This window comes from Microcebus murinus, chromosome 19, assembly GCF_040939455.1.
Source record: "Microcebus murinus isolate Inina chromosome 19, M.murinus_Inina_mat1.0, whole genome shotgun sequence".
Lineage (NCBI taxonomy): Eukaryota > Metazoa > Chordata > Mammalia > Primates > Cheirogaleidae > Microcebus > Microcebus murinus.
Window position 1 is genome coordinate 32,472,524 of NC_134122.1, and position 144,179 is coordinate 32,616,702.

Genomic DNA, 144,179 nt, shown 5'->3' on the forward strand with positions numbered 1-144,179 from the left:
CCACTCTGCATCTCTGGCCTGGTGGAGGCCATGGAAGGGACCTACAAAGGGGACAGAGGAGAGACAGAAGCTTGGCGATCTGGCCTCGGAGGTGAGAAGTGGGGACAAGGCAACAGCAGATTGCCTTGTGTCGATTGGGAACCAGATAATCTCAGGGTGAACGAGAGCTGTTGGTTCTTGTGTCGTCCCAGGCTGGGGCTATCAGGGAAGAGTTACTGTTGGCCACACAATCTCCAAGACCTAAGGATTTTCTTTGTAATAATTCTTTAATTGTTTCTTCCGATCTTTAACTCAAACTTGGTTTCTTGCCCCGACTGCTGTAACACCCTTCCCTGGGGCTCTCTGCTTCCTGTCTTCTTTCTCCTTCGGTTTTTCTGCCCAGTTGCCCTTCCAGGCCTCTGTACGCTGTGGTGACATGCAAGTTCCACCTGCCACTCCCAGTTACCTGCTGCTTAGCCGAATGACTGATTCCTCTGTAAAGCTGCAGCTTGGAGGTCACTTTTCCGGGAGACTTTTCCTGCTTCCACCGGGGCTGGGCCCCTCTCCTCTGGGCTCTGCGGTAACAGTTCCTCATCTCATGCCAGTTTATCCACCGGTTTCAACCCTTAGCTCCCTTGATCCTTAAATCATGGGCTCCCAGTAGGGTTGTGAGACCTACTTCCGTGACTGTTTCTTGGCCCAACAGCACAAAGACCCATTCTGCTGGCTTGAGGCGGAGGAGTTGAGAGCCGCCTTGTGGGCAGAGAACAGACCTCAGGCCAACGGAACAACTGCGCCCCAGAGATTGTTCTGGGCAGAAGCCATGAATCCAGGAGGCCTCCCCACACCTGGCATCAAACAATTCCATCTGGGGGCATGTGTGAGCCCTGCATACCATTAGGGGATTTTTTTCTATCTCTGGGGTTAATGAATCCATTTCCTGTAAAGGCAGCCGGGTGTCCAATCACACCAGGCAAAGGGAGAGCCGAAGGGCACAGAGGGGAAGGATGTGCCTTTTGAGTTGGTTAAACAGCCGACAGCTGCACTGACTTAATTGGGTTTTATTCTATTTGATCTTGGATAAAGAGGATTTTTGAGAGTCCATTTTCTCCTTCTTAAGTGTTCTTGCTAAAAAAAAAAAAAAAGAAAAAAAAAAGAAAAAATTAAAAAGGAAGAAAGATCCTACGGTCTGCTCGGTTCCCAGGTCCTTGCTAGCCAAGCTCGCTACACACGGGGGCAGTAGCACGCCACCAACCTGCTTCCCCGCACCTGTGGGAGCCGAGTTAGGAATCTGGAGCATTCACCGGGAATTTTAACTCTCATTAGATATTTCCCATTTCATAGATATCAGTGAGAAATATCACTTAAGACAAAGCTGGAAATAAATTAAACAGGGAACCACATAAAGAGGCTTATATTTGCTTTTCTGCCATAGTCTGTGAATTTTCATACTTTGAATATTTTCAGGCTGGATCGCAAACCCCCAGTTTCAATCTGATGGCGCCGTAGGGTTGTTCCCATCAACCTGAGGGTGTTCCCAGGGATTCCAGGTCAAGACGGACAATCTCTACATGTCAGCAAATGACTTCTGAATGCCTAGAATGTGCTGGGCTCTGGACCATGGGTAGTCACACATGACACTCAGTTTGACACTCCAGAAAGTTTATGTCATCATCCCACCAGAAGAGGAGTGGGGCTTAAGGGGGATCAGGCTAATCGCCCAAGGTCACACGGCTCAAGGACATAAAGGAACTTTCCCCTCTGTTCTGTAAAGGCAGGAAGGATGCTGCTTGTCTTGGTTACTAAGGTGTTTTCTTAACACTTGGGGCAGTGCTAAGTCACGTGGCTGACACTTACTAAATATTTGTTGAGTAAGGAAGTGGCTGAAGAGTTTGTTGACTCCCAGCCCAGTTTCCGTCCTACTGTACTGTGCATTCAGGGACGCCTGCAGTGCCTCAGGTGTTCCTGACGGATGCAGCAGCCCTGGCACCCCGGAGGTAAGCCCTTCCTCTAGCACTCCTACCGACCCACAGTCTAGACACAGAAGGCCAGGCAGAGATGTCAGCACATCTTAACGTGGAATATCTTGCTGAGCAAGTTCCCTGTGAGGATTTGGGGCATCAGGTTTCATCCTGCAACCCTGGTGTGGAAATGGGAGTTGGGGAGCTCGGAGATACCTGTGGGGAGGGAAGCGTTTGGATTCCAGTCATTGCAAACCTCAGAAACATCCAGGGATGGACAAAAAGAGGCTATAACCCAAGGGGGCATTCCTGGGTCAGGCAGAGCCTCACATAGGGGATCACTGAGGAGCAGATGATTTAATTGAGAATGGGCCCCCCACCCCAGCAGTGGCCACTGACTCCCACATATGGCTCCAACCTGCCTGCCCCACTGCCCATCTTGCAAAAACTTGGCAGAAGAAGAGGGAATTGTAGGGGGCCTGGAGAGTGGCTGGGAGGCCTGCCAAACTCCACCCTGTGCAGGGAGGAGAGACTGGGGGCTCAGAAAGGGAAGATTGTGAGCCAGGTTCTGGGACTGGAAGAACTTTGTGGGTGTAAATCTCACATGTGTGTCACTGCCATCTCCTGAGTGTGGTCCATGATAAAAGGCTCTGTGCTCTTTAGTAGGAGGTTGGTCAGTGTTCTCGTCTCAGGGGAGCCGGGCAGACTGTGTCCCGTGCTGCAGTCAGGCCTGGGAACCATGGGCCAAGGAGAAGACAGGGATGGAAGTAGATGTGTGGGTGGAGCCAGAATCGAGAAGAAAGGGACTGAATCCTCAGCACCCTCAGCAGGAAGGGAGAGGCTCGGCGTCCCAGCCTGGGTTGGAGAATGGGCTGCACAGAGTCCCTTGATTCCCGTACGGGTGTGCGTGGTGCCTGCAGCCCCGAAGTGGATTCTTGGACAGCTAGGTGTCTGTCAGCAGTCATTAGATGCATTTGGAACGTTACAAAGCTGCAGGATTCTCAGCCCCTTAGTGGGTAGAGCTGGGTTGGCTTCTTTTGTTTGCAAAAAAAGAAAAAAATAGACACTCACTTAAGTTTCTTCAAAAGTAGATTGTGGGGGAGACACTTTTAAAATCCATGGGAAGCAGCCCTGGTCCCAGCACTGTGGAGGGTGGCCACACCCTCTGTCTTCATCTTTCTGATCCCTTCAGTTGTTGCAGCCTGTGTTGACTCATAGCTCCTGCTTCCCAAAACTTTTGCTATGCACAATGTTGGGGTGCCAGGGCCTCGTTTCTACCTCGTCTCATCCTTTGGCTTTCCGCCTGGTGTGCCCCCATTTAGCCTCTGCGAGTTTCCAAGGGCGCGTCTCACAGCTTCAGCCTGTCTGTGTAGATCAGGCCCCACCATGGGACACTTGACTTGGGGATCCTTGACCAGGTGCCACTTCAGGTCCCATCAGCAGTACGGGGAGGGTGGAGGCCGTATCATGCTCTGTCTCAGTGCATCTTTGCAGGTCAGGCCCCTTTGCATCGCTGTAGGCTGTGCTCACTCACAGTCTTGCCCCACGAACTCGTGCAGCTCGCAATCCTGCTCTTAGTGTTCTGTAGGAGATGATACCAAACGCCCCCCACACAGATTTCGAACATGCCTCTGACATGACCGTGGGTAATTTGGCCTTTGGCGATCCTGAACGTGACATGGTTGTAAAGACCTTCTCTGGAAATATGATAAAAAGAGAAAAGGCAAGGTTCAGGCCTCCATCTAGCTTTCATATGGTCCAGGAAGTATAGACTCTGGCCACCAGATGCAAGGCATGAGGTGCCAGCAATGGGCTCTTGTTGGGCACAGACTGGCATGATGCCCTCTCACCCAAGGCGTCTCCTCACACATGGTTGCTCTATCTGCAAACCTTAAACTCAGTCTCAACTTATTCCAGTCCCTCACTCTCCAGGGCTACCTTGGTGAGTCCAAGTTTTTTAAAAATCTCACTGTGATGATTAATTTTATGTGTCAACTTGACTTGGTCATGGGGTGCCCAGATATCTGGTCAGACATTACTCTGGGCATGTCTATGAGGGTGTTTGTGGATGGGATTAGCATTTGAATGGGTAAACTGAGTAAAGCGGCTGGGCCTTTATAATGGGGGGGAGGGTTACCCAATCAACTGGAGGCCTAAATAAAACAAAAAGTCTGATTATCCCATGGATAAGAAGGAACTCCTTTTGACTGATTGCTTCATCTGGAACATTGGTCTCGTCTTTGGACTCAAACTGAAACATCAGTTCTGGTGTCCTGAGCCTGCCAGCATTCAAACTGGAACTTACACCATTGACTCCCCTGGGCCCCCCGCTTGCTGACTGCAGATCTCGGTACTTCTCAGCCTCCATGGTTGCCTGAGCCAATTGCTTATAGTAAATCTCTTTATATCTGTACTTATTTCCCATTGGTTCTGTTTCTTCGGAGAATGTTGACTAACACATCCACTTTTGGAATGCTTCTGGAATCTGTGCTTTTTCTCTCTTCCCTACAACCATACCCACTGTCCTCACTGGAGCCAAGTTGCTTTGACTAAAGTGGGGTGGAAAACTCAGCTTTCTACCTACCGTCCTCCCTACCACGTCCTTCTCTCTGAAATGGCTGCAGGGGCTTTGCCTTCATAAAACGTGGTTTCAAGGTACTGACCTTGTAGGACAAAACCAACCCTGTAGCCTGCTGTCTCCCCAGCACATCTTCTGCTGTGCATGTTCTGTGTTGGGAAGACAAATATTCTTCTCTGAACACACCATGCTCTTCCCTCATGCACATGCTCTTCCCATGTTCCTGGAAGGCCCTCCCATATCCACACCATGCTGCACCCAGCAAACTCCCATCCTTCAAGAGGAGCTCAAATCTCACCTTGTTTGTGAAACCCACTCTGCCTGCAGGTGGAGCTTGTCACCCCCTCCTCTGACTCTCACGGTATTGTCATCATTAGTGTGTTCTGTCTCCCATCTTCCTCTCTCTACCGGAAGTTCCTGGAAAGCCAGACGTCTGCTTCTCCCATGCCTAGAAGAGTGTCTGACACGTAGTAAGCACACACTACAATTTGTGGAATGAATGAACAATGAGTACACTGTGAGTATAACTAGGTTTTCAAAATATTGGTCAGTGAGACAACCACAGATCCCTTAATCCTAAAGGTTTATCCAGATTATTTGACCTAATTCTTTAATACCACATCATCAGATAATTCTGTGTGAGCAGACCACTGTAATGTCAGCAAATATAGTGCTGAATTTCACCTCCACCGCAGTGTGGAGAGCTTGGAGCCCTTTAATGAATGTACATAGAGAGGGGTGTCAGAAGATTAGCATTTCTTGTAATGAGAAGGAGAGAAACATTCATCAAAATTGCTCCAGTGCTATCGGTAGAGCATCTCCAAGCAGAGACCTTCAGCAAATGGCAGTGAGAGATGGCAGATTTCATAGGTTGGTCATGGGGAGGCTTGTTAATTTCACAGTTTATAAAAGATTAATGGTAAAGGAAATAAGATACAGCTACAGCTATCTAATTGCAGAAAATTCTTTGTCTAAAATACAACCCGGAGGAAAATAGAAAGGGAAATGTAACATTTTCTTTGGAAATAGGGCTTGACTTCTACATTTCACTTCAGAAGTGAGGGGAATTCCTAACCAGGGGGACTTTCACCCCAAATCTGGGATGTGGGTCAGCAAACCACTAAGTCCTCATTTTACTGGGAACCAGGGGGATCCCGCCCTTGAGATCACTCTGAATCAGGAAGATACAAGTATGCGAAAAATCCAAAGAATGCATCGGGTCACCCCTGCGCGTTGTTTTTATTAATAGCTCTAGCTCTGGGTCTCAGAGGCAGACACCAACCCTTTGCTCTCCCATTAGAACTGATCGATGACTCCCTGGGTAAGGCAAAGAATTCCAGCCCCCTTGTGTTATGGACTGAATTGCATCCCTCTCTCAAAAGGATATGTTGGTGTCCTATACCCCAGTGCCACCAAATGTGACCTTTTGGGAGACAGGGTCTTTATAAAGGTAATCAAGTTAAAACAAGGTCATTAGGGTGGTGGTAATCCAGTATGACTGGTGTCCTTATGAAAATGGGAAATGTGGACACAAAGACAGACACACACGAGGAGAGCATCATGAGAACATGAACACGGAGATCCGGGTGATGCACCTGTAGTCAAAGAAGGCCAGGTCACCAGCAAACCACCACCAGCTGGGAGAGGGGCCTGGGACAGATTCTCCACTCATCGCCTTCGAAGAAACACGCCCTGCTGACACCTGAATCTCAGACCTCCAGCCTCCAAAACTATGAGCCAATAAATTTCTGTTGTTTAAGCCACTCGGTCTGTAGTATTTTTTGTGTCAGTCCCAGAAGATTAATATCACTCATGTTCTGTCTCTTGATTTAGTTTTTTCAGCTAAAAACAAAAATGGAATGATTCGATCTCTGGTACATTTTCTGAATGTAAATAAGAAAAGTTAAGGACATAATTCCTGGTCTTTCTTTTCCACACTGAGGGCACATCAAAGGGTAGTAGACTCAGATCCAAAAGATGTGGGTTCAAATCCTGAGGCTCCCACCAACAGTGTGGACTTGGGCAAACCACTTGGCTTCGCCATCTGTCACATTGGTGTAACAAAGCATCCTCACAGAGAAATTGCACATATGTGAGGTACTGAATAGATACTTGTACATAAATTCATTCTTGGGTTGAACTGTGGGTAATTCCTCCCTAATTGAAAGCCTAACTCCCAGTCTTCAGAATGTGACCTTACTTGAGAAACAGGTTGCAAACATTAAGTTAAGATGAGGCCATCCTGGAGTAGGGTAGGACCTTAAATAATACAACTAGCATGCTAATAGAAAGGGGAAATTTGGAGGCAGATACATGCACAGGAAGAAAACCATGGGGAGAATAGAGTTTTACTGCCCCACGCCAAGGAATGTTTGAGATGACTAGAACAGATCCTTCTCTAGTGCCTTGAGAAGGAGCATTGCCTTACTGACTCCTTGATCTTGGACTTCCAGCCCCCAGAGCTGTGAGACAACACGTTTCTGTTGTTTAACCCCTCTGTTTGCGGTACACTATTATGGCAACCCTAGCCAACTAATACTATTTAAAAAATAGTTTTAAGATTCAATAGACTGAATCTTATTCCTGGACAAGCTATACCTAGGTACAGAAAAATGGTCTGCAGTTTGCTTAGAATAAATGGCGAGCACCAAAGCCTTTCGCTCATTCATTTTTTATTCTGCCAATCGGTAAAAATGGTGAGTTAGAAAGTACACTCCAGGTGAGCTGCGTTCCTGCCCCATAAACTCTTTATGTGACCCTGGAGTAAATCATGTCTCGCCACTGGTCTCCCCATCTGTAAACCTACAGGCCAGGCCACATGGCCACTGCAGTCCCTTACAGTTCTGGACCTCGTGGTTTATTATTATTCACTTAGCATCTGACATGAGCGTGTAGCCCATGTGGAATGGAATGGGGGATGGTAGGCTAAAGCTGCTTGCCATTCACCGCTTCTCAGGAAAGCTTCGTGCTTGTTACAGAGAGATTCTGTGGCCGTGAGATGTGGGATGTCTCTTTTCATGTTGGACTCTACATCAGACAAACCACATTCAGAAAAAAATACAGTGTAGAGAATTGTTAAGTCGTAAGAAGGTGGTTGGCTATTGAGGAGTATTAAGGATTCTAAGAGGGCCCAGAAGCAGCAGGTACAAAGAAGCAGCTGCTACCTCTAGGACGATGAAGGGTGAGCATGAAAGGAACTAAGGGCAGGAGAGAGACTCCAATCCTGCACTGATGAGATTCACAGTCTTCCTGGACACCATGGGAACAAGCAGCTTGCTGGTGGCAAAGGAACTTGCTGGAGGGTGGAGGGAGGCACTGCTTGCTAGAATTGGCTGGCTGTCACTGGAGGGTGTGGCCAAGGTTGGAGCTGTTTGGAAGTGACCACCAGTGGGGGAAGCATGGCCAGAGTGCATAGTTGGGACTTGCCTATGTGAGCCTCTGGGCTCCCACACCAAATAAAAATAATGTAGGGCCAGAGCTCAGGTGGGAGATGACTTCCTGTCATTATTACTTCTTAGGGTACTATAGGGCAGAACATTCTGCTGTCTGGTAAATGAGAAATACTTAAACGGCCCAGCTCTAATACCACCAAGCAATGCGAAAAGGGGTGGGACTGAGAGATAACACATTGACAATTTGCTCAGACTCTGAATAGGATGCAACTCTCTGAGCCCGACAGGTTTGGAACCTTGCCAACCAAAGTGCTGGCAGGGCACCAGAATCACCCAGGTATGTGATACAAATGCTGACTCTCAGGCCTCCCAGAAGTGAATCATTGTCTGTATTTTAACAGGTTCTCCAGGGTATTTTTATGCACATTAAGCTTTGAGGCACACTAGGTGAGAATCAGCCACCTGTGGTCATACCAGAGATCATGCAGTTGTGGCAGAGATGCAGAGACAATGCAGTGTCGCGCAAACATTGTAACTAACAGGGAGAAGGCAGGTGGCATGAGCAGAATACACAGGAGAGAGGCAAGGCTTTCTATAAACGTTGGTTGAGCAAAATGAATTCCCTAAAGTGTGCACTTGAATAAAGTCACATGCAAAGACCAGGAGGTTGCTTAATAGTAATGAGGATCCTGAAGCATGAAATGGATATGACAAAAGGCATGAGATCAACTAAGTAAGATCTATTTCCTTAGCCACTGTCTTAGTCTATTTGGACTGCTATCACAAACTACTACAGACTGGGTGGTTATAAACAGTAAGAAACAATAGACATTTATTTCTCAGTTCTGAAGGCTGGGAAGGCTAAGATCAAGGGACTGGTGGATTTGATGTCTGGTGAGCGGCTGTTTCCTTGTTCATAGATCAGCTGTCTTTTTGCTGCAATGTCACATGACAGAAGAGCTAAAGGTGTTTTTTTGGGCCTCTTCTGTTAGGCCACTAATCCCGCTGATGAGGGCTCCACCCTTATGACCTAATCACCTCCCAAAGGCCCTACCTCCTCCTAATACCATCAAATTGGGGGTTAGGGTTTCAACATATGAAGTTTGGTTGGTGGGGAGATACAAACATTCAGGCCTTTGTTGCCACCATATTAAAGTCTATATCACTAGCTCCTCAGCAAGGAGGAACATGCTTACTAAAATCAGTGTATTCTTTATGTCTCTAGGGGGATCTGAAAGCACACATGGAAAAATGCAGAGTTCCCATTCCCTAATATGAGCTTGTAGACTTTATAAGATCTGTGATGAAGAATCTCTAAAATTATTGCTATAGATTAGCACTGTTAGGGCAAGCTAACCCACATTCCCTCGAAGTAAGAAGAGTCGTATACAATATAGTGGACAAAAGCATGGGCTCTGGAGACAGACGCCTACATTGGAATCTCAGCTATGCAGCGCACTTGGTTGTGTGACCTTGGGAAAATCTCCTAACCTCTCTGCTTCTTGATTTCCTCATCTGTACAATGGGGATAACGATATTACCTATTACATAAGGTTGTTGTGAAGCTCAAATGGCTTAATCTACTAAAGGTCTTAGAATAGTGCCTAGCACTATAGTAAGTGCTATGTAATGTTAGCTATTTATTATTATTATTATTATTATTATTACTGAGACAGGCACTTCTACTCCCATCCTAACAAGGAGAGATTATTGGAGTAAACACTTCATACTTCTCCATCTTCCCTTACACCTGCCCTCTTTCAGGGGAGGATGGTTAACAGATCTGAGTAGCGAGACCTAATTATCCTTTGAGCCATGTCTTACTAATGGAGGGAATTTCTGACGCAGACTGGCTAGCTGTTCCTTAAACATGTTTTATCCTCTTCCCAGATGTACCATTTGAGTCAATTTCACAGCCTTCCTTTGAGTTAACTGTGGCCAAGTTGCTGAGATCAGCTTATGGAAAGTGAGCAGAAGTCCTAGGAACCATGTCCATCTCTGTCCCATAGAACCTGTGCATTCAGGGTCCTGCCTACCCCCTCCTCTTAATGCAGAAGAACATGGTGATCTGAGTCCACATACTAAAGGGGGCGGAACCACAACCCAGATTAGGACCTGAGGTTGCCTCTTAAGGAAAGATGAGGATTGGAGCTTGTGTGCTCTGGGTCCTGAATTGATGGGGCAGGGCTGCCATCTTCTGTGCCCTGTGGTGGCCTCACTGCACACACTGGGAGAGTGTGTCACAGACCTCTGGTGCCCTCCTCCTCATCCTCTCATCCTCCCATCCAGTTTTAGCCACAGATGCCATTGAAAGTTCCTGGGTGGGCTTCTACCCACCTCAGTCTGCAAGGAGCTTTCCTCAAATGTCCACAGTGACCTTCCATTTTCTGCCCCTACTGTTTCTCTGACACTCCTGTCACTGGTAGAAGCTCATCCATCAAGCACACATGCCAAGCTTGGAGGTCAAGGCTCACTCATCCCATGGATCTGAAAGCCAGTGAATACATATTTGCAGATTGATCTTGGGTGGAAAGTTCTTTTTCTTTCTTTTTTAAAAAAATTCTAAATGTAGGGGGTACAAGTGTAATTTTGTTGCATGGATATATTGCATAGTAGTGAAGTCAGGGCTTTGAGTATATCCGTCACTGGAGTAATGTACATTGTACCCTTTAAGCCATTTCTCATCATCTACCACCCTTCCCACTTCCAAGTCTCCACTGTCTATCATTCCACACTCTACTTCCATGTGTACTCATTAGTTAGCTCCCACTTACAAGTGAGAACATGCGGTATTTGTCTTTCATTGTCTGAGTTGTTTCAATAAGAGAAAGGCATCCAGTTTGGGGAAGATAATTCTGAGAGCCCCTGAGGGCCCCTGGGAACAGTGAACTGAATTATGTGCCCAATATGGGTTTCTCCTTCCCTCACTGTCCCTAGCCTGTCACTGCAGCTCCCTGAGATTTTCTTGGAAATAATCTCCCTACAACCCAGACTCTGGTTTGGGGGAATCCAAGCTAAGCTAAGAAGTGTTAGAATGCCCTCACTGTGACCTCATATCCAAACCATGTCGCAAGTTCAATGTTGTCTCCTATTTTGGCAATTATTGAAAGCTTTAATAAAGCTGATTGTTTGCTCCCATTTGCAATTCCTTAAATCTCTTCCTCATTGGTTAGAGTCTAGTGGAGATGGGGGGTGGGGTGAGTCTGCTCTTCTCACAGTCTCTGACAGATATTAGGGTGGAGGAAACTCAGTGACCAAAACCACACAGCTAAAGATGGCACCCCCCCCCCAAAGAATCCAAACTCACTGATATCTGTCTCGGTTGGAGGATTTGTGTCATACATTATTTATAAACCCAAAGGTGTATTCAATTGCATTGAAACACCACATTGGACTTGACACACTATATCTTGACATGCCAATATACAAAAATATTTCATTTCCCGTTCGTTCTGTGGAAGATGGAGTTACGGTGTCACGCTGTACGAGAAAGGTGCTTTAGGATCCATATGGTGAATATGTGAGTTCATTTTTCCATTTTTTAAAAAATCCTCTTTTGTAATTAATTGGAGTAAGAAATGAACTTTTACCCCATTATTGTCTGTCATATGCCTCTCACCAATTAGAATGGTTGCACTTCGTGGCTTAATTTAGTATCAGTTGTGAAACTTGAAGAGATGTTGGACCATCTATGAATACTAATGCAATTTCGTTTCCCTGGGGGCATGAAGCCTTCTGACATGCTGGACTCCCTCTACTTGATAGAAAGTTTTGGGGTGTTCAACTCCAATAAAGCTGAGCTCACATATATAATCGTCTCGTTTTTGCTGGAAAAGAATCTTCATTCTTACATTAGCTCGATTCTTGTCAAGGAGAAGAGAACAATCTGGCACACAATTGTAAGAGATCAAAATTCCAGACCAGCGCTAAAGCCCTTCGGCTATTTCCCAGAAATCATGCTCCCTGAGATTCCATCTATGGGGAACTAATACATTTGAGAAACTCATCAGACCTTGAGATGGAGCCCTTAGAGCATTGCCTGTTACATTGTAGGGGTTCAGTACCTCCCTCTTGGGATGTAGGGGGAGTTACACCCCATAGCCATCTTTGTGTGACTCTGAGAAGTGTCAATGCTTGTGTGGTCCGAGAGTTTGCTCAGAGCTGGGCGATGGGATCCTCCCACCTGTCTGCAGTCCAAGGAGACTCTAGGAATCTTCTAGTGTTCTCTCATGAGCACAGCCCAGAGGTTCCCAGGATGCTTGGGAGGGACCTGAGGATGCCTGATAGTTCATGACTATGTGGCTTGCTCAGCAGACAAATTCCCCCCTCAGCAAAGCACCCATCACTTCTTGGAGCAGGAGATGCTAACCTTTCAGAAAGGCCGCTCCATGGGGTTGAAGGGAGCCTGGCTCTCTTTCTGATCAGCAAGCTGTTCCTTGCCCATTGGGCCCTCCTGGAATGCATATGCAGAGCTCAACGTGGTTGGTGAGTCCGCCCCAGTCTCTCAAGCTGTGTTGTCTGCCAGCATCAGCCGTCCTTGCCAGGCCTGGGTGCAGGAGTCTGCACTTTTGCCTGTTTCTTTGCACAAGTTCCTTATGAACAAACATCCTTCATCTATCCTGAATCCACTTACTGAACACTGGCAGCAGCTTCCGAGACCCCTGCAGGTGGCACCACCTGCCCCTGCAGTCTCACTCTCCATTTGTCACTGTGGTTCTGTCCCCAGCCCACCTGCCTGCTGCTCCTCCGGCTCTCCCACAATCCTTTCTCCCACAAGGGTTTATCCACCCATTTGTTTGTTCATCAAACACTTATGGCCCACAGGGCTTTGGGGGGCCTGGGATGAGTCAGGCAAACGTCATGCTCTTGAGAGGTTCACAGTCCCAGGAATAAGAAAGATGCATAAATTGGAAATTATGATTAGCTTCGTTAAGGGACATCCAAGAGTCACGGGGACAGAGAAGAGGCTACAGCCAGGGGTTCAGGGAAGGTCCCCTACGGAAGTGAGATTTTAAGGGTGGAGGTGTGCAGGGGTTGACTAGTTGAAGTGGTGAGGGGAGGGGAGAGTCCCAGGAGCATTTCGCACATGTGAGATGCAAGGCTGGGGAGACAGGGACATTGGGATCTGGTGGCTTGAACTCCAGGAAAAGAGCCTGCACTACAGGGAGAACTTGGACTGGACTTGAGGAGCAATTTTCTCCTCTGGTCTTTGGTCTCCGGTGTGGAGGTGGGATTCGAGGGGCCGAGTATGGATGTGGGTTGGAAGGGCCAGTGAGGGTGGGATCGGAAGCCAAGGTGCAAGCTTTAAGCAGATCTGGGAGAAGGGTGTTGAGAAAAGATATGGACTGAGAGTGCTTTTGGACGGTCAGATCCGTGGGGTCTTGGAGATCAATTGGATGTGGCTTGGGGTGGGGAAGGCAGTGGCAGAATCTTTGGTGCCTCTGAACTTGAGTTAGCGTTTGAACCTTAGCGGGCCACAATGACTGCACATTGAGCATTTTCACAGACTCCCTCTCTGCATTTGGTGACCACTCTGCTCCCACCCTGGCATCCTGAAGCTCCCACTCCACCCTTTCTGTAGACAAGGCTGCCTTCTCCTTAGGCCTGTCCCAGACCTTCTCCCAGCACCCACCAACATCACAGTGTCCTTTGTCTTAGACTCTGGGGCTCACCTCCCACATGCATATTGATCCTTGGCATGATTAATATCACTGTTTATATTAACAATGAATTTTGTCACCAAAAAATAATCAGCGCAAGAAACCTGCATTTTATTAGGGGCCTCATTAATTTCACCAAATTTATTTAAATGACAGCGGGATGTCAAGTCAATAATGATGATTAATTAATAAACACATCTGAATACCTTAAAGCACTCTGAAAAGGTAGCAGCTGCAAGTCTGTAGTGGGGAGGGGGATGGTTTCTACTGAGCAGAGGTGATATCTCCTCCTGTCTTAAATGGGGGAACCTGAAGGTGACAACCCCAAGGTCTGATGTGCTAGTAGGTGGCCTAGCCAAGTTAGGTGAAGGGCTGACTCCAGTCAATTTGGAGTTGGAAGTGATATCCCAGGGTGATCACTGGCCTGAGATCCCACGTCACCGTGAGAGGTCCCCTCCCGCTCTGAGACTTCAGTAGGAGGCAGGGTGGATTAGGATGAAGAAAAATAGCTTTGGAAATCAGACACACCTAGTTTTGAATCGTGGGGTCTCCCCTTATAGCTAAGTGACTTTGGACAACCCACAGAATAAGTAGGGGATGTAAGACTCACCTTCTAGAAATGCTGGGAATTTGAAATGAGATGCCCTGTTGGAAGGGCTGGGTTGCCTGCAGTATAGACGGTACCAGGAAGTGCCCCAGCCCCCCCCCCCCCAAAATAGGGAACAAGTGTCCCGTGTGGATTGCTTTGCTCAGCAGGGACACTCCCATGTGAGCTCCTCAGAAGCACCTGAGTCTTTATGGTTCTTTGCATGTTGAAGCCACAGTTAAGAAGCCTTGGGAACCTGTAATCACCTATTAGAGGTGATTTTATTCCTTTAACCTCTTCCCAGCTCCCAGCTCGGGGAACAGCGGAATGCTTAGGGAGCTAATGTAATCAGGACGCTTAGGCAAGTTCTGTTCTGAGCACACAGCCCTGAGCCATGGCAGAGGGGAGCGGGCGGAAGCTCAGCGGATGAAGGAGCAGAGGCTCTGGGAGCGTCCTCCCCTCCTCTGGGAGCCGGCAGGGAGGGGCGGAGGGATCTGAAAGCCAGAGCTGCCCCGAGGAAATGCTAACATCCTGCTCTCTCTAGTCAGGCTTATGTGCTTTGCTTTGTTTTGTTTTGTTGTAGAGGAAATTGTTCTTTCAGATATTTTAACTGATTGCCTGGGAAGCCACTGTGCAGTATTTTGCCAAGACTGAGAAACCCTCAGGGATTTGTTTGGGAGCAAGTTAGAGCCAGATTGGACCCTCCCTGGTTGGGAACCCTTGCAGTGCCATTGGAAATTGAGAGCACCCCACTTTAAAGATGGGTAAATTGAGACTCTGGCATCCCCTGCCCCAGACTAGGAAGGGGCAGGGGACACTAGGAAGACCCCGATGGTACCTGGCAGGGCGGGGGGATGCTGACATACTCGCACTCATTGCTGTTTCCACATCTGCCCTCCCCTTGCCGGAGGGGAAGCGGTCCTGGGCACGAGCAAGGAGCACGTCTTGCTCATTTCTGGAACCTAACCAACCATTTCTGCTGCCTAAACGCAAGCCTTGGCGCACGGAGGGGACCAGTCACCACGTGCTGATCGAATGAGGAAATGGTGATCACGGGAGTCCCCAGATCTGCATGTGTGCTTCGAATAAGAGCGCAGAGGCAAGCCACAGGGGAGCAGGAGCCCGGCCAGCTGGCACCCTGGCGGGGGTGGGCGCAGGGGCACTTGTTCTCTCTGAGCGTCTCTGCGGCAGCCTGTGCGGAGCTCTGGGCGTGTGGGGCCTCACCCACCCTCACGGCAGGCAGGTGGGGAAGGCAGGGTGATCACTGCTTTCGACAAAGGAAACTGCAACTATCACAGGTTTGCCAACTTGCTGGAGGGTACGTGGGGAGTAAAAAAATGAAGGCAGAGTGTTCTCCCCAAATCCCATGCTCCGTTAACTGTGCTATGGAAACGGAACAGAATGATACTCTTTAAAAAAGGAGCCAAAGGACAAGGGAGGCAGTTTGGGGAGCTCATGGGAAAAGGTCTTTCCCTCTGGGGAATGGTGGGGCAGCGTCTCCTGGTCCGAAGGCGTGGTCAGAATGAGGATCAGAGTGGGTGCGGGCCGCTCCTGATGCGGCGCGTGGAAAGGGAGTGGATCCTCAATGTCTAGCAGGAAGTACTGGGCTGAGATGCTAGGTCAGGTCGGAAACGGCCTGAAGATGGGTTTAGGAGCAGGGCTGCAGCAAAGCCAGCAGGTGTGATCTGGGCGGTCCCTAAGCCTTCAAGATGGGGACTCCAGGGCAGGGAAGGGATAGAAGATGGAAGAGCAAGTAGATGGGCACTGTGGGGTGGGCGCAGGCCTGGGTCTGGGCCGTCTGGGCAGCTCTGGGACCTGGTCTGCGCCGAAGTTCCCCATTGTGAAGACACTCCCTGTCTTGTGCCCGTTAAGCAGCCGTGTTTGCAGGAAACACTCCAAGTTGGCTCCGGGAGAAGCAGAAAAATACACTCGATGCAGATGTGAGGCCGACCCAAGTTTCTCTCGAGCCAGGTAGGTGAGTCTTCCTTACTTCCTGGCAAAGGTTACCACCGGGAGCCCACAAAGAGCTCTTCCGAAATGGTCTCCATCCACAAAGCCAACAGGAGTCTCGCTATTGCTGTGGATGGTGGCATTTCCATTTATGTCCATTTCTGTGCTGCCGCTGCTGCTTCTGGGCACTTCCAAAGCTGCCTTGAAGGGCCAGAGCAGCCAGCTGTTCTGTGCCAAGTGAGGAGAACATCATCCTTCCCGACTTTGGGTCTCACTTTTTGACCTGAGACCTTAGTAGCTATAGGATTGAGCTGTTGTGTTTTCCTGAGTCCCTCATGAAAACACCTCTTAGCCTTCTGTCTGCATTCTCTCTCTCTCTCTGTCTTGCCACAGGGCTCAGACATGAGCCCATGGATCTGGGCAGGAGGAACAGGTAACACGCTGCAGGTAACACCCTTGCTCCTACATACTGTCCCAGGCACCTCACCCATGCACAAGCCTTCTACAAGTGCAAATCTGCATGGGGAGATAGCTGCATTCCACCATCCCCACAATCTCATCACCTGCACACAGACGTGGCCCTGTCTTCGCTTACACTTGGGATGAACTAAGGGCCAGTTTGAATTTTACATCTGGGCAGAGTGACAGCAATTGGCATATCAAGGGCAGGGCAATGGAAGGGTCCACCTTGGGTGAAAGCAATATGGAAATTCATTGTCCATAGATAATTAAGAAACAACAGTAACATTGACTAGAAGTTGGTCAGCTTTTTATTATTACCTTGCACCAATAATTCTAATAATGTCAGCGATAAATGTTCCTCCTCCGAAATTTTCTATTGCTCTAAATTCTAGACGATTGTTTCAATAATTTCTGAGCTTTAATAAAGTGACTGATATATAATACACATGTAAGCTCCAAGTTAGCATATTATTATTATTACTCATCTTTTGGTAAAGATTATCTTTTACGTGGAAGTCACTTTAGAGAACTTCTAGCTTTGTAGTTGGTCTCAACATACACAGACCCAGCTACATACATTGCCTCTGAGGGTAAGTTCCTAATGGTTTGGAATCATTTAAACTTGCTTCCGGTGAAGTTCATATCTCTAAACTATGTATTCCGGTATTTAACCACAGATTGGCTAAATTGTTTAAAACACAAATTGTTTAACTTGTTTGAATCTAATGATTTGAAATAAAAGATGCTACGGGGATTGTAAAGAAAAAGAAACAGAACTTGTGTTACTTCGGTTCTCCCATTCCATGTACAAATGAGTCTGCATTTCCCCCTCTGTTATCAAAAATACTTTAATGTAATTAAAACATATTAATATATTTTTCTTTCCCCTTTTCACACTATAATATTTAATACTTTTTACTGAATGAGGACACATACAAAGTTTAAGAAAACAGAATTTTCACTGTCTGCATTTCTTTTCTCAACATTATTAGTATTATTAATATTTATTTTATTTCTTGATTTTTGCTGAGAATAATTTTGTTGTATAGAGGAGGGTACTGGTGAAGAATGGCTGCTTTGGGTCTCAGCATGTGGCATGGACTGAGCTGTGCCCACCCCCATTTGTATACCGAAGCCCCAATGTGACTGTATTTGGAGACAGCGCCTTCAAGGAGGTAATTCAAGTTAAATGAGACCACAAGGGTGGGGCCCTCATCAATAGGACTGGTGGCCTTGTAAGAGGCGGGCCAAGTGTCAGAGATGCACATATATATAGGCAAGGCCATGTGAGGACACCGCAAGGAGCCAGCCACCTGCAAGCCAAGCCAGGCCAAGGAGAGAGGTCTCAGGAGCAATCCAACCTGCCAGCACCTTGATCTTGGACTTCCAGCCTGCAGAGCTGTGGGAAAATTAATTTCTGTTGTTTAAACCACCCAGTCTGCAGCATTTTGTTATGACAGCCTGAGTTGACTAAGACAGTATTCTGGGAGCCTTCCAGGATAGCTGCAAACCCTGGTGGCTCTGGGGGTGTGGGAAGCTGGCAGATCTGGGTGCTGGGGAGAAGGTCAGCCTCTGAGGAGCACCTGGGGGGTTCGTCCCATGTGCCACACTGCCTCATGTGGCTCTGCCAGCTCCTCTAACGGGGGCCTTGGGGCTCCTTTAGACTGTTGACATTGGACCTGGGTCTCGATTAGGGTTTCTGCAGGTGGTTGAGGACAAGGAGCTGTAGGGGAGAGAACAGTGTGGGCTGAGGGTGCCAGGAGGAAGGTCAAGGCCTCATTCAGAGAAGCAGGGAGAGCCCTGGCTCTCAAGGTGAGTTCAAGGACCCCTGTAGGTCTCCCAGATCCTTTCTGGGACCCACGAGGGCCTCCCTTTCCCACCTACATATCTGTGTGAGGCTGGATTTTCTATATATAATTTAACCAAAATAACATTTTGCAGCAGATTGAAGGAAGAAGCAGATTTGGAAATCCAGCTGTCTTCCATTAAGCCAGACACTAGAGATTTGCAAAAATGTAAAACAATGCTACTCCTCTCACTAACTTTTCGTTTGGAAAATAGAGTTGTTTTTTTTTTTTTTTTAAAATATGTTATTTACATTATCATGCAATGGGCTTATTGTTATTGAGTTAATAAATATATTTAAAATGTCTCAGTTTTAATCTATAATACAGTATACAGTTTTGATGTTAACCCACATAAACGAAAGCATTTGGAGGGCTCTCAATAATCTTTAAAAGTGAAAAGGGACCAAAAATGTTTGAGAACTTCTCAGCTGAAATATGGCCTATGTGAAGCTCTCTAAGGTAGGCCAGGGACACGTTGCATAACGCATTGGATGCCAAGGTGATCTTGTACTTATTTTTGTGCGCGGAAAGGGGCCATTGAATGTTTGCATGCAAGGATGTGATACAAAGGGAGTTGAGTCTTGTTTCGGGGGAAAATGAACCTGGTGGAGGGCAGGGGCAGAGAAAAAAGCCCATGTCCTCTTGCAGGGAGGGTGAAGTTCATTGAGTCTGAGAATACAGGGCAGGGCAGGGAGGGGACCAGGACCTCTCAGGAGACACAGGGCCACACCCTTTAGCCAGCACGTGGCTCTAAGCGGAAAATAGTTACAAGGTTCCCTTAGGGAGTTCTGGGGAAGTGGATTCCATGAGTCAATATCTGGTGAGTGACTTTGGTTTAAGGATAAACCCTTGGGAAAGGGAAGCTCACGGGAACGAGGAAGGCTCCAGGCCTGGGCAGTAATGAGGCATCAGGAATGGGGAGGGCAAAAGGGGAATGTGTATTATGTGCCTTCTGTGGCTCAACCCACGGACACCCACGGCAGCCCTGTAGGGCTACACTAACAGGGCAGAGTGATGGAACACCTTGCCCCAAATCACCTGCTTATTGAATGACCCAGAGAAGATTTGAGTCCCCACCTATCTGTTGCCAAAACTGTCCCCCCTGTCCCCCCCTCTGTGGCACCTGGCTGTCTCCCTTAAGGGAGGCCGACAGAGGAGTAGCCCGGAGCCAGGAGCAAAGCTGGTGTCTCCTTGAGCTCCAGATGTAATGCAGCTGCCGGCTCGACTTTTCATGTGAATGTCAAATCCATCTCCAGCTCAAATCATCTGAAGGGAGGCCTGGACCACTCCATACCCCTACCTCCATGCTGGTCACTCACGCAGTCCTCCCATCTCAGCAGATGTCACCGCCATCCACCCAACTGCTCAAAGCCAGACCCATCCTTCTTTCCTCCCCACACCCAAGGAACAGGCAGGTCATGTAAGGTGCGTTCCTTTGCAGCCTCCCACTTGGCTGTGTCACGCTGATCTGAATCCTGTCACCTCCCAGGTAGTTTACCACGGTGGCCTCCTAATTGGTTTCCCTGTCTCCAATCTTGTTCCTCTCCCACCCATTACTCACGCAGAATGAGCCTTGCAGAATATAAATTAGATTGTGTTTCCACTGTGTTGAAAACTGGTGGCTTCTCACTGCACTTGCAGTGAAATTTCACCCTGCTCAACCAGCTGGGGGACCTGTGGGGTCCCCTCCGGTGTCAGTCTCCCTCCAGTCCCTGCTCACTTGCTCCAGCCACTTGGGCCCCTTTTGTGCACCTAGAACATGCTGTCCTCTTTCCCACATACACATATCTGAATTTGTGGTTCTCTTTGCCCTAGAAAGTTCTTGCTCTCATTATTTTATTTATTTATTTATTTTTGCATTGCTTAGATTCATTGCTTATTTTGTATTGCTTTTTCAGTTCAAATGCTACTTCCTCACGGTGTGGCATCCTCCAACCTCCATGCTAAAGAAGGCCCACAGCCCCTCTCATTCCACCCTATTTATTTCCTTTCCCATTTTTCACTCTCTGGAATTATTGATTTCTATGTGCATTGTCTATCTTCCACCCCAACTAGAATGTACGTGTTGTTCTTTGACAGTGAGGACTTGTCACAGCTCTAGTGGCTTGCATGATGCCTGGCACACAGCAGGGGCTGGAGAAGTATTTGACGAAGAAAAGAATGAAGAAAAAGTGAACAGCTGGTCATGAGTCACCCAGGGAGATGTGGATGAGTCCCAGGACACAGAAGAGGGCACCGTAGGTGTTTGGGGACAATTTGGGAAGCTGGGCTCTGAGGGCCATTCTGCCAAGAGCAGGGGGCCATAGGCTGCTGCTGGGTTCCTCCTGGGCAAGTTTCAGTGGGTATGGGGCCTTGGGGAGAGTGGAGTCTGCAGCATGGTACCCAGTGGCTCTGCTCATAGCACCGGGAGGCTGTGGCAGGAGACCAAGAGCCACCCTGCACCACTCTCCCAGAGCTCTTGTGTTTTGTGTCCACTCCAGTAGACAACTTGGCATCAGTTTCCCCTTCTCCCTGGGTTCCTTTTCCTCCCTGAGAGGCACCCCGAGATTTCTGGCATCATGAACAGGAGAAAAATACCTCCTGACAAAGACTCCCTTAGATTCAGATGTCGGCTCTATCTCTGCCTCTGAGGTTCTGACAGATTTTCCCTCCAATGCCTTCTGCCCGCCTCACAGTTTTATTACAGCAACCAAAACACCTTAAAGGGACATGAGGTTGACCAAAGTTATCACTTCTTCCAAGGGAAGAAGCATCAAGCAAGTGTTTCCCAGATCCTTTGAGTTTGGAAAACTTGCACAGTCACCTTGGGGAGACTAAGGTCAACCTTCTGGATGTCCTTCTCAATAAATTTGAAAGGAAAAAAAAAAGCTGCCATGGATTACCATGGTATGGTGGCAACTGAATTTAACAAAGATCACTGAAGGATGGTGTGATCCCCCAAAGGGGCTCAAGCTATTCCTCATCCCAGTGCATTCATCCCACAGAGCTGGTCTGCCGGCCAGGTGTGAGGACGCTTGCTACTATTCACAGGTAAGCTCTGGTTCATGGGAAGGTAGAGCAGAGGGCAGCATCCAGGGGCTTATGTCTCCATCAGTGGCTTTGCTCTGCCTCTGTTCTTGCTTGTCCTTTAGAGTCTGCAATGAGCCCAGTTAATGAGCAGCAAACCTGTCTTCCTCAGCCTGAGCCCACATTTCCTTCTGCCCACGGCGATTTCACCTGCTGTGCTCCCTTCACTGGGGCTCAGGTAGAAACTGGAGCAAGCCAGAAAAGTTTAATTGGGCCCCAAATGTGATTAACCAAGACTCGCTGGCATATGCTGTGCTGGTGTTTAGCATGCCACAAATTCTAGCATTACCCAGTGGGTCCTAAAAACCATTCTGCTTTTAATGTTCCTTGCCTAGTTTACTCAAGTTGGAATTTAAATCAAAGGCTAAAATCTACATTGGGGATAACTTTATCGTTTATCTTAATATAACGGCTAATAAATGTCATGTTTTAAAGGAGCTTTTTAAAAACAATGGTTTTAACAATGTTATATACTTTTAAGGGAATCTGGCAAGCAGTTGACTGAATCTGGTACACTGTAATTTTAGGCATTATAAAGACAGATCAGCAAGAATGGGAGATAAAGGCTCAAAGGTATTGAACCAGAGCCAAAGCAGACACTGGGATGTTTGCAGAAACAAAGAAGAAGCATCCCACGCCCTCCCACTTAGCTCCCAATACGACATCTTGACAACAGGGTGTCCTTTCCAGCCTCCTTTAAATCAGAACGGAGTATAAGGCAGGCTCGGGGGACCCTCATGCGATCAAAATTTCTTGTGTAGCACTTGGGACAAAACCCTTTTTGGCTCCATCTTGGCCACGTGACAGTGAGGGAGACTTCAGTGGCTGGCTTAGGAGAAATGGCATGTGAAGGGATCAGTGGCCTTGGTCTCTCATCCTGCCTGTGCCTCTGACATGTCCTGTAGCTTTAGGTCATCCCTCTGCCCCACAGGGCTTCGTCGTCTTCCGCTGCACTGTGTGGGACTTGGACAGGACAGTCTCTATGACACTGGCTCTGTGATTTTATTTCCAAAGTTTTGTATTGCTTTGAGTCAATGGACTGATTTGTTGAGCATCTCCCATGGACTTAGCTCCATGCTAGAGTCTGCTATCAATTCTAGTCCACAGATGTGACCAAGTGGCATTGGCCCAGGTGATGTGGGTGCAATGAGAGATAGAAGATGGCCCCTTCCCTCTAAAAGTACATTGTCCTATTTGAAAACATTAGAGAACAGGAGGAAGAAGAAAGAAGGATGAGAAGGATGAGGGGGAAGAAGAAGAAATAGAAATCAAAGACTTTTGCTTCCAGGTAGGATGGAACAGCTGGTGACAAACAAGAGTCCTGTAGAGACAACTAGCAAAGCCAGGCGAGACACAGAAACTGTCTCTTTGGAGGCAGCAGAGACCTGCTTCCAGCTGAGAACTAGAGGGGTTAGGATGGTAAGGGCAGAAGGCTGGAGTTGAGGAGCTGAACATTTCAACCCATGTTGTATAGATATGTGTATGTGTGTGTGCATGTGCATACACACATATACATATAATACATTTGCATCTTTTAAAATATTATACTTGCTTCTTTGCTCAACATTATAATTTTGAAATGTGCAGATATAGTTGGCTAATTTTCACTGATGTGTACTGTTCTACTTTCTAGTGAATTTTTAAAAGTATAAAATGTACAAAGAAAAGCATATAAATTATAAGAGTACAGCTTGAAGAATTACCACAGTGAACTCATCCGTGTAGCCAGCACCAAATCAAGAAACAGAACATGACCAACAACTCAGAAGCCCCATTGTACTCTCTCCTGTTAACCCCATTTCCCAAAGGTCACTGTAATCCTGTTTTCAAGCTCCCTAGGTTAGTGTTTGAGCTTTATATAGATGGGATCATAAAGTAGGTACTCTGTGAGTCTTGCTTCTTTGGCTCAATATTACAGTTGTCAGATTTCATCAGTTACTGTGTTGTAATTTGTTCATTCTTGTTACTCTATAGCATTCCACTGCATGAATATGACACATTATTTATCAGTTCTAGTGCAGATGGACATGTGGGTTGTTTCCAGGGTTTTGCTATTACCAGTTGTATTCTTGTGAATATTCTTGAACATACCTTTTGGTGGATTTATGTACACTTTTTTTTTTTAGTATATTGCTGGATCATAAGATATTTCTACATTTAGATTCAGTAGATGCTGCTAAAGTTACACCAGTTTGCACTCCCATCCACAGAGTGAGAGTTCCAGTTGCTCCACTTTCTTGCCAATACTTGGCATTGTCGATCATTTCATCAGTTTAGCCATTCCGGTCCATCTGTGGCAACGTTTTATTGTGTCTTTTATTTGTACTTCTCTTATGACAAGTAAAGTTAAGTTACTTTTTAAATATTTATTGACCATTTGGATATTTTACTTTGTGAAATCTGTTCATGTCTTTTGCACATTGTACTACTGACATGTCTAACATTTTGTTGTTGATTTTAGGGTGTTTTTTTGGTTTGTTTTCTTTTTCTACGTATTCTAAATGAGTCCCTTTGAGATATCTTCTGTATGGCTTGTCTTTTCATTCCTTTAGTGGATTAGTTTCTGTAGATGAACAGAAGTTTTTAATTTTAATGTAGTTCAATTGCTCATTTTTTTCTCTTATGAGAAAAAATGGTATGCTTCTAGACTTATTATGATAAGCACAGTTTTGTCTATTGTTTAAAAAATCTTGTCTATACCAAAGTTGCAAAAATATTCTCCTATATTTGCTTCTAAAAGATTTATGTTTAATCTTTCACATATAGATCTACAATCCATCTGGAAGTAAGTATAGGTGTGTGAGTGTGTGTATATGTAAGTGTGTGTGTGTGCACACACACAAAATATGAGTTAGAGGTCAATTTTTGTTTTTAGCTAACTGGATTTCCAATTAGCTCAGAAACACATATAAGAAATATTATCCTTTCTCTACCTCATTGCATGTACATGATTACAAATTATGTCACTTGAATAATCTGAGTATGTTTCTGGTAGTAGCACTATTATTTTGTGCTACTATCCTTGTGCTACTTAACCTTAACAACATTTTCATTAAATACTGATAATACATTTTCATTAAATACTGATAAATACTTATGATAAGTATTTATTTGTGAAATAAATAAAATTGAAAGTCTTCAAGATTGCCTTGGCTTTTCTTGGCCCTTTGTATTTACATATACATTTTCAAATAAGCTGTCAATTTTACACACGTACATAGGCACACACACGCATGCACTCCAGCCTGCTGTTACTTTCTCTGGGCTTGCACTGAGTCTGTAGGTCAATTTGGAGAGAATGATGTCTTCACAATATTGAGTTTCCAATCCATAGACATTGTATACCTCTCTATTAAGTCTTTAAAAATTCCTCTCACTATTTCATTGTGCGTAAATATGACCTAGAAACCAAAGTGTCCCAAATGGATTGAATGCAGGACCACTACTGGCGGTTCATTGCCTTTATTGTTAATATTTAGATAGTAGTATCTGCTCCAGGAGAATGCAGCCTTATGGACATATGGATTCACATAAGGACACATGAGCTCTGAACGGAGGTGTCTTTGCATTAAAAGTTGCACCCCATGCTACAGGTGAAGGCTAAACATGACTACCAGCTACCACTCACCCCCTCAGCCATGTACCCTTACATAGGGTACACATGCACACCTGTATATGGAGGTCCTGGGCAAAACAATTGTAAGTGATTATTATCTCTGGCCCATAATTTTTGTTAAGAGGGTACCAGTAGTAGTACTGAAAGCACCTTGCTGACATACAGCGGTCACCTGGCTGTGTTGGCACAGGCCGGGCTGCAGATGGGGGACACCACTTCTGTTATCCTTTCCCGATGACCTGGCTGGTACCCTGGGCAATTCAGATCATTGATGACTCTCATCTTCAGGTATAGGGACAGAATTAGTGTGGAGAGAATATTTAAATATTACTTGGCACTATTATTTATAGTGACAGCAACTCCCTTCTTGACCAAACTTCAGTCAGGCTCTTCTAAACCCTCATCTGGACTAATCCTCTTAACCTTGATATACAACCAAGTTCCTCAGCTCCCCATCCTTGATATCTAATCTAGTTCATCTCCTCATACCTAATCGTGTTCCTCTTAGTAATTTTCCATCCTCCCTTTTATCCTGCCTATTGGTAAAAAATCCCCAGCTGCCTCTATTGCACTCAGTGTTGAGTTCAATCTCTCCCTCCTTGCAACAGTTTCAACTCCACTCGTGGTAGTCTTGAATAAAGTTTTCCTTACCTGTTTAACTAGTCTGGTGCAACTCTGTTTTAGAAATAAGAAATAAAGGGAGAATAACAGATCATTTGTCTCTCCCTCTCTATGTAACTCAGGAGGTCCCAGACTCACTGTAGTATGAGACTACCTATAGTAGGTAAAAAATGTCCCCTGAAAAGGAATCTGTATCCAATCTCTAGAAGCTGTGAATGTTACCTTATTTGGAAAAATAATTTTTGCAGGTGTGATTAAATTGAAGATCTTGAGATGAAGAGATGGCCCTGGATTATCTGGTTGGGCCCTCACTTAGCAACACTTGTAGGAAAGACCACCTCAAGTGTCTCTGTAAGAGGGAGATTCAAACATCACAAACACACACAGAGAAGGCAGCGTGTAGACAGAGGCAGGATTGGGATGATGTGACCACAAGCCAAGGAATGTAGCAGCCACTAGATGCTGGAAAAGACAAGGAATGCATTCTGCCCTGGACCCTTCAGAAGGAATGTGGCCCTGCTGACACAGACTTTGTACTTCTGGTCCCCAGAAATGTCAGAGTATACATTTTTCTTATTTTAAGCCACCAAGTTTGTGGTATTTTGTTACAGTGACAAAGACCATCTCCTTGCCCAAACTCAAGTTAGGTTCCTCTGAGCTCTCTTCTTGACCAGGCCTTGGCCTGGGCCTTCCCTGTGCATCCTATCCCTGCTGGGCCCACACCACCTAGTCTCAGCAGGAATTTTGCTATGTCAATTTAGAGAATATCCACCCCTGGTACTCTTGATATCTGATCACACTTGATATCTGATCAAGCTATTCATCCCCTACCTTTGATGGCAATCCTTGGCCTGCCTTTAGCCAGAATCCTGTTCATTTAGTAAGAATCTCCTACCCTTGATGTCTTCTCTTAGTGATTTTCCATCCACTGGCTCTGTCACCCTCCTCCATAGCTATAAACTCCCACTTGTTATTCTCGTATTTGGAATTGAGCCCAATCTCTCTCCCCTATGGCAGTAATCTCACATAAAGTCTTCCTCACCATTTTAACAAGTGTGAGAATAATTTTTTATTTAACAGTTATGGTGCTTGTGACATGAATAGTTCTCAGATTCAGCATCAGACCGCTGGTCCTCTCATATGGGACCCTGGGTCCCATGGAAGCCCTTGAAAGCTTTTGTCTCCACTCCTGACTGATTGATTGGGATCCATTGGTGAGTCCAACTCCTAATCCAATCCATTGCTCTGGACAAACATCTGTTAAAGCACAGTGAGGGCAGATTTTGATTCATAAGATTCTAAATGTACTCTAGAAGCTGGGTTAGAGGCTCAGGCTTCTTTGCAAGGTCCCATTGGTTAAGAACATGGGAACTTCAGTTGCCTGAAACCCCCTTCTTAGACCCCATCTGACTTTGTGTTCCACCACTATGGTGCTCACCCCTTCTGCTTCCTTTCTTGTTAGCATGATCTTCTGAGGATAACTTGAAATGTCAATGGCTTCACTGGGAAACTTAAGGTCTCCCCAAACTGGCCTCTCTAAGACCTCTCCTTTCTCCTCCCATCCTTTGTTCTTTCCTCCTTTTACCACCTCTATCTTCCCTTCAGGCTCCAAACCCTTTAACATGTCCCTCTGCAAGCCACCGGCTCCTCCATCCCCCTGTTCACTCTACTAGACCTTTCCCGTCCCTCTCTGGCCCCTCAACTCTCTACAGTCACTGGCACTTTAGACCCCTACACTCAGGGCTTTTGAAGGACTCAGGGGCCCCCCAAAACAAGTGCATATCAGGGCGAATGAAAATCTTAAAAGCCTCCTCCACAAGTATTGGTAAAAAGCTTTAACCTTCACATTGAGCAGGTGGCTTTATCTTGTTCCATCCATCAGAAACACAATTGGGATAAACTAGGAAGTGGGGCAAAGACAAAAGCCAACTATTTTATAGAAACCAGTGCATTCTGTATTGTTGTGCTTGCCCAACTCATGGCTACAATTTTGGGATAAGAACTATAAGGTCTCTGTTTGTGTCTGTCCCTATGTTTATGCATGTGCATATGTCCCTATGCTAGGTGTATGTGATATTTTTCTACCTGTAGGTGTTATGATCTCGTTTTATCTTTATTCCCTCTGTAAAGACCTTATGTCAAAATAAGGTCACATTCTGAGGTACTGGAAGCTTGGACTTCAGCATAATTTTTTTCTGGAGGGGACACAATTTAACCAACAGTAGTGTCCCACATCTTGACACATTCTGCCTTGGCCATCATGTCCACTTTCCTCTAGTTGGTCACATGGTTGGGTGACAAATGAGCTCATCTTCTGAGCTTTGCTTACCTCTGGACAAGGCTTTGATGATTGTATTAACTACTGCTGGTTCTCCTTAGATCCTGGGTCCAGCTTGTCTGGGCATGGCTTTCTAGACCCTGTTGGCTTCTGTAGTGGGTCTAGCTTTTCAGCTACAGCCTGGTGGGAGTCACCAAGGTAATATTGAAAACAGCTTTTTACCACAAATAGTGTTTCGTGTATCTTATGCATGCACACAGGCTCATCTTAATAGGTGCATGAAACTGCTCTTACCTGCAACTGAGGGTACATAGCATTTCTGTTTTTCTCTGCAGTGAAATGTTGAGAAGTACATGAGGCATTGGATTAGGGGTACAATCTACTGGGCATAGGGAGTCAGAGACATTCTGCAATGCACAGTTAGTGCCAGGAAATGTCACATATTGGGAAAATGGAAAAAGGAGTGGGTATTTTTTCTCAGTCACACAGCACTGAGAGTTGACAACTTTGGAAAGATTTTTTCCTCCAAAATTTTGTTTGCTTTTTAAAAAACAGTATATATCTTCTATCTTTTCAATTATCCTCCCCAAATATCTAGCATTCAAGAATGTATACAGAACACTTAATCTCTAAAAGACCAAGATCGACTGCAACCAGGCATTGGCCATCGGGCTCTTGGTTTCTGTTTTCAAAGGCTGAGAATGACTGTGCAAAGAGGCAGGTGGAGGCTGCGGGGATGGGGTTGGAGCCAAGAAGCAGGACTTTGGGGCTCTTCCAAAGCCAGTATCTATTTTCAGAAGGGAACAAAACATTCACCAAAAAATGCATGTATCATCCGGCTGATTCTACATGACATCCTGGGTGAATCAGGCATGTTCCAGCTTCTCTGCTAAATGCTATCTCAGAAGAAGTGAGAGTCTCAGGGGCTCACAAATGCATCCTCTCTGTCTGTCCAGTCTAGACAACCTCAGTGACTTTTAACATTTTAATTTTTTTTCTTTTTATAAATAAGAGAAGTCAACCAAAGTTGATTGGGACAAAAGATGTCAGATTTTTATCATGTCCAGAGGCAAGTACAGGGCCAGGCACTGGACATAAGGCCAGAATTTGGGAGCTGTGTAAGCCAAGCCACAGAGAAAGAGGAGATTCATGATGTAGGAAAGAGGAAGAAGAATAAGGCCAAATGCTTTGCTCACTGGGTGCTGGCCGCACGGTGGAAGGGACAGAGAGGAGACCTTTGCAGCTCACCTGCTTCTGCTTTGAGGAGCCAGTCCCCAGGAAGGGACACTCAACTGGGGCATCCATTTGCAGGGAAAACAAGGTGGCCATCATTTTGCTCACAATTCATCTTATCAGGGAAAGGACAAAAGGATGTGGCATCTTCTGCAAGACAGCGATGTGGATGAAGAACTGCAGAAAAGTTAGAGTGAATTTCCTTGGCATTGCTCCACGACACTGTCAAAGCAGTATTTCATCCTGGCATGAACATGCCAGGTTTGGTAGTGTCCCTCTTTGGGCCCAGGAATGATGATTTAAGTTTCCTTAATCTCCAGACATGAACTCACTTGTGCTTGTCTTGATTGCTCACTTTATTGCATCCACTTCACTGTAGACCTCCCTGGTCATTTATGCAGACTCTCACCTGACCCCTGCATCTTTGGGGTTCATTTTCAAATTTGGTTTCTCCATATGGGCTGGGCTTTCGTCTCTAGTATTTGGCCTTCAGCTTTCAGCAAGTCTAAGGCTATACTGCTGTTTGGCCCCGGCACCTGCCTTCGTGTGTGTCTGTGTGTGTGTGTGTGTGTAGTCCCAGGGGCAGCCTGGACCCCATCCCACCCTGCCCTATACAGTCTGTCCTGTCTGGCCCAGAAAGATGTGACCACAGAGAAGAGCAGAGAGGAGAGATGGAAGGATCCCAGGCCCTTCATTATGTTATTAAGCCACTGGCCATCCTTTTGAATTAATTTTTGAGTGTGATAGTCAATTTCCTCATTGTTTACGGCAGTCGAGTCAAGCCTGTCGTTTATGTGCTGCCAAAGACGTCGCGACTGATACCCAGGGAGGAGGAGTGGGCCATGCGAACGCACATGTGTTAGGTTTCCAGCCCCGGCTACTCAGCCCGCCGTGGGCTGCCTCTGTGGACCTGTTGGGGATGGTGGTGAGGAGGGCAGGGAAGGAGAAAGGGGAGGGCAACTTCAGGGACATCAGCCTTTTAGTTTCTCATTTTGGAGACTTGTCAGTAGATCATAGTCCAATAGCCCAGGACAAGCTGCCTGGAAGACACACCCCACACCGGGATGAGCAGGAGACAACGGGGAAGGGAAGGAAACATAAATCACATTTTGCCACAATCAGTTCACCCTCTACTTGTCTTTAAGACCTGTATCCCCCACCGAGCACCGACATGTGCTCTGGGTAGGTGTAATGTCTCCTCTTTTTCTCATTCCCCACGCACTCTATTCTCAACCGTCCATCATTCCCGTGGACTACAGAGTAAAAGCAAAAGCATGCCAGGGAATTGTGTGCCTCCATAGCACCCATGTGGATGTCGGTCGTGGGCCTTTTCCACCCCCCCTGCGAGGGACTCCTAGACCTGGAAGACAGCGCTTTCCCCTTGGTCTTAGCTGCTGACTCACCAGGAAAACGCTCATTATTGATGTGATGTTTGAGGTTGAATAAAAGGCTTCCTAACTGTTTCTCAAGCATTTCCTTCTGAGCCGGCCCAGCCCTCTGTGCCTAGCTTTTGGCCTTGGCCACAGGCCCCAGGGACCTGCCCTGTTCTCTTCGCCCACAGCAGTCTCAGAACCTGTCCACTCCCGGGGCTTCCTTTCCCTTCCTTCTCCCTCAGAAAAGAGGCTCCTTAGTTCCCCACAAGCTTACTGTCTCTGAAGATGGCGTAAAAGCCCTCTGGTTATGCCAGAGTGTTAAGACTCACCATCATGGGAAAACACACAAGGACAGTAAAAACAACTCCACGAGGAGACTTCACAGTGCTGAGAAAATTCTTCCCTGGGTCTACTACTCAGGACTCTGGCTGGGGCTACACAACCTACACCAGACTTTACCTGGGAAGCTGTTGGGTTTTTACCTCTGCCTTCTGGGCCACACCAGTTAGATCTATGCCTCCAGCAGGGTCACTTTTTCTCACTGAAAGAGGCAATCAGGTCTGAACCACAGTGGCTTTGTTGCTTTTTGAAAGGGATAACATTTGCATTTCTGTTGCCTGCCTCAGCTCACTAGACCTGTTTTTTGCAGGATTTCTTAGCCTATGGCATCATTCCATTCAACACTAATTTTGGCAAGATGTTCACTCTGTGTGTGTGTGCGCCCGCACCAACAAAACAAAACAAATAAACAAATAAAATCCCATATGGAAGAGGAGTGTATCAATTTCCTGGGGCTGCTGTTTTTAAAGAAAAAAGTTATTCTGACATTTGTTAAAATGATATGGAAGGCTTTATTCAAGACTATCGCAGTAAGGATCAGGCTCAATGCTGAACGCAAGGAGGACAACTGGGGATTTCTAGTCAAGGAGCAGAGTGATGGGGTGAATGGATGGAAAATTACTAAGAGGAGACATCAGGGGTGGGGGATTTTTGCTAAACTAACAGGATTTAAAGTTAGGCCAAGAACTTATATATACACCAAAGATGGAGGATGAAGAACTTGATCAACTATCAAGGGTAGGAGATTCTCGTTAACTTGAATTAGCAGGATTCTTGCTAAGACCGGACGGTTCGGAGGAACCTAACCGAAGCCTGGCCAAGGAGAGAGTCTTTGCTGTCCCTTCTCTTGCTTAAGAAAAGAACTGACATTCTTTTTTCCTCTAAACAATATAGGCTCATTTTTCATTCAGTGATCTTTTTTCCTTTAAAGACAAGCTGAATAGTAGTCTGTTGGGACTTGGTAGTAGAAGATATCTCCTGGATAGGGTGGCATTTAATGCTGGGGAATTTTTTGGTCAGACTGTCTGCTGTCATTGTCATTTCCTGGAGCAGAGTGTAGCAGAGGCAGGAGTTCAGGGCACTTTCTGGGCAGCCCATACGACAGTAGCTCCAGGCATGGAGGTGGCCCACACATGATTGACGAGTCCTTGAAGTTTCAAGTTCAAGGTATCGATCTTCAGCTCTCAGAGCATCTTTAGATCTTGGAAGAAAAGTCAACTACATGGCAACCTAGAGTCCCTGTAAGGATCCAGGCAGTCAGATTTTAGTTACCAGCAATGCCAAGTCAGGAGAACGGGAGAAAAATTGCAAACATCAATGTGAAAAGTTGTAGCCAGATATTAAAGGAAACTAGATGGATTGAGAATTTGGTGTGGACTGGTCAAATATGCAAGATGGCGGGATCCAGTCCAACTTTGAGTAGATAAGAAAAACTCAAAGACAATAAACAGGGCCAGAGCCTGATAACCCACAAGGAAGTGCTATAGTTTTCCACTGAAATATAAAATTTCTCTCTACAATCGCCCTTCCCCACCCCTTTTTGATCAAAGATAACCAAAGTAAGGGTATCCTCGTTACCAAAATAAACCTGGTCTCATTAGATTTGCCCTGATTATTTACATTAGTGTAGCAAGAATAATAATTGACCACATAGACCTTTTTAACTTTGCCTTGCTAATCTAAGAATCTTAGATTAGACTTTTAAAAGCTTTCAAGGCTAGAAAGGCAAGCCAAGGACTCACCACGAGATTTCACTCAAAGTACCTACAGTAAGTTCTTTTCTTTTTTAAGCTCCTCCAATTATCCTAAGGCTCCTGGGCCTGCCAGGAAGTGACTCTCATTACTCACTCACTGGTAAGGCTGGAAATACCGTAAGCCAGACACTCTGTAAACATTGGCTCCATAAAGTCAACCTTAATTCCTTAAAATTGTCTGGTCAGCCAGTCACAGTGGCTCACACCTGTAACCCTAGCACTTTGGGGAGCCGAGGAAGGAGTATCTCTTGAGGTCAGGAGTTTGAGACCAGCCTGAGCAAGACAAGACCCCATCTCTAAAAAAAAAAAATTAGCTGGGTGTAGTGGTGCATGCCTGTAGTCTCAGCTACTTGGGAGGCCGAAGGTGGGAAGATCACTTGAGCCCAGGAGTTCAAGGCTGCAGTGAGCTATGATAATGCCACTGTGGTCTCACAAACAAACAAACAAACATTTTCTGGTCATATCTGATTCTGTGCACATCATTCTCAAATATAACAGTCCAGTCAAAGTCTTGGTTATATAACCAAAGTGTCCAATCATCCTGCTTCAAGAAGAACACATTTTTATTGGATTCATGTAAATATTACATTGCCATGAAAGCAAAAACTCTCAATAACAGTTTCTAAATTTTGGAAGTATCAGACGGGGAGAAAAAGATAAATGATTCATTTCTACTTCAAAAGCATAATCTACTACATTGTTGTGATATAAGAAAACCCTTTCCCTTTTCTCTTAAAGTTTTAGATAGCCTTAAGAGAAAAGGGAAAGGGTTTTCTTATGTCACAAAAAAGTATTAAGGAACTAGCTACGTTCCATACAAAAGCTATTAAAAAATCACAATCATTCTTCATCAGTGCCTTCAGTCTCATGTACTTAATTCTCATTTGGTTTGATCTTGGGTTAGCTGTTTGATGAACCCTCTCAACCAGAGTTCTAGAAATCCTTACTCAGTTCAGTGGGTTGTCACAAAGTTGTGATGCCATTAAAAGCCAAAGCACCTGGCATGGTCATTTCTGCAGGTCTCTGAGAGTGTTGCCTTTTTGAAGAGGAAGCACTTTGGCCTCTAGCTGATTGAAAATGCTTTTGGAGAAGAATGAAAATTGGAAAAAAAACCCATTATCTGTGAATAACAAAAGACTTAAAATGGCCATTGTTAAATATCTGATGAGAGTTCATTATAAACATGACACAAATGACAAGAAAATTTGGTAGTTTCTATGACATGCAGTGTTTTAAAATAATAACTGTATTTGTGACTGATAACATTATATTCTTGCTGTCTAATACCAGGCAAAGCAGTATGAAAACATATTATGGACAGTGAGGGCATTGACAAATTTCTAGGAACTGTATACAATTCTGAACTACTTTAATAATATTTACCTGCACAAATATAACACAGGGACCTTTGGCATTTCTTCTTATTTGACAATGCTTTTCATGCAATTGAGCACATCAAATAAACCTAATTATTTTTTAATGTTTGTTTTTATACGAGGTAAGAAAACAAATCTTTGGAGATTTTCCAGGGACCACCTCTGGGAAATCTCAAAGTCAGTTTGCAATCAAGAAGGTTTAATTCAGAATTTGATTTGGGGAAGGCAAAATTGACAAAAATGTCAAAAGGTCTGAACGCTTGACCGGATAGGATCATAGGTCATGGTGAGAGAATACTTAGCCAACCTATTTCCCCAAAGTCATAATAAAAGATCTCAAAAGTAACTATTGGAAGCAACAGGATTGTGAAAAACCTTAGATCTTTTAAAAGCCGGAAGACTCGGTTCTCTTAAATAATCAAGGGCATGACAAAATCTGCGTAAAGCACAGAAAATTATTTTGATAAGACATAGAGTCGTTGTTCTCAAGGTGGGTTAACTGAAAGGTAAAGAAAAACTTCTTACAATCTTCACTAAGAACAGACCAATAGTCCAAGAAATCTGTCATTTTAAGAAAGAGAAAATCAAAATCTGGTTTTGTATCAATATTGATATTAAATCTCATTTGTTAAAAAAAATCTTAACAATAAATCCATCCAATCTTAGCCAGCCTTGAGCACATGAGGTAAGATTCCCTTTACAAGATTTTCTACAAATCTTCTACAACTTTCACTATCCTCTAAGGTTGCAAGTTACCAAAAAGATTTGGAATTTGACTTTAGGCAGATATTAGAAAACATAATTATTACTGAAAAGTCCATTCATAGAACTTTTATTCCACGTATATCAACATATCAACCTAATACATGTGATGATTTAGAAGACACATCTGCCTTATTAAACTAAAAATATTAAACTAGTCTTGTTTACCAGATTTACCCAAATTATGTGAACTTGGAAAGAATTTGGGTTAGTTTGCATATATCTGAGAGTTTTAGGAATATTTAGTAAATATAAGTAAATACTTATTTGACTCTATGACTTGTGTCCTTATGAAATGGGAAGGTGATGTGAAGACACAGAGGTGACCATGTGTTTGTGCTCGGCCAAGGGGTGTCAACAGTTGCAGGCAAATACCAGAAGCTACAAGAAGCAAAGAAGTTTCTCCCCTCCAACCACCGGAAGGAGCGGTGCCCCAGCAAAACCTTGATTTTGAACTTCTAGCCTCCGGAAGTGTGAGACAACACATTTCTGTTGGGTAAGTCATGTGGGTCATGGTAGTTGGTTGCAACAGCCCTTGTAAACTAACACCGATGCCAAGCTGAGTAGGAGGGAGACATGCGGGATGGATGAAGGAAGGAGCTGCGGGAGTAGGTGCAGGAGGAGTCATTGAGGCAGTGGCAGCAAACCCAGGACGGATCAATCACAGAGACCCGACCGAGGGAAGTGTGGTGCAAAACAGTGGAGAGAAATTTTTGCAGAAGAGTGTAAGAAGGGAGATCTGGAATCTAATAGTTAAGAGGGCATTTGTGGAAGAGAAATTCCCAGGGGAGGTGCGGAAGCCGGGATTGGCTGAGCGGGATCCTCAGGGCGGCCTCCCTCCCATAGGTGACACCAACTCATTCACCATCTAACTCCCGCAAAGTTCACACGCACACACGGTGGGCTCACTGTGCCTGTGAGAACAAAACTGATTTATGTCTTGCTCCTGAGCCCTCTTCCTTAATTAAGGGTATGAAAATAAAACATTTCTTCCAAAGAAAAAATAAGGTGTTTTATAGCAGCTTGGGGAATAGAAGTGGTTATTAAAAAGAAGAACAAAGCGAAATAGAGAATAAGTGCAATGAAATTACTCTCAACAAAACAAAGCTCTCCAATACACATAAGAAAAAATGCTCAACTTCAGTTATAATCAAAGTGATAGAAAGTAGCGATATACTTTTTTCTTCTGCAGATTTGGCAAAGATTTTTACATATACATGATAACACCCTTGTAGTGACAAATCCATGGGACTGAGTAGTTCAAAACAGTGATGGGAATACAAATTGTCCCAACCTTTCTAGATGATGGCTTGATAGTATATTTTCAAAACCTTAAAAATATGCATAAATACTGATCCAGAATTCCATGATTTTTCCTCTAAGAAAATAATTAAAGCAATATGCAAAAATTTTATTATGACTTTGCATTTCAGAATTGCTTATGTTACCAAAAAGGAAAACAAATGAATATTCCATAATACAGAACTGACTAAATATGTTATAATGTATTATACAATTAGGCAATGTAAAGTCATTAAAATAGTGACTTAGGGAACATTACTAGATAATGAAGATATTCAGAATATATTAAGACTAAAAAAGTATCAAAACAATTTTTATAGAGGAAACCAATAAAAAAGTTTTAGAAACCCAAAAGGAAACTAAGCAAAATAATTAACAGCAGTTAATTTGGTAGAGTGTGATAAATGATGATTTTAAAATTTTGTTCACTTTGCTTCTTTGGTTTTTCTTATTTTCCTAAAGTGAGCATGCTTCAATTATATATTTGAGATGAATAAATACTGTAAAAAAACAATTGGGACGATTGAAGGTTGAGTTTGAGAGCGAAAGGTTTGATTCACTGAAGATTGAGCAAAGGCTAAGCAGGAAGAATGCTCTTTCTCACCCAATTTTTGTTTTTTGCTTTATTTTGTAACATTTCCCTAGCTGTATATTCATTTCATTTCACCTATTCTCTCTCTCTCTTTTTTTTTTTTTTTTTTTTTTTTTGAGATGGAATCTTGCTCTGTCACCTGGGACTAAAGTGCCATGGCATCAGCCTAGCTCACAGCAACCTCCAACTTCTGGGCTCAAGTAATCCTCCTGCCTCAGCTTCCCAAGTAGCTGGGACTATAGGTGTGTGCCACAATGCCTGGATAACTTTTCTTATTTACTCTTTTTGTAGAGATGGGGTCTCACTGTATTGCTCAAGCCGGTCTCAAATTCCTGACCTCAATCGATCCTTTCCCCTTAGGCCTCCCAAAGTGCTGGAATTACAGGTGTGAGCCACAGCGCCCAGCTGGAATCTGAGGTTTAGTAAGCCCTCTAGGTGATTTAGGTGCATGCTAAAGTGTGAGAACCATCTTCAACTGCGTTACAGTTTTCAAATGTCCTCTGGAATACAGGAGAGAGGGAGGCTGGGGTGTATGGTAAAAAGGTCAAACTGTGCTGATTATTCTGTTTGCCTCCAGACTCTTTCTGTGCCCGTCTCTACCCACCTCTGCAGCCCAAAAGTCTGTCCTCTTTGGCTGGCATCACCTGGTCCCCCGGGTCCTGGGTTTCCAGTTAGATGTGGAACACGGGAGGCACAGGGAACGCATGGGCGAGAGGGAGGGGAGCATGGACAGGGGTGGATTCCTCCTGTTTCCTCCCTGCTCTCTTTTCCTCCTTGGGGTCTCTTCCATGATGGACTCTCACTGCTGCCCCTCCTCACGTAACGCTCTTTCCTCCCTGTGATTCGTCAGCACCCTCTGTGGCTTCCCTAGCGCTGCCCACACCTCCGTACCCACCTCTTTATTTAAAAGTCTCTTCAAAACCCCAGCTGAGTTTTCCACCCATTCCTGCCAGGTTCCTGACGAATACAGGGTTTGTGATTTTATTCTACCAGTGTTACTTTGGATTTGGGGCAATTTAAATCAACATTATGAATTGATTCAACAAATATTTCCATAGTACTTATTAATACAATGTGCTGGGTATTGAGAATACATTCATTCAAACAATAACAACAAAAAGAGACCCTGTCCTCCTGCTGCCTCCCATCCATTGGGGAGGGTGAGGACATGGTCACTCTTATGTCAGTTTCTAGATCTGTAGAATGTGGACAATATTGTGTGCAGGTATAGAAAGTGCCCAGCACACGCTGGACCCAAACCGGTGCTTAACGAACAGGTGTGGTTTCTAGGGTTGATTGCTTTTTCTTGTTTGTGTTTGTTTTTGTTTTAATTTTCTTTTTAAGAAGATTTCTTTATGCTTTTTTTTTTTTTTTTTTTTTTTTTTTTTTTTTTTTTACTGCTCTGTAATCTCAGGGAATCAAGAACTGAATCCAGTTTGGAAAGATTTTGCTTCTTAGTTTAAGCATGGATACAAAGAATGTAGGCTTTTGACTTTTGAGTTGGCATAGTCTCACGGAGGAAAGTGTAAATGTGCACATCTCTGGATTAATCCTGGGACTTCCCTTTGCCTGTGTTGTCATGAACTCTCTATGTACATGATTGGCATGATTGATCTAGAAAGAAAAGAGGGACAAAAAGTGTCGGAGATGGGCGGGAATTTAGGGATTATTCAGGAGTGGGGAGCCCCGGGCCTGTTGAGAGAATGACATGCCCCTTGTTACAGTCAGACTTTGTTCTCTGTCTCTTGCTCGTGTTCTCCCTGTCAACATATGACCCCCGTGACTGCTTTCAGGTGGTCGGACTATGCACGTGCATTTGACAATGGTCTTGATCTCAGTGCGGGAAGCAGCACTAGGTGGAGAACGGACCATGCATATTCCATACCCTGCTTCCCCTCAGCCCAGAGAGTTCTCGCATTTCCTCTGCTCGATAATCCAGGGGCTGGGGACCTTTTGTGATTCAATTTATTAGTCTGTGGTAGCTCAAAGCTGTAACCTAAGTCTCCAAAGGGACCTTCCACATCTCTGCTTTATTAAAATGAAACCTTCCCCTGGCATTTCTCTCGGGCACTTCTCCAGGTATAGATGAGAGGGACAAAGAGAAAGAGGAGAGGGCTTGGGGCTTAAATGCCAGCAATCCAATTAAAGGAATGTTTAACCTTTGTAAATAAAGGCTCCGCTCAGCCTGCTTCTCAGGTGGGGGGAGGAAAATTAACTGCTTTAGTAGGAAGCCCCATACTGGGAGGAGAGGACTGGTGTTTATAACATCCTTCCTGGCAGAGGGGCTCGGCCTTCTGTTAAAAATTATTCTCTCTGGAAGGCCAGCTGGCAGCAGATGCAGGAAAACATGCAGCACAATGAGCCACCACTTCAGGTGTGCTCCCCGGGGAAGGGGTGTTTACCAGAGCCTTTGCTTCAAAAGAGCCCTTGGTCGGTCCTGTCCCGCTGCTTGGCTTCCATTAAGAACATGAGAGATAAAATTTATTGTACGACAGTAAGCAGTGGGAAAATGAGCAGAAAACAGAGCTGCAGATTTACCAAACTCTGGGATGGGGGAAGACCTCCATGGGTCAGGAGCGGGATAAGAAACCACAAAGGAGATCCCAAAGATTCTATGTATATGCACATAAAAATACTTGAAGGCAAATAAACGGACTTGTCAAAAATATGACATTAAAAGCCTGCTGTGATTACTTGTAATTAACTCATTCATTTCACATTTACTGGGCTGGTTGCCAACAACACAGGGATCAAAGGCTCAACACCCTAGGTGCCAACCCACAGCAGAGATAGAATTTATCACCTTTGTTTCTGCCTGTGCTTCACCTAGGATCCTGGTAGGACCAGGGGGCTTCTATATCCATATTTGCACACGCTGATAAGAAAAACACAACGACATCATTAGGTAAGTAGACAAAGCACAATAGTTGGCAATTTGCAAAAGAGGAAACATATTTGATTAGAAAATAGTATATAAAAATTCTCCATCTTGTTATTAATGATTGAAGTACAGATAAAAATGAGATAATTTCATGCTATTAAGTTAGCTAATTTATTATTTTTTTTAACAGTAATACCCAAAGCTAGCACAGTTGTAGAGAAATAAGTTTGTAATGTAAGGTCCTTGGGTCGTATTTTGGCAATATCACCCAAGGGTCTTTAAATTGTTCATATTATTTGATGGTAATTATACTTCTAGGAACTTATGTAAAAGAAATAAAATAATTAAATCTGCAGACAAAGATTTATATATAAGAATATTCATAGCGTGTATATTCTTCTGGAAAAAAAAGCAATGTGAATGTCCAAGGAGAGAAATGTGGGCAATTAAAGTAACCACATCAGTATAATAGTTCACTTGTTAGTTTTGATCAATGCTTATATCATGACTTTGAGAAATATTTAATGACAACAGATATACTCATAGTATAATAGTAGATAGAAAAAATTAGATACAAACTATATGTGAGTGGTATGATCTCAATTTGGTGAGGAAAAATCAATAAACAAACATAATATTTATCTACTCAAAAGTATTTATTAGATTTATCCTAAACTTCCTCTAACTGTAATAATATATTGATTTTAGATATAATATGTAATATAGTTATTCAAAATAAAATATTTTTAAAGAATGTATGGATCAGTTAAACACATATCTGATTTTTAGAAATATTAACATGTCATAAGAACAGAATGATTATATTTTGGGGTAGAAGAACGGGGCATTACGTGGCTTAGGAAAAGAGGAGGATATTGCGCAGAATGTTGGTTTCTGTGAGTGGGAGCAGGTGTACTCTGCCCAAGGGAGATGAAATCTGTGGATTTTTCCTCTTTCTAGAGTGAGATGTCAGCAAATTGCCTTTACCTCCTGTTGCTGCATAGGATACCGTGGTCACCTGGGCTTCGGTTTAGGATTCTCCTTTAGAAAGATTCCCTCTGACTTACCGAAAGGGGCTTCCTCCCAGAAGAATGGGGGAGAAAACCCACTGGGAACAGAGAGTTTAATCCAGCACTTTGGTTTTGAGAGTTGAGAAGGAAAGCGGTGGAACCACCAGTGCTGGGCCCCTGGGGGTAACATGGACATTGGTTCTGGGTCTGTAGAACTGACCCACACCCAGCACCCTGGGCTTGGAGGCCCCCTGAGAGTGGTGTGTGTGGGAGGAAGACAAGTGGGCACTGGAGTCCGTGACTGTGGGCACCCACATACAGGGCCCTCAACCGAGGTCTGCCAGAGAGGATGGAGTCTTTCTTCCTGTTGAGGCCGTGGCGGTTGGTTGGCAGCTTCAGCAGCAGGTGGTGGAATTGAGACCCTCTCAACCATCAGCCACCTTCTGCTATACACCATGCAGGGTGACAGCAGCTCTGACACATACATGCAAAGGCGGCAGTAGCTGAGACCCTGCATAAATCCCTCGTGAGCACAGAGGTCCAATTGTCCCATTTGGCACTGTTTGAGTGCCCAGGTGACTGGACAATTCAGAGAGAAGAACATGACACGAGATGTCCTGCTAGCAAGTCATGAAGAGGCTCAGTTACATTAAACAGAAAAATAAAGACAATGAGACCACCCTTATGCCTTGGCTGGCTGTGAAACCATTACGTCCATTATTCTACCATAAGCGTATAATGTTTTCTAAAGTGCAAAAAGAATAAACTTTGAACAACATCCCCTCCTCTCCAAGGCTAAGTGACATGTGTGGCTGTCCCGAGGAAGATGAGGAACAGAGCCGGGATTTAAACCCACCTGGCCACTGAGGTAACCTGGGTGGATGTGCGGGTCCTTTGGAGACAGGTGGGATCTTCTGTTCTCCCTCGGGTCCTCCCTCTAATTAGCTATGTGGCATGTCAGCCCCTCCCCGCACGCTCCCTGCAGCTTCACCCCTGGCCTCCGTGGGCACGTCGGCAGCCTCTGGCTTGCTTGGCAGGCCTGTCAAATGCCACCTTGTACCCCGCGATCCAGAGCCACAGTGTTTCTGACATCGATGGGCTGCCCATGAGCTTCCGGATGGCTTTGAGCAGAGAAATCTTAATCCCAAAGCAGCAGACACCCTTCCGTACCCCAGGCACTGAATAAATCAGTGGCGATCTCAAACTCCATAATTCTAACAGAGCCATCTCTCATGGCTGCAGCAATTTGCTCCCTCGTGGGGAAGCGACCAGCTGTAATTGATGAGGAAACTGACAGCTCTTTGTCTTCCTCCACTACATTTGTCATGTGGCAGCTGGCTTACTCTTTATCTACTGCCTGTGACTCTGACACTCACTCCCCTCTCTCTCTTTCCTTGGGCACTTGTGGAGCAGATGTATCTCCTCCTCTCCCTAAAGACAAGATCTATAAAGCCATAACATGTTTTTAATGCAATTCAGCTTTTTGAAAAATGCATAATTGGAGAGTTCCAAAATAATTAGTTTATTATAGTGGGCCTGTAAAAATGAACTTGCATCTCATTTACGAGCCATTAGATCCCATGTTCTGCGGGGCTGATTGCTATTAATGCCACCAGCATATAATTTAGCATACTTTATTAAAATGTGTCACCAATGAGCCTCTCTGGCTCCCAGCGCCCACGTCTGGGGCGGGGCTGGGCGGCGGCGCTGAGGATTCTTCCGGTGAACAGGCCTCCAGTTTTTGCTACAACTGTCCTCTCCCCACCCGCACGGCTTGGGAGTCACGTCGGGAGGCCCCCATCATTGAGAGCAGTTGACATTCATTTCATTGCTTTCAGGAGCAGTTACGCAAAAGAAATAACCAAGCACTGGCACGAGGAGGAAGAAAGGAGAGAAAAAAAAAGTCTAGAACACGAAACGAGTGGCCCAGCCCTTGGATGTTCGGCCATTGTTCTGGGAGGTAAGAATAATTAATGCCTTCATAGTCACAAACTTGGATTTTTGGGGACAATATAATGAAAATCAAAATATTTACACCTGTGTGGAGCACAGAGAGGATGAAAGGAGGACAAGGCACATTTTCTTACTTGAGGAACATGATGGTTTGGTGGGGAAAAGGGAAAGAATTGATGAAATTTTTTACAATGCAAGAGATTAATAACAATGGTTCTGTAGCAAAAGCCTGGAAAAGGAATGGATTAGGGTGTACTGTGGGCATGGGATGCTGAAGGGCTGTGATCAGGACAGGGCAAAACACCGGGGGCTGGGGAGCAGAGGAGACAGCTCTTTAGCACCCCTGCACCCCATGGATGGCTGCCCTGGGTGAGGGTGGGGGAAAGGCTGTCCCCAGGTGGATGCTGGAAGGGGCATGGGCCACAGCAGGGCCTCTGTGCTGGAGCCCAGCACGTGAATGGTCTGTGTGCTCCAGCCACGGCTCAGAGATGCTGAGCAGGGCCATGAAATCATTGCCCTTTCTCCTTGTGGCGATGTCACCAGGGGATGGCAGGGCGGTGGCACGGATAGCTTCAGGCACATAGAACGAGATGGCAACTCTGCCTTCTTTCCTTGTAGGCTTGTCACTGAAGAATGAGAGGGTTTTATTCCCCTTTTTCCTCTTACGAGGGCATATTGGGCTTTGTAATTGGTTGGTCTGGGTTTACTCCAGAGACAAGATAAGAGGCTTCTGTTTTTTGAGAAGCAACAATTATAGAAGAAAATATCTAGATTGTCCTAAGGAGGAAGTCTAAACAGTGGAGGGCCCTGAACTTGGGGGACAGGGTCATTTCTGAGGCTAGCAAAGGATGTAGAGGTGGTTGTTTCTCACTTTGAGTAAACCCATGGTCTGTTCTCACATGACACCCCAAGATGGGTGAGACCCCTGAGAGGGGTGGCACAGAGAACCCTGGGGCCTGAATCCTAAACACTATGGTCATGGGAGCTCCCAAGAAAGACCTTGAAGGCCAACGGGGTGAGCCCTTCCTGGAATGTATGGATGGTTTGAGCCTCCCCTTCCCGGGACTGTATGGTAGAGGAGGGACCTGTTGAGAGCTGATATCTGTATCTAAGCAATCTTGCCAAGGGTCTTTAAAGCCTAACTGAATTTTATTAGGAAGTGAAAATAACCTACAGCTTCTGCTCCTGAGTGTTGCAGAGTAGATTCTGTGAAGTAGACAGAGCAAGCCTTGGAAGGAAAACCAGCTCATCAGAATCAAGGGGGAAGTTGCATTTTATAAGATTCACCATGAAATGAGCTAAATTCACCTATTTAGCTCATGACACATACCTATGACATTTAATTTCACGGAATTAAAAAGTTTTAAATTTTACCAAGTGATTTTTTATAGCCTCCTTACTTCTAATTAATAACAGCTGTTTTGTTAAAAAAAAAGCAATTCCTTGGGTAATATGGTGTGTTGAAAAGATGCTAAAAAGGAGAATAAGAATAGAATGAGGAGGAGGAGGAAGAGGGGAGGAGGAGGAGGAAGAGGAGGAGGGAAATAGATAGAAAAAGGGAAAGGAGAAGAAAGAGAGAGGGCAACCGAATGACCCTGGCTGTGTCACTGATTAGCATTGTAATTTGAGGTACACATAATTTCAGAGCCCCCACTTTCAGTGTCTATGATATAAAATAATGGCATTGTAGTAAATCTCTACTTCCATGAAATCTTACACAGAATCCCCGTATATGAAACTGACAACAGTGGGCCTAGATAGGTGGAAGAGATGTATGGGGTTTGCCTATGCACGTGTGAGTGCAAAGACATTAACTTTATTCTGGGGCCAGATGGAGCAGCTCTGTGTGCCCAGGGACACTCTGTCTGCGTGCACTTGGCAGTGCGTGGCCGCTGTCTAGAAGGCATCTGGGGAGCGAGGAGAGCAGACAGAAGAACTTGGTGCTGCGCCCCGGCTCAGCGGGGTGCTGCATGAGGATTAGGAATCACCCAACTGGCCGGGAGTCAAAGCGCCGGAGTGACAGAAACAAAGTCCAGACTCGGCGCTGACATCAGTTGGGAAGTCCCACCAGATGAGATCCAGAGTACCTGCCATATGTTTGACTGGTCTGCCAATATCCCTTCCGGGAGGGGAGAAAAGGCAAGAAGGGAAAACTGCCACTCCGGGCTTGACTCCAACCAACAGCGCAATCTTGGTTGGCACAACGGAAGCGGCTGGCATCCTGAGGATGAATGAGCATGGAGTCTGTGGCAACCAAGGTGGGGAAGGCTGTCTCCAGGGAGCGGTGTCGTGTCTGTCCTCCTGGGCAGCTGCAAAAGGCTCAGAAAAGCAATAGGCACCATTCCAGGGGGTGGAGCTGCTCAGCAAGGCCCCCCAACACTGAGCACACCATTTTATGAGGCCCTGGAGAGGAGAGAAGGGGAGAATTCACAAGAAAACTGTCAGCTGAGCTCAGGCATGAATGCTGCACATCCAAAAGGGGGCAATGAGGACACGTGGCCCACGACGGATCTGCAAGAGAAGCATCGGGAGAGCTAAAGCCCTGCACACCGAGAGCTGCCAGCACGGCGGAGAAAAATGCAACAGGGGTTTTCTGATGATAATCAGAGCAGATGAAGGGTCAAGTCCATGCAGGGCCCCTGCCGGCCCTGATGGGGTGATGAAGACAGACGGGTGATACGGCGACTTATGTTTGATTTCTGTCTCCTCCATCTAGAAGAGTGAATTTTGGACTGAAAACAGGAACTCGGGCATTGCCAAGGAATAACTCAAAGCCGGATTCTGTGTGTGTGATGCTCATGACCGTGAGATGGCAGGAGGTCAAGGTCGGTCTGCGTGATCCTGGAGGAGTCCCCGACGCTCTCTGTGCCTCCGTCTCCTCCTGTAAGACGGAGATGACGATTTACATCAGTGGTTCTCAAGTTTGGTCCCTGGACGTCGCATCAGCAATGCATGGGAACTCAGCACAAATGCAAATTCTCAGGTCCCACTTGCGATCCACGGAATCAGGAAAACCGAGGACAGCTCCCAGGAAAGTGAGTTGACAGGCCCTCCAGGGCTTCAGACGCCCACTCTGTTTTGAGAACCTTGGTCTGCATCCCGTGGTTGTTAGGATGCTTCAACGAGGAACGGGAAACACCCTTGCAACCTGTAAAAACCATCTTGAAACTATTTGCTTTCAGTGCATGAGTTCAAATACCCTGGCTGAGACAAATCGCATCCCCCTAAATCCGGATGAAGCTGCAGCTGAGATCCCCAAAGCCCCGCAGCTGGCAAAGCACTTTCAGAGGAGGGAAAGTCGGTCGGATCTTTTCTGGGCTACCCAGATGGCAGGGCTGCGGGAGGGGGCTCTAAGGAGCAGTTGGAGCAACCAGAATAGTTCTGTTCCTCTCCAACAGTCTTCCCCCAAGCACCTTCCTCCTTTCATTTCAGCAGCGTAATAAATATAATTGAAATGCACAGAGCTCCTACATGCGGGGAAGCATAAATTATTCCTCTAGCACCGGAGCACTAATTTGTAACATAGATTAAATTTGGCTTCGGACCGGGGAAGGATTGCACCTTTAAGATTTAGCCACATCATTTAGGGAAACTCACTCACTATACACATTGGGACAGATTAGAACGTGTCAGTATTAATACTGGGCATTTCCCTGTTGTCACATGTTGTTAGAGGAACAATTATTTCACGTCTGAGTAAAAACCTCACTCGGAGGCTAGAGTTAATGTAGCATGCGGAGCCGCGTGGCGACGGGGCTTGGGCGTCTTGTGAACACAGGCAATTGCCCATCACGGCGCTGGTTAACATATTTCTTCCACTTCATCTGTTTTACTGCGTGCGAGATGATGATTGTTTTGCTTAGAAGAGGCTTCGGCCCGTCTGGACTTGGAACAACGTGACCCAGACTCACAGTTCAAAGGTTAAAAGAGAATTGATCTGTGAGCTCTCGCCAATCCCTTGTTCTGCTCTCTGCTCTCTGAAGGATAAAATCCCCTTTTCAGATAAATCCAGATTGCTTTCTCAATAGATTGGCTTTCGGCCTCGCTCACGGGACGGTACTTTGACATAACCCGGATGGCCTCCCTGTAGCTAGGAAGAAATCATTTCTAACATCTGAGGTTAATTCGCTAAATGAAGCGTTGGATTTTCTTTCTCTGGAAGCAAGAAAAATTGTTTGCACGGGGTTAGAAGAGGCAAGGCGAGCTCAGAGCATTTTCCCTGGGGCTCCACCCCGACAAGAACCTCTATTAGATGTTTATTGCAGGGCTAAATGAACAAAAAATTAGAAAAAAAATCCCATTTATTTCTGATTGCCTTCTATATCTTGAGTGATGCTGAGATACATAGAACGGGTGGGATTAGTCCCACTTGGCAAATGAGTAGACTGAGGCCCGGATAGCTAGATACAGTGTGCCACACACCACATGTCAAGTCACGCTGCACAAGGAGGGCTGTGGTGTCTTTCACTGTGCTGCGGTCATGTCTCATTCAGTAGCTCTGAATCCATGTGCTGGCAGAAGGGAAAGGGGAAAGACTCAAGATGAGACGGATCTCATTATCCCTGCAGGAGAAATGCCAGTCCCTGGGACAAGGTGTCACACTTGTCTCCAGGCCCCAATTTCCCTAGCATCGTCGTGTACCTTAGCAATGTTTCACCTGGGGAAAGTTCTCTGGGAAGGTTCTCCCAGAAGGAAGGACTAATTGATTGGATTGAACTTGTCATCCTGCACTATGGCTTGGTGGGGCGTGAGGTCCCTGAGGATGGGAGAAAAAAGCTGAGAGCCAGAGGTCACAAGCTGGGCATATGCAGGGGTCTGCAGGGGTCCCTGGGCTGAGAGGGCCACAGAGAGCATTCTGGCCTAGCTGAAGTCTGAAGACCCTTGACATACGAGGTGTCTAAGTTGTGTGCAATTGGGTTGCACCTAGAGTCAGAAGGGTCTCGTCAGGAAATTCCTGGGACTAAGGCTTCAGGCCAAGAAGAGAACAGGTGACCGACCTCAAGAACACAAGAGAAGAGGGATGCCTTTGGGCTTATAATAACCATCAAATGCAAGTTCAAGCAATTAGAGGGTGCAAATCTATTAGACTTGTCTGTGTCAGCAATTTCTTGAGATCTCTCCTTTGTTTCATCTAATATTTAGGAAAAAATATTAAATATATCTATATACTATTGGTTGAATTGTGCCCCTCCTAAAACTCCTATGTTGAAGTGCTTACCCCTAATACCTCAGAATATGACCTTACTTGGAAATAGGGTCTTTGCAGAGGCTATCAAGTTAAAATAAGATCATTAGAGTGAGCCCTAATCCAACAGGACTGGCGACCTTATGTTAGGTAGACAGCTAGGGACCTGCGACCCTTCCTGGGGACAAGGCAGGCAACTGCCACACCTGGGGGAGAAGGGAACAACCCGTGAATCTGCCAATCAGAACTCAGTGTGCCAACTGCAAAAGAATGCAGACGACTCCCTAGCCTATGGGCCAAGCTGCATAGGTACAGTCGAGTCTGGAAAGTGACCTAGAATAACCTGCTTTTAGAGAGGCTCATGGGAGATCTGCATGTGTAATAAGACTCAGTAATATAACTCCCAACTGTCCAATCAAAGTGGTTTCATGGCCATGTCTGAGCCACAAGGAGAGTCCCATCCAGACACTATAAAACAAGGCCCAGACCATACCCAAGGTCTTTTTGTCATGATAAGGGGTCCGTCCGTTGTGTGTGGCAAATGTATCTTGCTCTCACTCTGTAAACCTATGTCTTGCGCTTGCTCTATAATTCTCTCTCTCCCTCCTCAATAAACCTCATTTTCGTGCTTGCCTTGCTTTTGGTGTGTCTGGTCATTCTTTGGCCAAAAGCACACCCAGAACCGACATTTCAGAGTGCCACCCGACACGTCTACAAAGGGGGGATTTGGACCCCGGCGCACACAGAGTAAGACAGCGTGGAGAGACGCAGGGACAACATCTGCAAGCCAAGGCTCGAAGCCTCGGAGGGACCCAACCCTACCGACACTGTGATCTTGGACTTCTGGCCTCCAGAAGGATCCTGTGAGAGGATAAATTTCTGTCATTCAAACCACTCCATCTGCTCCCCTGGAGCAGGACTGGTACTTCGTTATGGCAGCCCTAGAAAACTAACACATGCCAAAATAAAAATGGCTGCTGGGGCACGGATGAGCCTTGGTCACGTTATGCTAAGCGTAAGAAGCCCGCACAAAAGGTCACATATTGTATGTTTCCATTTACAGGAAGTATCCGGGATATGCAAATCCATGGAGAGGGAGGGAACAGAGTGAGACTACTGACTAGATATGAGGTCTCTGCTGATTTAAGGGGGCAGGAAACTGCTCGAATTGTGCAGACAGTTCTCCACGTACGGTTTTCGATGTTAGGATGGCGTGAATGTGATATGCATGCAGTAGAAGCCACACTTTGAATTTCGAATTTTGATTCAAAATTACTTATAATAACTTTATTATAAGATAGGCTTTGTGTTAGATGATTTTTCCCAGCTATAGGCTAAAGTAAGTGTTCTGAGCGGGTTTAAGGTAGGCTTGGCCAAGCTATGATGATCAGTAGGGTAGACGTATTAAATGCATGTTTGACTCAGGATATTTTCAATTCACGATGGACTTATTCAGAGGCAGCCCCATCAGAAGTTGAGGAGCAGCTGCAATTGTGCTGAACCTCACATAAAGACCCACCTGCTCTGACGCCCTCTTCACTGTCTGGGTGAATCTCTGCAGCAGATGCGTGGGTCTTGGGCTGCCTTGACATTTTTTGTGAACACTTCTTACCTTGGGAGATTTCTAAGCTTTTGTGTCTTGCCCAATCAAGAGAGAAGCCAGGAACTCTTTTCCAGGCCTCCTTGCATCTAGGGCAGAGTGATGCCAATTAGATGTGACTGTCAAGAGAACAATTTAGAAGACAGTGACATAAGGAAGGAGGTCTTCTGCAGCATTTATTCCTGGTGAGGGTGGGAAAGGTGTCCAGCATTGAGGAGCCTGGGGCTGTGGTCCAGCACCCTGCTGTGGGGCAGTGCTCTCTGTGCTGTGTGGGGAGTTCTGACCTGTCTTCTGTGATCCCTTGTGGTGAGACTCAGGCCGCTATTTTATTTTATTTTATTTTATTTTATTTTATTTTATTTTATTTTATTTTATTTTATTGAGACAGAGTCTCACTCTGTTGCCTGGGCTAGAGTGCCGTGGCGTCAGCCTAGCTCACAGCAACCTCAAACTCCTGGGCTCAAGCAATCCTGCCTCAGCCTCCCAAGTAGCTGGGACTACAGGCATGCACCACCATGCCCGGCTAATTTTTTCTATATATTTTTAGTTGGCCAATTAATTTCTTTCTATTTTTAGTAGAGACAGGGTCTCACTCAGGCTGGTTTCGAACTCCTGACCTTGAGTGATCCTCCTGCCTTGGCCTCCCAGAGAGCTGGGATTACAGGCGTGAGCCACCACACCCGGCCCCAGGCCACTTTTTGTTCTGGACAAAGTGGGGTTTTGCCAGTTAGAGCCTTGATGGAGACAACCCACCCACCCAATGCTGGATAGCCCACTGGACTCGAAGGCAGGGTCACGCCGAGAACAGCAGCATCTGGGGGCTCCTGCCTGGGCCCTGAGTGGTCTGTTGTTTGGCCATTTGCAGGGAGAGGTGGCCTCTTGTCCATTGGTGAGAACACCCCTGGGCTCCACACTGACAGCCAGCCCATTGCCTCTCTCCTGCGTTTTTCCCCCGACTTTCCTCCTGCTTTCAGACTCCACCTGGACGTTCCTTTCAAGGCTGGAAAGAATCGATTCCCCTGGAGCAGGAATGGTAAATACATTCCATTTGTTCCACAAAATGTCACATTAACCAAGCAGAGAGTGTCATTCTGCCGAGCCTGGTCCCAGGGTCCTGCTCGCCCCTCTACTCCTGCCATCAATCTCTAAGGGTTCAGGGTCAGCGCAAGACTCACCATCCCTGCCCTACCGCCTTCCCTCCCACACCAGCGCATCCTGATGGGGAGGGAGAGAGACCTTCAGGTGTCGCAGTGACAGGTGGAATGGAGTGGAACCCCCATCCACCCTTTGGAGCACCACCACAGAGTTTCTCACCATTCGTATTTTAGCAGCGACGACATAGAATCTTACATGAACTGAATTTGTAAAGTTCACATAGTTAGGGAATTTCAAAGATATCCTGTATTCTGTGGGATCTGTAGTCCTTATCAGGGGAGAGAAGAGGGAGGAGAGGGAGGGAGCCAGCCAAGGTGGGGGTGTGCTTGGTGCTGGGAGCTCCTTGCAGAAGCCAGACCTGGACAGGTCCAGGAGGCCAGCTCGGGGGGGGGGGGGGGGCACAGCTGGGAAGAGCCCAACGGATGACCCAGGACCTGTGATCTTGAGACGCCATGGGCTGGTCGGACTCTCTGCCTTCTCCTCTGCTCCAGTCTTTGTGAGAGACAAGGAAGCCTTGGCCTTGTTTGGGCCATCAGCCCTGGGCACGGTCAACACTGGGGCAGGACAGCCCACCATTAACCTGTTGCTGAGCAATAAGCATCCTTGGCCCATTCAATGCCTGTAGAGCTCCTTTTCCCCTTCCCCAGTGTTAAAGGAGCAATTCAAACCCTCCTCACACATTTCCAGATGTCCCTGTTGGAGCCTAACTCATGGTGAGGAAATTGAGTGGGTGAAACAAAGAGAGGTGTCCAAACTCACACATACAGAGGCTAGGGTGAAATGAGGTCCCAACACTCTTAATCCAGGGCTACTTCCATAGAAAACTCCATGTGTGTGTGTGCACACACCTGTGTGTGCAAGGGGACATGTATGGACACATGACCCAACACACAGTGTCAGACTGAGAAACCCAAGCACTTTGCAAGAAGCCAGACTCTCTCTCTGTTTGTAAAAGGATTAAAGTCACACCCTGTGTCATAAAACTAAGAATCTCACAGACACCTGAGCTCTCTCTCTCTCCCAGGGTGATTTTCCCTTCTTTATGTAAATTTAATTTAAATGGCAGCTAGGGACATTTTTATTGGAAAATGGCTTTGTTCTCTTCTTTGTATTCACAGCAGTGGCAGCTGTTTTCAATCAGGACACACACATACTCAAGATGGTGTCTCTCTGGCATGTCAGGGACATCGAAGTAGCAGGTGCCAGACCCCACCTCCCCACCCCGTCTAAGCTTTGGAGAATGACATAAGCATGCAGGAAGCAGAGGGCTGAGCCCTGTGACGGAACTCTATGGGATTATCTGTTTGGAATTTCCTCTTGGGAAATAACCACTCTCTCCCATCCCTAAAGGAGCTGCCACCTTCTGCCATGACATTGTTCACCCACCGACACACACACACACACACACACACACACACACACACACACACACACAGCCTGTTCGTCTGGGGCTGAGCACCTCACCCAAACATGGTTATGATTTCCTTCCCTGAAATACTTGAATGTGTGATGCCTTTACCATGGGAATACCTCAACAGTAGTGAAAACTTTTAACATTTGGTGACTGTTGGCATCTATGTTCCAACCACGTATAGAAATGCAGGTGGCAGGGAGCACAAAGAAATCAAAATGCGGAGAAAAGCAAGGATGAGAGGAAGAGCCCGTCTCTGGTTCTAGAGAATTCTGATGCCCATTTCCATCCTGCCCGTTCCAAGGCTTGTTCATCCAACTGTTGGATCGCGTGTGCCAATGAATTCCTTCCTTTGCCTAAGCCAGTTCACGCTGGGTTCCCCTCACTCGCAATCAAGTTCTCCCTAAACAAGCCATGAGCCCTCAGGGTGCTCACCTCTGTCTCCCTGGTTCTCCCCGAAAGGGGGCTGATCATTAGGGGCCTTCAGGCCAGGCTTGGAGAGGGTAAGAGGGTCATACAGTGTTTCTGCCTGGAGGGCAGTAGCGACCCTCCTACAGGCTCCGGGAATCTCCTGCACAGTGCTCACTGGTATGTAGGAACTCCACTGTTAACCTTTCCCCTTCAGCCTAAAGCTACTCCAGGAGTCTCCGGACCTTTCCCACCCCAGCCTTGAACCAGGGGCTCTGCACTCTTGTCTCAGCCGCCCACACTCCCTGGTGCCGGGCTCGCCAGACACACTCCTTTGAACCGAATGAACTTTAACTCTCTGAGTTGCTGAAAATCCCACACAAGCCAAGCGCTTTCCATTTGCGAAGGTGCCTGGGGAGCTCTTTTAGTGGACTCTGCCTTGCTCTCCCCTCCAAGTGTTTGTCCCACCCTCCTTTGTTCCTGGGATCTACCCACTAAATGGTTCCTGAACACTGGGCTTGGCCCTGGGTGGATACGGTGATGGCTGAGCTGTTTCCCTGCTGCGGGCAGGGTTGCCTGAGTCAAGGCTTGGGAAGCCAGACAAATATGAAATAGAATACTCTGCATGTGCATCCTGTGAATTTTGATGACTTGAGCAAGACACTTTCTGTCATTAAGCCTTGGTTTTCTCATCTGTGAAATGGAGATAAAATGCCTTACTCACAGTTACATTTCAAGGATTCAATTAAACCCTGCATGCCAGCATGGCACAACCTTATGGACACCTAGCATGTCACCCATGCACCATATATATTACCTCCTGCACCTTAACTTTCTCATCTACAAGCCAGGGGTGGTATTAACTGGCTCATAGTCTCATGATGGGATGTATATGAGACACTGCAGGCAAAGCACTCAGAGCAGTGCTGAGAACATTCTCAAATGTACAGTGGGAGCTCCTTCCTGTTATCTATCAGGCTAAGACCTTCCAGATGTTTTGTTTCCCAAATCCTGGCATTCTGGTTGGCCCCTTTGGCCATACATTGTGCATGACCCAAATGGTGTCTCCTCCTTCTCTCTCTTTCTCTCTCTCTTCCAAGAACATTCTTGATAATCCCATTGCATGTGGGGAAAGACTGACTCACTTTTTCAATAAATAGTCCTTTTAGTAAAGCACCAGAAAACTGTCCTTGCAGAGGTGCTCAGATTGATTTAAGGATTGATCTTGAGTGAGAACTGCCATGTTAAATGTAGTGGGGTGTCCCTTGGAGACATTCAGTATTTAATGTATCCTGAACAGCCTTCCCATACCACTAAATATTTTAACTTTACCACCAGATGAGCAGGAAATGTCAGGGATGGGCTCAAGAGAACATCCCAAAAAAGATTTTTTTTTTTTTTGCTACCAATATTTGCTAAGTCCAGCTAGCCCAAGGCTCAGTACTGCAGAGGGCAGAGGTAGCATTTCTAAAGATGGGCTTTTCACTGGCTATGGTTAATGTGTTAAAGCCATAATTGTCCCTTGATTTATGAGTGCAAGTGATTTCAAGACAACAGAGCTTTGACATAAACTCCCCAATGCAAAGTACTGGTTACTCTCCAAAGTGGCAAATTCCCTACTGGCTTAGCAAAAGGATGATAATGAGTTATTGCTAATATGGTCATAAAGCTGTTATTTGCATGAGTCAAATGAAGCTAATATGTAGATAAAATAAAACTTTAGAATGAAATATTGCTAAAGAAAAATGGTTAATGAATTTAGGCACATTACTGAGAAAGTAAGTTTAGTAACTGATTAGAATAGATAATTTTAATTAGTCTCATTGCATCAAAATCAATACTGAAGATTGCATGGCATATCAGAAGTGTATCCATCTCCTCCTTCTGTTAATATTTGGATCATTTCTGGCATGACTCCTAGGGCCTCTCTTGTGGGGGCCAGTCCTGGTGGACCAGGAGGGAGGGTGTGAGTCCGATCAGTCTTTACTCTGGCAGAGGGCAGCTTATCAGTCCTCAAATTCAGGAGGGCCATATTTTGATCTTCTCAAAATGATCTCTCCAGAGATGTGTTGCAAATCCTGAGTTCTAACCTTATTCTGCACCAACCTCAGCCTGGGGATGGAAGTTGAGAACCCCAGTTGTGGACTGAAGAATAATTCTGTATAATTCTGAATAATAATTAGTATTATATACCATCTTTGATGGTTAATGCTATGTTTCAACTTGGATAGACCATGCTACTCAGATATTTGGACAAGAACATCTGAATGTTTCTCTGAAGGTTTTTTTGTTTTTTAAAAAAAACCCAGAAGATTATTATAACATTTAAATCAACAGACTTTGAGCAAAACAGATTGCTCTCCGTAATGTGGGTGAATCTTGTTCAATCAGTTGAAGGCCTTCAGATAAAGATTGATTTCCCGTGAGGAAGAGGGAACTCATTCTACCAGCAGAATGCTTTTGGACTCAGACTACAATACCAACTCTTCCCTGAGTCTCCAGCCTGCCAGTCTACTCTACAGATTTCAAACTTGCCAGCCTCTATAATTTCATGGATCAATTCCTGAAAATCTTTCTCTCTCTCTCTCTTCCCCTCTATACAGATATGTATGTGTGTGTCTGTGTGAATGAATGAATGAATGAACGAGACAGAACCAACCTCCTATTGGTTCTGTTTCTCTGGAGACCCTGACTAGTACACTACTTGAGATTTTGGGGCCTCACTTGTCCTATCTGACTGTCTCAGGGGAGATCCATGAGGTGCCATCTCCTGAGGCCACCAGCTGGGAGACTCCGAGACCTCTTTCAGTCACAAGAGAGAGGCCAGTAGCACCTGGTCAAAGACATCCTTAGTTGTTTTGAGTAGGAAGAGAATGTATTGCTCTCAAACTTATAATGGACACTTTAGGTTCTTCTCTTGAGTGTGACAGGGTCCCCTTAGGTCATATGTCTCCCCTGGTATTGCCCAGAAAACACTATGCATCAAATGGCTTAGACTCGGGGTTGGCAAATCACATTCTGTGGGACAAAATCCAGCTTGCCATCTGTTTTTGTGTGGCCAAGGAGCAAAAAATAGTTTTTATGTTTCAAATGGTTGAACAAAATCAAAAGAAAAATAATATTTTATGATATATTAAATTATATCAAATTCAAATTTCGCTGTTCATAAATAAATGTTATTGGAACACAACCATACCCCTTGGTTTATGTGTCATCTGTGGCTGCATTTTTTGATACAATGGCAGAGTTTAGTAGTTGTAACAGTGTCTTAGTTCATTTTGTGCTGCCATAACAGAATAACACACTGGGTAATTTATAATGAACAAAAAGTTATTGGTTCATGGTTCTGGAGGCTGGAAATTCTAAGATTGAGGGGGCAGTGTCTTGCAAGGAGGGCCTTCTTGCTGCATTATTCCATGGTGGAGGGACAAAGTGAGGGTAAAAGAGAGAGAGCAAGAGATCAAACTCACAGTCTCAAGCCCTTTTATAATTGGCATTAATTCATTCATGAGGGTGGAGCCTTCATGACCTAAACATCTCCCATTAGGCACCACTTCCCAATACTATTGCACTGGGGATTAAGTTTCCAACAGATGCTTTGTGGGGGTCCCCAACCTATGATGAGTTGTGTAATTATTTCATTATACATTACAATGTGATAATAGAAATAAAATGCACAATAAATGTAATGTACTTGAATTATCCCAAAACCATCCTCCCCTTCCCCCACTGGTCCATGCAAAAATTGTCTTCCATGAAAATGGTCCATGATGCCAAAAAGGTTGGGGATTGCTGTTTTAGGGGACACATTGAAACCATAGCAAACAGAGACCATATGGCCTGCAAACCTAAAATATTTACTATCTGGTCCTCTACAAAAAAAAAAAAAATGTTTGTGTATTCTTGGCTTAGACTTATTGCTGTCTGTGAATGCCAAGTGCTGGGATTGAGGGCTGTGTGGATGAGGGATATTATTTTAACAGGATCAAGATTTTATTAGGAAGGAAGAAAGGGCAAATTGACACAGTGTAGGAAATCAATGGTGTTCCCTACACATGAATGAGTCACCTGATTTCTTTGAGGCTCAGTTTTCCCATCTGCAGGTGTGGGGTTATAGAAAAATATATTTGTGGGTAATTGTTGAGAATTAAGAGAAGGAATGTAGGCATAACTGATTGACAGATTCATGGAATGGATGGATGGATGGATAAATGGATGGATGGGTGGATGGGTGGATGTGTGAATAGCTGGGCAGTTGGACAGGTAGATGGATGGGTAGACAGATGGATGGGTGGACAGATGTATGGGTGGGTGAGTGGATGGATGGATGGAGGGATGGGTGAATGGATGGGTGGATGGGTGGATGAGTGGATGGATGGGTGGATTGGTAGATGGATGGATGGGTGGAGGGGTGGATGAAAAGGGAGTGGGCAACGGTGATGCTAGGGAGGTGAGCTGGCCCATATCAAGCCACTTGTCCTGGCTTTATTCTGCATCCATGTGGGAGCCTTCTAAATGCTTTAAGCAGGGAATGACGGGGTGACATTTGCATTTGAGAAAGATAACATGGCATTTTGTAGCTGGCTAGAGCAGAAAGATCATTTGGTGGGAGAGCAAAAGAAATGAAATGCCTCCTGGAAGGGAATAGAAAAACAGACTGGGAAAATCATCCATCTGCTCTCCCTTTAACCTTTCCTCCCTGAGAGGAGAGAGACCAGGAAGAGACAGCCCTAGAGGATGAGCTACAGGACTGTATTAGTGAAGCACACTCAGAATAACCTTAGCAAATGAGTACTGAGAGCTGTGTGTTACACAGTATTCCTTGGGCTAGGAAGGTAAGACTTGAGCTTGGGAGATCATGGTACACAGGAGACCCCAGGAGGGAACATGGAGAAGTCCAGCTCAGAGTCCACAGGTTCTAGTCCTGACACAACCAGTAACTTGCTGTGTGACCTGGGGCAAATAGATCCACTTTTCTGTGTTATCATCTGTGAAACCACTGAGAAAGAGAACTCTTTCCAATGAAACAATTTTACTGAAAACATAATGTTTTAGCAGGGACAGATAGAGATTTTGGGAGACCTGAGGTTGAAACAGTTAGGGATCCCCCTTTAAGGAAAAAAGATACAAAAATGGATGCACAAGTAAAAATTTATTTAGAAGCAGACAAGAAATCCAACAAATTATTAAATATATAAAAGCCAACAAAGACTATATACATCACAAAATCCAGAAAAATACCAAATACGATTATTAATGAACTGCTTGACAAAACCCTTATGATATTTTTTACATTCTTTGCATACTTTTTTGATCACCTCTTCCTATGACAGTACTTGTATTACATTTTCTAAAGAGAAGATGGATAACTCAGCCTTTCAGATTGAAACTTGTTTTTAATGATTGATAATTGAATTGCAGGAAACACGTGTCTCCTTCCACAGCTGTACTTGTTTATAGTCTTGCTCTGGGTCTGTAACCTACAAATGCGGGAATTCTGATATCTTCTCTTTGGCTTGGCTCCCATCAGAAAAGAAACATAAATGTGGAATGCATTTGCAATTCTATGCACTGTATCATTGCACAAACTCCTAGAGCAAGAGGATTTGCATTCGACCACGTATCAATGAGAACTGAAGTCCCTTCTTGCACTGTTACTTGTCTGGGATAAGACAAACCTTGTGCCCATTTATTTCACACTGAGTTTCTGTTCTGCTGATGTTGTATCAGCCTCCAGCTGAGCTGACTGTGTGCAATGGGGATATTCCTAAAAGCCCGGATGGTTAGAACAATTGACCACAAACCATGTATATATCTCCTATTAAACCTAAGTCAGGCCTGGAATGGTGGCTCATACCAGTAATCCCAGAACTTCAGGAGGCTGAGGCAGGAGGATCACTTGAGCCCAGGAGCTTCAGACTAGCCTGGGCAACATACCCAGGCCTTGTCTTTAAAAAAATAGAAAAATTAGCTGGGTGTGGGTGGAATATGCCTGTAGTCCCAGCTACGTGGGAGGCTGAGGCAGGAGAATCATTTGAGCCCAGGAACTGGAGGCTGCAGGAAGCTATGATGATGCCACTGCACTCTAGCCTCATTCTAGGGCAACAGAATGAGACGCTGTCTCAAAAAGAGTTGCAATATGATCTCCTAGGCTGTGGCCAATGGTCTTTTATTGTTTATGGTGTCATCACTTGTCTTGGTCTTTGGTATATCTTAACAGTTTTGAACCAGCTCAATCTATCCTACATGTGTCTGGAAGGGTATATAGGAATAGCTCCTTGTGAGAAATGAAGTAGCCTCACTATCACACAGTGTTAAAAGCATGGGGCCCAGATTTTGGTGAAATATGCTTGTGTGCTTTTCCCATTAAGCTCTCTTTCGAGCCATCAGCTTGGGCGGGCAGACTACCAGCTCTATGAGGGCAATGATTTTGTCTGTTTTGGGGTTCCCCGATGAACCCCAATGTCTGGAGAACACTGCGTAGCACAAAACATCTAACAAATAGTTGTTGAATTATACTGACTGGATATCTCAGCATCTTTCCCATCTCTCCTCTCCCTTCATTTCTCTCCTCCCCATCCTGCTTGGTCTTTCCTGCTCCTTGCCCTTCTTCCAGGTTCTGGCCAGCTCAGCATGTGTCGCAAGGTCCGAGATTGTGATCGGGACTCCTGGCCCACTCTGGAGGGCCAAGGTCCATTCTCCGACCTTCCCAGGAGAAGGCCTGAGTCGTTCAGAAACCTTTACGAGATCTGCAAACATCATCCATGCTAATACTGCCCAACCCTTAATAGCGTAACATGTAAAGTTTATTGTGCTAACAAAATGCCTCTTTTATGCTCTTTTACCAATGGCCTTTTTAAAACAAAGGTGAAGAGATAAAGTACAGGAAAAGTCAAAAGGGAAAAAAGAATCTTGTTCCACCAGAGGTGGTTAATAAACATTTGGGAGAGTTCGTTTCAGGTTCACCTGACACCTTGCATCCGTAGAAGGCTGCCAGTGTCTCTTCACTGCAAGAGTGGGGACCCGGATGGTTTTTGTTCTTACTGCCCCTGAGCTTTCAAAGAGGATGCACCGCAGGTGGGTTCAGAGAGGGTTAGCTGGCTTCTTGAGCTATCTATCTTGACCAAGTCACCAATGCTCGTATTGGCTAGGAAACTCAAACAGCTTGGCATTGTATATCTGGGAGTCAGCAGTATTTTCGGGGGAGGGTGGGGTAGGACAAATTTCCTCTTGTATGGATGGGAGAGAAAGAAGCAGGATCTTATCTGCTTAGCTCCTTATGTGGGTAGGAGCCCTAAAGTTTGGAGTCATCATGGGTGGGAGGTCCAGAGTGGTTATTAGGAAGATAAATCCTTTGGAAACTTCAGGATAAGAAACAGATGCTGCTTCAGTGTCCAGAACCTTTCTCTCCTCGAAGCCTTCCTCACCCACTTGGGTTCTATTGATCTGCCCTCTCCCAGGTGGAAGTTGCCATTAGAGCTAACTGAAAGCAATCCAGACTTTTAGTAAATATATATCATTTAGATCCTTTTACTTGATGGCTTCGGGTTCAGTACAACAGGTCCCAATTGCACATGGTCAACTATGTACAATTCCATATTCCTCAGCCTGGCATTAAGGTCCCTCTGTGATACGAATCTGATTTTCTAGCCTTACCTCTAGACATTGATGCGCTCGACCCCTCCATTCTCCCCAACTGGGGTGATCATTGCTTTTCGAATCTGCTCTTATGCCATTTGGATCCTCCTCTCCTCCTCTGCCCATCAAAATTCCACTCTCATTCTAGCCCAGCTCGTGCTCAATGCCTCCTAGGAAATCTTTCTTGACCTCCTCAGTGCAGGTAAATCTATGCTTCATTTCAAAAGCTATGGCTGTCAGGGGCCCAGTGGAAGTTTTTAGGGTGGGGAACTTTTCTGTTATTGATTGTGGTGGTTGTTACACAACTATACACAATTGTCAATATTTATCCAACTACATGCTTCCAGTGGGTGAATTTTTAAATACATAAATTGCACCTCTGCAAAGCTGTGAAATAACTGCAATAATGGGGTCGTCCACAGCGGCACCCGCTCCTTTGACAATGAACATACTTGCTGCGTGTTGAGGCCTGTCCTTTCTTCCATGTACAGCTGTGAAGCCAAGAGATGGAGATGAGTGGACTGTGCATTTGGGCAACAAAACTGAGGAATCTCCTGGGAAAAGGATTAAACTGAACCACTGGGGTCCGAATACCCACAGACGGAGCTGGGAAATGGAGGATTGGAAGGTGGGTTAGAAAACAGAAAACAAACTACAAGGAGAATCTGCAAGGTGCTGAAAGGGTATTTGACCCAAAGGAGGAACGAATCTGTTTGGATGGGTGAGACCTAACACTGGTAGGGCCTTTGGTCGGAGGGGAAGGTGGTGCCATGGGTGAGAGTGGTGCCTGCTTCTAGACCCTTCCTGTTCTAGCTGCCCTGGCAATGTGGTCCACATTCAGGACAGCATATCTCCTGTGTCCTCCACACTGGGTTTAAAAATTGCCACCAGGAAGATGGTAGGTAACTCATGAAGCAGTGAACAGCCTGGATAAGTCAGGCAATAAAGAATTCTAAATCCGATTAAATGTGAGACTCCACCAAGAAACATTGTACTGATTTACTGAAAATTTCATCTGAGAGTGCTTTGTTTAATTAAAAATGGGGCATGGTTTCCTTTTGGTTATGAAAGAAAAGGGAAGGAAAGAAAAAAAAGGAGAATTAAAGAATTACTTAAGGGTTTTTACACTATCTACGTGCAAGTGTTCTAATCCCAATTGGGTAATAACCTTGTGTGGGGTGCGGTAGCAACGCCATTCCAAGATGGCGCCCGCTTCCTGGTCACACCCTGTTGTTAGTCTGACAAACAAGTGCTCAGCGCATGTGCAGAGTTTGTCTCCTCCCTTCCAAGTGCCTTATCCAATCAGACAATGCCCAGTGTACTTACTGCCTTTATAAGCAGCCGCCGAGAACGCCTCGGCGTCTTCCGCATCATGTAAGTCTAAAGGGAACCTCATTAAAGCACGGTCAGAAGAACTCCAGTTGCCGCGTCTTCCTTGCTGGCGAGGCGGGCGCGACAAGTGGTGCCGAAACCCGGGAACTTGAAACAACTTTGAGGCACCAGCGGAAGACGACCTCGGAAGAGGTAGAGTTCAGAACTGACGTGTGGGACGGCCAAAACTCCCCTGCTTCCAAAAAATGGGTAATATTCTGCTGCGGCACTTTTTGTGGCCTATTATCATGAAATGCCTGTATGATGAGACTTCAGGCCCGCGCGTAGCAGCTAGCCAAAGTGCACTGAGTGACTTGCAAGAAGCAAGCTCAGAGAGAAGCAGTAAGGGAGGTACCACGGTAAAAGGTGGAAAAAAGGAATATAGAGCTCAAGAAAGGAGAAAAAGGGAGAGAAAGAAGGAGAAAAAGGGAGAGAAAGAAGGAGAAAAAGGGAGAGAAAGAAGGAGAAAAAGGGAGAGAAAGAAGGAGAAAAAGGGAGAGAAAGAAGAAAGGAGAAAAGGGAGAGAAAGAAGAAAGGAGAAAAGGGAGAGGTAGAAGAAAAGGGAGAGGTAGAAGAAAAGGGAGAGGTAGAAATGTAAAGGTACCAAAAATAAAAATGACAAAGGAAAGGACAGGACAGAAGACAGAGGAGTTTCGCCGGAAGCATGCGAGAAGCAGAGAGAGGCCCGCGCGGCTGCGTGCTCCTCGGGCAGAGGCGCCCGCCTTTTCTCCGCGCGGCGTGTGCGGGACACGGGGTGACGGAGACGCAGCCCCGCAAGGGACGCCGTCCAGAGAGGAAGCTGGCCTACTTGCTCTGTTGCCTGGACTAAAGTGGTGTGGCCTCAGCCTAGCTCTATGACTCTGTTTAGATCTCGCAGAGATTTTGGGATCACAGCTGCGATTCATACTGCTCAGGCTCTCAACAATCTATCTGCTGGAGTAGCCGCAGCCCTCGACACTCAAGCCTGAATCAGCGAGTGGATTTAGTACAGGACCAGGTGGACACTCTTTGGCAGTTTGCGCAGCTGGGTTGTGAGTGGAGAATGACCAGCCTCTGTGTCACTTCTGTGCTCTGAGAACTTTACCTTTGCCGCTAATCTTTCTAAACAGCTGTCTAGGCATCTAACAGGCAACTGGTCTGAACAGTTTGATTCCTCACTCAGAGACCTGAGACTGGCCATCGTGCACATGAACTCCACTCATGTGGATCTGAGCCTTGCCACAGGACTGACAGCATGGATTCAACAAGCCACCCATCATCTGAAGGAATGGTCCGGTCTTGCAGCCGTGGCCGTTTTGCTGATAGTTGCGGCTGTTGGCGGACTGTGGTGCATCTGTAGGCTGCAGGCCCAGAGACGGAGGGACCATATGATATTGGCACAGGCATTTGCTGCGCTTGAACTGGGACAGTCTACACAGGTGTGGTTGACCATGCTTAAGGGTTAGCCTAGGTTTGGGTTGCACCCGCTCCTACCCCCAGGCATTTGGCAGACATGGCCTTTGCACCAGAGAAGGCATGTCCTCAGTCCCACAACCAGCCTTTGCACATCTCAGAGTTTTGCTCATTGCACGAGGTAAGGTGGTTGTTGTTGGGTAAGTGAGGCTCTGCATCCTTGCTAAACGGTTGCTCAGTTCTCATTTAATTAATAAAATAGGGGGAGATGTGGGGTGCGGTAGCAACGCCATTCCAAGATGGCGCCCGCTTCCTGGTCACACCCTGTTAGTCTGACAAACAAGTGCTCAGCGCATGTGCAGAGTTTGTCTCCTCCCTTCCAAGTGCCTTATCCAATCAGACAATGCCCAGTGTACTTACTGCCTTTATAAGCAGCCGCCGAGAACGCCTCGGCGTCTTCCGCATCATGTAAGTCTAAAGGGAACCCCATTAAAGCACGGTCAGAAGAACTCCAGTTGCCGCGTCTTCCTTGCTGGCGAGGCGGGCGCGACAACCTTGGGTGTTATTTATCATTTTTCTGGGGTTGTCATGACACTTTTAAAATACAACCAACACAAAAATGACTGCTAATTAACATATAACATTGTGTTTCATATTCTCAGAGTGTTTTCTTCTCTAAATTTTAGAAATTAATTTTGTCAAAGTAATGCACGTATCTAGTTTTTAGAAATCAAATAGTACTACAAGACTTATAATGAGACAGCTGCCCACTCTGGGGCTGAAACCCCCAAGTCTTACTCTCTAGAGGCAATCACTATCTACTCATAGCTATTTCTTCTAGTATTTATCTCTGTATTTATAAATAATATGTGTAACAGGACATTAAATAGATTTTTGCTTTGGTGTCAGAACTGTAGCTGTAGCCTCAAAGCTGAAAATAATAGGTGCTAAGAACTCCAGCCATCTAAAGAGAATTGACAAGATGACAAGAGTCATCTCCTAAAATCTTTCTAACGTGTGGCAGAAATAATAACAGATAACACATATACCTTGCTTACCATGTCCCAGGTCCTATTCTAAATGCCTGAGATTTATTTACTCTCTTAACTATTGCAATGACCCTAGGAAGTCCCTCTAGTGTACAGGTGAGGTTACTAATGAGTAGAGAGGTTAAGTCATTCTGGCCAAGGGCAGAAATAGGTTTCATTTGGGGTTGTCTGACTCTGAACAATTACTGGATATTGCCTCTCAGTGGCTTTGTTGCCCAGACCCACCCCTTCTTCTCCAACCCATATGAGCAGAACACCAAAAACTCTAGAAAGATACTGGGAATCGCAAGCCAATGGGGAGAAACTGGTGTTTCCCGCCTTCAATTTTACTCGCACCCTCTCCATGGCAACTGTGAACCAAGAAACGGGGAAGAGGTATTCAAACAGAGATGAGGGATGCTTGCAGGAAGGGGGGGCTGGCCTTTCATCTGCTGGTGGAAGTCTGCTTTGATGCCTGTTTCACGGGGGGAGAAAGAGTGAGGCGGGAAGAGGGCATGGCGGGGCAGGGTTTCTGTGGACCAGAGGCACTGGGGAAGGTGGCCATGCCGGTGCCATCTTGTTGGCGCTGCTGGGAGGAACACCAGCAGCGAGAGGCCAGGGCATCAGGCTGGGTGGGGTCACAAGAAGTAAACCTGATGGTGGAAGGTTCCAGAAGACCCTTCAAAACACCCATACAAATGCCCTACGAGCAAACAGGCACTGAGATTCTAGCCATATACTTGACATCTAAGGCCAGCCGGTGTTAGCCAGGAGGGGACGATAGAATAATAGCATCCTGGACACAATGAGATGCTCATGCCTTTCCTCTGATCTCCACTTCCCAGCCAAAATGCAGGCAGCTGGACTGCCGGCCGGTCTCCTCCTTGCTGAGTTCCTCCATGGAGACTCAGCTGCAGATGGGAGAAGAGGAGGAGCGTGTTCCTGGGATCTAAGACGGAAATCTTCAAATTGAAGGAAGTTGGACCGGACATTTCACACTTCTCCTAAAGCAGCCAGAAAGCTGTAGGATCTGGCCAAGAGGTGATTTAGCAAACGGGAAATGAAATTCAGTGTAGCACTGTGGAAGGTAGAGATCAGAGTGACCTCACGTTGACACTGTCACTCTTAGATGGAGGCTGCGCACCGTGCTCAGAAGCAGACCGAGGCATTAGCCGAATACCTGTTTTTTGCTGCTTCTTGTTGGTTTATCCATTTAAATATTTTTTCTTTTGTCTTTTTTTGTGTGTGAGAAATAATGAATTAGGTCTTTTTCATGCTTCCTCCCTGTGCACAAACCTTTCCTCCCTTATCCTACCAACACAGCTATGTGTTTAGAAAGATCAATCATACAAATTTATATGATTATGGCTGTCTAAATATTGTTCACGAGTGGGCTATACATTTACTATGGTTACATTTCCTCTCTTGGAAGTGTGGAGGAGGAAATAAATATCCTTCGCTTACATTATTTTCTATGTACATATTTTGGGATTTTATCATCAGACCTGTCGGTTTTACTATATATGGTTATTTTCTCCCCAAATGCTCATACATGTGGAATCTTAAATTGTTTTTCCCCCTAGAGTTAGCCCTTCTGAAAGTTTAATCTGCAGTGCTTGTTCTTTGAATCTGCTGCACAGCTGTTATCCTGAAACTTCCAATTTCCTGAATTGGATTTAGTTTTAGTTTTCCTTGATCTCATGTCTCTTTCTTTCTTTTTCTCTCTCCCTCCCTCCCTCCCTCCCTCCCTCCCTCCCTCCCTCCCTCCCTCCCTCCCTCCCTCCCTCCCTCCCTCCCTCCCTCCCTCCCTCCCTCCCTCCCTCCCTCCCTTCCTTCCTTCCTTCCTTCCTTCCTTCCTTCCTTCCTTCCTTCCTTCCTTCCTTCCTTCCTTCCTTCCTTCCTTTTCATTATATGTCTGAAAATGTTTTTATTATAGTTTCATATTTTTGCTCACATAGTTGGATAAAACATTCTACATTTGTCTTAATTTGGATCCCTCACACCCAAAGCACAAAATGAAACAAGAACGTGTGTTTAGGTGGACATTGGGGACATTCCGGGGAACAGGAGTGAGGACCGGGGGAGTGCAGTAGGGATAGAGGGAAAAGCAACTTGAAGACGGGCTGTGGAGTGGGCCATTGCTCCAAGTGACAGTGAAGGTTATATGGAGGACAAAAGGGAGACGCCTTTACCCATCAGCTCCCATCCTCCGCTGGTTACAGGTGGCCTCATAGTTGTTATTCCTCACTGTGTCCTGGTCATGCACATGTGAGCGCGTGTTTTTCGCAAGCATCCCATGCTGCGAAATCAGAGAAGCTCCAAGGCAGGGAGCATGAGGTACATGGTATGCACTTGGGGTGAGATGCTATCCAGCTGCGCTTTGCATAACTGGTGCCAGTCCACATTGCTCAGAACCGGCTGTCACAGTAGCAGCAGGAGCGAGAGATAGGACAGAGGAGGAGGTTGGCAGTGGTGTGCAAGAGGTGTCTAGTACAGCCTACCCATCAGATCTATTCAAGGCCTTCATTAAGTCCACATCACCACACAGTCCTCTTCAAGGTGACAGCCAATCGTAAGCTTTGAAAAGACTTAGTACAAGTATATGACTGGGGCAGCCTATAGGCCCCGTTGCTGTATGTGATCAAAGATCATAGTTAATATTTATTATTTTCAGTCCAATTCATCCACTCTAGGTTTCCCTTTCCATTAACCAAAATTTCAGTTGTAGAAGTGCTGTGAGCAGGTTAGGAGATAGGAGTTTTTAGGGGACCAACATTTATTTTGCAAACTTTCATGTAATTTCTTGTTTTCAGTTTTACACTTCATCCATGCTCTCCACTCTATCCCGTGCCCCTGAATTTGGAGTTACTCTAGTTTGGTTCTTCCAGAGAATAAACTTCCTGTTTTCTGTTGAGAGACTTAGTTAATTTCTTGCACTAAGTTTGGGAAGGCACTTACTCTGTGCACTGACTTTCAACCAACTCGTGATTGTTCACCCCACATCTGGAAGCTGCCTTCTCTCTCACACACCTGGTGCTGTGCTCACCCAGGGCTCTGAAGAATGCTGAATCGACTCATTTTCCCTTTGCATCTCATTCATCTTGTTTGCCATCCATATTCTGAATTCCATGTCTGACATTTCAACAATTTCCTTTTGGTTGGGGTCCATTGCTGTAGGTCTGTTGTGATCCTGTAGGGATGTGAAACTAGTGTGTTTCTTCACGTTGCCAGAATTTTTTTGCTGGTTTCTTGTCATCTGGAACCTCTTCTCTCAGCTCAGGGTGAAGAGGTTTGTGGCACACCTATTCTCCTTTGCTAGGAACACTCATACTTAGTGAGAAGAAGGAAAGGGCCCCTGAGAGCATGTTTGTGTTCTACTCTGGAGGACTGGCCCAGTGAGAGAAGGGCAGATGCACTGAGAGCTTGCAACGTAGCTATCTTCCTGCATTGTCCCATTTCCCTGTGGTTGTGCAGTCCAAGCCGGAGCTGGGGGATATTAGTAATGGAGTGATGGGTTGGTTCCCAGGCTGCTGTTTGAAGCTTGGGCAGGGGTCTGGGTGAGTCTCTCTCCAAAGAGGTGAGTGGCATGTGAGTTTGCCCTGCTCAGGCCTCACTGTGACAGTGGCAGTGGTGGCTGGGTGAGGGTGAGGCTATTTAGGCAGTGACCCAAATGTCAGGGTTGTGGGCATTCACTCCACTCAGTTCCTGGGGCAGTGGTGGCATGTAGGGGAGGTGGCTCTGGTGAGTGAGTCTGCAGCGATGCGTGTGGGGCAGTGCCACAGTGGCTGTGGAGACCTGGGCGCAGTTGCAGTCACCAATGTGCAAGGTGTGCTGTGCTGCTGGGCCCATGGTGTGTGGGGCTACTGGGATGCATAGAGTGCAGAGCCACAGTGGCTGGGTGGGTCACTGAATTTCATGGGTGCCTAGGTGCATCATGGGACTATAGCTGGCGGCAGTGCAGGTTGTGGGACCTTGGTGGGCTGCTGAGTGCTTCATGGGGATGGATTGCAAGACCTTTGTGGGTGTCTGGGTGCATCGTGGGATGGCAGTCAGTGGTCAGACGGGTCACGGGACCTTGGTGTGTGTCTGGGTGGGTTGTGGGACTGAGGTGTGTCTGCATGGGTTGTGGGAACTTGGCGGGTGCCTGTGCGGGTCACTGGACCTTGGCGGGCACCTGGATGGGTCTTGGCCACTGCATGAGTGGGTTGTGGGGCAGCAGCTGGCTGCGTGACAGCTCCTCAGGCCACAGTAGCTGGGCTGTCTGTGGTTGGTGGGGCCAGGGAGATGTGTGGCACCCCACTGGGGACACTTGATGGCTGGGGCTCTCCCTCCACCCAGGTCCAGCTGTGGCAGCTGCTGTGGTGCTACTCAGGTGGGAGGAGCGACACTACGGAGATGGTGGCGGCAGATGCTGAGGGCTGCTGGGCACCTGCTCTGCTTGGATCCCTGGGAGGCGGCCGGTGGGGAGGCTTGGGGGGTTGCATGGTACACAGACACAGTGTGCACGAGAAAGCCCCCCACTCCATCCCTAGCCTCTCAGGGGTACTGGGAAGGTACCGTGTTTCCCCCAAAACAAGACAGGGTCTTATATTTATCTTTCCTCAACAAGACTCCCTAGGGTTTATTTTCAGGGGATGTGCTATTGTTTTTTTTTTTTAAGTATGGTACAACGATCTACATTTATTCAAATACAGTTAAGTTATCTTCTTCTGGAACATCATCATAACTCTCCAAACCCTAAATTCCATCCTGAATTTCTTGCGACTCTATTTCCTTTAGAACCATTGGCCCCAATCTCTCATGTGGAGCCATAAAGCTCTCATGGGGCAGATGAGAAGGGCTGCTCCTCTTCTTAACCGCCCCTCGAGGAAATGCATGGGTTGTGCAGATACCTGCATAGCCACGTCCATCACTGGGTCTTATTTTCGGGGTAGGGCTTATATTGCACAAATACTTAGAAATCCTGCTAGGGCTTATTTTATGGGTAGGTCTTATTTTTGGGGAAACACGGTAGCTGCAGATTGGTGTTCTGGCGCTGAGAGCAAAGAATGGCACCTGTTGCAGCAGCCTGGGACCAAAAGCTGGCAGGAGCTCACTGTGCCTACTGTCTACTGCAACGCTGCTTACAGTCTCCACACAGGTCCCTGGGAAGTTGGCAGGCCTGCTGTGGTGGCGGAGTCCCCTCATGGCTCAGGCTTCAGAGTCTGCTGGGGGAATGCGAAGCCTCGGAATTTCCTCCCATGACTCTTCCGTATGTGTGGACGCTTCCTGCAGGTACCTTCCAGTCTTGCCAAGTGGATCACCTCGCTTCTCTCCCTGCCACTTTGGGTGTCTCCAGCCACTTCTCTGATGATTCACAATGCTCTCTCTGAGAGGGTTCCTCCATGGTGCATCTCCACCCACCACCTTTGATCCTTTCCTTGACAGCAGTGAGTGCTGGATGCTTCTAGTCTGCCACCTTCCCCATTCTCTGTAATTTTCTTTTCCTGTGACTTTTCCCTGATTTTGAGGGTAATGCCAGCCTCATAGCATAAGTTAGGAAGTATTCCAGGATTGGTGTTAATGCTTCTCTAAATATTTGGTAGAATTCACCAGTGAAATCATGTGGTCATGGACATTTCTGGTTTGGGAGGCCTTTGACTCCTAATTCAATCTCTGCTCATTGTAGCCTACTGAGAGTCTCCATCTCTTCATGAATCAGTTTGGATAATTTGTATGTTTCTATGAACTTTTCCATGTCATCTAGGTCATCTAATTTGTTGGTGTACAGTTGTTCGTAGTATCCTTCCATAACCCTTCTTTCTATAAGGTCTGTAGTAGTAGCCCTTCTTTCATGTCTAATTTTAGTTAAGTTCTCTCTTCTCTCTCTCTGTCAGTCTTGCTAAAGGTTTGTCAATTTTGTTGATCTTTCGACAGAACCAACTTTTGGTTCATTGATTCTCTCTGCTGTTTTTCTATTCTCTATTTTATCTCTTCTCTAATCCTTTCTTATTTCCTTCCTTCTGCTAACTTTGGGTTTATTTTGTTCTTCTTTTTCTAGTTCCTTCAGTTGAAAAGTAAGCTTATTGATTTAAGATTTTCTTCTTGTTCCATGCAGCATTTACGATTATAAATTTCCTTCTGCACGCTACCTTTGCTGCGTCCCATAAATGTTGGTATATTGTGATTTTCATTTTCATTCATTTCTAATTGTTTTCTAATTTCCCTTGCCACTTCTTCTTTGATCCGTTAATTAAGAGTGTCTTGTTTAATTTCCACGTATTTGTGAATTTTCATTTTTGTTCAGTTACTGATTTCTAGCTTCATTCCATTGTGATCAGAGAAGGTAATTTGTATGATTTCAATCTTTTTAATTTATTGGGACTTGTTTATGGCCTAACATGTGGTATATACTGGAGAATGTTCCATCTGTATGCAGTTGAGAAGAATATCTATCCTGTAGTTGGTGGGTGGAGTGTTTTGTAGATGTCTGTTAGATCTAGTTGGTTTATGGTATTGTTCAGGCCTTCTTTTGCCTAGGTCAGGTTATTCATTATTGAAAGGGGAGTATTAGAGTCCCTCGTATTAGTGTAGTATCCTTGGATTTTACAGCTTTGATTTCCTTTATTTTTGTTTTAGAAGAATTGAAAAGAAAAATATTCCAGATCAATTATGTTGAATTAGAACACCTGTAGCATTTGATTGCATAAGAAATAAAGGAAATTAATAGTTTTAAATATCTACCATATGGAAAGAACTGCATTAGTTTCTTTCACAATTATCTCATCTAAGTATTTATAAGACTGTTTGAAATAAGTGTTATGTACACTATTTTATAGACAGAGAAACTTAAAGTTTCTTAAGAAATCTGCCCAAGATTACACAACCAGTAAATGTCAGAACCAAAATTCAAATACTGACCCGTGTCATTCTGAAGTAATGCTCTTTGTACAACATCACATCCCCTTGAATGTGCGTTGGCTTCCATTTCACCTCATGGAAGCCTCAAGCATCCTTTGGTTGGATAAGTCTGATGTTTTTACTGTTGCTTCGTGACAAATGAGGGAGCCGAGGCCAAAGAAGTTCAATAACATTCTCACACATACGAAGTAGTTAATTGGTAAAGTCAGAGCTACCACTGAACTTCTTACATCTAAATCCCACGGTTCTCCTCTAATAATACTCTAATCCTAGATTTGAGGGCAACCTAAGTAGTGATGCTGTTCAATTTTTAAAAATTGTATGAAAATTCTAAAACAGACCAATTGACTTATCCAAAATAAAGAGCCAAATGTAAATCCATATAAAATAGAGTGGTATAACAATTTATATTTTCTTTTCAAAAGTGGCTACGTGTTTAGGGAGAGGATGTATGTAGCAGAAGCACTGGAAACCTGTGGAGCTCTGGGATATGAAGATCAGAAATCATCCACTGAAGACGTCCCTACTCCCCCCACCAACCCACTCACCACCAATCGGTGATTTTAGATCTAACAGAGCATCTTGCGGCTGCCCTGGTAGAGCTCTGTACTAGCTGTAGGCAGTTGAAACTGACTTGGGGTGGAGCCCTGCTCAGCAAGCAGGGCAGCCGCCATCCCTGCCCTTCTCACAGTTTATATTGTCACTCCTAATGGGGCAATGATCAGCTCATACCTTCCCTGTCTCTTCTGATTAGAATCACTGCCCTTCACACTGGGAATCAGACTCTGTGTCTGAATCAGGCCTGACCTGGGCGGAAGTTGATCTTCAGTCTTGGCTCTGCCAGGAGGCTGGAAGCCTGGAATTATTCTTCCTGCCTGCTGTTACCTGTTGTAACCTGTCCCGCTGGTACCACGTGATGCCAGCCTGGCTCTGTTGTCTTATTCAGAAATAAGTGAGGGTTCTGCCTTTTTGCATTTAACCTCAGTTCACTCTGAGCTATGCCTGCCTGGCCTTAGACAGCTCCCCTACCCCCTTCTTGTTTCCAGATCCCAGCTGGGTCCCCCTGTGGCAGGGTTGCACATAAGCTGCCTTTGGAACTTTATGGCAGGCCGGCCAGCCTGCTGGTTTGAACCCCTCTCTGTAGACCCCACCAGAGCCATCCTGAAGCTCAACCACTCATTTATGCTGTGTGTATCATATGATCCAGCCAGTATCGGCCTTAGATCTGTGCAAGAGGGCTTCTGTCCTGGTTTCCATACTCAAGGCCATGTTTTTCAGCCAGGCCCTCTCCTTGGGGGAAGAAAACCACCAGTCAAAGTGATACACCCACCTGGAGTCTACACCCACCTGGAGTCTACACCTTCCCTTCTAAACTGTACTCCAGATGACTGAGAAGCAAGAACTCTTTGCCTCGACAGTCATGATCCTGCTTCCAGGGCCTGTGCAGGCCTCTGCCTTGGCTGCTGCCATTGCACGCACAACCTAGGCTGGACGCTTAGCCTAAGGGGAGCTGTCTGCATGGGGTGTGGAAAGAGTTGGGGCATGGGTAAATGTGCAAGGTCCTCTGCAAAGCAGGATACAACTGAGAATGGGGAGAAAGGAGTCAGGCAGGGGGTGAAGGGTCCACAATGCCACATTCAGCACAGAACCTAGAGAAACCCAAGACTTCTCAACTCTAACTTGGGGCTTTTCAGGTTACTATGGAAGTCCATTTGTTGAGGAAGATGGATGGAATATATTTTATTCATCAGTCTGTTAGCTTGACTTACAACTTGTTAATATTTTGGGGTATGGTATGTAGGTCTCCATGTATACTCTTACCCTGGACCCCACAGAAGTTGGAGGCAGGAGTTCAAACCTGCACTGGGCTAGGATTGTGCCGCTGTACCCCAGTGTGAGATCCCGTCTCCTAAAAAGAAAAAAAAAAGAGAAGCTAGAGGTACGCCTGGGCTCAGCCCTTGACTTAGCGGGTTCCAACTTCCTCACTACCACTTGCTCATGTTCTTGAGATGCCATATGTCTCATACTCAGGTTGAGCCAAAGTGGGATATAAATAGCACTTCAGGAGGTAGGGAGAAGCCAAGTATGTTCAGAGAATTAGAATATTCTAATAAAAATAACAGGGGCTTTAGAAACCGACAAACCTATATTCAAATCCCAGCTCAGCTAGCAAGTAATTTGACTTCTCTAAGCTCTAATTTCCTCCTTTGACACTCGGGGGAAATATTCTGCACCATGAGGCTGGGAAGCATTAAACAAAATGTGTGAGTCAAGTGCTTTGCACAGTGCCTGGCTCCCAATCAACCCATCAGCTAATTTGGGAGGTTTCGTGCTCCTAGGACAAGCTCCACCACCTCTAACTGTGGCCTTTTCCAGCACATTGCGTGGAAAAGACAGTTGCCACTGGAACCTGGCATCCGTTCCAAGAGCGAGCCTTCCCTAGACCGCCCTGCCTAGTCTCTGACACCCTCCTTCACTTCCATCTCCCAGCCTGAGTCTTTGGAGTAGCTTTGGGTCTTGCTTTTCCAGCCCTGGGGGCTGCTTCCATCTTGCGTCACCACGGTTTGGAACAGATTGTCTTTGTGGCTTGGCCCCTGCCCCCTCTGCCATGAGCTTTCCCCATAGGCAGTTCTGGGATGTGTGCTCTATTGCACCAGGTTGACCCTTCCTCCCTCCCAGGCTGTGGCTGTCACAGCAGGTCTGGGTGTGGCACTCTGCGTGGTTCAGTTAGGGCCATGAGTGAGACTGAAGGCAGAGACTAGGGCGATTGCAGAAGGCCAGGGAACCAGAAAGGAGAGATAAAGTCTTGTAGTGGAACAGGAAGTAAGAAACTCCAGGCCCAGCAAACTGCCAGGCAAGCTAGTGTGTAATTCCTCCAAGTCTTTATTATAATTTGGTTTTCTATAGATTTCTTGGCAAGGATGAATTTTTAAAATTCTACCTTGTGTTAGTTCAACTAAAACAGAATACAATTTAGCAGGCATATAGAGTTCCACAGCCAAACTCTCAGAGGAAACCTGGCTGAGCACGTGTACAGGCTATATAAAGAGGTGAACATTTGGAAGTAGAGAATCTGGAATGACTGGAATTACTGTGACCTTCCGACTAGGAAACTAACTCCCAGACAATGGTCTAACGAATGGCGCCCATTGGTCCAGCTGCCCCAGGGAAAGCCTGGGCCCATCCTGGCCTTTGTCTTCCCCAATCATTCAATCCTGTACTTTCACCTCCTTGATTTTCTTCCTCTCCACTGCCATGATCTTTTGTCACCCCCCTTACTGTTCCTGGATCCTCCCATCCAGAGAGGACCTGGAACCTCTGGTTCCAAGGTACAAGGCACCCACGTGCACAGTGGTCTCCAGTAGTGTGCTCAGAAGGATGGATTGAAGGGCTGGAGAGAAGCAAGAAAGGCCATGTTCAGGGGTAGGTCAGAGCACGGCAGTCAGAGAATGGACAGTCAGACATCCTAGGTACACCCAATGGCATGGGGGAAGGGTGCAATGGGCTTTGCATGTGAATTAGAAGGAATTCATTGACTCCGAAGTGGCTGGACCTTTCAGAAGTCCGAAAATCACACCTAAGTGATCACACCTTTTGGTTTGGGTAGCCAGGCACGGAGGTAGCCTAACTACCCAGAAAGTGTAGGGAGTGTATCCGTGCAACTATGGCAGGGAAGAGGAATGCGGGACCAGAGGAGAAGGATGGAAAACCAACTCTAAGGTGAGTCACAGAGCTGGCCACCACTGTGGACGACTGGAGCTTGATTGCTGGGCCCAGGGGCGTGGCATCTTGTACCATCTTGTGTAAATAAACCCCACCCTGTGCACAATTCTCCTCCAATCTCCCAGTTTGAATTTTTTGTCTGTTTCCTGCCTGGGTGTTATCAACTGGATTGGGCAGGGCACTTAAGAAGTGCTGGTCACTAGCCTCCCAGGGGTCTAAAATCTAGAGCAGGGAGTCAAGTCAGGATGGATGAGAGAGGTGGTGGGAACAATATCACTTGCTGGGGCAAAGGGGTTGCAGGAACGGGGGGTAGATTGCAGAGGGTTGGCGCTCAGAATCAGAAATCAGACTTTTTAAGACAGCTGATGAAATGAATTTCTGAACTGTTGGTGGGGGAAGAGAAGCATTTACGCCTGCATCTTGGTCCCCATGGGCCACCCCACGCTTCAGGGCTTGCGTGGATACAGTGTGAGGGGACTTTTGCAGGAGGCCCATGCTGCATCCTCAGACGAGTCTAGGGCAAGCAGCTGCCATCGCACCCACCGAAGCTGGAGGAAGCCCGCTCAGAGTGGCTCGCCGGAGCAGCTGCGGGAGTCAGAGATGGGGCAGAGAGAACCTGCAACCAGGGTCAGTCCCAGAGGGAAGTTGATGTGGAATCCAGGAGGCAGAGATGGACGCAGAGGAGCTGAGGAGGTTGCCACCTGATGTCAGATGGACACCGGAGGAGCCTCAGTTCCCTCCAGAAATTTAGACCTGGGCTGGGGAACAGCAGACCATGTCCATATTGCACCCCCATTTCTAAAGAGGCAGGTGCTCCTAACCCACTGCCAGGCGGGGCCCCATGGCCCTGGGCAACCTGCTGGGGAGGGCTGCAGGAGCAGGTACACAGCCACGTGGTCTTGTGGTTACAGCCAGGTGCCCAGGAACTGGTTACAGAGCACAGGGAAACCACAGAGCGGGAGCAAACAGACGTGCATGGAGCAAACACTTGCATTCTCATTTATTCTTCGTACCTACCCTTGAGGCTGCTTTAGTCATCCCTGTTTTATAGATAAGAGACATGAGGCTTAAAGCACGTCAATAAATACTCGAAGATCACACAGATGGGGACTTGTGCAGAAGGATTCTCACTCATGCTCCTTCTCCTGGACTAGCAGGTCCTTGCAGAAGCACACCAGGGGGTTCTCTGTAGAGCTTTAGGGTAAGGACATCTGTCAGCGGCTGTTGGCCGACCTTCTAGCTTGGTGACACATTCTGCGTGACACGTACACCAACCCTCTCCTTTCTGAGCTAGGAGGGCCTCGCTCACCGCGGGCTGTGCCGATAACCCTGTCACATGTTGTTCCCCACCCGCCCCCACACCCCCTCCCAGCCCAGTCTCCACTAATGTTGATCTGAAGGGTAATTTTCTTGTCAACTGTATAATTAATGGGCCGCACACTACAGCGGTCCTCTGTTATTCTGCTCCTCGCAGATATATTTCAAAATGAATAGCTGTTTAACCAATCACTCGGCAGACGCCTTACCCTTAGGTGTTTCTGTCTGTCAGCATTTTCGCACATGCAGCCTGAAGTAGGCAGAATCAATTTGGGTATCTGCTCCGGGTAAGTGAAAGCAGCCGCGAATTAGAGATTCTTGGAGTATCAGAACTTGTCGCCTATTAGCGCCGAGCGGCGTGCGGGCTGCCCTTGCAAGCTCCTTGGCCCCACGCCCCGCGATCCCGCATTGTCTGCCACTTCTAATAAAGCGGGAAGAGGTCTTTTGTGGTGGCTTTAAGGTAATGTCTCGTTTGGCATCCGTGTCTGATCTTTCTCGGCAATCCCAGCGTTTATTTGGCCGTTCCCTGCACAAAGGCTTAAAACGATAGTTTTACAAGAGAATTTCAGAACTCCTGACAGCCCTGGGAACGTGAGAACGAAGAGGGTATGCGTTTATTCAAAAAACAGGACTCTGACACATCAGCGGGGCGCTCCGGAGGTGCCTTTGATGGGAAGGGAGTTTTCCCAGAAGCTTATTAGTGTAGGGATTAGAAAAAGGACCTGGAAGACAGTAAATGACTGGAACCAACAACTGCAATTGACCCGGCTTCTGGCTCTGCTCAGCACTGGCGGCAGAGGCCGAGATCATTGTGGACACATTGGTGGTGCCCCGTCCGTGTCCCCTTGGCCACCCCTGGAGGTCACCTGCAGAGGTCCTGGACCTGCCGATGGCCTCCCACATTTCTGAGGGGGCTCTCCAGTCACAAGGCTGTGCTTAGCTCTTAAGCATGGGGACAAGTTGGATGTGCCACAAATTAACTCCCAGGAGTGACCCTCAACCTAGGAGCGAGAGAAGTTGGTGAGTAAACATTTCAGCTTCTTCACCCCGCAGTGAGAAAACCATGAGGTTAATAGTCACCCTTTACCAAAAGGCTCCAGGGGGACTGAACCCTACTTACCCATGGCAAATGACACTGGTTGACAGCCGCATTTTGCTTGTGTCAAAGCAGAGGGTTCAAAAGGAGAATGGTCTTCCTTCTCCACTTTACTCACACATTGGAGATGGCTCCTACCTCACCCCACTGGGCCCACTTTCACTCTGGCCATTGCTGCCAGCAGCCAGCAGTTGGCCACACAGGTGGTCTGGCAACAGCTTGCCTCGTATGCACCATGGACCACTGTCTTTCTGTCTCAGAGTTTCCCAGAGGAGTGGGAAGCTCCCAGCATCTAACAGGCACAGATTCCAAATGTGGGACTTATTGCCCCTTGGGCCAACCCTCATAGATGGGAGACAAAAGCCTATTGGTGGGTAAATGGTCCCCTTTTCTGCCTCCCCGGTGGACATCTACCTGTCTGAGGGGGTCTCAGGGGGACCAAGCCCCACGTGCCCTCTGAAGGGACCAGCTCGCAAGCCTATATCTGTTTTCTCTCCTTGCTTGATGCACTCTTCCCAGACCCCTACTCCTCATCCTTTTAAAAACAAACCAAAATAACAAAAACAACCTACCTGGGCAGTCTTGGTCTTAGGTTGTGCTCTCTGGAGGAACGCAGGGAGCATTCCTGGAAAGCAGACCTTTACGATGGGGTTCTGGACCCTGACCTCTCACTCATCCCTCAGATACAACCTGGACCCACTACTGGGGGCAGTGGGTGGGGCCAGCTCTGGCCTGCAGAAGCCTCACGATGACTAAGATTCTCGCTGATGGTAGATCGGGCTGGGTCTGAGCAGAAGGCAAAGCTTTGGCCACTTCAAGCAGGGGCACTTGGTGGGGCTGGGGTCAGCAGTTATTATAAAGCTTCTGGAGTTGGTTGACTCCCATCAACAGCTTTAAAAGACTCGAAGAGATAAAACGAAAGACCCAGATGAGTCAGCCATCGACTTAGGGCACAGGGTGAACATCAGAAAACCTGCGTGAAAGCATTTCCGGAGACCTCCAACTCGCTTAGCTGCAGGACAAACTGTGCTGAAAGTTAGGCCCAGGGTTTAATTGTAAACCAAGAGACTGAGACCCTGAGAATGGCGGGATGGGCTATTTATTGGGTAGCCTGAGAATATGGAAGCCTGGATTCCCTTGAATCTTTCAGGGTAGCAGAAGCATTTCATTCTCTTGACAGAGAAGAGCAATTTCCCCCTGCCTAGAGGGCTGCAAAAAGCCAACCCCACAACCCATCTCTCTATCTCCTCATGGCTCCCAGACCAATAACTAGTGTTATGCTACTGCCCAGCCCAGTCACTCTTGGCTTTGGAAGAAACTAGCATATTCACCCAAAGAATTGCAAGATGTGTCAAATACTTATTGAGAGGATTTATGGGAGAGAAACTAGTAGTGTTAGACCAAGAGAGGTGGCGGTGGTGGTGAAACAGAATATATAGCCTAATAGGGGAGAATTCATTGATAAAAAAGCCCTTGCCCAGAGCTTGGGGTAAATGTCCCAGTAAGGTCTCATGGAGCCAGTCCTACTAGAGGTTGAGTGGTAGGGGTTCTCTGAAGGCTGCGGCTGGCAGTGAGAGATGCTACTTCAGAGGGAGCTTACTAGTATCAGTAAGGGACGAGGAGCTCAGAACTATGAAGGCCAGGTAGTGGCATTTAACTGACAGGACAAGGCAGAAATAATTAAAACAGTGGGCAGGAAAGCTGAGAGAGCAGAGCAGCCAGTGTGCCCTGACCTGGCAGGGATTTACGGAAGTCTCTGTGACATTCCCAGGGACAAGACAGAGAGAGAGTTGTCTAGGATGTTATTTGACTTGCTTACCCGGAAAATAATTGAACAAGAAAACAATTGATAGCTGGTGATCAGAAAGCTGCTGCCAGCTGCTGCTATGGTAGTGATGAGGACTCAGTTTCCAGATCAAAGCTGGACATTTCTATTGACTTGGGAGGAAGACAGATCACCTCAAAGGAGGACTCAGCAAAACATCGCAAACATGTACATGTTTGCTCTCAAAAGGACCTTCAGTCAGAGTGATTGTGCACTTGGAAAAGCCAGAACTCTGTGAGACGTAGTCTGAATTGACACTGATAATAGGGGACTTGGAACATTAATTAACACGATCCCTTGTTAGTTATGATGGCTCATGGAAACCAGGTGACAGATGGAGTCCTGGCCCAAGTCTGTTCCACAGAGGGCTCAAGGCATTTACAGACCTTACCCTCTGGGCATTTTCCTGGTCTCTAAGTGCATAATTTGGATGGAGATAGAGATGACTCACATTGGTTTTCTCACCTATGTGATAAAATCCTTTATGCAAGGACGGGCCAAATGAAAGCCCAAAGCAACACTGTATGTCAAGAGGGACTGAAGCTACAGGTCCACTGTCAAGGAGCAAGTGTGGTGATCCTGGTCATAGTCCATCAGCTCATCAATGAAAGTCACTTGGATTGTGACGGATGATGGTGGGATGTTATAACCTTCACCAGTTAATAGCCCTAATTATAATTGCTATGCTAGATGCGGTGTGCTTACTAGAATAGACCAACACAGCATCTGGCACTTGGTGCATTGTACTCAATACAGCAAATATATTCTTTTCCATCCCTATTGTTAAGGAAGACCAAACACAGCTGACGTTTACATAGCAAGAACAGTAATACACATACTCATCACCCTATATTAACTCACTCACTCTTTGTGAAAACAGTCCACAGGGACCTTGGTCATTTTGACCTTCCACAGACCATGCATGAGTATCACATTTGTTGCCAAAAGATGGAAGATATGTCCTATGAGAATTCAGGGTTCTGCCACATTAGCAAAGTACTTACGGATGCAGTGATCTGGCGTGTAAGGAGCTAAGTTAATGAACCACGTGGCCCCTACCATTAAGAAAGAGGCACTATGCTCTGTTCCTCTGTGGAATTTGGAGACAGCATACAGGGGATTGGAAACCACTGCTCCAACCCATTGATAGGATAACTCATAAGGCTACAAGTTTGGGTGAGGCCAGGAGGAGAGGTGAGCTCTGCAGCAGACAGAAGCCATAGTGAATGACACCCTGCTGCTAAGGCCATATGTCCCAGCAGATTCTACAGTACGAGAGGGACCCAAAAATCCTGATAGAAGAACCATAGTGCACACCCCGAGGATTTTGATGCATTCTGAAACAAGGCCACGTACGCTGTGGCAGAGAACTGTTTGCTGTTTGAAATTCACCTCCTGGCGTGTTATTGTGCCTTGGTAGAGACTGAACAACCCTGAGACATCAAGTGACTATCGGAACACAATTGCCCGTCATTATCTAGAAATTATGAAATACACTTGAGTCATAAGGTTGGGTAGCACTGCAATGATTTACTGTATGAGAGAAACGATACGTTTAGAATTGGAGCTGAACAAGGCCAGAAGGTGCAAGTAAGAAACATGAACTGATGGCCTGGACTTCCATTTTTGGTACCTCATCTTGAACTTACGGCATCATAGATATTCCATCCAATCAACTTACAGAGAATAGATTTAATGTGTTAATATTATGTATGATATATAATCGTTATATTATATATTGACATATGCATATGTAAACATAATGTATATTACAATTGGTATATAATATAATTATAATATTTACTATGTTTCTGCACATGGAACTGGATAGTTGCTGCACTATAGTTCACACTTGAGTGAGTATTGCTGTGGTTTGTATATGGTTTGTTTGGCCTCGTGAAGTCTTATATTCAAATTTGATCCCCAGCGTTTGGAGGGGAGACCTGGTGGGAAGTGTTTGGATTGTTGGGATGGATTCTTCATGAAAGGCTTGGTGTCTTTCTCCAGGGAGTGAGTGAATTCTCACTTTTAGTTCCCACGAGGACTGGTTGTTGGAAAGAGACTGGCACCTCCTCCCTCTCTCTCTTCCTCTCTGTCACCATGTGATCTCTGCATACACCTGCTCCCATTCACGTCTGCCACTAGTGGAAGCAGCCTGAGGCCCTCCCCAGAAGCAGATGCTGGTGCCATGCTTCTCGTACAGCCTGCAGAACCATGAGCCAAATGCACCTCTTTTCTTTATAAATTACCCAGCCTCAGGAATTCCTTTATAGCAACACAAATGGAATAATACAAGTATCCCCAAAGAACAAAGGTAAAGAGGCTGCTTCCAGTGGGTAGAATTATGAACAGTGCACTTTGTAACTGGATTGGTACTCCTGGCAGAGGCAGGTGGCTGGTCTGAATGGTCAGAGACATAACAGGGCAAGACTGAAAGGTAAGAGAAAAGGAAATTTAAAGCAGAAGTGGGAACAAGCCAGTTGGAATGGACTCTTGGTAATGTGGATTGGCCTCATCTGATCTTTTCAAAGGCATAGAGCAAATACTGAGATTTCCCAGAGTAAATGAAATTCTTCCTCAAGACTGCAGCATTAACTCCCCCTTGAGTTTCTAGCCTGCTGGCCTGCCCTAGGGATTCCAGACTTGTCAGTCCCTCCCTGCAATGGCATGAGCCCATTTTTTCAAATAAATCTTTTGAAAGATAAACAGGTGGGTGGGTAGGCAGGCAGATAGATACAAAGAGAGAGAGAGAGAGAGAGAGAGAGAGAGAGAGAGAGAGAGAGAGAGAGAGAGAGAGAGAGAGAGAGGAGGGAGAGATATTCTGTTTCTTTGGAGAATCTTGGCTGATACAACTTCCTTCCTTGTTTCACTTTTCCAAGATCTCCACCCTGTTCCCTGGAATCACTTTGCAAAATATACTGTCCACAATAAGCTCTTGTCTCAGGCTCTGCTTTCTTGACAGGAGCCAGCCTGAGACAGTAGATAGTTGGCAAAAATATTCATTTTTACATTGTTTCGGTAAAATTTTGTGATGAGCCACTTGTCATGTGACAGTAAGGACTTGTTATTGACAGAGAAGTAAAAAAATACTGAAACTGAACCTGAGTGATGTGTCTGTACTTGAAGCTTTATTGGGAGCTTAAAAATGCAAGTGAAAGGTGTCAGGGCTATGTGTTGGGAACAGAGCCACCAACATTTGTAACCATGGAGAATGACCTTGATCTCTGAGATGACTCGGATTCTCAGCTCTATGGGAGGCTGGTGGGCAGGACTGACAGCAGCAAATTCTGCTGAATGCCCCCGACATACCTGCCCTCCCCCGCCAAATCCAGAATCTGACCGTTTATCATCACCTCCGAGCTCTTAACCCTGGCACCAGCCGCCATCGTTTCTCACCTGCACTGCCACCTGCACTCCTCCCTGATCTCTGGGTCCATCCTCAGGCCATTTCAGTCTATTCTTGCCCCAGAGGTCAGAGCGATGCTGGTAAAACACTAAGTCAGATCACGCAATTCCCCGGCTCACAATCCTGCCAAACTTCCCAGGTTTCTCAAGGTAAATACTAGCTGTGATAGTTTTTAAGGCCGACATGGTCTGGCTCCAGTGCACCTCTCTGGACCACTTGGTTCACTGGCTGCAGGCTCTCTGGCCTCTTTGCAGTTCCCCAAGTGCACTAGACACGCTCACGTCTTGAGACCCCACTGCTCTTCCCCTGGATGTTCCCCCACTTGCTCTGCACAGCACCCCCCCCCCCCGTTCACGTCTCTAAGGGGACCATCATGCTGTCATATAGACTCGCTGCACGCACGTTGGAGCTCAGTTGGCTAAACACATAGCTCTCAAGTTTGGGGAAACAGAGAGGAACGGAGGAGTCGAATGACTTCCCCAGGGTCTCACAGCAGATAGGAGGCTGGCTGAGGACACCCCGTTCCCCAGACTCTTCATTCCAAGTGACGTTTCTCAGAATAATTTTGTTTAGAGAAAGAAAGAGCATTTGGCAACCAATCAGCCAGAGAACATTTTTACCCGTGTTTCCAGGCATAACGTGGTTTTCTGTTAGATTTGCGATGTGTAGAGTGATGGATGTGCGTGTAATCCCACGCGGTGTGGGACGTGGGGCTGGAAGCCACGACACCCCCATGTCAACCTCTGCAGACACTGGAGCACGGTAGCGCAGTCCCCACGTGAAACGGCTGGGGAAAGGAACCCATCCCAGCCTTGTGTTTTGTAACTGTCTCGTATTCAATATTCCCTGGCAGGTGCGGAGAATGACTCATTCCCTCTCCTCCTCTGAAAATGTCCCTTTCATGTTTCATAAACAACAGCTTTGCTGTGCCATTGTCTCTGTTAGTTATTTTCATAATTCATAATTATCTTAGTTCTTAAAATGTAGACGTACATTTAAAAGCATGATCCAATCGTGCTTGATTGCTGCCACATTGTGTTCAAAGTAATTACCATTCATTTGGCTTTTGAGGCTGTTGAATGAATTTTCCACATGAGATTCCTTAATTTGTACATATTTTATTGCTATAAAATAGGTATTGGCAAGCTGCCTAAACTGTAGCGAAGGCCTTTAATTCCTATCACTCTGTGATAAAACAAATTGAGTGCAAACTGAGCGGCTTAAGATAGAACACTTGAAACGGATTCGACTCCTTTTTCTAAACCAAGTTTCCCCAGGTGTGAGACACAGGTAAGATTAAGGTAGCTTAGTTCAGGCTGAGAGCTCAGGATTGTTGGAGCATTTGTATAAAAATGATAATGTCCCTCCACGATCTATTATTCCTCTGAGAGAGGATGCTTGGAGAAGAATGTTATTCACATTTTCATGCGTGGTAAGAGAAATTGAGTACACACGACAAAGAGCCAGGGAATTCTTGGTCACGGTACAGATCTGGGCCAGGTGTTCAGAGACCTGGGGCCAACGGGGGCTCTGCCAAGCTGTGTGGCCTTTGGAAGACCTTCTGCTTCTCTGAACCCAATTTGCTCACTTGTGAAATTAAGGGGTTGGGAGCAGTGATGCCTAAATTTAATTTGTAATTTTTCTTTCTGAGGTTATCAGTGTCTTAGATGTATTCAGGACCTTTTTCCTGAGGTTTTCTCTAGGGTTTTAAAAATCACATCTGTGCTGTTTCTGATACACACAGTCTAAAATCTATAAGTGAGATGACAGGAGATTAACTTGTAGAAAGGATTCAAGTGTTTAGTAAATGACTTTCAAGGTCTTTCCTAATCCATAAATTCTTTAATTCCACATGATCAATGGATGTTCCTGGGTTCTTCAGTTGGATTTCCTACCAGCCTCCAATATGAATTTATTCCCCACTTCTGGGCCTTCATGGACATGTGCACCTGCTCATGTGCTTATTGTCCTTGCAATGCCTCCCAGCTTTTCTCTGCTTTCCAAGAGCTTAACCCTTTACCCAGATTTAGGGTAGTTTGCATGACTTCTATGGAGCAATTTCCAGTGCTCCTACCTACAATGACCAATGTCTTTGGTCACTTTTGTACTTAGTTGCACGGTATTTTATACAATTTTCTGATAGTTAATCGGTATTTCTCTTCTTTGTACAACTAATTGTATATTCTTTAAGAAAGGATTGGTGTCATCTTCCTTTTGTGGTTTCACGATGGTGAGAAGCATAGCTGGTATTTAATAGTCATTGACTGACAGATGCAATATGAATTTTTTCACTCATTTATTTATCAAACATTTAATTGGCATATTTCTTCACTCCCTCTGGATCCTAAGGATTGACTATTCTGGTCTCTTCCATTGAAAGCACTCATTTTTCTCTTTGACAGTCCCTCCCACAAAGTTCACTAGTGCAGCACACAATACCTCTACCAAATTGTTTCTGTAGTAAGCACATGACCCTGCTTAATATTTCTTTTGGGTTTTCACTGTTAGTAGTAAATACAGTAAACAGGTTGTTTTTCTTAAATATCAAGATTATCTCAAAATTACATTTGCAAAAGACATAAGATTTCCCAGATATAGTTGTCCTTAATATTCATGCAAATGTGAAAGGAACAGTTGCCTCTTTTTTTAGGGAATTGATTAGGTTTCTCACTTGCAGTTAGCTGAATCTACTCTGGCAACTTTGAGTAGAAAATAGTTAAATAAAGTATATTAAATAGCTTACAGGGACATTGGCAGTTGAAGCAATAAACTATGAGTCAAGTTTCTAGGAATAACTCCCAGAACCGCACCACAGTGTTGGCCTGCTAGGGGAGCTGTTGCCTAGCTGGACCCCATACCCCAAACTCTCTACTGCAGTGGGAAGTTGCTAATTTAGTAAACCAGTGCTGCCACTTCCAGTCCCTAGACCTGTTATGCCAAGATCATGAAGTTTCTAACAGTCGCTGCTGCTTGTAAAGGACCAAATGTCCCTGTCATCATGCTCACCAGATGACCCAAATTTTCCATGCTTAGTCTCCTTGTTACAATGTTCACACCCTCCTTACATATCTTATGTGAACATCCACTTAGTAGCATCTGAATTTCATAACCTAGCTGCAAGAGAGTCTGGAAAATACGGTTTTTACTTTAGTCTTTAGAGTTTGGGAGGGCCTTCTAAGGGCCAGAGTGGGTATTGGGTGAGCCAATCTGAATTGTTGGCCACACTCAGTGATTTTTCTTTTGATTTTTTTTTTAAGGCAATCAACTTCATCCTACTATGTTTCCAGACCAAACATCATTCTTCATAGCAGAGTTGTGCAAAGATAATCCTCTTCTTTAATGTTCCTAAATGCTGTACATCACAACCCCAGTAACAAGCCAGATTCCTCCTCCATCTTTGCCCGGCTCCAGATATAATTACGAAAGTCCATGCAAACCTAGTATTTGTGTGCAGCTTCATCTCAGAAGATTATTAGCTTTCCTGGTGCTCTTTTCATGGTTTTTCATTTTTATCATTTTGGTAAATGCCCTTTTAAACTCAGAGCTCCTCTTACTCTTATCTGTATAGTCATGCTAATTACATAGGTACCTCTTCATTTTTTTTCTCATAGGAGTTAACAGGATTTTGATCATTTATTCTTTCAGCAAATATGTGTATATTTTGTGAGTCACCCTGGACTGTATAGTAGAGTCATCATCAGTGAATAAGATAGAATTATTCTCTGTCCTCATGGAGACTTCAGTATGGTAGAGGCAACAGGAAACTTTAAATAAGTACTATTAATATGATCAGTGCTGTGGAAGGAGTGACATGGGAGTATGAATTACAGGCAATACAGGAATGTTCTTTTGGGCAAGAAGTCATTCCAGACGAGGGTCTGAAGGCGAGAAGAAGCCAGCCACACAAAGATAGGGGTGTGCCCAGCCACTGAAGAGCTCAGTGTTTGCAAAGGCTTGAGGTGGGAGGGAGCTGGGTGTGTTGGCAGAAACTAGAGACAGGTGGGTGGATGGAGAAAGTAGGCGGGGCAGAAAAGAAAACACATGAGTCTCTGGAATGCTCTGCGTTCAAACCAGTTAAATGCACATCAGGCATCTGTAGAGAGAAAGTCCTTTGTTTCCTCCATTTTGTGAGCTGGACTTTATGAAATTCCTGCAATAATTTTGATTCATTCTTTCATTTCATTATCTTCAGTGACCCTGGTATGTGTTTCTGATTTGATTGTGACTTTAAAGAAGTCATTCCCTTCTACCGATGTCATTCAACCTGGAATTTTATCCCAACAAGGCTGTGATAGCCATAAGATCCTAGTTACATGTCTTGGTCTGTTTGGGCTGCTATTACAAAAATATCACAAACAGGTCAGCTTAAAAACAGCAGACTGGTGGTTTTCTAATGGTTCCGGAGGCTGGAGAATCCAAGATCAAGGCACTAATGCATTGGGTGTCTGGTGAGGGCCCGCTCCCTCCTGGATGATGCCGTCTTAGCTATGTCCCGTTGTGGTGGGAAGAACAAAGCAGCTCTCTGGGACCTCTTTCATAAAGGCATTAATCCCATTTATTAGGGTTCCATTCTCAAGACCTAATCATCCCCCAAAGGCTCTACCTCTTAATACTATCACATTGTAGACTAGGTTTCAACCATGAATTTTGGTGGGACATAAACTTTCAGACTGAAGTATTATCATTTAGCATTATAATCTTAAATTCACTTTGCTCATTGCCATGCTTTAGATGTTGGTTTGTAAAAATGCAATGACTCCAGAAAGTTCTTTCATAGTACAGTATCTTGCAGCTGTTGCTTTCTGTAAAGCAATGCCTCTCACACTTACACTCTGTTGACACGTACAGGTCCATGAAGCAACTGTATGTGCCTGATGTACACACAGAATTTGATGACATATCCTCAACTGCATGGAAATATGAGGAACATATTACCTCAGATTTTGTTCTGCAGTGATATTCTTAAATGCACGTCTAAGCAGTGATTAATAAAGTTAATCAAAGATATAAAAATTATTGTAATGGTAAACAAAACACATGTGGCGAATCAAAGTTTTAAAATATCATAATTTATTTTTTCCCACAAGTTGCAATTTTTCTAGACTCATACTTCCTTGTTGAAAATGTGATAGATTATATTAGAAAGAGACAAAAGTAGACCGTATTTTGGCAAGATTTTATTGCTAGATTACGGAATTGAATGATATTTAGCACCTAATTCATATGTATTTATTATCGCAGACTGTGTTTGCTTTGCAAATGGCCGCCTTTGATTTGGTAACCATTGCTGTTCTGTCATTCCTAATGGAAACGCTTGTGGCATCAATCTCACTTCCGTGCAATGTAGAGGTGGATGCTCCACTCAGAGGTTCTTTATCTATCCTCACCCTTGTCCTTATTAAAATTTATTCCCAACGAGAGTGAACAAGAAAGGAAAATACATACCTATGCAATCACGGCTCACCGGCATGGTAATAATTTGCAATGGCTGTGACTGCAATGTGGGCACAGAGATTGTGATCGGGAGAGTTGGTAGCAGAGACAACCGACGGGGTGGGGGTGTGAGCAAAGCCAGCCTGAAAAGGAATTCAAGGGCATGGGCGTATTTTCCTATGAATCCGCTCTGATGCATAAACTATTCTTAAATCTCAGCAGTTACGTACACTGAGTAAGAATTTGCTTGTTAAATACCACACAAGTGCTAACAGTGGAGACACCCTACAATTGTTTTTTTTTTTTTTTTTGCATACAGCTGAACCCCTTCCAGGGCACAGATGTGTTGGCATCTACATTCTTCCTGACTCCTGTTATTTGCTGATCCTCTTTTCTTATTCTATACCTTAGAAAGGAAAGCAAATGGCCACGCACATGCCAACGTGGATTTTGACAATGAGTGGGAAGAGCTCAAGCCCTGACCCCTGTAAACTGCTGATCTTAGCAAAACAAGATGCTGAAAAAGCGTTTCCTATAGCACTTAAATGGAATTCAATACTAATACATCAGAGGTCGGAAGTATCGCTGGCCTTATCCCAACTGTAAATAACTCATTGGTAATTATTTACTTAGTGTCTGTTAATGTACTTGTAAATAACGTGATGACAGGGGCGTCTGTTGTGCTCACCATTTTTAACTTGCTCTGCAAAAACTCAAACATACACAGAAGTAGAAAGAATTGCAATGAACTCCAAGTACCCATCGCCCGTCTCCACAATCCTTCATTTACACTCAGTCTTTTTCATCTATACTGCACTAGAATAAATTTTTAAGAATGTCTGTGTACAATACAAGAGTTTTAAAAAATACATAATCATAATGCCCATATTACATTTCAAAGAGTTAATCTTGTTCTTCCACATTATCAAGTATCCATCCAATTAATTAAAACGTTTCCTTAAATGTCCGATAAATACATTTTTTAAAGAGTTGGCTTATTAAATAGGATCCACTCAAGGTCCACATGTTGCATTTGAGTAATATGTCTCTTAAGTGTTTTTTAATCTACAGGTTCCCTCTTCCTCTCTTTTAAAAATATTTTGCTTTGCAATTTATTTTTTGAATAAATCAAGTCATTTGTCTCCTCTAGCTTCCTACATTCTGGATTTTTCAGATTGCATCGCTGTGGTGATGTTGAACTTGTTCCTCTGCAGCATGAATGTCTTGTAAACTGGTAGCTATGTCTGAGGCTCAGTGTGATTCAGCTGGAGCATGGGACCAGAATAAGTCACAGAGGGTGGTGCTACCATTTCATCTCCATCTGTCAGCACAGGGCTGGACGTTGGGGGATGATTTGTAAGTACGTGTTGAATGAGCACATGTATGCACAATCTCTTACCCCTGTTGTGTTCCCATTTGAACTCCTTGGCGCCTTCCAATATGTTGTTCCTTTTTGTCAGGGTTTGGGGTACAAGGTGAATAGTGTCCAGGGAACTGCAAGTAGTTCCCAGAGCACAGATAGCAATGACGATGAGGTCAGGGAAGCAGAACAAGGATGCCCTGGAATCCCAGCTAGGGAATTTTGATTACACATTTAAGGGAACAAAAAAGCCTTTAAATGAGTTGAAATGGGGGAGCGTTATGGTCAGATGTACGTTTTTAGCAGAATTACTGTGGCAGTGGTTAAGAAGTAGGATTAGAAGAAGATGACACTTGTGTTGGAGACACAAGTAAGAAGGCAAGACATGACAGGAGCCTTGAATCAAATTTGGCGGGAGCTAGAGGGATATAGAGATGAGTGTGCATTTCAGGAATATTTAAGAGTAGAATCATCACTGCACACCTATTAGAGCGGCCAAATTCCAACACACTGACAACACCAAATGCTGATCAGGATGTGAAGCAGCAGGAATGCAAAATGGTACAGCCACTTCGCAGTTTAGTAGTTTCTTACAAAACTAAACACATTCTTACCTTATAATGCAGTGACCAGGCTCTGTGGTATTTAACCAAAGGAACTGAAAACTTATATCATGTGGAAACCTGCACGCAGATATTTATAGCAGCTTTAGTCATAATTGCTCAAACTTGGAAGCAACCACCTTTAGTAGGTGAATGAATAAAAAACCCACGGTGTATCCAGACAATGGAATATTATTCAGTGCTAAAAGGAAATAAGCTATCAAACCATGAAAAGGCATGGAAGAAACTTAAATGCATATTACTAAGTGAATGAAGCCAACCCAAAAAAGCTACATACTATATGACCCCAGCTATATGACATTCTGGAAAAGGAAAACTATGGAGACAGTAATGTCATCAAGGGTTGCTAGGGATTGGGGCCGGGGGTGGTGGGGTGGTGGTGTATAAACAGACAGAACACAGATAATTCTTAGGGTGGTGAAAATACTGTATACGATACTATAATGGTGGTGACATGTCATTATACATGTACCCAAACCCATGGAATGTATAGCACCAAGAATGAACCCTAATGTAAACTGAGGACTTTAGGTGACAATGATGTGTCCACATAGGGTCCTCTGTTATGACAAATGTGCTTCCTGTGGTGGGGAATGTTGATGGTGGGGGAGGTTGTGCATGTGTGGGGGGAGGGGTTATATGGGAAGTCCTTGTAATTGCTGCTCAATTTGCTCAGTTTTGCTGTGAACCTAAAACTCTTCTAAAAAATAAAATCTTACTTAATAAAAAAGTAGAATCAACTGGCATCTGGAATGGTTTAGATGTGAGGAAGGCAGGGCAAAGCCTGAGATGAAGTAGCCCAAGTTGCTGGTATAGGTATTTATTTTCTGCTACTTGTCACTCTATGTCCATTGTACAAGCACAGATATTTTGGCAAATACCAGAAAATTACTGACTATTATCTTCATATGTGAGCTTTTCCAAAGCACAGGCTGGATTATAAATCACAGAGCAAATTGAGAGAAAAGATGAAACAGCCCAGCCTTGATGGGTGAGTGCCATGCTGTCACTTTACACATTAGGAGACTAGGAGCACAGTAGGATTTCCCCTGTGTTAATACATGCAGCGCCCAGATTGGGGTTAGAACGATTGCGGTTGATACTTTAATGGGGTTAGCACAGCATCCCGTGGCTGGGCCCTGGCTGGCTGTTCTTCCTGTCTGGGGACTGTCTTGGGGTTAGTAAGTCTAGCTCTGTGGGACTTAAGATTTGTCACTTAACTTTCTTGAAGGGGAGAGAGAGAGCACCCAGCCAAGTCCATTGTCCCGTGGGGAAGCCTTTGCAGAGTTGCCTCTCTGACCTGTAAAATGGCCTTGGTGATGGCTACCCTCCCGACCACAAGGGACTTCTGAGAGGATAAAGTATGACAAAGTGTGGGAAGTCCCGTGAAACCTGCAAGTGACATTGTAATTGGTTGGCTCAGGCTCTGAGGGTCCCGGAGCTCTGCTCCTGGTCCAGACTTTGTTACCGAGGAGGTGAGTGTCTGCACAGATACCCGGTGGGGAGACCACTTAGGTGCTGGGCCTCTTTCCTATCTGTCCAATGAGGTGTCTGGAACAGATGACCTCCCCTGTCCTCAATGATGCTATAAACTCCAAATTGCGGAGGATTATTGTTGTTTCACTTTCAGCACCAAATTCTCTTCTAATCTGCTACTCTAAACATTTTTGTCCTGTAAGGTAGGCACGTGCTATAACACAGTTCCCTGTTGCACAGATTAAACTGCAGCTGCAGTCCGATCACATTTCCCTTAGGGACCGTCCTCACACTGTGGTCAGCAAGCAGCAGCCTCCTTGCAGCCAAATTACCAGCAGTCCAGGTGGATCAGAATCCTGGAACCAGGGCAGTGGGGTGAGCAGTTGCAAATGGGCAGCAATCTGCACTATTAAAAAAATAGATTTAAACATTTTTTGGAAGTAATTTTAGATGCACAGGAAGTTGCAAAGATGGTATGAAGAGGTCCCGTGTACTGTTCACTACGTTCCTCTAGGGCTGCTATCTTACTAATTGTAATAATTATTCAATAATTATTTAATTTTAAATAATTAAAATAATTATGGAATAATTACATAATGGTAGTACAATATTCAAACCAAAAGTTTCACATTAGTACAATGCATGTGTATAGTTCTATGTGGGTTTTTTTTGCACATGTGCAAATTTGTGTAACCAGCACTGCAGTTCAGATACATGGGATAGTTAATTTTATGTGTCAGCTTGGCTGACCACAAACATTTGGTCAGACATTATTCTAGATGTTTCTGTGAGGGTGTTTGTGAATGAGATTAACATTTAAATCAGTGGACTTTGAGTAAAGCAGACTAGCCCTGCCCCCGTGGAGGTGGGGCTCATTCAGTCAGCAGAAGATCAGAATCAAACTAAAGGCTGATCTCCCCCAAGCGAGAGGAAATTCTGCCAGCAGACAGCCTTCAGACTTGAACTACAGCTCAGCTCTTCCCTGGGCCACTCCTGGCAGCTGCCCCTGCGGATTTGGAACTTGTCAGCCTCCATCATGGTGTGAGCTTACTCCTTAAATAAATCCGTTCAGACAGATGGATGGATGGATGGATGGATGGATGGATGGATGGATGGATGGATGGATCTCCCATGTTCTGTTGGTCAGGAGACCTTGACTGCTACAGCACAGAACTGAGGGATCTGTACTTTGACCAGTAGTGCAGATGATTGTCAAGCACACCGATGTTTGAGCACCACTGTCCTGTCCCCAAAGTCACCACTGCCAGCTGGACGACTCATGCATGGGAGGTCCTGATGGCCAATGCTACATGACCCCACAGTCCCTCTGAAGGGCGAAGAGAGAAGTTTGTCCTAGTTGTCCCAAGCAGAAGGGAACTTTCTGTCCCCTGCCAGCTCTGTTGCTTGGACTCTAAGACATGCTTCTCACGTCTTCACAGGTGCGGCCAGGAAGGGATCTGAGTGTTTGGGTCTCTAACGTGTTTCTAGGTGAGGCCAGAGTTTCTGGTCCATGGAACACAGTTTTAGGAATCAGATGGGCCCGAACTGGGCCCCTGGCTCTGACCTTCACTGGCTCTTGGATTCTGCTGGGCCTAAGGTGCCTCGTTTACAAATTGAGGGTAAGAAGTCCTGATTTACAAGAGCACTGTGAGAATAGGTGACGTCAAGCCACGCAGCACCAGCACAGGTCTGCTACACTGGTGTCACTTACGACTTATTTCTCTTCTTCTCCTCCTTCCCATTCCCAAATGGTGATGATCTTCTGATGGGAGAATGACAAAAGGTTGGTTAGGACATATACAGAAAGAACAGGACTTTCGGGACGGCCTTCCCAGTTTTGAGCTTGTGTTCTTCGGGTTTCTTCTTCCTGAACTTATTAAGGCGTGAGGTGGACCTTGTCCAGTCTACATTGATTTTGGTTGGGCCATAGTCATTTTTGCTTCGGAAACTGTGTTTTATCATTTTCCCCCTTGTCCAAACTGACCTTTGATATATAACTGCTTGAAAAATGAGCGTTCTTAGGGAATAATTCCCTAAAAAGGGCAGCTTCACCTCATTCCCCATTGTCTTAGGGACTGGGGTCCCAGAGCCCATCTGGGAATAATCCTTCTGAGTGTGCACTTTTCTCCTGGGGAGAAAGGTCTCGGAATGCAATTTATTGTAAAACACACAGTGGTTACAGAGCTACCACAGTCAATGATACTCCTTTTATTACCACTCAGATGAGAACAGAAAATGACATTGGAAAGCAGTGAACTCACCAGAAGGGCAGAGAAAGTCATTAAATTCAACATGCATCATATTTCATAATCAGAACCCCGCAGTCAGCGCTGACACCACCAAATGAGTTTGTTGCAGTCATGATAATATAAAACCCACTGCATCTGCTTCCCTTGGCTCTTTCTTTCTGGACCCTAGCTAGGGCCAGGCCATTAATCACTGGAGGCAGGGGACGGTGCAGACCAGTGCACTCTGGATTGGGCAAATTGAAAATACATCAGTATTAGTAGGGAACGCCGTCTTTAGTTTATCTCTGTTTGGGGCAGTGGCTTCTGAAGGGCTGGGATGTTATTACAGTTAAACCACCTAATTAGAGCCCTTCTAATGGCTTGTGTGGGAGGGATTAAGAAGAAGCCCTTTCTTCAGGGAGTGAAGTCTGCGCCGATGGAATCTCCTAGTCAACACCCCAAATGGCACATGGCAGTGGATGGGAACCCACATGGGCTCTGATGGCCACCAGAGGTATTTGTACAGGTGTTAGGCTTATCTTAGGATTGTTTTTTGATTTTTTTTGTTTTTTTTAGACAGAGTCTGGCTCTGTTGCCCAGGCTAGAGTGCTGTGGCATCAGCCTAGCTCACAGCAACCTCAAACTCCTGGGCTCAAACAATCCTCCTGCTTCAGCCATCTGAGTAGCTGGGACTACAGGCATACTCCACCATGCCTGGCTAATTTTTTTCTATTTATTTTTAGTTTTCCAGCTAATTTCTTTCTATTTTTTAGTAGAGATGGGGTCTCGCTCTTGCTCAGGCTGGTCTTGAACTCCTGACCTCGGGCGATCCTCCCACCTCGGCCTCATAGAGTGCTAGGATTACAGGCGTGAGCTACCGCGCCCGGCCTGTTTGATTCTTTGTTCTGTGCTATAGTGTGTATGTTTGTCTTAATTTTAAAATAGTGTTTTGAAGAGACCCTACATCAACTAATATTAACAATCCAGGGAAATGTGGCAAGAATATCCTAAGACTTCTTGAGCCTGGGCACACAGTAGCATAGCTGTGGGTATGTTGTTAAGAAGGACATGTCTATAGGATAAAAACTTTTACTCGATTCAGTCATACAAGAACCTTCAGGATCTCACTCTGTTTCGACCTCACGTCTTAGCGCACAAACCCAGCAACCCCTACTTCCATCACACTGAACCTCTAGGTAGTCTCCTCTTCCCCACTCTTGCCCTTTAAATGCAAGCTGCCTGTTTCTCTCTGCTATTATGGAATATATCCCAAGGAATTAGCAATTATTAGTTTATTTCTTTCTCTATGATTATAAGGTCACACAGTTTTTAAGTGGCAGGGCCAGTGTTCCAAACCAAGTAATCCTAATCCCTCAAAGAGCATTCTCACTTACAATTCAAGAGGCACCTTAAATGGTTGGGAAGATGCCAGAGATGTTGCAGCTAATACACAAAATCAGAAGTCCTGCATGTGAAATACAATAACCCAAATCAGATCATTAGTGAAATGGTAAAAGGCTGAACTGATGTGGCAGAAAATCAAATTAGCTAAATAAAAGTCAGAATCAAGAAAAAGAAAGCATGTTAGGAAAATGGACAGAAAAAGAATGCAAAGTGATGGGCGTAGGAAATAGAGCACGGAACGCCAACCTGCCGTGGAGGAATTGTGAAAAGAGAAGACCAAGCAAATGGCACAGAATTAATAATCAAGGGTTTAAGCAAAGAGTACTTGAACACTTAAAAAAAAATAGAGGTTAAAAAATGTTGACACAACTCCAGGTAAAACTAACAAGCCGACAGCATAACCAAGATATAACTTTTTAATTCTTCTTTTAATTCAAAAAAGTGATTGAAGCTTATTGGGGGTATAATTCAGGGGTGTATGAAGATGAAACTCTTTTACTCTCTTAATCAACCCTGAGCTGCCAAATCACCTGTTCCTGTCTGTTAAGGGTATCTCAGGCAGATCCAATAACTTTTTAGTCATTTTTGATTGCTAAACGTGTAAACATCTAATCTACTTTAAAACTTCAATCTCAAAATTGATTTTAATCTAATATTTCATTGTAAACTCTCGTCACAGTGCCTTAACTAGCTCAGAGTGGGGAAGGGCGGGGACGTGGTCTAGCTCTGAGACAAGTCACCCCGCTACTCTCCCTTTGTGGTCCAGGTCCTATGGTTTGTTGGGGAAAGAACACAGGGATTGGGGAAATAATTACTGTATTTTGATGGTTCCCCGGGCCTTTTTCTGGCTTTTCTGGTTCCAATTGCCTATTGCTCTGCTGATGTAGCCATTGGTCTCTTTGTAGATGCAGTATGAGATCTACCTGAGGCCAAGTTCAACTTCACCTCAACCCCTCCTTCACCGTGAACTTCCAAGTGGGCTTCTTTGTTTGCCCTCCAACCTTCTGGGCACCCAACCTCTGACATATCACGTGTGGCTTTGCTGGCCTGGCAGCCACCCGGGTGTCCCGCTGTTTCTGTTCCTCCTCTGACCACAGGGCTCCCTGGTGAGGAGCTATAAGGAACAAACAGGGTCTTCTGAATCCTCCAAAGATGGGAGAACCCGAGTGTGGGAGACTCACTCCATCTACACGGCCTATTCTTCCAGGTACACTACTACCCTACAGTTTTCTTTTGTCCTGTTGGTGCATTGAGCTTCCTGCCTTGAGAAATCTCTAGAAGAGGAGTGTCTGTGGCTCACATAGGCTCTCAAACTTGGGGGATTCATGACCAATGCTCCAACAACTGCTCTCCATACTTCCCTTTGTTCTAAGGAGAGCACCTGAGTGACCGTGTGGATTCTCCAGCTCAACACACAGCCGGAGCAGGAGACTCAAATGTCTCATTCTAGCAGGCACCCAGCATCTCAGAGTTTGCCTGTTGGAGTCATCCTGGGGAGAGAAGACAAAGCCTCTGGGCATAACTATGGTGCAGAGTTTAGAGAAATGTGCAGTTTGACAGTTTTCCCAAAGCATGTGTCTTAGTGACATTTTATCCAAATCTCTTCCTTGAGTTTTCTTTGGGGTGTCTTTCCCAGGAATTTTCAACTCTTATATAGGAAAACATGTCAGTCTTTTCTTTTGTGATATTTTATTTTTGTATCAGGTTCTGGAGGTATTATCTATACTAAGAATACATAGCAATGTCACCTTTTTATGTTTTTAAAAATGTTTAGATTTTTAATCTACCCAGAATATATTTGTGTATGTATGTATGTGATTTGTTGGGAAGTTTTGATGTTATTTTTTTAATGGTACCAAATAATTTGTTGAATAATATTTTCTTTTGCTGTCGATCTGTATCATCTGTCAAACGTTATTTCATCCCTCTGTGCACGTGGGTTTATTTGTGAGCACCTAGCTTAGTCCATTGGTGTATTTGCCTGTTCTTAAACCACCACCCCCCTCCCCCTGCACCCACTTAATTATTGTAGCTTTTAGGATGTGTTGGTACTTGGAAGGGGAATTGTCTCTCTGATTATTCTCCATTTTTGGTCTTTTCTTCACTTTTCCAGATTAATTTTTGAGCTAACTTTTTAGGTTTCCAAACATTACCTTGTTGGAAAGTTCATTAAAATTGCATTGAATTTATGATAATCAATGGCATACACCAATAATGCTTCCCAGAACTTAAGAAAATCAACAAGCCAGAAGGTTTTTTTTAAAGATTACTCTTTTTTTCCTAGTTGAAGTTAATAAAGAAAACCTGCCAAGTTGTTTAACTTCTTGGGGAACAATTTTCCAAGCAAGGGGAGGGGAAAGAGATAAGTGTCCATTGCACACAGTCAATCCCCAAAGTCACTGGACTGACATCCTTAGTCTTCTCAAGGGACCAGGGCATGACCCAGACTGCTGTATCCAGTCAAGCTGTCATTCACACATGAAAGCTGCACAAAGACATTCTGAGATCTACACACTGCCAGTTTTTTTTCACAGAGAGCCCTTCCTGCTGAAAGGGCTGGAGGGCATGATTCGGAACACCATCCACTAGACAGAAGTGAGAATTCTTGAAAAGTGATATTACTTTTGAAAAGGATGTGTGACAGCGAGTAAAACCGACTAACCATTTGAGAGATAAGTCACTAAGAATACCAATGGTGTGTATGTGTGTGTGTGTGTGTGTTGAGGAAGGGGCCTGTGTATTCACACAGAGGGGAGTGGGCTGCCCAGTTGAGCTCCTTGCTGCAATGAAAAGAACAAACCTGAAGGCCCAGGGACTATAAAGCCAATTGACTTTCCCCCTTCCATTTTCTTCAGGAGAGAATGCTCTGGTTAACTTCATAACAATATGAAGTTAAAGCTGGGTGTCGTGGCTCACACCTGTAATCACTTTGGGAGGCAGAGGCAGGAGGATCACTTGAGGCCGGGAGTTCAAGACCAGCCTGGTCAACATAGTGAGGCCCCTGTCTCTACAAAAAAATATAAAAATTAGCTGGGTGTGGTGGCATAACCCTGTAGTCCCAGCTCCTTGGGAATCTGAGGCAGGAGGATCTCTTGAGCTAGGAGCTAAAAGGTTGCAATGAGCTATGATCTCACTACTGCACTCCAACCTGGGCAACAGAGTGAGACCCTGTTTCAAAAAAAAAAAAATCCTCTCTGTAAATTAGTGAATTGACATTCTGGTTTTATACCTCAATCTCTGAGGTTGGTTATATGTTGATATCCCCTTTTCAAAATTTTAACATAATATTAATAATTTCTATTCAACTGCAGGGGATGAGAAAGAATTCTCGACACAAAGATTAAAATAGTTTTAAAGAAAGAAATGTTATTTTACTTCCCAAAGGTGAAAGGGCTTCACAGAAGAGAAAGAAAGGAGAAGTGTTGGCAGAGAAGGTAAAGTGTTCGGGGATTTTATGGAGAAAAGGAGAAAAAGAAAAGAGGGTGATTGCTACCGGCTGATAGCACAGTACAATTATGTGCTGTGAGTACATAAGCCAGCTGTGAAACAGTTGTGTCTGTTTTTCCTTTTTCCCCCCTTCTCTGTGAGGCTGGCTTATGGGAGTCCTTGGAATTGGTCTGGCGAGAGCTGGGGCCCATGCTCCTTCTATCTTCTCTGTTCTTTCAAAGTGCTGGAAGACAAACTCTCAAGTAAAACAATATAAGCCACGGGTGGTTAATCTAACAAAAGGGCAGTTGTGCTGTGATCTTTCCCTTCAAGGGAGCAATTATGTACTGTGAGTTTATTCCTCTTTCTTTCCCTTAGATAGTTTATTTTTCTCTGTTATTTATTGGCAAGGCCATCCTCTCAGTAGGGGCCTGCAAATCATGGTAGAAAGGTGCGTGATCACAATAATAGATGTCCTTTTAGAAAAAGGAGGGTATTTGAAAGAGAACCTCAATGAACCCATGGAAGCCTTTATAAAAACTTTCTCATTACTAAGATAAAATAGTAAATATCGATCCATAAACAAGAATAGCATAATAACATTTTTTACCAATGTGTAGTAACAAAGAGATGCTGCGTTATTACTCTCTCACCTCCCGAAAAGCCTTCCAGCATGTTCTCCCTGTATCACTTCAACAATTTGCCCAAAATTCATTTATTGAGCCTTCAGATGCAAATCAGGCATTTGAATAAAATGGTGCAGGGAACACGAAACAATTGATAGGTGAATTATATTTACATCACTAAATACTTTTTCCTTTTGATAACTAACTAAAGGAAAAGGCTGAGGAAGCAGGACTGGCTGTGATGCCCGGGCCATGCAAGCAAGAAGAACCACTGGCAAATGACAACAGTGACAGAAACTTCAGCCACAGTAATCACTCTCCTGAGTGCTGAGCCTGTGCTACAAAACACTCACATGCGTTATCTGCTTTGACCCTCAATACGGAGCATTAATGACTTTATAGCTTAGGAAACTGAGGCTCACAGCCACTTAACAACTTGCTCGAGATCACAACAGGTAGAAGGTAAATTTTATTGATTCACGTGTTCATCCGACACATTTATTAAGCACATACTATGCACCACTTGGGATTCGTCAGTGAGCAAAACACATAGGCCCTGTCTTTCTGAAGCTGACATCCAGGTGTGTCATGGCAGGGGTGGGTCAGGAGAGAGACAAAAACCAATCAACTGTAAAATTAAGCTTAGCTTAAAGCTGCCTCCCTACATATTTTAAGTTTTGCCTAAAGGTTTCTCTGTACATAGGGAACTGTAACCTAACTGTAACCACTGTAACCCGATGTGTAAATAGACTGTACCTGCTCTTGCACCAATCACCAAGTTTTGGCCAGTCACAGGCGGCCAACTGTTCAAAGTGTGTTCAAACAGGCAAACGGCCAAGCTCTACCCAATCAGGCTGTTTCTATACCTCACTTCTGTTTTCCGAACTCACTTTCCTTTTTCTGTCCATAAAATCTCCCCAGGCACGTGGCAATATGAGCATCTTTCTCAACCTATTCTTTTTGGGTGTCGGGGAGTGGGGTGTTTGTTTATTTGCTCAATTAAATTCTGTTACATTTAATTTGTCTGAAGTTTTTCTTTTAACTAAACCAAATAAACATAAAAAGTAAGTGATTTGAATGCAGATTGAGCATCTCAAATCTGAAAATTCAAAATCCAAAATGCTCCAAAATCTGAAACTTTTTGAGGGCCGCCATGACACTCAAAAGAAATGCCCATTGGAGCATTTCAGATTTCCTATGTTTGGATTTAGATTTGAGATGCTGAATGGATAATGAAAAATATTCCAAAATCTGACAAAAGTTCTAAATCCAAAACACTCCGGTCTCAAGCATTTTGGAGAAGGGGTGCTCAGTCTGCACTATGTTAGAATATTTTTTCCACCATCCACACCTTATTGGAACTCAAAAGAAGGCAGTCATTTTCTTCTTTCATGTTGGGAAAATAATTAGCAACAATGAATCTACAGGATATTTGCAAAGATGTTCTCCTGAACTCGTGCAACACTAAAACAAACAAAAACACATGCAAAAAAACCCAAAAAACACACCACACACACACACACACACACACACATACACACACACACACACACACACACACATACAAAAACAACAAAAACCAAAAACCAAAAATCAAAACCAAAATAAATAACAGGTGCTGGCCTAATTAAGGGAATACTCTATAGGTCGGGTCTCTAATTCTCACTGGCCCCTACCATTGCAATGCTCTTGCGGAGGAGCTGGATTGGACGATAGGCCTGGTACTAGACGTGTGTGGTAGACCAGAAGAGTGGGCAAGAGGCGGCATGTTTTCACGTTGAGAGCGGGAGAGCCGGGCACTGGGAGCAAAGGTCCCTCACCAGACGTGCAACCCTGGGCAGTTACTTAGCCACTTGAACCCACCGTGTTCTCATCCGCAAACCAGAGGAAAATAACCACCTTGCATGGTGATCGTGAGGATGAGAGACAGCAACAGGCCCCGTGGGTGTTAGGTGCTCCAGTGGAAGCTATTGTCATCCCCGCCCTGGGTCGTGGGTCCTACTGACACAGCTCAGGGGCACAGCCCACCTGGCTAATCTGGGACAAACTCCTCATCTGAGAGATCCTTAATTTAATCGCATCTGCAAAGACTCTTTTCTGGAATAAGGTAACATTCATAGGTTCTAGGGATGAGATGCAGATATCTTGTGAGAGGTGGGAGGCATTTTTCCTACTAACATGGTGTTGGGGGGAGAAAGGACAGTCATGGTGATTCTGTTGTGACGTTTTTCAGAGAGTAAATGCCCACACTCCAGTTCTTTCTTGGAGGAATCGGGGACCTTATTTGAGGACCTCTAGCATTGGACCCTCATCTGATGCAGGTCATGTTCTCTGGGGCACCTTGTGTGTTTCTCCAACTCCTGTCCACATGATGCACTAACACAGCCTCTCTCTGCCATGGCTGTGCTTCCTCCACCAGGCAGACCTCCGGGATACTCAGGATCTGCAGAGTGGGGCTCAGTATGGATATGCCTTAAGGCTCTGCAGGCGGTTCTAAACTGTACCCATGGTCGACAGACACTGGATTCAACAATTAAGAGGTGATGATCTTGCATGGAGGTCTTCAGAGAGCTAAGGAGGAAGGAGTCTGAGTTTGGGGTGTATTTGGGGAGTAAGATGGAGGCCTGGCACATAGAGGGCTCTGTCAAGAGATGAGCTGGGAGGTACACACGTGAACTTCCGTTATGGATGTTGTCAGCCTTTGGAGCAGTTGTTCACTCCCTCCTCTGAGTGCCCACACCTCGCTAGTACTATACTCAACATTTTATTTCAGTTACTTTTGGTATCTATGGAGATATCTGTCTATCAATCCATCAATCATCTATCTACCTCTCCTATTGGTTCTGTTTCTTTAGAAAATCCTGACTAATACACAGTGAATACATATATTGAGACAAAAAGGGTTTGTCCACACCCTCAACAGAATCTTGTGAAGATTTATTTGTTTTCTGTTCTCCCCACTTAAGAAAGTACAAGTTGCCCTTCTGCCTTCCCAAGTCTAACAAGCCCACTCCTAGAATGTGTGTGACATTGGTTTTCACATAGAGTGGGCATAGGGTTGGGACAGAGGACAAAGGGAAGGGGAGGATAAAGATAAAATAAGCAAAAGTCACTATTCTCAAAGAGCTAAGGGAGGAAATTTGTTCTGTTTTCAAATACCTATGTGGCAGATTGTATTTTCCAAAAATAGCAACGACAATATTTCCTTTCCCACATGTTCTTTTGTAATATGACTTTGCCATTTTCTCAACAAGTGGACTCTAATTCTCCTTCCTGTGACTCTGTGTTGGCCGTTGTTATTTGCTTGGCCAGTGAAATGCAGATGACGTGACACTCTGGGGCTTCCGAGGCTCAGTTAAAAGAAGCCTTGCACATTCTGCCTGGGGCTCTTGGAAAGCTCTCCGTGGGAATCCAGCTGCAACACCAGGGGAAGCCCAGGCCATATGGAGAGGCCATGTATAGGCACATTGGCCAGTGGTCCCAGTTGAACTTCCAGCCAACAGCCAGCATCAATTGCCAGCCATATGCGTGCACCATCTTGGATGGATGTCCGTCCCGGTTGAGCCTTCAGATGGCTACAGCCCCAACCTGAGAATCCCCGGCTGAGCCCAGTCTACCCACAGAACCATGACAATAACAATGCATTGTTTTAGACCTCTATATTTTGGAGTGATTTTTTAGATTTTTAGACAGTGATAGAGAATCAGGGCAATGTGTAAGTCAGGCAGAGCATGGCAAGTGTCTGACAATTTTACAGTTTATGAGGACCTTAACTAGAGTATGGGGTGAGTTCCCAGGATGTCAGGGCTGGGAGTGGGCCCCTCTGTCTTATTTTACCAAGCAGAGCCTGACCCAGAGAAGTGAACAGCCAAGTTCAAAGAGGCAAACAGTGGCAGCACCTGAGCAGCAGTTCAGAGCTCTTACACTGACCCACACAGAGCGAGGGGAGCCAATGGCAAGGGTCCATTCCCCAGATTTAGCCCACATCTCCTTTAACCCTTCTGACAAGCAGTTACCTCCCGCCATCTGTCCTTGCCACCTTTCCCTTCCCCTCCAAGTCCTTTCTGTGAGTGTCTCAGTTCAGGCTTTTGTCATTGCACAGACTGTTGCAGTAGCTTCCTAATCTGTCTGCCTAATTCCAATCTGCATTTCTTCCACCTCAACTTTCAATTCACCAGGCAGCTAGAGTGATGGCTCTAAAATGGGAATCAGGTCACATTCCCTTCCTGATGACATTTGTCAAAGGCTCCCCTTGTAGGAAAGTGGTCAAATCTCCAAAGTTAGCACACAGAGCCTTCCATAGTCTGGCCTGGGCCTCCTCTGCAGCCATAGCTGGTCACCCTACCCCACGTTTCTTCCTTTACACACATTTCTCTTACAGGAATGTCCTTATTATTGTCTTCTAATCGTCCCTCAAAACTCCTCTCAATCATTTCCTTCCCCAAGAAACTTGGTTTTATATTTGTTTTTGAAATAAACATCTTTACTTTCTGGCATGTTTTTCTCCTTTAAAATAAAGTCTGAAGAGAAATTGATTAATTCTGTAACTGAATTCAAAAAAATATTATGCAGTTTATCTGAAAGATAGTTCCCGCAAATGTAAAGTTATATGGCTGGGATGCACTTGAATGAAAAATATCTGCAATTTGGATGTTAAGAGCATCCTATTTCTTTGGCAGGAGCAGGAGGCTTCTTTGGTGGAAGTTTCCGCGCTGTTGTGTATGAAAGTGCTCGTGCTTCCCCGCACCATTTGGTGCTGGGTCACTCTGAAAGAAACAGCTTAGTAAGAAAATGCAACAGCAATTAGTTCTTCCTCAGTTCTCAAGGTCTGAAATAAAGCTAATTAGATTTGTTCACAACTCTAAGAATCAGCCCACAACAGTGATTCCCATAGGGCATTCCGCGGAGCACCAGCTCTAAGAGAAATAAGTATCATGTGAAAAGGGTTCTGTGATATAAACCGAGGAAGTATAGAGTTATCCAAAAGGAAATGATTCCCACCCCCCCAATGAAATCTCAGAAGCTTTACCCTGCTAATATGGGCTGACTGTCTCCTACAAGGGATTATAGTATTCAGAGGATCTAGATTTATTTGACTGCAGATCCTTTCTGTTGAAGACCATCTCGCACCTCTCGTGGTCTGTGGACTGCATTTTAGGCAAAGCATATTGTCTACTGAGATGGCAGAGACTGCTCCAGATACATGTGGCTAGAATCCCAGCCTTAAGGAAAAATAGTGTTAGCTCCCATAAGTGAGGAGGAAACGCACACAACCCTTCATTACCCTTTGCCACAAATTCTGTCTTCTCAGACAGCTGCAGCGGCTGAAACCCTCCCAACAGCTGGATATAATTGACTGTGCACCTGTCTCTCTCCGAGTCAAGACGCATTACCCCAAGGCTGTATCTTGTGGGGAGGTGCTTATATGCTCTTGGTCTCTTTTGCCAGTTTTGCTGGAGGGTTGACAAGAGAAAGGAGGATGAACATGTGTAGGTGCTTGGTGTACGGATGTGAGCATGGTCAGTGGACTGGGAGGGATGTGGGCAGATGGATGGACACCGCTCAGAGCGTATGGCAAAACCACATCTGAGATGTCTGATTTAGATAACACAGGCTGACTGGAACGGCCTAGAAAATTCTAAGGTCAAACACTTGGAGTAAAATTTTAAAACAAAAGGAGGGAAGTACTTCTCCCTTTTAATCTTGTCTCAACCCTATCCTTGACTTGGCCTACAAGGTTGAAGCCTTTCTTAAAATTATAAACAGGAGAAAAAAATACATCTGATCATACTATATAGTGTGTACATGCATTTTCTTTTACCTAAGATATAAAAAAGCTAGAATGCCTAGGTAAAAAGATTTGAACTAAGATGCTCTCCCCATGCATTTGACATTGGACTATATAGTTATTAGGCTCCTGGGAAATTGCTCAGCACACTTAGGGGACCAATGTCAAAGCAGAGGAACCTGGCAGTTGCATTAAGTAGGGGCTATCCCATACTGGGGGTTTTATGCTTTGACATTTTTAACTCACACAATAAAGCCAACGCAGCCATCGCAGAATGGTGTAACATAAGCACAGGATGCAGGCTTTGCCCTTAATCTTGAGGGCACACGTGTCTCCCTGTCAGTTTAAGAGATTGCCTTGGCCAGGGAAATGTTACAAATAAAGGGCCCTACTCAATCAGGGAAGACATTCATTTTAGGAAACCTTGAATATTCATTAATACGAACACTTCCTTATATTCAGATAATGTTTTGTAGTTTATAAAGTGCTTTCAACATGTCATTATCTCATTTCCTTCCGACCACACCACCATGAGGCTTCAGGAAATCACTAAGTATACATTATTACCTTCATGATAGCATTCTGAGAAACAGAGGGGCCTTGCAGATATTTACTATAGCATAACAAATATTTGTTGATTGTCATAATGTGGGCGAGCTCTGTACTGGGCTCTCAGTACTTCACAGCCTAGAAGGTGCACACACATTTAGGGGGTTGAGCAGAAAATAAACACATAACCATATAAAATATAATTTTTACAGAGTGATAAGAAATGTGGAGCCAATAAAATGGTATAATGGCTGGAGAAAAACGGGAGCGAATTGGGGAAACCTTAAATGGGTGAGTCAGTGAATACCTCTCCAAAGAGAGCTGAAGCCAAAATAATGAGAGAGAAGAACTACACATGCATTGGGTGGTCATTGGAGGGAGTCTTTTGGGAAGGGCCATCTTTGTTAGACAAGAGCATCTTTGCATGCTGATCACGTGCACCACAGTGGTGCCACCAGAGGTAGCAGCAGATGGGAAGTGGTCAGGTTCTGAATATATTTTGAAAGTAGATGTGGCAAGATTTACTGATGTGGGGTGTGAGAAAGAGATGATGTCATGGTTTTTGGCCTGAGCATCAGAAGATGGAATTGTCACTTACTGAAATATGGAGAAGTAGGAGTTTGGCTTGAGATGTCAGTTATAGATCTAAGTGGAGATATTGAACAGGTGGATATGTGTGACTGGGATTCCAGGGAGAGGTACAGGATGCAGATAGAAATTATATATCAGCATGCAGGTAGTATATAAGCCATGAAGCTGGATAAAACCACCAAGGGAAGAAGAAAAGAAGGTCCAAGGAGCGAGCCCTGGGTCCTCCAAGGTTTAGAGGTTGCAAACGGAAAAGTTGTTTCAAGGAGGGTGTGATAAATTCTGTCAAATGCTGCTGATTGTCAAGTCAGAAGATGACTGAGAATTGGCCCAGCCATTTAGCAGTGTGAATGTCAATCACTAGTGGACAAAAGTAGCATCTGTCGACTGGTGGGAATGAATATATGGTGGGAAGGTGGGGATTGGGATTAAAAAACCAGAGACTGTGAGTAGAGATCCCTCTTTCCAGGAGTTTTGTTGTAAAAGGAACACTAATACATTTGTTCCTCCAATAACTACTGGGTGAGGAATGGGTGGTAAATCGCCCTTTAGCCATATTTCAGGCTGCAGGGAGAGCTCTGTGTAGATTCCTTCTATGACAATGCTGGTTGGCCTTATAAGGAAGTCATAGGGAGATGAGGTTACATTATAAACCTAGGGATATAAACAGGACTAGGGGAACAAGGGCTATTGAGACATTCAGGAAATATTAATAGCAACAGAGGGAAGCCAGCATCTCCCTGAGCCAAGGGATAAAGGAAGGAAGTGCAGTGAAAGGTGGAAGGAGGGCTCTTGCAGCCAGGCTCCGGGCAGGAATACTCTCTACAAATATTCTGAAGAGCATTTAATGAAGCAATAATTTATAGAGTGGTGTGGAGGGCTAGGAGAACCACTAAGGGGTGCTAAGTCATGCTAGGATTAACTTCTGCATTGGGTTGGCGCCCAATACCCCATGAAATGAAGCTGGAACCTATGATTTGGGTTCTAGGTCCAAGCGGGGTCTCTCCCAGCCCCTTTGTCCCTGTTATAACTCTGAGTCTGTGGACACACTCCATGAAGTGAGAGAGTGAGGAATCAAAATGCCCTCTATTGAGGACAGCTTGGAGCTTGGAAAGACATACCCTTGTGGTAACTTTGAATCTGGCTTCATGGGGAAAAGAGAGACCAGAGAAAGGGAAGCTAAGGCAGAAGAAACCAGAAAGGTTGATGACTGGGCTTGCACAAGGTGGGCTGGGGGGCAGGGAAAGCCCAGGCATAACTTTTATGTCTGCTATATTTTAAACATAGCAACTTTGCCTGGTAAACAGGACTCAACTAGCATTCTAGAACTTGGCCTAGGGCTTAGGGTTGAATAGGATTTCACTATTTACTTAAATTTATGTAACATGTTAACATTTTTAAAGAGACTTCACTTCAGTGAGTGTATTTGATGGCCCCCATAACTAAGTGCAACATCAGACAGGGACTTGTCATTCCCTTTCACATATTAAGATTCATTCATTTGCTCAACAGATAACCACTGAGAACCCATGAAGGGTCTGACACTGTTTTAGGTGCTGTCAACACAGTAAGAAACAAACAGACAAACAAAACTTACTACCATGAATGGATAAATAAAATGATCCACATATATGATGTCTATAAATGACATACTAAACCAGAAACCCAAATAGATTTAAATTAAAAGGATGGAGAAGATATACCATGTGAATGGTAGTTGAAAGGGCTGGTGTGGCTGTACTAATATCAGACAAAATAGACTTTAAGACAAAAAACTTTTACTAGAGAAAAAGGACATTTTATAATGATAAGTGGATAAATCCATTAAAAAAAATTGGCAATTATAAATATTTATGCACCTAATAACAGAGTCCCAAAATACATGAAGCAAACACTGAGAGAATTTATGAGAAAAATAGATAGTTCAACAATAAAAGTTGGAGATGTGAATATCCACTTCCCATAATGGATAGAACAGTTGGGCAGACAATTAAAGAAATAAAGAAATAAAAAATTTGAACAGTGCTATAAACCAACCAGAACCTTACCTAACAACACCAGAATACACATTCTTCTCAAGTGCAGGTAGAACATTCTCAGAATAGACCATGTATTAGGACATAAAGCAAGTCTCAGCAATTTAAAAAAGTTTGAACTCATGCAAAGTATGTTTTCCAATCACATAGAATAAAATTAGAAATCAATAAAAAAAGGAAATTTAGGAAATTACAAATATGTGGAAATTAAACAGTACTTAAATAACCAATGGGTCAAAGAAGAAATCACAAAGAAAATTAGAAAATACTTTGAGATGAATGAAAATGAAATCACACCATGCCAAAACTTATGGTTTTCACCTAAATCAGTGGCTAGAGTTAAATGTATAGTGGTAAATGCCTATATCAAAGAAGAAAGATCGCAAATCAATTACTCAACTTTCAACCTCCGACAGGGAAGAAAAAACTAAACCCAAATCGAGAATGAAGGAAATAATGAAGTGTAGAGCAGAAACAAATTAAATAAAGATTAGAAAAACAGTAAAAGAAAACAACAAAATCAAAAATTGGTTATTTGAAAAGATTAACAAATTTGACAAATATTTAGCTAGACTGACAAAAAAGACAGAAAACTCAAATTGCTAAAATCTGAAATGCGAAGTGGACATCACTACCAACCTTACAGAACCTTACTGTGTGCTAGCAAATTAGATGACCTAGATGAAAAGTTGGAGGACTCCCACTTCTTGATTTCAAAATACTACAAAGTTACAGTAGTAGGAGAGTGCATTTTGAGCATAGGAATAGAAATATAGATGAATGGAATAAAACTGAGAGCACAGAAATAAACCTATATGTCTGTGGTCAACTGAGTTTTCACAAGTGCCAAGGCAATTAAATGGGAGAAAAAATACTTTTCAATAAATGGTGCTGGAGAAATTGGATATCCACTGGCAAAAGAGTGAAGTTGGACCCCTACTTCATGCCATTTACAGAAAAATAAAATAAAAGTGGAACATAGACTTAATATAAGAGATTAAAATATAGAACTCTCAATGGAAGCATAAAACTAAATTTTTGTGACCTTGGGTTAGGCAGTGGTTTATGTATTGTACCACAAACATAAGTGACAAAAGAAAAAAAAATAGATAAATATACTTCATCAAAATTAAGGCATTTAGGTTTCAAGGGACATTATCAACAAAGTGAAAGACAACCATATCATAAAGAAAAATAATTGTAAATTATATATCTAATAAGGGAGTTGTATCCAGAATGCATAAAGAATTCTTACAACTTCACAATGAAAGGCAAATAACCCGATTAAAACATGGGCAGAAGACTAGAATAGATCTTTCTCCAAAGAAGGTATACAAAGGGCTAATAAGCACATGAAAAGATGCTCATCATTAATCATCAGGAAAATGCACATCAAAACCACACTGGGATAGCACTTCACACCTGCTAGGATGGCTATAATGTTTTAAAAAGAGGCAAATAAATGTTGGCAAAGATGTGGAGAAATTGGAACTCTTGCACATCGCTGGTGGGAGTGTAAGATTGTGCAGCCGTTGTACAAAAGGGTTCAGAAGTTCCTCAAAAAGCTAAACATAGAAGTTCATTTGATGTAGCAATAACACTCCTAGGTGTACACCCAAAAGAAATGAACACACACGTCCACATAAAAACTTGTTTGTGAATATTCATGGTGGCAGTTTTCATCATGGCTCAAAAGTGGAAACTATACAACCGTCCTTCAACTGTTGAATTGACAAGCAAAATGTGTGTGGTCTGTTCATAAGGTGGGATGTTATTCAGCCCTAAAAAGATGAAATACTGATGCATGCTACTACATGGATGAACCTGGAAAACATTACGCTAAGTGAAAGAAGCCAGACAGAAAAGACCGTTTATTACATAATTACATTTGTAGAAAATATTCGGAATAGGCAAATTCATAGAGACAGAAAGGAGACTGGTGGTGGCTGGAGGAGAGTGGAAGGGAGAATGTGACTGCTAATGAGCCTGGTGTTTCTTTTAGAATGATGAAATTACTGTAAAAGCAGGTAGTGGTGAGCTTCTGGCTTAGCGCTGGAAGGTGCTAGAAGGGTAGGGCGTGCAGAGGGGGCATGGAAACTCCCTGTCCCTTTCCCCACACCTTGCCCTATGCATGCCTTCCATTTAGCTGTTTCTAAATTTCATCCTTTATAATAAATTAAAATTTGCTTATGAACCTTTGGGGAGAGCACTTCAAGTGTTCAAAGGACACTTAGAACCTCAGACCCAGAGCCTCATTTGTGATTACTGTTAAACTCAATTGAGGGATAAACATTGGAGGCATCTCGTGTTTCTAGGGTGATTCTGGGGGCCCCAACCTTTCATTTGAAACCTCGACATCCTCTCAAACACTATCTGACAGACTGCCATGATCATCCTGGGTCTTGCATTGAATTGTGGAGCAGATCTCTAGTCACATAACCAACACAGGAGGAGTGAATCCCTGTTGTTGTAAGCCACTGAGATTTGGGGGTTGTTGCTACAACAGGACATGGGGAAAGTTGACAAGTAGCCCAAGGAAAGAGTCTCAATGCATTTCAGGGCATAGAGGAGTTCCCGGCCCACAATAAGGGCGCAATAGTGAATATTATTGCAAACTCTGACTTTCAACACGACTTCCTAATTTGCACTCGCTTGTCTTAAATGAAAAACTTCATCCTTTGACTCTTCAAAGCCTTCTGTCCTAGACATCCCCTGGCCAAGGGTGGGAACTCCTGGCTTTCAGGCCTAGCTCTGCCCTGTGACCACAATCACAGGACTTGCTTTTCCTGGGGCTCTGTTTTTTCAGAGATAATTGTCAAAGTTCTTTCCAGCTCCAAGGAGCTTCTGAGTCTGAAGATTCCAGCTGCTGGAATCTTCCACATCAATAAACAAGTTTTATCTCCAGCAGTCCCAAAGCTGGGTGCTTTCGGGACCTTAGCTTCTCCGTCCTTTTCTTTTTTCCCAGGGTTTATGTCGGGCTTTGGCCATTGTTCGTTTTCAAAGCCATGGTGATTTTTACAGGCTTCTACAGCACGGCACTGTGTTTTTATTTTTGCTTTTCTAAAATTAAGTTAGGTCACAAAACTCTTAGAGAGAAAAAAAGATGGTTTCCTAGAAAAGGGAAAATGATGCTTTATGGGGGTTATAAAAAGTCTTCAGCTAGCCAAGTATTTCTTTTACTTAAAGGATTAAACAGAAAAACAGGGTACAATCAGAGAAGAGAGCTGAACATCCGTGGTAGCCAGAGCTCTGGCCTGAGAACTGAAGTCCTGGGTTCCAGCCCTGTTTTTGCAATTAGTCAGTCAGGTGACCTTGGGCAATTGCTTGATATCTCTGAGTTTCAGTGTCCCTATATGTAACAACAAAAGATTTACAAATTCCAATCAATCAATGGATCGAGTTAGATAGTGGTGATGGTAGCAGGACTCTGTTACTATACTAAAAACCATGAATTGTACATTGGGAGAGGGTAAATAGTATGGTATGTGACTTACATTTCAATAAAGTTAATACAGAATAAATCATTGCCCTCCAAGAGCTTGCAGTCATGGGGGCATGGAAGAAAGTATCTAAAATAAGTCAGTAAATTATATACAGCATATTAGATGGTGACAAGGGCTTTGGAGGAGAAAAATGGAGCCAGGAATGGGGATGTGAATGAAGATTAGGTGGGAAGAAGTCATTTAAAAGACAATGGTCAGGGAAGTGCCCTTTGAGGACAGACTGGAAGGACAGGAGGGAGTGAGCCAGAGAGTGAGTGTTCCCAGGTGAGGGAGCAGCAAGTAGGAAGACCAGGGAGGACAGAGCCTCCAGGAGGAACAGGGAGGTCCTTGTGGCTGCTGGGGGTGAAAAGGGGGAGAGTAGAAGATGAGGAGGTTGGAGGTGACATGGGGTGAGGGGGGAGAAGAAGGATCACATGGGACATTATAGGGCAGCTTTCTTCTCACTGAGAACCAGAGATGGGTTTTGACCTGAGAGGTGAAGGAGCACAGGACATTCCACCCCAAAATATGACTCCTTGGCAGAAAGAGTATATTGAATGAAAGGCCCTTATAAGGCGATCAACAGGCATGGAAGAGCCTCTCCCTCTATCTGCATAAACCAGTTGGGCCCATCCAAAGAACAATGAGCTCCCTTCCCTTCCCTGTTATCTCACTATATTGCAGGAAAGAAGATCAGGAATGCAACAAGACTTGGCCCACATCATTTAAAATACAATGCTTTTTTTCTCTCAGATTAATGTAATTTGCAAAGAGAATCATTTATAAGTCAATCTGTTTCCCCCATCCATTTATCCTCCCTAGCAACCATTTATTGCCCCGAATCAGAATTACCTATATTACCTCTCTCCCCCACCCCTCCAAATGGAGGATATATAAATTCCTGGCCCCCACTGGGATACCGGATAATGACTTTGTGATTCTCCCATTTGCATGGTAAATAAACCTCTTTCTCTTATTCATCGTCCTTAATTGTGAGTGGATCTTTCAGTGAACTTTCAGGGGAAAGGGGAAATGTCTCTCTCCCCCACAGCTGATCGGATGGGACTCTCTGGCTGCAGAAGAGAATTGACTGAAGAGCGGGGGCAGTAGAACAAGGAGGGCAGACAGGAAGTGATGTTCTGTGATATGTGGGCACAGGCAGCTTCCATTTCTGCAGTTTTGGGGAGCTCTGAACCACCATGTTGAACCTGAATTGTCCTGTGTGGGGGACCATGAGGCCCCTTGAGAGAAGGAGCCTTCCTGGCTTCTGGATTATTCTAGGCACAGCTACCATCTGGCTGCAATCACACAAGAGACCACAAGCCACAGGAGCAGAAGAGCCTCCTAGATGACCCACATACTTGAAAGATAATAAGTGATCATTATTGCTTTAAGTCTCTAAGTTTGTTTTCTTTGTTGTTGTTTTTTTGCAGCAATAGATACTCGAAACAGAAATGTAATCACATAATCTCAAATAATTGACTTTACTAATATTGCTAGTAAAGTGGCCTTGCAGGTATCACATATGGTCATGCAGAAGGCCCCTTATCTTGTGATATGGGAATTGAGACTTGCGGTGCTTTTACTGGGTAATTTTCCCAGATTTGTGATTCCAGAATGACTATAAACATTATTTGCCCCTTATGCATTGTTTAAAAAACTGGTTCCACTAACATGATTTATGGGCAGACTTCCTTTTTCATCTTGTATACCATATTTCCTGCCTTATGCTTGGTGTTCATTAAACAGATGCTCTGTTCTATATAAAGGGTAAAATGAACTAGGCTTAAAAGCCATTTTAAAGGGGCTTATTATGTTTTGATGTGTTGTTTTGAAACCATGGACACTTGGGCACGGGGTTTGTAATGCTGAAAAACAAACCAAAGACTCCTGGGAAAAAATGGTACATTAAACACATGGGTGTAATTTAGCTCCATCTTGAAACTCCACTTAATCTACATTTTATAGACTGAATTGTGTCCCCGGCCAAAACTCATATGTTGAAGTCCTAACCCTCAGTTACTTAGAATGTAACCAAATTTGGAGGTGTCTTTAAGAGATGATTAAGTTAAAATGAAGCCTTTAGGATAGGTACTGGTATCCTTAAAAACAACAACAACAACAACAAAAAACTGGACATACAAAGAGATACCGGGGATGTGTGCACAGAGAACAAAGACCATGTGAGCACACAGACAGAACATGGGCATTTGCAAGCCATAGAGAGAGGCCCCAGAATCGAATCAACCCTGCCATCACCTTGGTAGTGAACTTGTAGCCTTCAGAATTACGAGATCATTAATCTATATTGTCTAAGCCACCCAGTCTGTGATATTTTGTTCTGGCAGCCATAGCAAACTAATATATTACAGAAAAGGAATTTTTAAAGTCCTCATTCTGGTTGTCTATTGTTGTGTGACAGGCTATCCAAAAATTTAAAAACTTACTTTTATTTTGCTAATGATTGATTTATGGTCAGGAAATCAGGAAGAACTTGGCTGAGCAGCTTGATGTCTTCCATATGCATCAGCTGGAGTTACATAACTGCACCTAGATGCCCCTTTCCCAAGATAACGCCCTCACCTGGCTGCTGACATGCTGCTGAATGTTGTCTGGGACTTCAGCCTGGCCAGTTGGTGGGGGCCCTTGAGTTACCTCCACATAGGCCTCCTCAAGACCACTTAGGCTTCCTCACAATATGGCGTCTGGACTCCAAGAGTGAGTGTTCCAAGAGAAAGGAAGGAGAACTCTAAACCAGGAGCCTCTTAAGGCATGATGGTAGAAAGTGGTAAATGGTCACTTCTGCCGTATTTTATTGGTCAAGCAACCACTAAGACCAGTTCAGACTCAGGGGGGAAAGGATTAAACTCCACCTCACAATTGGAGGAATAGCAAAGAATTGTGGCTAGCTTTGATCCACTATGGACGTAATCCCACAAATCTGGGGAAAACAAAGGAGAAAACAAAAACAAAATTTTGGAAGATGGCTCAGAAATAAACTTATTTACAAGACCTGAGAAAGCTTAATTTTTAAATAGGTGGGAGGAAAGAGTAGAGTTAACTCAATATACTGTGTAGTATCTTCAAAATTCTTAGGTATGGAGGCCCCAAGTACTTCTGGAACTGGAGGTAAAAGTGCAAGACTGAAATAAAGATGAGTTGTAAGCTGTTGAAGAGACATTGACTCCCACACCTCATCCTCAGTCTAGGCTGCTGAATGACTGCCTTGACACTCTACCTTCCAAACAGCAAAGGGGATGTTGATTCTTCGGAGAAGATGAAAACTATAGTCTCTGTAATGGAATTAGTCAACTGAAGGCAGGAATGCTTTACTAGAAACATTACCATTAGGTGATCACATGTATAAATTGAATGCTGGGACACGAACCCTTCTTTTCTTCATGCCCCCTCCTTGTTTTTCTAGAGGGGTGGCAGTCAGGCCTTTGAACCCTCTAGGAATCGGTTCCACCAGGTCTTGTCTGGGAGACTCGCCAGTCCAACAGCTAAGTCATAGTTATTTAAGGTGGGAGGGTACTCTGGACAGAATGATATTCCCTTCAAAGTGATATGTGGAAGCCCTAACCCCCAGTATGATTGTGTTCGCACATGGAGACTTTGGGAGCTAATTAGGTTAAATGAGGACATGAGGTTGGGACATCTCACGGTGGCATTAGTGCTCTTAGAAGAAGAGAAGAAGAGATATTAGAGCTCTCTCCTCTCTCTATCTCTATCATTCTCTCTCTCTCTCTTTCTCTTCCCTCCATGTGAGGACACAATAAGAAGGCAGCCAACTGCAAGCCAGGAAGAGGGCCCTTGACCTTGGATTTGCCAGCCTCCAGAAGAAATAAATGTCTATTACTTAAGCCACCCAGGATGGTATTATGGTATTTTGTTATAACAGCCCAAGCATACTAATAAAAGGGTATATTTTATCATTTTTACTCCATCTTAGCCTGAAGATGAATCACTATTGATTGATTTTTGAATGTATAAACAACTTTAGACTCTTAGAATAAGCACAATTTGGTCATAATGCATTATCCTTTTTTTAATTTGATACATTTTTATTGATTTTTTTAATTCCTAATTTTTTAAAGACCTCTATTTGTTAATAAGATTGGCCTATGTTTTTCCCTCTTGCAAGCTCCTTGTCAAGTTTTGGATTCAAAGTTATGCTGTCCTCAAACTAATTGGAAAGTGATCCCTCTTTTCCTATTCTAGAAGACTCCATGTGAGATTGGCACCATTCTTTATAAATAATGGGTAAAGTTTACCATTGAAATCATTTAAGTCTGATGAGATATTAAATTATATATTTCATTTCTTTAATGATTATCCATTATTAAAGAAATTTTTATTTCTTCTTGTGTTCAGTTTGGTCAGTTTTACTTTACTATTAATAGAAATGTGTCCATTTATTTGAATTTCAAATATAGTGACATAAAATTATCCTGTTATCTTCTTGTTACGTGTTTTAAGGAACTGTAATAATGACACTCCTTTTTTATTCCTGAAATCAGTTATTTTTTTGTTTTTTTTCTTTGAACAGTTTTGCAAGTTCAATTACAAATTACAAAATCAGATTTTATTAATATTTTTGGTTACATGTTTGTCTTCTATTTAATTACTTTCTGATTCCATATTTATTATTTCTTCCTTTTTGTGGGATTAATTTACTTTTTCTTTTATAATTCTATGAAATGGATGTTTTTTTAATTCACTTCCATTCTCTTATCCAAGTTACACATCTAAAGCTGTACATTTTCATCAAAAGTTGATTTTAGTTACATCAAATGAGGTTTGACATATTACATTTTCATTATCATTCAGTTTTAAATACTTTCTACTTTTCATTTTGATTCTTTTCTTAATCTCCTGGTTATTTAGAAGTGGATATCTTGGTTTCCACACATAAGGCCTTTCTAGTTATCACTCTTATTGATGTTAGCATTCTATTAATAGTTACAGGTTATACTTTTTATGACTAATGATTTAAAATTTTTACGATTTTCCAGGATTGGTCAATTGTTTACTAATGTTTTATATGTGCTTAAAACAATATTCAATCTGCAATTATTGGATAATTATTGAGTACAGGGTGCAGGTATTGAGTCAATATTGCTGATTACATTGTTCATGTCTTCTCTATCTTTATTGTTATTTTTTTTGTCTGTTCTCTCAAGCAGGTGCTTTAAATCTTCCACCATGTCAATTTATATCTTTCTCCTTTTGCATTTATCAATTTTTACTTTACATATTTTGAAGCAATTAAGAAAGTTTAAAAATATCAATTAAAATCAAAATAATTTGAAGCTTTCTCTTCATGACATACGACTCTTTAATTCTAATAATGCCTTTTTCCTTTAAGTTTACCATTTCCGCTATTTATGTAGGCACCTAAACATTCTATTGGTTAGGATTTGCGTAGTATATCTTTTCAATTCATTTACTTTCAGTCTTTCTGTTCCTTTGTAATTTTTTGATGTCCTTTGTTGACAAAGTTTGTGAGTATCTGTTTGTCTAATATTCAGTCTGAAAATATTTTAGTTTAATTGATGAGTTACCCAGATAGTTTTCATTTCCACTCTAGATCCTCTAAAGTCCACTCTTCTCCAGCCAGGTTGTTGGTGTATAGGGCTCCCAGGACATCTGGCCTCTGGTTAGGTCCAGCTGATGGGAACCCCCAGTAGGAGGTACAAGGAAAGAAAATGAGGCTGACTTGGGGGAGCTGCATCTGCCTTGACTAAAGGCCATTACATCTCCCCAGGAATCTCTCTTTGTCTCTCTCCTGCTCTGATTCCTGGTAATCACTTCCTCCCTCCATCCCTTCAGGCCTAGGGGTGGTAATAGCTCAGCTGCTACTAGCTCCAGGCTGCTGCCCTCTCCTCTGCAGCTACACATTTGTCAATGACTGATTCATGAATAAACTGTCCTCATCAGATCTTCTTTGGAGAGTCTCATCTGTTTTCTGTTGGGGCTCTGACTGATTCAAAGCATTTAGTCCATTTATGCTTAATGAAATCAATGGTATAATTTGGCTTCAATCACCAACTTATTAAATGCTTTCTAATTTCCCCATCTGCTCTGTTTCTTTTACTATCCTTTCTTGCCTTCTTAAGAATTTATTGAATATTTCTAATTATTTCAACCCAGCCCCCTACCCAATAAACTTGCAAGTGTTCTTTTGAGGGGTACCCTAGAAATTAAGGACTTTTACCCTTTTTCTGGATTATGGCATTGTTCTTGTGTATCGCCTTAAAGCCAGGGATCAACAAATTCAGTTTTCAATTCAGTTTTATCTCTGCCCCTGAGATGAATCCATTTCAAGATTTAAACCCAAAGTGAGTAGATCAGCCCCCTCGGGGCAGTGCATGAGGGGGCAGCACAGTACTCTAGTCCTTGTCCCCTACCACTGGAGTCTTGCAAAAGCACAACTTAGCTTCTCAGCCTTCCTTTAGAAATTGACAAAGGTCCCCAAGGAAAAAGTACCACCAGATGCAGGGGTCTGCCTCCCCTTGGGCAGTTTTATGAGCTGAATGTTTGTGTCCTCTCAAAATTTAAAGGTTGAAACGCTAACCACTAATGTGATGATATTTGGAGGAGAGGCCTTTGAGAGGTAATTAGGGTAGGATTAGCTAACAAGGGTGGGTCTCTCATGATGAGATTAGTGCCCTTATAGGAAGAGTAGGAGACATGAGATCTCTTTGCTGCTCTCCACAACATGAGGTGCAACTAGAAGACAACCATCTGCAAACCCAGAAGAATGCTCTCACCAGAAATGGGATGTACTGGTGCCTTGTTCTTGGACATCCTAGCCTCCAGAACTGTGAGAAAAAAATGTTTGCTGTTTAAGCCACACAGCCTATGATAATTTGCTACAGCAGTCCAAACTGACTAAGACAGAAATTGGTAGCAAGAAGTAGGCTGCTGCTGTAACATACATCTAAAAATGTGCAGGAGCTTTGGAACTGGGTAATGGGTAGAGACAGGGAGAGTTTTGAGGTGCATGTTAAAAAATGTCAATATTGCCTTAACAAGACCTTTAAAGGAAATTCTGGTGAGGGCTCAGAAAGGAAACAAGACATCTGTAGAGAAAGTTTTCATCCTCTTAAAGAATGCATAAATAATCATGAACAGAATGTTGGTAGAAATATGCATAATAAAGAATATTCTGATGAGGTCTCAGATAGAAATAAGGAACATGTTTTTGGAAACTGGAGAAAAGTAGCAAAGAATGTGGCCAACTGGTGTTCGCGTTTTAGTGTATTATAGAAGGTAGAACTTGCTACTGCTGAAATTGAATATTCAGCTAAGAAGATTAGTGAGCAGAGTGTCACGGGAGTGGCTTGGTTCCTCCTCATTGCTTATAGCGAAATGAAAGGAGAGGAATGAACTGAAGACAGATTTGTTGAGCAAAAAAGAACCAGAAGTTAATAATTTGGAAAATTCTTGGCCTATCCATATTACAAAAAGTGAGAACATGTGTTTGGGACAGAGCACTAAGGGTGTGGGGTGCTGGGCATTTGGTAAGGAGATGAGTGTGTGTGAAACACAGAACTAATCAGCCATCTCAATACAAGCCAGGAATAGAGAAGGGATTGTACCGGCAGAAACTCTGCCTGGTGAGACTAAAGGAGACAGAAAATGAGACAAAATGAAGGAAGGCAAGGAGTGGGGAGCCTGTGTTCTTAAGGACACATGTGGCCTTCTAGGTCCTTAAGTGTAGCATTTGGACTGAATCTAAATTTTACCGAACAAATCCTTTTATTAAAAGGCATGCAGCAGAGAATGGTGGAGCTTTTCTTGCCTCCTTTGGTGTTTAAAAAAGAACCACCTTACAATTAGAAGGCCACAGTTGTCATTGGTGCATGGGCCTGGGGTCAGGCCTGCCTCCTCCTTGGTTTCAAAGGGCAGATCCAATGCTCAGTGGAGCCTAGAAGGCAGGGTCACCTGGAGCCACAGGGCACAAGCCCAATCTGGCAGAGGCACCTGTGTGACTCAAACCATCCCTACAAATTAATAAACAGGGGTACAAGGTGAGAACTGTGGTAAGGGCCTAGCTAAAAATAATGATAAGAATTAGCCACTGTCCCCCCATTTACTCTTCTATAATTGCCACTCTGGAGCCACACAGCTGGTGGTCATCAAGATTCTTAGCTGATCTCCTTTTTTTTTTTTTTTTTTTTTTTTTAATAAAGTGGCTAATCAACATACCAAAAAAAAAAAAAAAGATAAAAAAGATTCTTAGCTTTCTTAATATCACCTTTTTGAAACCTAGGGGTAGTTTCTGCGATATCTTCCAGGTCTCACATGCCAGTGGAACGGCTGACCCACCCAGAACAGCGGCCCATGCCAAGGACCTGAGTCAACTGGTCTTGTGACCCCACCCAAGAACCTGGTCAGCAAAGAAGGACATTTCTACAACCCTGTGGTTCTGCCCTGAATACAGCCAATTAGTAGAATCAATTGGTTATACCAACTGTTATTAAAAGTCTTGTCTCCCAAATTCTCGGGGAGAAGGGTTTAAGAAATTTCTCAAACCCGTCTCCCTGCTTAGCACTATGTGGAATTATTAAACTCTTTCTGTGCTGTAATCCCTGTTGTCTCAGTGTATTGGCTTCCTTTTGGGCAGTGGGCAAATGAACCTGGGTGGGTGGCAACATGACCCCCGCTGGGCAGAGCCATGGAGGAGGGACCTCCACAGCAGAGAGTGCTGGAGGTGGGACAGCTGTCCCAGTGGGTCTGGAAGGGACAGAATCGAGCCAAAGAAGGCTGTTCTTGTACTTTAGGATCTCATAGGGATTGCCTTTGCTAGGCTTTGGGTTTGTCTGGGACCCATCACCTCTTCTTTCTTTTCTGCTTCTTCCTTTCATAACAGGATTATTTGTCCTATGCCTGTCCTATCATGGTATTTTGGAAGCACATAACTTGTTCATTTTCACAGGTTCACAGCTGGGCAGGAATTTTGCTTGAGATGGAGCATAGCTTGAGTCTCACTCATATCCGATTAGGACAAGAGGTCAAAGACTTAGACTTTAAAGTTGATGCTGGAACAAGGTAAGACTTTTAGGGTTGCTGGGATGGAATGAATGTACTTTGCATGCAAAAAGAACATGAATTTGGGAGAGCAAGGGGTGGAATTTTATGGACTGAATACTTGTATCCCATTAAAATTCATATCACATGTTGAAATACTAAACTTTAGATAGGATGATATTCAGAGGCCTTTGGGAGGTAATTTGTGTTAGATTAGGTCATGAGGGTCAGTAATGATGGGATTAGTCCTCTTATAGGAAGAGTAGGAGACGTGAGATCTCTCTGCTCACCATCACCTGAGGTACAACAAGAAAGCAGCTACCTGCAAACCAGGAAAATCACCCTCATCAGACACTAGACCTGCCAATGCCTTGTTCTTGGATATTCCAGCTTCTAGAACTGTGAGAAATAAATGTTTGTTGTTTAAGCTACCTAGTCTATAGTAATTTGTTATAGTAGCCCAAATCAACTAAGACAGCCAGGAAATTCTTCACTGTATTGTAGCTCTCTGGTACGTTCCAGAAGATGTTGTTGTCTTTTATAATTTTTCTTAGCAGGAAATTGTTCTACGATTCTTGATAGCAGTACTGTTTTAAGCTTCAATTGGACCTACAACCTTGGCTTCCTGACCTGCTTTCTTTGAGCCAGATGTGGAAGGCAGCACAGGGAATAAGCTAAGAGTTGGAAAAGGCATTTTTTCAGGGTGGGTGGTTGAGCAATATGATTGTTCAACAAGAAACTTCAAGTATTCCTGGATCCTTAAGACAAAGCCCATTAGCCTTCTAAATCTGGATATTAATTATTGAGAGTCAGACAATCTCTAGTTCAAGCTTAACTTAAAAGGAGAAACCGTCACAGAATTTTCTTAGCACCAAAAGTAGTGTAAATTTCATTCTCTTTCTATCATATTAACCTTATAGCAATATTGTTGGAGTGTTTTCTTTCTATTCAGGAAACTTGGCTCTATCCTGGCAACATATGAAGCTGTAGGTGAACTTGGCCATGTGACTTCAAGAACTAAGTTAAATTAAGTTTTTAAATCCCTGGCACAGGGTCTTATCTTGGGAATGCTGCAGATAACAGGACAGTTAGTTGAAGCAATAAAAGGACAAAAAAGAAGCTATTATGCAGATGTTTGGCCGTTCAAAGCCATCTAGGCTGAAGATAATGTCATCTTCCTAAAGGTGAATAGAAGAGGAAAAATGCCGAAAAGTTTTGCCCCATCCATTGCTAATTCTATTTTAATATTCAAACCTGGTGTGATGAATATTACACCTCCAGAGATTACATCCTAAGAATGCTCTATTTTCGTTGTAACAAGCTCCAGGGCTCTCGCTGCCAACTTTGGCTCAGGTTGGGCTGTGTGCCACCCACTGGGTCCAGCAGCTGTTCCAAGCAGAAGGAACTGGAGAGACACAGACACCAAGAAACACGGAATAATACTTTATGAAAATGGCACATTTGGAATGAAGAAGACCTGCTTCAAAAGGCCTTGGAATCCCTATGTTCTTCCTTGGAGTGAAAAATCAACTTTTTTTTAAACGTTTTGCATTGTTTTGTTTCATTTTTTTCTGTTTAATTTCTAAATACAATCTTTTTGTGAGTGGTAGAAGGAGGCGGTGTCCCAGCTGTCTTTATGAAAGCCAAAGAGAAGGTTTCAGAAACTTCCTACCTCTCCTCCCCGGGATCCAGGGCAAGACACAGGACAGTCAGAGGAAAATGCATACTCCTTATTTGTCCTATTGTTACCAAAAGCTCGGAACCTGTTCCCAAAGCGAAATCTGAGAACAACTGGGTTGAAGAAAAAAGAAAGGAAGATTTATTAATTTGCCAGCAAATCAGGAGGATGGAAGACTCATGTCTTAAAGACCCACTGTTCTCTCACTGAGAAGAATTTAGGCTGTTTCATAGGTACACAGTCCTTTAGTTAACTCAGGGTCTTCATGACCTGTTCCCACGGGCCCCTGGTGGCTGGATTGTTCCTCATCTGATCTAATCTTTCTCCATCATTTGTCATGTGACCTTTGACTCATTGCCTGTAGTGAGAAGAAGAGAATGAACAAACCAACAGAAACAGACCTGCAAGTTAAGCTTCCCAGGACCGTTACATTGTTACTGTGAGATTACAGTAGCCCTTTGGCTTAATTAATTTTTAACCCTGTAACACTGTTCGTGTAACAAAAACTTCCACTGGACGAATAGTCTTGGGCCCGCTGCACCCCCTCACCTTCTAACTTCCCTTGCTCACTCCTCACCAAAGGAGGAAGCATGATTCATCTGATGGATGAGTTTGGAAGCAGAATTTGGGCATAGCTGGATCCTTTTCTCTCTTTCTTTGGCATCTAAATACTTGCAGAGACTTTGCCACTTGGCTTCCTTCTATCTGGGTGGACAGGGGAGTGAAGAGAGAAAAAGGGCTGTCCTTGCCCAGCTATGTCTGAGATTGGGTGGGTATGTCTGTTTTGCTCAGATGCAGAGTATCAGCAACACCATTTGTTTTCAGATCTAAAACCAGTTCATCGCAACAGCTTTATCACTAATAAAAATATTCTGATCTCCAGCTGCCTAATCCTTGGCTTTGACTCTCCATTGGCCCTAAAGTCTAGATTGAAAAAAGGATAGATATTGTTTACGGACTTCCAAAATACCCACTATCTTAATTCATGGGGCTGGGACATTAGTGAAATAAACAGGAGTAAAACTAGAGACCAAAATAACACGTGGGAGGTTGAGAGAGTTTCGTAGCTTGACAACAGTTGAAGGATTTGTACCTTACTCTTGAGCAAACAGGGGTGACATGGGGGCAGTTGACTGAAGGCTGTGTCCAGAGGAAAGTGACTAATGTCACATAGGCAGGGCTGGCCCGAAGAAACGTGGACCTCCCAGGCCTTGACAAATGTGGTCCGTGCAGGCTGTTATGTGCGTGCTGATGTATCTTGACTTTGATCTAACGCAGACAAGGCTGGGGCAGGGATTAAATCATTTTAGAAGTTGGTAGATTGAAAATATCTGGTGGCTATTATTTTTCTCTGATAGGACTTTAAACAGCTGATCGAGCCGTGAACTAGTGGGTTTCACTCTAGCACAAACGTGGAGTACTACTATATCACCTATACCAAATTCCATTCTCCTCTAGGTATTGTGAATGATATTTAGGGACAAGACAGACTTGTCACTGTGGCAGGACTAATCCTTGTCTCCGAGTTGCTTGCCTGGACAACCCAATGTTTGTAAAATTATCTCTATTTCTCTTACGAAAGTAGACCCCATCAGAAAATTCTAGAGGAATAAGTTAGGAAGATAAATGTTGAGATTCCAATTCTAGACAAGATGAAGAAAGCATTCCCTCCCCGAACACATACACAAACCCTGGGGAGAATGCATGGAGCAGCTATTTGAAGACTGAATAGTAAATGGTAGTAGGCAGATTGGAGAGGAGACCCGGACCCAAAGGCAACCCCAAACCCAGAAGTGAGTAATGGTTGTGAGTGGGTATTATTGCAAAAACGCGATGTGATGGAGGTTTTGGGGGTGATGAAACTGTTCTGTATCTTGCATATGTGGTGGTTACATAAATCTATACATTTTAAAAGAATTCATAGAACTATGTAAGTTTTCCTATTAAAAAGGTCATTTTTACTATATGTTAATTTAACAATGTATGCAAAAATGCCCAGGAAGGAAAGCAAAGGTAAAGGAGAAATGAAGAAGGCAGTTGGCTCATTAAACCAAGCTCACCCTGTGTATGTCAGAGGGCAGAAAGCTGGCTTAAGAAATGTGTTACATTGTTAGAAATTCAGCTAAGCTTTAAGAGTTGATGGAGAGCAGATGGGAAAAAAACTCGTGATTTTTGCAAGACAAAGAAATCCTACTCAATACCTGAAATGTTCTTTTTTTCTTCTTTTTGCTTGGAGAGTCCAATGAAAGAGATATGACAAGCACTAGGTCCCACTGGTACAGACTTCAGACATATCAACTTCAGTTTAAATTAAAGGAGCCAGTAAGAAGGATTTTGTAGTTAGAAAAAAAAATGTGGGAACAGGGGCAGACCTTTCAGAAGTGGCAGATTTATTTGTCCCAAGCAATTCCATATTAAGGGGCACTGACAATGCATAGCGTAGCACAGGATAGAAAAAAACCTGCTCGTAAGAAACTGCTAGACAAAGGCTATGCTAATTTCAGTACTGAGATGCTTGGAGCACAAGTCTCGGAGAACAGATTGAAATCAAGAGGTTTTGAATATAAATCTGGCGAAGAAAGCCATTTTCATTGATTTGGCGATAGGGTTGCCAATGTCAATTTTTAAACTTAACGAGAAGCCGTACAGATGTGCAGGATTAACAAGCCTAGAGAGCTAATGTTCAACATGAGGGCTATAGTTAGTTATATTATATTGTATTTGGGATTTTTGCTGAAAGAGTAGGTTTTTGCCACAAAAATAAAAAGGTAGTTATGTGAGATGATGGATATGTTACTTTGCTTGACTGTAGTAACCATTCTACTATGTATGTGTCTGTCAAAACATCATGTTGTACATTTAAATAAATGCAATATAAAAAAAGAAGCCTGGGATATATTAGCTTGGCTAAGAGGGTGGACAATAAACATAAGAACTCTACTCCCAGGTATGCCAAGATATAGTGTGATAACTAACCTCTTAAAGGGAGATCTTTGCTCAATAGAGTATGAGCTCAGAAAAACAGGCACAGACTGAAAGAGGCCATGGTAATGTGAGACCAAAAAGGATTTTCACCACCTCCTTTCTTTCCTCCATGAACAACCTGGTCTCTGCCTTGCTGTTCAATTTCTTTTTTGTAAACTCTAATTGCCTTACTAGGTTACTAGGGATTACTTATATGTTCTCATCTTCGTGGATGTAGGAGTAGTGCTTTATTAATCTTGAGTTATTCATCTGGGATTGTTAGTTATTGAACTGTTTAAGTGTTGGTGAGGATGCAGAGGGCTTGGAACTCTTGTGTTCTGTTGGAAGGATATAAAATGGAGCAACTGCTTTAGAAAACAGTTAGGCAGTTCCTTAAAAATTTAAACATGCTCATACCATATGATCCAGCCAGTCTATTCCTAGGCATTTACCCAAGAGAAATGAAAGCATATGTTCACGCAAAGACTTTACACAAATGCTCATAGAGGCATTATTTGTAATAACCATAAAAGTGGAAATAACCCAAATGGCTATCAACAAGTGAAAGGCTAAACAAATTGTGTTATATCTGTATAATGGAATACTACTCAGCAATAAAAATGAATGAACTATTGATACACGCAACAAGATAGATGAATCACAAAATCATGCTGAATGAGAGAAAATAGACATAAAAATGTGCTAGAAAATAAAAACTAATCTATAGTGAATGAAATCAGGTCAATGGTTGCCTAGGGATGAGAGACTTTGGACAGAGATGGCAAATTGTCATGGGCAAGCTTTTGGGAATGATGACATAATGATATATTTAAGTGGATTATGGTGATAGTTTCATGGGTGCATTCATATATCAAAACTTAAGAAATTATACATTTTGGATTTGTGCAATTTATCATAGGTCAATTATACCTCAATATAATTGATAAAAATTATCACATGGGGTTATTTGGAATCAACTGTCCATCAAGGGCAAAGTTTTTTTGGTGGGGAAGGGCGTTGCCACTGCCAAGGAACAGTATAGGGAGAATGAGGGATACAAAGATTTCAAGGTAGTGTGGCTGCTTCTAAGACCATGGAATAATTTAAAGAATGACAATCTCAGATTCCTAAATTATCTGTTCAAGTTATGAGTTGGAAACCTGGTTCTTGTGATGATTACCATGCTCAAATAATCTCTTATCTTTTTCAGTCGTAAGGTTGATCCTAAATTTATACCCTCATCAAGACTCTCATGCGGTACCCTCCAAGATCAGTAGACATTTCCCATGATTGCGTGTTCCAGGAATGCAGGTTTTTCTATACCTTATGTATACACTAACCATCCCAAATCTAACTGAGTATTCTCTCCTGAAATCTTGTTGGATAAATATGTCTACACAATATCTCTACTTGGATGTCTTATAAGAATCTAAGATTTAATATATGCAAAAGTAAACTTTTGATCTCTCCTGGATCTCAGTTAATGGCAATTTCATTCTTTTAATTACAAAAGACCAAAAAGAATAAAAATAAAACAAACCAAGAAAACCTCTCAAAACAAAACCATCTGTTTTGTTATATTGATGAATGGGGCTGGAGAATGGAAAATAGCAAACAGCACATATTTTAGGGAAAGAATATAGTGTAGTGCTTAGTTCAAATCTCAACACCATGACTTAAACGTTGGTATGTGAGCTTGGCAAGTTACTTCAATTCACCAATCCTTTTTTTCCTCATCTGTAAAATGGTAACCATCATAGCAAATTCCTCACAGAGCTTTTGTGATGTTCCGATTAGTTAATATAAATAAATAGTAAAATAGTTAGAACTTTGGCACATAAACAGCACATGCTAAATTATTGTGTCATGGTTAAGACATATATTGCACCAAGTGTGAGATCAATCCATGGAGAATAGTGGAGCTTGCCACCTACAAAAACTTTGGGTTGTTCATGTTGAGCCAGTGACTGCTGAGAGAGTGACAACACCATGCACTACTCCACATTTGAGTGTGCTACACTTATCCTTTACCACCAAGAAGTTGCAAGGTTTAAATGGGATTCAGGAGAAGAGAACATTTTCTTGTTTGAAATGCAAACAGCTCTGTCTCTGTTCCCTTATAGCCTGGCAGATATTTATATAATATAATCTCTGGCCACTGGATAAGAGAAACCATGCTTATAGAAATTTTAAAATAAGCTATACCATTTTCATTAATAAACATTAAAAAAAACCCAGTTCTTAACTTATTAATGGTTCTTGACTGGACACTGAATTCTTACCCATGATGCTTCAAGTAATCATGTGACCTGAGCTTCCCACTGTGAGCTGGACATTAGCTAATCCACTAAGCCACGAATTGGGCATGCTCAGACCTATGGCAAGATTGCCAAGATACTTCCCTAGCCCATTTCTTCTTTTTGAGCATCAAGATTATATTTGACAGCCTTTCTTTTTTAGAGTTAGGTTGGAGCCATGTGATAGATTAGATCAATGCATTCAGTAATACATGACATACAGCATTCCATGTGTGTATTTCTTCTGTCTATAGGGCTGGAAGTAAATGACCCCAACATAGTTGTGTCACAGGAAAAAAAAGGGCTGAATTACTGAGTCATTGTTTGGAGGAGAGGCATCCAACCCACATCCCACTGGAATGTGAATGAAAAATAAATTGTGTTAATCTATTGAGATTTGGGATCTGTTTGTCACAGCAGCTAGCACCAATTACCCTGACTAATAATTATCACTCATCCTCTAGTCATATTTATGGAACCAAGCCCAAGCAGATCCTAAAGACACAAGTAAATTGTATGAACAAATGGCTCAGACTCCCAGAACACCTACTCCTGCCACACTCTCAGTTTAGGAAATGTTCAACCTCTCTAATCATTAGAGAAATGCAAATCAAAACCACAGTGCAATATCATCTCAGCCTAGTTAAAGTGGCTTGTATCAAAAAGGCAAGCAATAACATGCTGGTGAGGATGTGGAGAAAGGGGAACCCTCATACACTGTTGGTGGGAATGTAAATTAGTGCAACGACTATGGAGAACAGTGTGGAGGTTCTTCAAAAACTAAAAATAGAACTACCATATGATCCAGAAATTCTGCTACTGAGTATATATCCAAAAGAAAGGAAATCAATATATCAAAGAGATAATCTGCTCCTTTGTTTATTGCAGCACTGTTCACAATAGCCAAAAAAATGGAATTAACCTAAGTGATCATGAATGGATAAAGAAAATGGAATATTATTCAGCTATAAAAAAGAATGAAATCCTGTCATTTGCAGCAACATGGATGGAACTGGAGGTCATTAGGTTAAATGAAATAAGCCAAGCACAGAAAGACAAATATCACATGTTTTCATTCATATGTAGGAATTAAAAAGTGGATCTCATGAAGATAGAAAGTAGATCGGTGTTGACCACAGGCTGGGAAGGAGCTGGAGGGATGAGAGATGAAGGGGAAAAAAAGTATTTATTAGCGCCTAACTGTATACTTAAAAATAGTAAAGATGGTAAATTATATATGTGTATTTTACCTCAATAAAATAGTTTCTCTCAGAAATGGCTAAATAGTTTTTAGTGGAGAGGTCTTACATAGTTTTTGCTAGATTTATGCTTAAGTATTTTTTGTTTTGATACTATTGTAAATGACATTGTGTTTAAATTTCATTTTGCAATTATCCATTGTGCTAGTATACAGAATTCCAAATGTTTTAAAATATTCATCTGGTATCTTGTAACCTTGCTATATTCACCTATTAATTATAATAGTTTTTACTGGGAAATCTTTAGGATTTTCAATACATGCAATCATACCATCTGATAAAGGAAGTATTACTCTTTCAAAAAAGATAAAGAAGAATCATGTGGACATCTGGCTAAATGCAGATTTTGATTCAATATGCTCCCAAGCTGATGCTATAGGCCCACTACTATGGTTTGAATTTCCCTCCAAGACTTATGCTGACACTTAATCCCAATGTAGCAGTATTTAGAGGTGAGGACTTTAAGAGGCAATTGGGTCATAAGGGCTCTGCACTGGTGAATGGATTAATCCATTAATGGTTTAATGGGTTAATAGGTTAAAAGATTAATGGGTTATCACAGGAGCAGCATTAGCTTTATAAGAGGAGAGAGAGACCTGAGTTAGCATGTTCAGCACCCTTGCCATGGGGATGCCCTGTGCCATCTCAGGACTCTATGAGAGTCCCCACTAACAAGAAGGCCCACACCAGATGCAGCCCCTTAACCTTGAACTTCTCAGCCTCCACAACTGTAGGATATCCATTCATTTCCTTTATAAGTTACACAGTTTCAGGTATTCTGATGTAAGCAACAGAAAATGGACTAAGAAACCCACAGACCACTCAAACTTGGCTGCACATTGAAATCACCTGGGAAACATTAAAAATACTGATTCCTTGGCCCCACCCCAGAAATTTTGAATAATTTTCTCTGGGAATGTGACCTGTGCATTGGGATTCTTAAATGCTTTCCAGATGACTCTAATATGTAACCATGTGACTGCTGTATTGTCACTTTATTTTCCACATAAAATAATTATTTGCAAGGAAGATGACCTTTAGGTATTTTCTAGGTTTGAGAGACTCTGCACCATTCTTTTAGACCAGCTAAGTTAATTAGAGCTAGTTCAGTGAGGTCATGATTGGCAAATTAATTATCACAAAGTTGGCGAGTCAAGTGCCCTTCATGGTAAATACAGTTTTCAGCTTTGAAAGAACAAACAATTATTGCAACAAATGGAGTTTCCCATAACAAGCATTCACAGTCTAATAAAGGTTAGATGCCAAAAGTCTTTGGAAACATTTATTTAATGTTTGTTATATCTCTGGTCTTTTTATCCAGCAGATTTAAATACTTCTTTATGGTGACAAGATAGGGAACAAGTACAGCTTTAAGTTAAATTTTATGGAGGCTCTTATGTAAATATGCACAAAATCTCTAATGTGTCTACACAGTAGTTATTGACTCAGTGCTTTGGTTTTTCAAAAGTGCTCATATCCAAAATTCTGAAGTTTCACTTAAAACGTTTGCCAAAAATTTCTCACAGCTTCTGATTTTAAGTTCAGTTTTAATTAAGACTGAATCCAAGGTAATTGGAGACCACCCTAGTTTATTTCCACTTTCCTGATGTATACCTCTTCTCACACCATCACATGATATCTCTGCACACACATTTGCCCTTAACCTCAAACAGGTGGGATTCAGTATGTACCTAATGGCTGTCTCTTCTCTTTGTCACATAGCTTTGTCTGAATTGGGTGTATTTTTTTGCCAGTCCCAGCTGCCAGTGATCCACTCCGCCCTAGAGGAAAATGAAGACTAGTCCAAATTTCTCATTTCAATGTTAGTATCTCTGACAAGTTTTCTCATATCTTAATAATCAATAAATTACAGTTTTTTCTCCTGGAAGTCACTGAGACTGCTAAACTGCCTTGATAGCAAGTTGAAAAGAATATCGTTCAATGAGTAAAATGCACCATTATCTTGGGTTAGAAATGAAGACCTCTGCTGATAAACAAGAAGCTCTGGGAGGTCATTTTTATCTATTCTACCATGGTTGGAGAACACTGACCTTGGAAAACAAATCAGAATTTAGATCCCATAAGCTGCATCTCTTTAGGGTCACTGTGTGACCTTCCAGATGGCTTTGTACATTGAAATAAACTGTTCGTTCAGCAAAACTGGCAGGACAGACTTATAGTTTGTAACATGTAAAAGTTGCTGGCTTAGAAGCTTTAAACATCCAAAAAAGCACACTGCTATGCAGCTTCCTTTAAGACCTCTGCAGTATTAGCCAACTAACAACTGTAGAAGCAAAACATGTGCCCCATGAAAAGGCAAAATGGTTTGATTCCTCCGGAACAGGGAGCTCTCTGGAACACACACCAGAGAGATGTGACAGGCATATCTTACAGAATAATGGCCACGTGAAGACATTCACATCCTGATCCCCAGCAGCTGTGACTATGTTAGATTGCATGGCAAAAGTTGCAGATGGAATTAAGGTTGCTAATCTGCCGACCTTGAGGTACAACACTATCTTGGGTTACAGAGTGGGGCCTGGCATAATCACAAGGGTCCTTACAGGTGGGAGAGGATGCTCAATAAGAGAACCAAAGAGATGGAAATCAGAGAAGGACTTGGCATGGTGTTGCTGGCTTTGAAGGTGGAGGAAGGGGCCACAAGCGAAGAAGTGTGGGCAGCCTTGAGAGACTGGAAAAGACAAGACAACAACAACAGCAACAACAACAACAACAAAACCCAGAACCCAGACAGGGCTGCAACTCTGCTGATGCCCTAACTTTAGCCCAGTTAGACTCATTTTAGACTTCTGATCTCAAGAATGGTAAGATCATTAATCCGTGTTATTTCAAGTCACTAAGTTTGTGATAATTTGTTACAACCGCAATAGGAAGATAAGTAGCAGGAAAACTGAACTCTGACTCATCTTGAATTTTTCCCAGGAAAAATTCAATAATAATATTTTAAAATATTATTTTAAAAAATAATTTGAGGAAAGTTATCTTTTTTCAGCTTACTGAGATATAATTAACAAATAAAAATTATATATACTAATATTTAAGGTGTACAATGTGATAATTTGATATACATATACATGGTGAAATGATTATCGCAATCAAAGCTAATTAGCATATCTACCTTATATAGTTATTTTGTAATTGTGCATGGTGAGAATACTTAAGATCTGTGCTCTTTGAAAATTTCAAGTACGCAATGCATTATCATTAAAGAAAATCATCTTAAGAAATGTTCAGGTGAATGTATGTCATAGAAAATCCTTCTTGATGTGGGTGGCTCTGCCTACATTTCCCACTGTATCTTCTGTCCCACTCCACGTACTGCCTGTTGTTAAGTGTATTCCTTCACTCCTCCGTATCTCTTGTGGACTAAAATAAAATCTGATTTTATTTAAAATAAATTCTGATTGAATGGACCCCCTCTTAGCCAAGAGGAACCCAGAAATACTCTAAAGCAACTCATGAGTTGCTGGCCATGAGAAGGGAGGTCAGACATGTCTCATCATGCCCCCTTCCCTTCTTGGAGATATCCTTTGTGACTCATTAACAAGCCTAAGGCTATATACAACACAAGGCTTAAACCACACTTGCTGGTCATCATTTTACTTAACACATCACTTGTGTCTGAGTATATGTCTGGTGGGTGACTTGTCTCTGATTAACAGACTTCGTTATCTTAAAATATCTCAAGGCTTTAGACAAAACTTCATTTCTTTAACCAATTACAAATCAAAGAATCTTTAAACCCAATTATAACCTGAAATGCTCTGCTTCGAGATGTCCTGCCTTTTGGGGCCAAACCAACATATTCCTTCCATGTATTGATTTATGACTTTGCATGTAATTCTTGTTTCTCTGAAATGTATAAAATCAAACTGTAATCACCCTGGTGAGGCCACTTGCTCGAGGCTTCTTGGGTGTGGCTCCCTGGGCCACGGTCACACATATTCAGCTCAGCATAAACCTGTTCAAATTATTTTACAGAGTTTCGGTTCTTTTCATTGACTCTGCTCTTGCTACTCTCTGCTCCTGGACTGTGCAGCTTTCTGAAAGCTGACAGCTAAACACCAAAGGACCTTTCAAGTGCCAGCCCCTTCTGATGGTTTGAATAGATCACCCTCTCATTTGTGCCACCACTGTTTTTTTTTGTTTTGTTTTTTTAGCATGTGTTTTTTAATGCACTCAGCCAACTGTGGCCAAATTCCTTATGACAACCCCAAATAAGTGCAAAGATCTCAATCAATTAAGATTTATTAAGTCAAAGTTTGAGGACGCACCTGGGAAAAAACACAAGCTACAGACACATCTGTGACTGTTTATTCCATAGAAGGATTTGGGAATTCAGTATTTAAGGGGAGAGTACAAACAGAAAGAAAAAGGAGGAGGGGCATGAGGAGAGAGGCAAATGGTTACACTGGAGTGAGGCTCTAATTAGTGACTGTTTGCAGAGAAAAGGGGAATGAAGGAAGAATCAATTATGCAGATATTTCCGAGTGGGTGGAGAAATGACTTTAATTTTAGGAGTTAGGTCTAAAGATACAATGGGCATATCCTTGGGTATGGGAGGCCAGCTAAGAATTTCCTTATGAATGATCTGTGGGAGCATCCTCCTAGATGACTGAGGCCTTTACCTTTCTGTAGGGATCTGGCTGATGCACAATGTTAGCAGCAGCTATCCATTTGGAGGGGGGTTTTGCATGACTCAGCCTCCAGACTTGACCTTCCGTTTTGCATAAAGAGTTGGGGAGAGTCCCGAGGTTTTTATTTTCCTTTACATTTTCCTGCATGTCTTTCTCTCTGCCTCTGTCAGAAAAGAGGAATTGTTTAATTATCTCATGATATCCAGCACACTAGTGATCATTCTGTCTCTTCTATTTGACACATTCTATTGAATACCTACTATGTGCCAGCCACATAGTGAGTATTCAGTTAATGTTGTTCTAGATAATGTAAGGTAAAATATCTTGGCATTTTATGTAAAACTGTGATTGATTTTATTCTTGATCCTGTTCCTTATATAATGACTCTTGGCAGATTTGTCTTAGAGTTGAGTTAGGAGAACTTTATCTTGTATAAGGAAGCAGCACAATAGAGTGATTAAGAGGAAATTTTGCAATTACCCTGGAGTTAGACATCCTGAGTAAATCCGGGAGCCACCACTTACTATGATCTGAGACTAATTATATAATTTAGATTTTAGTTTCCTTATCTGAAAAATGAAGATAATAATGCCATATGTAGAGCACAATGGCCTTTGCGAGAAGCAAATGAGATAATCCAAAAAGTGCTAAAATATTACTTGGGATGGTACTTATTATTATAATACACTGTGCTTTCCTCTTGGCCTTTATTGCCAGGAAACTTATAACTGTCGGTTGTGATCAGTTCTTGTAATTTTTCTTAGACTACACATCTGTCCTCATGATTTACTTAAATCCTCCCTGACTTCTTTTGTTAAGTTAGGCTTTTATTTATTTTTAAATGTAAGAATTATTTTGTGTTTCATTTGTGTTAGAACGTTTATTTGAAGTCACCTCAAATATTTTCTGTAAGTAAGGAGAACACAAATAACTGATACGTGTTAGTGTTAGAAGGTAGGGCCTTTGGGAGGAAATGAGGTCACGGGAGTGAAGCCTTCTTCAATAGGATTAGTGGCCTGCAAAAGAGACTCCAGTCCACACCCTCACCCCTTCTGTCATGTGAGGGCACAGTGAAAACATGGCTGTCTATGAACCAGAAAGTGGACCCTGACCAGATGCTAAATCTGCAGCACCTTGATCTTGGACTTCCCAGTCTCCAGAACTGTGAGAAATAAATGTCTGTCATCTATGAACCACCTAGACTATAGTATTCTAAAGGGACTGAGCCATTAACAGCTTAAATGGACTAAGACAGAAGTTCTCACTGAGAAGTGAATGTGCCACTGTAACAAACATCTCAAAATATGCCAGTGGCTTTGGAACTGGGCTATGGCTAGTGGCTGGAAGAATTTTGTGACACATGCTAGAAAAAGCCTACATTGCCATGAATTCACCATTAAGGGTAATTCTAATGAGGATCCAGAAAGAAAAGAAGAGAGCTGTGTAGAAAGCCTCAATCTTCCTACAGCATACCTAAGTCATCCTGAACAGAATATTGGTAAGAATGTGGATGACAAAGGCCATTTTTACAAAGTCTCAGACAAAAATTAAGAACATGTTATTGGACACTGGAGGGAAGGTGATCCTTATAACATGGCTAAAAACTTGGCTGAATTATGCTCTTGTTCTAAGTGTTTTGTGGAAGGTAGAGCTGGAGAGTGATGACATTAAACATGTGACTGGGGAAATCTCTAAGCAAAGTGTGAAGAAGCATCCTGGTTCCTCCTGACTGCTCATAGGAAAGCAGGAGACGAGAGAAATGAATTGAAGACAAAATGGTGAAGCAAAAGGGAACTATTAAAAGAACTTAAAAGATTTGGGAAATTCTCAGCCTATCCATCTTGACAAGAATGAGAAAGTCTGTTTTGCAGAGAACATTAAATGTGTGGCCAAGCAGCCATCTGATAAGGAGATTAGCATGGATGTGAACCATGGACTTAAGTAGCCACTCTGGCAGGAAAACGGCCAGTTTAACGGGAAGAAGAAAATTCTGTTGGATTCTTGAATTTGACAGGGTGGAAGCATAGGGCTATTGGGTTCCAAATATGCACTGTTCTTCAAGACAAAAGAAGAATTTCTTCTCTAAAGAAATTACTCTAAAGATGATTCAGAGATCACCAGGGCCACCTCCTTGGTTTCAAGAGGGACAACCATTGTCTTGCTTTCAACAGGCTAGAAGGCCTCTGCCCAAAGCCATGGAGGTGAGGCTGCCCAGCAGAGCCCTGGGGATGCAACCCCTGCTGAGTTGTGCTGTAGGGGCAGGACCTCTGCCTCAGCGTGTCTAGAAGGCAGCACTGCCACCCTGGTGGGTCTTTAGTACAGAGATAAGAGGATTTTCCTTGAAACTTAAGGTATCATGAAGTTACCTTATAGTTTGAATTTACTTGGTACCTGTTACTCCTTTCTTCCTGTTTCTCCCTTTTGGAATAGGAATGTCCATCCTATGTCTGTCCCACCATTGTATTTTAGAAGCACATAACATGTTTGGTTTCACAGGTTCTTAGCTTGAGAGGAATTTGCCCCAGGACGAATTCTACCTTGAGTCTCATCATGTTTCATTTAGATGGTATTTAGATAAGACTTTGGACTTAGACTTTAAAGTTGATACTAGAACGAGTTGAGATTTTGGGGCTATTGGGATGGAATAAATGTATTTTACACCATCTTGAACTTCTCAGCCTCCAGAACTGTAAGAAATAAATTTCTGTTATTTACAAGCCACCCCATCTATGGTATCCTGTTAAAGCAGCCTGAACAAAGACAAAAAGTATTAAAATTGCTTTAAAAATAAATTTCCTTCTGAAAAGACCCCAAATGCAATTAATGCTTACATCCAGTTCATGCATTAAAAGAACATGGTGCTTGTATTAGTTTGCAAGAGCTGCTATAACAAAATACCACAAACTGTGTGGCTTAAACAACAGAAATTTATGAGTTCATAGTTTTGGAGACAAGGAGTCTGAGATCCAGGTGTCAGCAGGGTTGGTCCCCTCTGAGGGCTATGAAGAGAATCTATTCTATGCACCCCTCCTGGCTTCTGGGGGTTTTCTGTTGATTTGGACTTCCTTGGCTGGTAGACATACCACCCCAATCTCTGCCTTCATGATCACATGGTGTTCTCCTTGCATGTGTGTCTATTTCTGTGTCCATATTTCTCCTTTTTATAAGGACACAGGTAATCTTGGATTATGGCTCACCCTAATGACCTCATTTTAACTCGATTATCTCTTTTATAACTCTATCACCAAATAAAGTATGGGAAGTTATGACTCCAACATATCAGTTTTCTTTGGTGGTGGTGGTGAGGATGCAATCCAACCCCTAATAGTGTTCCTGGATTAGAAATATTAGTGAAGTATGAATATTTGGTTTTGGTGATTCAGCTTTGTGCTTATTTCTAGTGTGGGAAGAGGGCCACTCTTTTGATCCTTCTGCTATCTAACAAGTAACTTCCCTGCTGGCTTTAGTTTCTTCTAGTGTAACCACAAGTTGTGGGTGAGATGATCACTGAGCATCTATTCTGCTCTGACGTCTGACATCTCTATGAACAGATTAAATAGTAACACACATTTATGAAGCATTTGACACCTTACTAAGAATTCTCAGGACATTCAATTCCTATAAGAACCATGTTAGGTACCTGTTATGCTCTGTGTTTTACAGGTGCAAAGAAGGAAGTCACTTGTCCAGGCTTTTGCTGCTGGTAACAGCCATCTCCTGAGACCACATGTTGAGTTTGTTCTTTTATGACACAGATCCAAATTTTGTGGAACTAAAGCTATGCAGTGTTTCAGGAAATTAATATCCTCATCTTGTTACAGTAATTAATGCTATGATTTAAAATTTCTACAGAATGTCAGAATATGGCATTTGACCTACATGGCTTGACATACTGGAACACTTAAAAAAAATAAACCCTTTTGGTGATCTTAATACTCGGATTGCAAATGTTGAAATATCACATACTACCATCTTCTAGATATAGTGCAAAAGTGAATCACTTAGGGTTATCAGTAATTATCTCCACTATAAATATCACTCCTTAGAGGAATAAAATTTATTAGGCCTGGTGGATTTAAGTGTTCAGTTAATTTATTTCTGAGGCTTGATGAAGTGACTGGTTTATTTCTACCCCCAAAATAAAAAATTTAAAAAGCTCGTGCAACTGTGAGTATTTGAGAAGCCTGCCGAGAGAAAAAGAGAGGAACCAGCCCAATTTTTGATTTTATGAGATCTGTTCTTTTTGATTTTACTGGAAGCTGTTTGGAATAAAAGTAGGCAACCTACTTTCAGCCAACTGAATGCATAATCCAAGGACATTACATTTTAGTTCTAAAATTAACAATAGTCTCCATCATCAAAATACCAACCCCTGCGAGATGCAAGGTCCATGCTAGGCACAATGTGAGGTGCAAACATTGGTGACAGAGGGGCTTGGGTTCAAGGATTCAGCAGTCATAGAGGATGTCAAGTCCACAGAGGGTGACATGGGTCATGGGAGCTGTCGACTAGGTGTGTTGTGGGGATTTTGAGAAGGGAGAATTTCCTGTTTTTTCTCAGAGTGGGAGAGAAGGTTAATTAGTGAAGTGACATTGGGGTGGCTTTTTAAAGATGGGTGGGATTTTAGGAAGAGGAAGTGTGTAAAGGAAGGGTAATTAACATCTATTGAGCAACGGGGCATCTACTCTCCACCAGGTATCGTGCTGAGGATTTGGCATTCTTCATGTAGGGAAGAACTTCAGACGGGTAGGAAGCTGTTGCTTGCTGAAGGAGGCTGGGCCTGGGAAAGCAGCTTCTGCTTCACTCATCCTCACAACAGCTACTCAGGAGTGGGGTGGGGCTCTGTGGGTCCCTTACCTGCTTGTGTTGGACAGGAACACCCACAGGTGATAGCTGAAGTCAGGTTGTTAGCGGTCTCTGAATGGAGGTTTTTACAGGTTCTTGGTGATCACTGGGAGAAAAGAATTTTAGGATGCACCATGTAAGCCAAGCAAGCAGCTTTTTAACTGAAAGGCTGAAAGTGAAGGTATGCTCGCTCAAGATCGGGAGAGCGGCCAGGCTCAAAAAAAGCAGCTGGACATAGTCTTGGGTTTTTTGAAGTTTTACTAATGGAGGGGAGGAATATTCAAGGCTAACGGGTTGGTTTTTACAAAGAATTGGGGAAGTAATTCCCAGAATTGTGTTCTCTCCCATTTTCATACTTTATATGATTGTTTTCAGTGGTGGAAAAATTTTAAAACCACAATGTCAATGATATTACATTTACAAAGTTCAGATAAGGTGGAAGAGATAGCTGGCAAGCTGGTTGAAGCTGGTTCTTGCCTGCAGTTATCAGCCCCCCTACTTAGCTTCTGCTTGAGAGTTGTTTATTTTAACACCTGTACCCACTTTGCAAGCCCCGGCATCCAGTCCCAGCCCTGTCTCCTACTCTCACAAGGTGATCTGGTGGGAAGAAGTCAGGAGGGATCCCCACCTGGGGAATCCTCACTCTGTGGGAGTGGTGTGGCCTGCAGGTCTAGATTCCCGTGGAAACACTAGGGATGCGGGACACTGTGCTGCCATCTGGGGACATTCTGTGTCCATCTGTGTATATTCCCATACTTTTGCTTCTAAAGAAACTTTAAACCTGTAACTCTGTCAACTAACTGCTTTCATCAACCCCATTGTAATAATCAGGACTCTGAATGATTTTATTTGATCTGCACAAAAATAACCCTACCTACTGTTGTTGGCCACCAGCCAAAAGCCACTGGGAACATCCCTGTAGTGAACAAAGTCAGATTTATCACCTGCCACAGCAAGGGAGCCAGCACACCGTGGGGAACCACGAGGCATCTCACGGAGGAGGATGTTGAGGAAGGAAAACAGCAGCCAGCTCAGCCTGAGAACAGGTGAGTCCATATGGGGTTTGTCTGTGGTTTTATTTTGAAACATATAGATTGCAATAAGCAGGTGTTCATGGAGTTTAAGTTCAGATAGGTTGTGATAAGCATCTTGGCTATGGTTTGGTACAGTTTTATTTGTTTCTTGAGTCACAGAGCAATCGATCTGTTTTGAAAATCTATGGTTTGTGTTTCAAGCCTCAGTTTCCCCATTCACAACCTAGTTGCCAACAGGGCAGTTCTTCATCTTCTTGCTACTTACTAAGAAACTGAGCCTTGGAGGGGTGGGCTGAGTTCTTACTCAATGACACGCTGAATTGTGGAATCTAGGTTTGGCAAAGGCATGACAGGTAGCGTAGGTCTGCGGGAAGGGAGAACAGGAGCGAACTTGACAAGGCAGATGGGCCCAACAGGGGACAGCCTCGAGTGTCAGGCTTGGGAGCTTTCGCCTCACTCCACAGGCAGCGTCCAGCCACTGAGGGTGTTTGGGAAGAATTGAGACCACGGCCAGAGCTGGATGTCAGAGATATGCATCCCAGGGGACTGGGGACTAAAGCAAGTAGAGACCAGGCCAAGAGACTGTTACAAAACTCTAATAAATGGAATTTCGAGACATGCTCTGAGATAGCTAAACTATATCCTAGAGAAGAAAGAGAAAGACCCAATACAGAAGCTGATAATTCAGTGCCACTTTGCCCTTTACGTTTTCACTTCTGGTGGTAAATTCTTATCCCCTTATGTGAAATTGGACTAGGATTCTGGATGCTGGAACAGCGGTATTCAACGCAGTCATAGTCTCATCCGGGAACTTACAAGAAATGCAGATGCTCAGGCCTCACCCAGCTCTACTGGCTCAGAGATTTCGAGGCCCCAGAAATCTGTGTTTTAAGAAATTCTCCAGGTGTTCAGATGCACACGTGCTTGAGTTAGAGAACCACTATGCCAGTGTGATGTCGGGAAGTCTAGCATATATTGAGTATGCATAGGTCTTGACAAGCGTTAAGCTGTTTAAATAAAATAAAATCCCTTCACATCTTAACAAACTCAGTAGCAGTGATGGCTTGGAATTTAATACAATACAATCCTTGCAATTCAATCCAGCCTTGTTTGGCATTAAAATGTCTTTTCCTGTGTCTTTGGAAGCAATTGAAAAGCCACTATGTACAATTAGAAAATTTTCATTTTATAAATTTACAAATCACAGTAAACTTTTTTTTTCTTTTATTGAGACATGAGGGACTGAGCAAGGAGGCACCTTGAGAAATTGCGTGCATGCTAATTGTGCCCTGTAGCTTCCTGGTGACAATGTTTTATTTTGCAGTCCTTTACAACTTTTATTAGAGACAAGACCTTTCTGTTACTGTTTGTTGCCCTGGGAGTTTTAAAAGAACTGATTTTCTGTCAGGAAAGATTGGAATCAATTGCAGTCTTCCCTCCTAGATAGTGCTAAAACATTTATTTAAGAGTTTAGGTGCTTGCCCGGCCTTATCTGTATTCTGAACGCCTTGTCCAATGAAATAAAATTCATTCATGCCTCTGCTCCCTGTGTTATTGACAAAGCACACACTTTATGTGACTCAAAGCCTGAATCTTGTCTTCTGGGAAAACTTCCCTCTAAACTTGTCTGAAAGAATTATATTTATTATACTTTTTTCATGCCAGCTCAAGAACACCTGAATGGGGAATTCTAGGGGTGAAGGGGATTTAAAAAAGGCCAATGGTCCGAAACCAGAAAACCTCTTTCTCTGGCCTGGGTTCCTCATCGGAACATAGGGGTTGAGCAAACTGCTTTCTGGAATAATGAACTCTGTGTCTCACCTCTTCTGGGAAGCTTCATGCCTCATTTGCATTTATACATACAACAGCATTTTGAATATATCTATATAAAAAGATAGGGTTGTCATTCTTAAAGACGATTGTTCTTTATTAGATGATAATAATGTTGGCTTCATTTGTTGTCTATTTACTGTGTGCCAAGAATTTTATATCATTTCTAATCCTGAAAGCCACTGCACAAAGCCAATAGTCCCATTTTACAGATTAGAAAACCAAGGGCGGCTCATGGGAAGGATGGATGGGCTAGAGATTATGTCCCTGATAAGAAGGCGTGCAGGGTTTGACCCTGACTCCGTCTGGCTCCAAGCAGGACCCTTCTAACACACCATTCTGGACAAACACTGTCTTCACATCTGTAGGGAAACCTTGTCTCTACTCTCTTGTAGGTGTCTGGAATAAGAGTTCCTTAGTCACCTAGAGGGAATGGATTACGGGCATGGTGTAGGTGAGGGAGGCTGAGAGATGCCAATTGCTGTCCTTGACTCATCAATGTGACCATCTTTTTTTTTTTTTGTGAGATAAAGTCTTGCTCTGTCGCCAAGGCTAGGGTGCAGTGGTGTCATGATAGTTCACAGCAACCTCAAACTCCTGAGCTCAAGCAATCCTCCTGCCTCATCCTCTCGAGTAGCTGGGACTACAGGCATGCGCCACCATGCCTGACTAATTTTTCTATTTTTTAGTAGAGATGGGGGTCTCGCTCTTGCTCAGGCTGGTCTGGAACTCCTGAACTCAAGCGATCCTCCCACCTCAGCCACCCAGAGTGCTAGGATTACAGGCGTGAGCCACCACCTCTGGCCTGGCATTCTTGATATATGGGTAGAAAAGACTCTTAGAGTTTTGAGAATAGTTTGTTAGAAAACAAACAAAAGAATTCATATTAAAAACAATCAAGTTTAGCAATTTTCTTGAAACCTCTGGTCAAAGATATTTTCTCACAGTTTGGATCAAAATACCCTGCACCTGTACAAGTATATTTTGAGCCACCCAATGGGGCAAGTATACTGAAGAGTGTGAACGAGTTCATGGGACCAAGCATTGGAGCACCAGACCTGCCCGGGATGGTGGAGAACACGTGTGTGCCATGTTGAGGAAGGAAACTGGCTTGTTGAAGAAAGGGTTTCTGAAGAACATTCTAACTGAAACAAACTGTAAATGAAGCAGGCTGCTAAACATAGCTATGGCAAATGATCAAGCAGTCTGCCTTGATTAAGTATTGTTTAGAAATTGAGTTTAAGCGAGTGGTGTAGAGCTTAAGTTCTGAAAGATTAAAAGAGAAAGGTAGAGTTTACCTTCCTTTCCAGGAATTAGAAGAAAGCAGGTGTGTCTAACACACACCTTCCCCTATAGGAGTCTATGGTCCACCCAGGAAAGCATGCTGGGATGACCTGCCAGCGTTCAGGGTCCACAGATTATGCCAAACTGCCTGCTTCTCTCTGACCTTGCTTTTACCCCAGTGGCTCCTAGACAAGGACTTTTGCCAATATCTTGGTCCTTTTCTCTGCCTGGGCATCTCTAACTGACACCAGATGCTAGAGTTCTGCTCTTGTCTTCCAAAGTCTAGGACTACTCTTTAGGCTTTCTTATTGGGGTTGCTCTTTCTTTAAGACCAATGGTCACTCCCCACCTTCCCAGCCTGTATTGGGGTCCATGTCCTCCTGCACTGTCTTTACAGAAAGCCCCCACTGGTCATGATCCAGCCCTGGCCCAAATCCACAGCAGCCCCTGCTGAGACCCACGAGCTCCCTGAGAACCAGGGATCCAGGAAGTTCTCTCACTCTCACCTGAAGCTCTGGGGACTCTCGCACTGGGAAATGAAGAGGAATTGAGTCCAGTAGGCTGATGTCAGAAAGGGGAGGTCGAGGAGCTCCCTAACACTAAGGGGGGCCAAGCAGATCTCAAACAGCAAGGCCCAGAACAGTGAACAGAGAAGCGTCTGGTTGATGGAAAGCAGGAAGCAGAGCTGGAATTCACCTGGAAGGAGAAGTGCCTTCTGCCAGCGGTGGCCGGGCGATCGCACGGGTTTGAAGGAACAAATGTGAGAGCTCAGATGTGTCAGGTGTGTGGCTGATGATCTCAACCTACAGACACTTCATACAGCTGCAATGCCCTTTCTCCATACCATGTGATGGGGTAAAAAAAAACACAAATAACAAGAAGAAACAAACAAACAAAATCCCAAACCAGCAGAACTAAGAACAGGAATCTGGCCAGGGAAACATAATACTGCCATTTCCCTCGGGCAATTCTTTGCTTCTGTGGGGCATTGACAAGACACCCTTGAGCTGGCTGCTCAGAGGTAAATAGCTAGAGGCATTTTAATGTCAAATCAGCTTAAAGAAGAGAAAAAAAGATCTTTTGAATCTAAGCTAACGTAAATCAGGCGATTTAAAAATGATGTTCTAATCAGGGGCTATGTTTAGGGTTATGCTTTGAATAAATACAGAAAAGATAAAAGTTAGTAGAAAAGGAATCGCATTGTAAGTTATTTTAGTTTAGATTAGTGATCATTCTAAGGGAAAAATTTATATAATACGAAAATTATAAATAAATTTTTGAAGACTAGAAAATTGTTCACAGGCAATCACAGAGGCAATTTTAGATCTTGCTTTTGCCACTTACTACCTGGATCATTTTGGAAAAGTGGGAAAAGTCTTTTCCCACTGTAAGCCCCAGTTTCATTTTCTTTACATTTCTTTTCTTTTTTCTTTTTTTTGAAATAGGATCTTGCTCTGTTGCTCAGCCTAGAATGCAGTAGCATGATCATAGCTCACAGCAACCTCAAACTCCCAGGCTCAAGTGATCCTCCTGCCTCAGCCTCCTGTGTAGCTGGGACTACAGGTATGCATCACCATCCCCGGCTAATTTTTTTATATTTTTTATTTTAGGTCATTAAGTATGAAATGTTGATTTCCTTAAGTACTAAGTTTGACAGTTGATAACTCTGACATTTCACTTTGACACTTCTTCTTTTATTTTTATTGTGAAGATACACCCTCAGTGTTTCAAACTTGGCATGTGATTGTCTTCCAAAATTTTTTTAAAGCAATTTTTGTGAAACCATGGATAAGTCCCAAATTAGTGTTACTCATGAATGAGTTCTGTCATGGAACCAATGCAGTGCAGACAGCTCAAAATACCAATGAAGTGTTTGGGAAGGATGTGGCTGATGAACACACAGCACTTTGATGGTTTGAGAAGTTCTGTTCTGGTGATTTTAATCTTGAAAATGAGCCACGTGGGCGACCTGACACAAAGGTGGATAACGATGAGCTGAAAGCTGTAGTGGAAGCGAATCCATCTCAACCTACATGTGAATTAGCAGCAAGGTTTGACATTACTATTTCAAAAATATTGGACGATTTGAAACAAATTGGCAAGGTAAAGAAGCTGGATAGATGGGTTCCACATGAATTAAATGAGCATCAGAGGAGAAATAGTCTCGAAGCTTGCCTTTCTTTGCTGTCACAACATAAAGGTGAACCATTTCTGTACCGTGTTGTTAAGTGTGATGAAAAATGGATTCT